Below are 137,447 nucleotides of genomic sequence, written 5' to 3'. Positions count from 1 at the left end.
CTTCACTGACTGATTCTGCAGACATTTTTGCGTCCATTACAACTGGCTTTCAAAGGCAGCCTAGCAGGCTTACACAAATATTTATCTTATTCCCATACAGACATGTGCGCGTCTTAGAAAACACAGACGTCTCGCCAGCAACTCCGAGACTAGATGACCTCTTTGACCCTGTTCCAATAAAGTACGGAACTGAATGAAAGGCTGATCTGTTGAAATCAAAGTTATGTTCTCATGCGTCATATTATCTAGGATAGTTTTGGCAGTTAACTCGTGACCTTTTTGTGCATTGGGGTCCACCTGAGGCCTTTTGATTGCATGTGCTGTGTGCTACGGTAACACCGCACCACTCCGATGAATGCTAATAAGCCCTATCAAGATGCTGATGGAAGTTTGTGGAAGCAGTGGTGAAATCTGGATGAATCCAAACTGAGACAGGACAGGATTATTGCTCCCTGATTTCCCTCGTGTCCGTCAAATCATTTAGCTCCCCAGGCAATTCCACAGGTAAGAAGAATATAAGCTGACTCTTCCTCAAAGAAGGAGCAGACTCAAACTCAGAAGCCTACCTGGCTGGGGCCAATGACATAAATGCATACGCCAGCTAATCTGTTAGGGAGTGGGGGCGTTACAACACCCCTGAAATCACCAAAGTACATGCCTTTTCTGAAGGAGGAGGCTGCTGATTCCGCTGAGCTGCCCTGCAAAAATCTAAATTCCGGGTTGTCAGATCTGACATTGTAAGAGAACAAAAATCCATATTCTTAAAAAAATCTTCCAAATTTTAAATGAAGGAAATTAATTCTTAAAAAGTCAAGCCCCCCAGGTGGGCCAGATCTGTGCAGGCCAAAAAAAAAAAAAATCAAGATGGATAGAGAGATGGATCCATGCAGGCTGACCTGTGGGCCTCAATAGCGTAGCCTCTGAAATTAGTATATAATGTTTGACGGGCCTCCTCAAGCACATAAAACATGCCGCGACCACCATTTCCCCTACCCCACAGACTTCCTCAGGGCACATAAATATAAAAGAAGTAAACCAAACATTAATTGCCAAATAAGTTTCTTTCCACTTTGGGTCAAGTAGGTATTCTCAATGAGACTCCGAAGTAAAAGACATGGTGAATAACTGAACAATCAGTATTTTCTACAGTTACGAGGAAGAAATTTCAGATAAGTTCTTTGTTTAAAAAGACAAAGTTAGATAACATCAGTATAGAAGACCATTTATGATGCATTTTTTTTAGATACAGTGCATCATGATATGGATTTCTTTCAGTCTAAATTTATTTTGAAAGCAAGGAAGCTTCCCTCACATTGTAAATAATTTCATTGTTTAACTTATAACCATTATAAAAAGATAAAGCAGAAAAAAAAAGCCAGAAAGGAAATACATGTGATCTAAAACATTGCTCTCCAAGAGTACTTTCTGCAATAATGGTAATGTTCTATATCTTCACTGTCCAATAAAGTCCAATAAAATAGCCATCTAGATGCATATGGCTTTTGGACACTTGAAATGTGGCTAGTGAAACTGAGAGACTGAATTTTAAATTTAACTTTTTTTTAAAAGCACCAAAAAGAAAACGTATGTTTTGATTCCTAGTGGAAAGTCCTCCTGGGGTCATTCTTTTTTTTTTTTTAATAAATTTATTTTTTATTGGTATTCAATTCGCCAACATATAGAATAACACCCAGTGCTCATCCCATCAAGTGCCCCCCTCAGTGCCCGTCACCCAGTCACCCCCACCCCCTGCCCACCTCCCCTTCCACCACCCCTAGTTCATTTCCCAGAATTAGGAGTCTCTCATGTTCTGTCTCTCTTTCCGATATTTCCCACTCATTTTTTCTCCTTTCCCCTCTATTCCCTTTCACTATTTTTTATATTCCCTGGGGTCATTCCTGCCAGAAAGCTAGTTTTTTTTCTCACTTTAATGTCAAGGTTTCCTTTTTTTTATATATTAAAGATTTTTATTTATTTATTTTGAGAGAGAGAGTGAGAGAGAGAGAGTAGGGACAGGAGGAGGGCCAGAGGGAAAAGGAGAGAGAGAATCTCAAGCAGACTCTCTGTTGATTGCGGAGCCCAATGTGGGGCTTGATTCCAAGACCCTGAGGTCCTGACCTGATCTGAAACCAAGAGTCGGATCCTCAACCGACTGAGCCACCCAGGCGCCCCCTGCCCCCCTGAAAGACCATTAAATAACTCTCAAGTCATACCAAACTGAATTAAATCCTGAACAGATCAAAACAGTATAGCGCAGCTGGAATGTGGAAGCTAATTCCAGAAGGAGAAAGAAGTAAGGTCCATAAATCAGGACAGCAGGCTCGGAAGAGAAGATTATAGCATCAAAAGACAGAGAACAACAAATACAAACAAGGAATTCTCTTAAACTCCGGTACTGTCAGAAAAGCTCAAAGACACTAATAAAATAACTCAGACTAAACAAACAAGCTTAATAAGCCTAATAACAAGTTCCTACTTAGGAAATATTAATAATCAAATTAGCTTAACAGTTACAGTGTTTAGTATATTTGAAACTAATTCCATCTGGCTTTATTTAAGTGTTCAGTTAATTCAGTTATTTATTTTTTCTCAGGTTTATTAAGTGCTTCTTATAGGAATGCTTTTTAAAGGTTCAATAATACCCCTTTATAGTAAAAGTTATGGAACTTAGATATCCTAATGGTCATTTGGTTACAATATTGAATTTTAATTGGTTGTAAATAGATTTCTGATTGGCTGTGTCTACCTCTCAGTTCAGGCAGGAAAAGGCACAGTGGGAGTTATGTTAATATCTGAACAGATATGATAGAAATTGCATCAAGTAGACATAGAAAAGAGAGACCAGTTTATATGAATGGAGCTAGAAGTGTTTGAATTTTTTAAATAAGTCTTTAAAATCACTCAGTTTTTAAAAACTCACCAGGCTAATCACACTCATGATGAAAAGGTAATACTTCCTTCGACATCCTTATAGACTTGGCTTATTTGTAACAAGTGGACCAGTAAATGTGTGAATAGGCAAAAAATGGTCAGCAAATAGTCCATTTCATGAAGCTGATAGGCTAGACTTTCTTTAAAATTTTGTAGACAGCAGTATGTTATGAAGGCAGGTGTCTCACTCAAGAAAAGCAACTAGTCGTTCAAAGTGAAGTGTACGCTAAATCCTAAATTGAGCATAAATATCATTTTCTCTGATTTTTATTTCTATGGATTTTGAGTTTTTTATTTTTGTTTTGAAGTTTTAATTGCAAATTTGAGTGATTTAGCAGGATTGTAAGCACTATATGCAATATTTTCCTGAGATTTTTATCTCCCAGTGATCATCCAAATGGATATTGATGCAGGTAAGGAACCAAATCTAAAAGGACATTTAAATGCAAATGATTCACAGTTCAAATTTTAACATAGAACAAAGGAAGGGACATTTTTATGTGGAATTCAGAATTTAATCAATGCAAATTTTCATTTGATTATCTGAAACATGCACAGAAGGTCCATGGCGAAAGAGGAAACATGCACCCTTTTAGAAATTGCAATTTTATTTAATAAGTGTTTATTCTTGTAGCATATAGAGACATAATTTGATATATTATTTTTTTAATTTATTTTAATTTATTTATGATAGTCACAGAGAGAGAAAGAGAGAGAGGCAGAGACATAGGCAGAGGGAGAAGCAGGCTCCATGCACCGGGAGCCCGATGTGGGATTCGATCCCAGGTCTCCAGGATCGCGCCCTGGGCCAAAGGCAGGCACCAAACCGCTGCGCCACCCAGGGATCCCGATATATATTTTTTGAATTATACACTCAAAACAAATTTAATTTTTAATTTTTCTCAAAAAGAATGCAAGCAAAATCAAAGCTCTCATGAAATTACTATTGGTATCTCTTGAGAGATGAGAAGTCAAAGATTTATATATAATCTTTAAATATCACTTTGGAGATGGTAGAAATGGCTTATTAAAGTAAGAACTTTAAGACATTAATTGAATAATGCTAGTAGGATTTAATTCAGACCTACAGTTCTTTGTTATAAAAAAAGAGTTATATGGGTCACATGGGTGGCTCAGTCAGTTAAGCTCAGGTCATGATTCCTGAGTCTCAGGATCAAACCCGGAATGGGATTCCCTGTTCAGCGGGGAGCCTGCTTCTCCCTTGCCTTCTACCCCTCCCCCATTCCTGCTCACTGTTTCTCACTCTCTCTCTCAAATAAAATCTTAAAAAAAAAGAATTGCATGAAATCCATATGAATGTTTTACTACTCACAACTCCTATCAACAAATCTTTATTATCTAATTTGTTACAGGTGCCATGCCAGACAGTGTCCATATAACCATGAATTACACACAGACCTGCCACTGACTAGCTCTAACCCATTAAAGTTATATAGACTTTAAAATAAGGAAGTACCATAAATGGATTAAGATTCTCTAATAGACTCTGACGTAGTAGCTTTGGGGCCACATGGAAGGAATGGTCAATTTTTTGTTTGTCTGTTTTTTGTGAGTGGTGTGTGTTGGGAGAATCAGGGAAATGTTTTGTTGGGGAGGTAATAACACAGGTCAGTGTAAATCTAGATAGAAAACGTTTTTTTGGCTTTACCCAGCACTGGGATACCATTTTCTTCACCATTACGTTAACTGGGATGTGTGATACTGTGACAATGAGAATCCTCTGGGGAAGAACGATCATTTATATACGTCAAAGTAAAGTATTCCAAGTCAAAAACATTATTTGCAAACAAAATATATAGTGAGTACATATGAAATATTTAATTGATTACTATGGGCACCGGCGCAGTAGTGAAGCTGGTTTAAAGTAGGATGCCCAAGGTAGAGACCTATAGCTAGTCAGTTTAAGAAAGAGTCTTGCATAGAATCGCGACCTTACGTATAAAACTGTTTGATAGCATGTTGTGCAAAAAAGCCATAACTTAGGAACTTATGCATTGCACCAGATAGAATGTCTCCTGGACAATAATCAAACTTAATTTTCTATAGGCTTGCATCACAGAGCCTGGGCTCTAATCAGTGATAAATAATAAGCCAAATTAAGTACGTTACTGTCCCTTGGCAAGTCACCTGATCTTTAGGCTCATGAGGCAATGCTCCAATCTGATACTGAAAAAGCATATGATCACCCCACTCTGGTTTTTTCCGTTGCTGCCTGACAAAGCACCCCAAAACCTAGGAGCATAAAACGGTTATTTCATGCTACTCATTGTGGGTCAGAAATTTGGGAAATGCTCCAATTGGGTGATTCATCTCTGATCCATGTGGCCTTAACTGGACAGGTGGGGCTGTAGGATTCTCTTCCAAGATGGTACCTTCACTCACATGTCTGGATCTGGGCTGGCTTTGCTATGTGGTACCTGGAGGATGCACATGTATCTCTCTTCACACGTGGCAATCTCGGAGTAGTCAGACTTATTACATGGTTTTTGGCTTCCCCTAGAGACAACTCTCTAAAAAAAAGTACTCTAAGAGACCCAGGCAGAAATTGCAAGGCTTCTTATGATCAAATCTCTCAAGACCCAGAACATTTCTTTGGCTACATTGTTTTGGTGAAGCAAGACTCTCAGGTCAGATTATAAAATAAGAGAAGAAGGATATACTCCACCTCTGCAGAGGGGGAGGGTATGTGTGCACAGGGAGGAAAGGAATTGAGAACGATGTGAGAGAAATGTCATCACACAGCCCTTCGCCTTATATGTATTTTGGATGTATTTGGTGTGTGTGTGTGTGTGTGTGTGTGTAATACATCCATTAAAGAGGGACTATCTGGGAAAAGAACAGCAGCCTCAGAAATTCCACAGTGAATATTTCCCCTTTGGCTTGTAATTCATAAAATTATCAGGGCCAGAGATTGCAAAAGCTAAGATCTTCGCTGCCAGGGGAAGCCCTGGGGCAAGAGTACACTATGAAAATAGAAGGGGGGCTTCCAACATCTGCACTTAGGTGAACACAGTGATTGGGGGGCAAATACATAACTTTAGGTAGATTTCCCCCCTGATGAAGTACTTAAGGTGAATAGTACTTAAATTTGTTCTTAGAAACCCCAGGCAATCTGACAGCATAAATCTCCTGATAGCCAATTCCAATATTTAACTAGTTCATTCTTGACCCTGCTTTCACTAGCCCAGGAGGAGCTGTAGAGATCTCTGCTCTGTGCATGGCTTTATTGCACGGAGGTTGGTCTCCGAAGATCTGGGGCACTTTATTGAATCTGGTTCGCTCACTGTGTGACTTGGAAATGTCATTTAATCTTTCCGAGACTCAGTTTCACCAACGATAAAATAAGAGGCACATTCTTAATACTCTTAGAATAAGAGCACATTCTTAGCTCTCAAAATTACATAGGTTGGCTTTGGCAATCGTCAAAATATTCCTTGTATCTCATTACTTGGGATATAGTAGCTTGTCCTTAACTTATTATCCAAGTTCCGTTTTCTTATGGTCCCCAAGAATAGAACCATATTTAATGATCTCATGTATTTTGAACAGCATAGTAATATTTTTAGATTATTCTTGAAAACCCTTTAAGAAAAAATGTGGGGTGGGGAGGACGCCTGGGTGGCCCAGTGGTTTGAGCGCTGCCTTCAGCCCAGGGCATGATCCTGGAGTCCCAGGATCAAGTCCAGTATTGGGCTCCCCATATGGAGCCTGCTTCTCTCTCTGCCTATGTCTCTGCCTCTTTCTGTCTCTCATGAATAAATAAAATCTTTAAAAAAGAAAAGAAAAGAAAAGAAAAATAAGGGAGAAAGTATGTAGTAAAATTGCTAAGAGGATCTGACAGTGAAAGTCAATGAAATTCATTACAACCAAAAACAAACAAATAAATAAGTAAAATATCAGGGGCACCTGGGGGGCTCAGTCAGTTGAGCATCTGATTTTGGCTCAGGTCATGATCTCAGGATTCTGGGATCGAGTCCCACATCTGGCTTTCTGCTAGGCATGGAGTCTGCTTCTCCTTCTGCCTCTGTCCCTTCTCCAGCTTGTGCTCTCTCTATGTCTTTAATTAATTAATCAATTAATTAATTAAATCTTGTAAAAAATCACATATGTGGGCAGCCCGGGTAGCTCAGTGCTTTAGTGCTGCCTTCAGCCCAGGGCCTGATCCTGGAGACCTAGGATTGAGTCCTACATCGGGCTCCCTGCATGGAGCCTGCTCCTCCCTCAGCCTGTGTCTCTGCCTCTCTCTCTCTCTGTGCCTCTCATGAATAAATAAATAAGATCTTTTTTAAAAAATCACATATGTACTTTATATCAAAGGATATTATGTTATTTTAAAATAAATTTTGTTATAAAAATTTAATGATAACATTTAATAATTTGGTGCTTGACTTGACCTGTCTGTAAGAAGAGTTATTGGCACATGAGTTCATACTATGTAATGTTTTCATTAGGTATATGCTACGAAACATATAGGAGAAGTGAAAATTTTCAGATGACTCTAAGTCCATTGTTCCCAAACTACACCAAGGCAGCCCTGGCTGCCACAACAAATTCACATAGGAGCTCGCGTAATATTTTAAATTTTTAGAAGAAATCACAACCATATGTAATGTGTCTTGGCTACTGATACTTGACATCTATTAGATGCCTCACAAAGTGTAGCTTGAATTTAGTTCACAATTTCAACATTAAATTATACTACATACTTTCCAGTGACATCATGTTTTGGGGAAGCTGGGTTTTTAGTGGCTGCCATGATAAGAAACAATCACTGTGGGAAAAGTCAGTGAACAAAGGAAATGAAAGTGGCAATTTCCAAATTGATTTCAAAATGTGCAAGGTTGTGCAGGGCCCAATAAACACACATATGTCCCATTAGTAAACAGCACTGGATTTAGTTAAGAATGAAAACATATTACATTCTTTCAATTTTTGTGCATTTGTTTTTTTCAAATGGCTATTAAACATTGAGGACCTAAATGCTTATAAAGTTATTTGTACCTAACTCCTTGATAGATGGCACTGCTTGTTAGGTTTGCTTTGGTCTAGAAGGCTTCATGAAGTATCTGCCCTCGGGCCATATCAATCTGGGAGTAACATTTTGTTCACGTAGGAACAGTTCTTTTCATTCAGTTAATTGTGTTAGTTTTTTTTAATATTTAACTTGAAAGATTTAATTTGAAAGATATTTTTCAGTGAAAGATACTACTGGGAAACTATTTGCTCACTTTTAGAAAGAGAAATTTTTTAATTTTTTTTTTATTTTATTTTTTTATTGGAGTTCAATTTGCCAACATATAGCATAACACCCAGTGCTCATCCCATCAAGTGCCCCCCTCAGTGCCCGTCACCCAGTCACCCCCACCCCCCACCCACCTCCCTGTCCATCACCCCTAGTTCATTTCCCAGAGTAAGGAGTCTCTCATGTTCTGTCTCCTTCTCTGATATTGCCACTCAATTTTTCTCCTAGAAAGAGAATTTAAAATACATGCAAGTGCCTGTACTTTGAATAGTTCTGCTTCATCCCACCCTCGCATGGGAAACAGAGAGCTTCTCCTAAACAGGAAGGTAGGAAGAAGGGCAGAAAGGGGCATATAGGCTAAAAGAAAAGAAAGTAGTGGGGGGGGGGCACTCAATAGCATAAGTCAGAAGTATGTATGTATTTTATTTTATTATAGTCACAACATTTAACATTTAACATCTGTTATAGATTTTTTTCTCCTAGATTTTTAAATGTGCAATAGATGGTTGGTTGTTGACTACAGATACAATGTTGTACAGTAGAGTTAGAGAGTTTGTTCATCTAGATTGACTGAAACTTTGTTGATTACTAAATCATACACTAGTATTTAAAGTCTCGTATGTGACTTTAGGTTTATCCAGAAATATGATATCTATACATAATATAATATTAATTCAAGTGTTACAGAACTACTAAAATCAAAACTAAGAAAACTAATAACATGGAAAATGTTGGTGCAATAGAATATTCATTTTTTTTAAGATTTTATTTATTTATTCATGAGAGACACAGAGAGAGAGAGGCAGAGACACAGGCAGAGGGAGAAGCAGGCTCCATGCAGGGAGCCCAATGTGGGACTTGATCCCAAGACCCCGGGATCACGCCCTGGGCTGAAGATAGGCGCTAAACCGCTGAGCCACCCAGGCATCCCTAGAATATTCATTTTTAAATACAAAAAAGCTATATGTTTAATATAATCACATTTTAAAATATGATTGTGAAAAGCGAGTGGAAGGAAAATAAACCCCAAAGCTAACTATATTTATGCCATGCAAACTGGTTTTGTTCCTTCATCTTTCTTCTCAAATTTTCTTAAATTAAAATTTTGACTAATGAAAATAATATGCATCATATAAAAGTATACTGAATTCACTATTCAGATACTCATGAAATCCATTAAAATGAATAGGAGATTTACTGTCCTATCCACATAGTTTTTTCCTTGAATTCCAGAGCCCAGGGGAGCTCTTCCAAACTGGGAGTTGTGTTAGACTCACACACGGCACTTTATAAATACACAGATGACAGGGTCTGCTTCAGTGGCACCGGATGGGGCTCCAGTGCTCACATGTGATTCTTGCGTGTCCCCATTCTCAGCAGCATCTAGACCCCTTCCCTATGCCCGTACTAGTGTGCTTTCTGGTTACCTTTGTCTCTTCCCTAATTCAAACTCTACTCCAAATTCAAATCTAGACACAAGTAAAATCACACGCTCAAAGGACATAGACCACTTTCTCTCAGAATCCTGTTCATTTTCAGTCACTCTGGCCATTCCGAATGCCCCTGAATTCAATCTATAAACTTGCTCAATTTCATGCTCCTTGAGGCCATGTTGATGCCACTCCTGTTCAAGATTGTTATATTAGCATAAACCCATTCTCTTCATCATCTTTCTTTCCTCCTTCCATGACCCCTTAAAAGTCTAAAAGGTAAAGTATGTGAATTTTCTTTTTGGTGCTTTTTTTCTTTCCTTTCCTTTTTTTCTTTTCTTTCCTTCCATCATAACCTCTTCTCAGGACAGCCTTAGAGATAAATCCTGTTGAGTTGCCAGCCATGGGAAGAATCTTACCAGGAAAGTGAAGATGAGAGAAAGGTGCTCTAACTGTGGAATGATAAGCACCAGCCAATACATAAAAGGGATGTGCTTCTGGTTTTGTTTCTATCTGGGGATTTTAGCACCAGAGCCTCCTAAACTTCAGAAACCCCTATTGTCATGCATGGGTGATACGTTCAGGATTTTTTGTTGACTCTTAGAAATAATTACTGAGATGTTCAGTTTAATCCTTTAACATCTAGACCGCACTTGAATGAGAATTCCATTTCCTGGGATTTAGTCTACATTTTCTTAATCATCACTGACTTATTCCCTCAATACTATTAAGTAAGAGTAAATATTATAGAGTACTGGATTCTTCTAGTCATTCTGTCCTCTGGCATTTTAAAAAATTTTCTTCTCTTTTGTGGCAGTATAAAAAGCAGCTCTAACAAGGGTTTTGACTGATTCATTCATCTTGCTCTTGGTTTGCTAGCACATCAAATCTGATAAAGAAATTGTTTTGTTTGGAGATGCCAATTACTTAATTAAGTTTACCTGTTGCCGGGAAAGCATACAGAAAATGTAAATATTGCCTTCTGTTGAGTGGATTAGATATTGTAACCTCGGTATAATACTAAAATTACATCCAGATAAGCATAACAGAGAAAATATAAATGTGGAATATGGTCACAGAAACTAGGGCCATGTTTGTCAAACCATGGTGCTAGGCTTCCTTTCATCAAAGTCATTTGAGGTCCCTCACAGCAACGCAGGCTTCAAGACCCCACCCCCACCCCCACCCCCACCCCCCCAGGTCCTGCAGCCAAGGAATCTCTTGGGAGTGAGGAATGCAATTGGTAGTTAGCAAGCCTCCCAGGTCATGTGAGTGTATATCTAGTTTTGACCATTACTATTCTAGGGGAGCGTCCTGCTAATATGCCAATAAATAAGGAAACAAATAAATGAATAGGTGATAGCAGCAGAGAGGGAGAGAATAGCTGAATTATTCAGACATTTTCTGTTCTTCAGAAATTGCTGGGCAATTCTTCACTTCCCATCGCTCCTACAGACTTAATGTTACGGTACACCCTGTTTCCATAAATAAAATCATTTGTAGGTATAAATTATCCAGTGTAAATTCTTGGGGATACATCTCTTTGCTTAATTAATTTTTTAGTTAGAAGTCAGTAAGTAGAAGTTATTTCCTAAAGGAAATAGTCCCTTGCCAAGCCTAGCAGGTCAAATATCTCTGTCAGAGAGCAATTAGCCCTCCCCCCCCCCCCCCGCCGTGTCTCTCTTCAGCACTTATAATACTTTCGTTTCACATTTTATATGATTATTTTACTACCTGATGAACACCTCTCTCCCCAACTGGAGACCCTGAGGGAAACAAAATCAAACAATAATCACTTTTTAACGTTCTTTGTGTACAAACAAGAGAATTAAATTGGAAAAAAAAATACCAATTTGCTTCATTTCCCCCTTGATAAGAGGGATATTGAAACATCTGCTTGTTTAATTTGATCGATGTAGATATAACCTTGATTCTTCTTCTTCTTCTTCTTCTTCTTCTTCTTATTCTTCTTCTTCTTCTTCTTCTTCTTCTTCTTCTTTTATAACCTTGATTCTTAAAGTTCTGAATGAACACTCAGGTAAATTCCAGGTAAATTGCTGTTGATATTTAGCAATCCTGATTTAGGTCATTTAAATTAATTTCTGGGGTAATTATGCATGGAATGTTTAGTTACATTTTCCCAACTCCTAAACTGTATTTATTCTTTTGTTCAGATAGCGCAAGTTTTAGTTGTTTAGTTTAAAAATTACTGAAATGGGGATCCCTGGGTGGCGCAGCAGTTTGGCGCCTGCCTTTGGCCCAGGGCACGATCCTGGAGACCCGGGATCGAATCCCACGTCGGGCTCCCGGTGCATGGAGCCTGCTGCTTCTCCCTCTGCCTATGTCTCTGCCTCTCTCTCTCTCTCTCTCTCTGTGTGACTATCATAAATAAATAAAAATTAAAAAAAATAAATAAATAAAAATAAAAATAAAAATTACTGAAATGTATCAAAGTAAGGAACAGGAGCATATGACAAACATCCTCATTTGATTTAGCTTGATCTGAAACAAGAAACAGGAGCAGGGTAAAGCCAAAAATAACAGGAGAATGGCAATGAAATTGTTGCCTATTTGTGTTCTTGAGTATTCTCTCACTTATTTCATCTATTTTATGATTTAAAAATTTGTCTTCAATATCTTGCCTTTCTTAAACCTTCAAAACTCTAAAAAGCCATGCTATTGACCCTTTCACTTAAAGGAAATAATACTTGACAATGGGCATCTAAGCCACCCTCCAGGAGTGGCATCGTTCTATAATCATCTATGTGTGTTTCCTCTTAGGAGCACTAAAAAGCTGGTTTTTTCTATAACTTAAAATATGGATCTTTAAGGTGTTGATTTGAATTCAAATGTTCCCTGTGAAATTCTTGTATTGTCATTGCATCATTTTCAAAAAAACATTTAGAATCAGTTTCTGTATAGACTTCAACAGCATCTTCTCCTCTGGGGATTTAAAACCTTAGTCCTGATGTGTATTCAGAGAAAACAGAGAAGGGAAAAAGTATTTGTTCAAATATACAATTGAAAGACAAGATTCTGGGGAGCTCTGCTCTACAGAAAACTCAGTATAATTTAAGAGCAAGAAAGACTTAAGTAAATAGATAATAACTTCATGCTCTCAAAAGGATTCTTTGCTTAACAAAATATGTACTAAAGAATTAGTGAAAGTCAACCATATTATTTGATTTATAAAAAATTGAATTAACAGGAAAAATGCATATGTTAAGGATAAGGGCAACAGCAAGATGGTGTGTGTGGTAGTTTATGAACAGCTAACGTGTTGGGGCTGAACACATATTTTTAATTCATTCTGTATTTTATTGGGCAACAACTTTGTGGCGTGAATTTACTGTGTGCATGTGATGGCTATCTAATCTTTAACAATGCTGCTGTAAACAGAGATTAATGAGATTGGGCCCAGGCCATGCAAAAGCCCACAATCTGGTACACGATAGACACATTATTAAAGTTAATTATATCACAAGGTGGTAAATCCTATGACAGATATGTGATTCATAGAGGAGATGAAATTTTATTTGTACCCTGTGGATAAATAGTTTACTATTTGATGGAGGCTGGGATGGAGGATGGAAATTCTAAGCAGTTGAAACAGTAGCAAACCTTTGGAGATATGAAAGGATCTGACAGGAGGAACCAGCTGCGTGGTTTAGGATGCTTTCTGCAGGAGTGGCTGCGAAATTATACTGGGGGATACATAGTAGCCAGATATGGTTTAAAGCACACAAAAAGTGATGTGGGTTTTTTTTTTTTTTTTTTTTTGAGTTTTGGTAAGAATATTCTGGTAGAGATGAGAGTGTTTTTTGGGAGGGTGGAATATGTCTTAGAGCAGTGGTTTACAATCAAGATAGACTGTAATAAAATAATTACGTGGAGAGATTCAAAATACTTTGATTCCCACCCCAAACTTAAAGAATCACATAGGACTAGGTCCTATACTTTTTAAAAGACCCCTTATTAGTTACATATTGCTACCTAACAAATTATCACAAGCTTTTTTTTTTTAATTTTTATTTATTTATTTATGATAGTCACACAGAGAGAAAGAGAGAGGCAGAGACACAGGCAGAGGGAGAAGCAGGCTCCATGCACCGGGAGCCCAACATGGGATTCGATCCTGGATCTCCAGGATCACGCCCTGGGCCAAAGGCAGGCACTAAACCGCTGCGCCACCCAGGGATCCCTATCACAAACTTTTATGCTACAATAGTTAGTTACTATCTCAGAGTTTCTGTGAGTCATGAACTGAAGAACTGAATGGGGGTTTAGCCAGGTTTTCTACTTTTGGGTCTCTCAGAGGTTGCAATCAAGGTGTTGGCCAATGCTGGGGTCTCCTCTGAGGCTGTCTTGGTGAAGGATCTGCTTCTAAGCTCAGATGGCTGTTAGCAGGATTCGGTTCCCTGTGGGTTATTGGACTGAGAGTTCAGCTTCTTGCTAGCTGTTGCTAGCTCCTCTCTTCCTCTCCCTATATGGGCCTCTCTACATGGAGGCTTACTTCATTAAAGCCAGCAAGGGTCAGAGTCTACCAGCAAGAGGGAAGTTACAACTTTATGTAACATAATCATGAAGAAGGGGACATCCCATCACTTTTGCCTTCTTTTAGTGGTAAGAAATAATCCACATGGTACCCATGGTACTCACACCCAAGAGTAGGATTACAGAAGGGTTTGAATACCAGGATTCAGGGAAAATTAGGGAACACTGTAGAGTCTGTCTGTGACACATTCCATGTGATTCTGATAATCATTCAAGTTTGAAAACACTGACTTAGAGACTTTGGGGAATACACACAAAAAATGGCAAGGATGAAATTTAGAGGACAGACCTCAAAAACTATGGAATAGTAGTATCTATTAAAGCAGCTGATTATTTGTAGGGACTTGGCCATTGTTAGGGATGGGATAGCTTGATTATCAAGCCTTGATCTTGGTGATTGAGTGTTTCAGTGATGGCTCTAACCAAATTAAGAAGTCGCAAAAAAGAAACCTATTTTGAAAGAATGACAATGGAATTAGTTTTAGATCTGTTGAATTTGGTGTGCCTATGGGGTATGTTATGAAATGTATTTACAACTGTGAAATATGGCAAAAAAAAATAAGGAACACGTGTTTTCAATGATATATAGTGGTATTGTTTACCAGGGCCTCCAAAGGTTTATTTTATTATCTTGGAAAATATTCTTTGTTCAACTCACTATTTGCAACTGATGAAAGTTCTCAGACTTGGTGAGGTTACACATTAACTTCTATATTTTTGACCAATAGAGCCACAAATGACTTCTTTCTGGTAGACAAGATAACCCAAAGTTTGTAACTTATTTTGTTGTAGTACAATAAGCACTTTTATAACTAAATTAGCAAACATATTAATATTTCTTTATCAAATTGACTGTAAATAAGTAAATCCTCAAATACTTTTTGAATCAAACCTATCATCCCACTATTTCTGTCATCTTTTAATAAGTTGAATAAAATATTAAATAATATGTGTTGTTTATGCTTGAGAGGCATATTTTTTTAAATTTTAGTTTAACTTTACACTTTAGTGATTGTGGAGGTACCACAAGATGCCCAACTGAATTCACTTAATGGAGCCAATTACACTATACTAACCAACCAAGAGGTCTCTCTCTCTCTCTCTCTCTCCCCCCCCCTCCCTTTCTCTCCTGAAATTATTTTAATTTGCAATTAATTAGATTTTGAAGTTCCTCTGATTAAAGGAACTTCGTTGTAACTGGTTTGTAGAGACTAATAAGACTAATATAAATCTCATATTTCCCCATGTTTGTACAAAATAAAGAAGCTGAACTATTCATATTTCCATGTGCGGGACTTTAAAGAAAAACTTTCCTTTTCATTAAATTTTGTTTCCTTTATAAGAATCCAAGTTCATGTAATCAAGGTAAATCCTGATATAAATTACATTACTTACTTTAAAAAATCACATTACTGGGATCCCTGGGTGGCACAGCGGTTTAGCGCCTGCCTTTGGCCCAGGGTGCGATCGGATCGAATCCCACCTCGGGCTCCCGGTGCATGGAGCCTGCTTCTCCCTCTGCCTATGTCTCTGCCTCTCTCTCTCTCTCTCTCTCTCTCTCTCTCTCTCTCTGTGACTATCATAAATAAATTTAAAAAAATAAAATAAATAAAAATTAAAAATAAATAAATAAATAAATAATCACATTACTTAAATAAGTTTGATTTAAAAGCAGAGTTATATGGCTATTTCCTGATGTGATTATCAGATCTGTGTTTATTTTGATACCAATTGATACTAGCTCATCTAAACTGCCTAGATTTCTTATAGAGTTTTAGTGCTCAAATAACAATATATTTATAATTATGGGTAATGTAAAATTGTATTACTCTAAACTGGATCATAGGGCTGACAAATTGCTTTACATCAGCAATAATCATGTTTGTAAGGTGTCAGGTTAAAACATGATATCCAAGATCCTTAGTTAACTTTACAATCTTGGACTAATATTAAACCTAGTTAATAAATAATCTTTGGATCCCTGGATAACTTTTTAAGTAAGAAACAACACTGATACCTTGATCATAAGGCATAGCTTTTAATATAGATCACTTTTATTCTTATTTTAGTATATTATAGAATGGCTATCACTTTGGATATTGTTAATAAATGTATACTGTTATTTTTGTCACTTTTCAGACATATAAAGCGATGTTGGGACTCGCAGGTGAATTTTGCTTGTCTGCTGAATCACCTGTATGTGATAAAACAAAACAAAACAAAACAAAACAGTCCTTGATTATGTACTTCCGAGCTAAATAGAAGTTAGCTAGTTTGGCTAAATGTTGTAATTCTTAGGTGATTTGAACCTATGACAGAAGCAAATGTGTTTATGAAATAGAATAGTGTACGGAATATGAGGTTTTCTCTTGTTTTAAAAGGAAGATAAAAGTTTACTCTAAAATAAAGTGCAAGATTTTCCTAAACTATGAAAGAACATAGTGAAGGGCAAAAGTTGATTTTATACAGCAAGCTGAAGAAGATTTGAGAGAAGTGAAATTTATTTGCTTTGGTTTATATTACCTGAGATATAGAAGAATTATGTTAAACTCTTGGCAAAGTTCACCCAGACTGATGGGCTTATTCAGATGGTATTTTTTTAAGAAGCTTCTAATCTTTTTATTCCCAGATATTGCATGAATGCATCTAGAACATGTTTTTCTTTCCAGTAGGATAACTTTGTTTAGAGTCTTTTTTTCTGTCCATAACACGGTATAGTAAATTGTTTATTTTACCTCCTATGCAATCTGCCTGGATGATAGATAATCTGGAATAATTTCTTTGTGCTCCAGATTGACTGTCTCATGCCCTTAATTACTTAAGAAAACAACAGGAGATGAGATTTATTCATTCACATTATTAAAAGAAAAGAAATCTAGAAATAATTCAGTCTTTTTAAAAAAGATTTTATTTATTTATTCATGACAGACAGAGAGAGAGAGAGGCAGAGGCAGAGACACAGGCAGAGGGAGAAGCAGGCTCCATGCAGGGAGCCCGATGTGGGACTCGATCCGGAGACTCGGGGATCACACCCTGAGTCTAAGGCAGATGTTCAACAGCCGAGCCACCCAGGCATCCCGAAATAATTCAGTCTTTTGGTTATGTTCCATGTTTCTTAATTAGCTCCAACAGTAGTTGTAAGATTTCCCTGAACAGAATTGTTGAAGAATAATTTTGTGCAGGTAAAATACTACTAATATACATTTTTCAGAGATAAAACATGGATTAGAAGACCTTGTAGGTGTTTATTAATAATGTCTCTGACCACATGTCCTTAGGCTCTACGGAAACATTAAAGAAATTCTTATAAAAATTATATGTTGTCCCTAGTAGCAGATTTTGCTGCCTCCTATTCTGATATTGTTGGTTATGGCAATAAATTAACTATTGTCATTACGTCTCTTCCATAGCTCTAAGATTTACTTTGAGGTTTGCTATAAAGTCAGATTAGAATCTTTGTCTTTAGCTAAGAACACTTTCCAAGCCTCAAGGAGAGGACCATAAGAGATACTCAACAATTGATACTTCAAAGAATATGCTCTTGCACACAGATTTCCAGGCTGACTTGCCTAGTTTGTCTTTGAGATTGTTCCAGGGGACTGAGTTAGGATTTCCAGAGCGTTTTTTTTTTTGTTTGTTTGTTTGTTTTTGTTTTTTTTTTAATGCAGAGGCATATAACTTCATGAAAGCAGAGGGCTGACTCAAGATCAGATGGGTCAAAAATTAATTGCATAGAACTAAAAAACCCTGATGAATGATATTTCATGTTGATTATTTATTTAGAATATTGCTGATACCATGTTCAATGTTTTTGTCTCCTAAGAAATACACTCAGAGGCCCTCTTACTTTCTCCTTAAGCCATCTCTAGCCCTCAGTTTAGAAGACTATGTATTCGTAAACTGAATTTTAAACTAACTGATTTCACGGACTCCTCAGAATTCAGAAACAAATATTTTGACTAAGTCTCCTTACTTTTCAAGGCAATACAATTATTTGCATAGGCTTAACCATAATCTGTCCCGTGTTTTAATGGGCACAATTGAGCAAATTGTTTATTCAATAAAGGCCATCATACAGTACAATATTTGAGAATGAATCTCATTTATTCAGACATGGCAGGCCCAACAGTAAGAAATAAGAATTGCACATTATATGTGGAGCCAGTACCTGCAAAAGCCAACTGGATAATACAGATCTGGTACCTCTTTTGTGGCTTAGGGGACCCTAAGCTTCACAGTTTAATGAAAATCATTCCTGGAAGCACACATTGTAGGATCTCTAACAAGAAGAAATTCACTCAAATTTATTCATAGGTTGATAAATTTTCCTGGGCTTTGTTTCTTATCTTTGAAATGAAAGCAAATGGCACGGGCTTTTCAAAGTCCAACGTGAAATACTCTAAGACATTTCCAAGTAGAAATTATCCCTCTGGCATCAGTCGTTACTCAATATTACATGGCTCTAATCCAGTAAGACTAAGTTCAAAGAATGACCTTTGGATTTGCAGGATAAGGGAGACTTGAGAAAGTGGGGACAGCCAGGTTAGGCCCTCTCTCATGGGACTTAGCTGGGTATGGGAGGAGAAATATCAATTGGTGTCTAGAAATGGAGCGCAGTGTCAAGAGAAGATTCTTTGTAAAGATAGTTGGAACTTGATTGTGATTGAGAAGAACCTGAAGAGAGGGTTAAAGGAATAGATGGAGCCAGGCTCTAAGATATGGTAAAGTGCAAAGGGGAGATATTATCCCTAAGCTACAGAGACAGCTCTTAATCTGAGACTGGAGGGAAGGACAGAAGGAAGAAGGTTAACATAGACACATTTGTAGTAAGGGAGAGGGTGGGATTTATTAAGGATACACCTCATAGTCATTTTGATTATGATGTAGATGGCCTATTGGCTTGTTTAGAGTGTAGATTTGGATTCAGTTAGGAGCTTTGGGGGTACAGTGGTTTGCGAAGGCAGTCCATGTTGTTGAGTTTCTGTGTAATTTCCATCTCATCACTGCGGGAGTTTTACTCATGCACCCGGAAAGAATTCACTCTGCAGAACAGGCTATCTTAGCACTGAGTGCTTTCAGCTTTTTTTTTTTTTTTTTTTTTTTTTTTTAAGATTTTATCTATTTATTCATGAGAAGCAGAGAGAGAGAGAGAAAGAAAGGGACAGAGAGACAGAGAGAGAGAGGCAGAGACACAGGCAGAGGAAGAAGCAGGCTCCAAGCAGGGATCCTGATGTGGGACTCCATCCCGAGTCTCCAGGATCACGCCCTGGCCCGAAGGTGGCGCTAAACCGTGGAGCCACCCAGGCTGCCCTACTTTCAACTTTTAAGGAAGCACTCACAGTGGTTCACAAGTATCCTCTTTCTAGGCCCTTCTCAGATATCCACCAATCCCCTCCTCCTGCAAGCCTCCTTCTCGCCTTCTCATTCTTCTATTCACTTCAAAAGGTCATTGCAAATTTCCTAAAAATGTATGTAGATCCATGTTTCTGGCCATCTCATTTTCCAGAAAAGTTTGTGAAAACCAGAAGTTCCATTTTAAATTATGCCCAACCTAAAGTAATTCTTTCTAGACTATCTCTCAGGGCTATCTCTTAGCTGGTGACTACAATAGTTTTTCACTCCTGACTGGAGCTAGCTTAATATGCAGAAGAATTTGGAAATTAAAGTTACATTTTTCATCATTTTGTCCTAGAGAACTCTCCCGGAGGCCATAAATATGTACTGAAAGAGAGACATCCATTAGCAAAGTAGGCACAACACATAAAGAATGTGAGCCAATTGCTTCTGCAACTTGTAGATTCATTATTTGTTCAGGACACAGAATTGCTTTTAACACATTTATTTGATGATGAGGTACCACTAGGAACTAGATGAGTTACCCCTAGGTTTTTTTTGTTTTGTTTTGTTTTGTTTTGAGAACCTTTGCCCTTTAATTTACATTTAAAATCAGTTTCTTTAAATATTTTAGTTACAAGTTCTGAATAGTGAAGACCGAGTAGATGCTGCAGGCACTCAGTATCAGCTTCCACCCCCCCCCCACCCCTCACCCCCAGGCCTTGCTTCTCTGCTCCAGATCCAAAGGGACATTAAGTGGCTCCTGGTGTCAAGTGGCCACCGCCTCAGGCTTGGATGCAGCTAGGATACAAAGTGATGAAGCCCAGCAGCTTTCGTGACAAGTATTTAAACTTGCTCCAGGCAATTCCAATGATTGTATCCAGACCAAACCCAGGTTTAGGGTTTAGTGGATTAATAAAAACCAAACAGTGCATGATGGGAAGCTCAGTTGGCATGTTCTCATGGTGTCCTGTGGTCACGTGGTCCCTCTCTTCATAGTTCCTATTAAAAACCAAAAGCAGTTTCTCAAAATAATACTTTTGACCAAGACGACTTTGCTTTAAAGCCTAAGAGGCAGTCATTGTGATTCTCCTGTTGGGGCCTGGGGGAGGCTTTACAGAACATCGACATATAAAGGCATCATTAGATCAGTTGGATCAAAAGGGCCAAGTGATATCAGCTTCCACATCTGTCATCTAGTCACAAATGCTTCTCTTTTTCTGGGCTCTATTCAAATTTAACAGTTTCTAGATTGTTGGTAAATTGTTTGGGGAAATATGACCAAATGTAGTTTTCTGTTACCCCTAAAATCTGAAAACATCCACCAAGTGACTGATGTATATCACTTTTAGGAGCAGTTAATGCAACTAATCTTACATGATAAAGAGGTAGTAATTCTGCATAACTAAGACCACTGGACCCCAAAACATAACTAAAGTAACAGACCCTGAATTTTCATGAGATTTATTTCTCATTCTTAGTAGAGCATTTAGAGTACTGGACATTTCTTCTCAGCAGGTCCTATCAGTGTGACGTGAGCACATGCATAATCCTGTGGTATGCTGAAATAATCAGTTTCCATTGATTTACTGTGGTGCAGAGTCAGGGACCTGACACAGTTCTGAGGGGCAGGAGACTGATGGGGTATGGCTATAGCTGCCAGGCAAAAGCAAACTTCTTCTGATGTTCTCTACTTGCTGCAATTAAATTATAAAATATGTGATATCCAAAGCTGAATTCCAGGTGCCGGAAGCTGTTCTGGTTTACTCTAGAAAACCAAATAATAAATGGAATATGCCGTGATCACCTGTAATGGGAGTTATTGCCTTATTCAATTTCTGAACAGACTAAATAGGGGACTAAGTGGGGAAATAGAAGAATCCCTGCTTCTGAATTTTTCTGTGTTTGATGGTGGCACTAATATCTGTGATATCCTAAGACTTCCTTGTCTTCGTTTTTGGCAAGGAAGGAGGGCCCCACAAACTGCTACTTGGCACTTCACAGTATCTCTCATTTCACAGAAGGGACAAGCAATGTGGCGGCCATGAGAGTTGCCAAGTAGATCAACACCAACCATACCTTCAGAAATTGGGATGATTAGTACACTCTGGAGTCAGAGGCTGTGACCCAACCTTCCTTAAACCAAATCACTCTAATTAACCTTGACTGTGATTAATGGAGCACAATGGCTTCTGGCTGCTGAGCCCCATGGATTACAAACTTTCTTCTCACTGAAGAGTTAGGAACTGACTCAGGCCCAAGAGTTGAGTTAGAGTCCATGGCTTCCCCTCATGGGAACTCAAATAAGTTCCAGTTTTATTTTTCTGTTTCTTTTCTTTTTATGGTGGAGGGTAGGGAGCAGAGCAATGTGGCAGAGATTAAGAAGTTATATAATTTAACTTAGGTAATAAATTAGAGGAATGACACTTCTTTTGGTCTCAGGAATCCCACGGCTGATTAGCCACTAGTTATAGTAAGGTTGAAATGTTCAGCTTACTCTTCTAGGACAAATGCCTGTTACGGAAAGGACACTCACCTTTCCTCTAACAGTTAAGTTCTATTGCTTGGCTTCTTACATTGAGGATCCCATCATCTCCTACTGGAATCAGGAAGCCTATTTGATGGCAGCCTCTCCGTATTGATCCCTGCTCTACAAAGAATAGTCCCCACCACGTTTCTCAAGGAATTTTGTGCTGTTCTCACCAATGTCTTTCTCAATATCCTGGTGAAAAGAATGTTCTCTATTCTCTTTTAGGAAAGATACTTAAAGGGACGAATGAATGGTTTGATGCATTATAAATACATGCCAACATTTATTTCTCCCTAACTCTTGAATAATATTTCACACTGCTGGTGATACCATCCTAAAGGACACTTCTAAAAAAAAAAAATTGTGATGATTTTTTGAAGGACACAAGAATGGGGATTGGGAGGGCACTATTTCCATTTAGTAGGCAAGATTAAGGGATTCTAGGCATCCTGAACTATCACAACAAATCCTTACTATAAATATCCTGTGTACCAATAATTTTGTACTACAGTGTACCACAGATAATTGTGCATGGGAAAACCTAGTTGAGCCTGGGAATTACTTCTTTATCATATAAAAAGTACAAAGTATTTTTTGCACAGTTTTAAAACATTCTGACTTTTCTAAGGAATACAGAAACATATAAATTGAGGAGATACTATAATTTGTTTATGTCCTTAACTTTACTAAGAGTCTTTCACCATTTTGGTAAATCTCATCACTATTAGGCTACTTATTTTATTTGAATTATCATAAAATAATTTCATTAGTTCAAATTAATAGGTGTTATGTCATAAGAATCTATTCATCTATGCATGCTTCTATCTATATCACATAATTTAAATATTCAATGTGCCAATATTCAAGTCAATACTTAATATTAGGTTTTCTAATTTTTTTTTAAAGATTTTATTTCTTTATTCATGAGAGACACAGAGAGAGAGAGAGAGAGAGAGAGAGAGAATGAGGCAGAGACACAGGCAGAGGGAGAAGCAGGCTCCATGCAGGAAGCCCGAGGTGGGACTCGATCCGGGACTCCAGGATCACGCCCTGGGCTGAAGGCATCGCTAAACCACTGAGCCACCTGGGCTGCCCTGTTTTCTAATTTTGAATAAAAATGGATAGTTACTAACATTCCTACTCTAATACAGGAACTCTGAAAACAAAAAAAGCTTAACTTAGCATTTTGCAAAAAGAAAATACAAAAGATCAAATATATGTATTCAGGTTCCCAGATTTAAAGGAGACTGTTTCCCTAGAATATTAAAAATAATCTAGGCATAAGGACAAAGATTTCATTGATTCAAAATAAAAGAATCACAAACATTATAAGACACACAAATTGCTGAAAAATTAATCTTGCCACCTGTATAAGAAATACAACAATGAAAAAAATCCAAATAAAATCATTCTGTCTATTCCACTGAGGAATTATATTGTTTCAAGATGAAGAAAAATTTAGAAAATCATCTGTGTAATGAACTGCATTCAAGCAAATTTTTATGACAAGTGGATGTGAGCACCTTTTGTGTTAAAAGAAAAAACACTTCCTTAATTGCATATGCGAGGCTTATAAAGAATAAAAGAAAAATCATAGAGGACATGTTATTTTAAGATTACTGATAGCAGCATTTCCACTTCTGTGCGGAAGTAAAATTTGGAAGTACCCTCCTGCTGTAAACAACTAGAAAATTGAACAAAACATAGAAAACAACTGTACTTACAGATTAGAAAGTAGTGCAGTACAGTTGTCCCTGGTAGAAAATAAGTAAATGAGATGAGCTTTATAGTTCTACCAGCTTTTTTCCTAGACAAAACTTCAAGACTATAGGAGAAGAGTGTAAAATTCTAAACATGGTCCATTAGTCTCACTGAGCTGAGAAGACAATGCTCAGATTTTGGGGAGGTGATGGGATCAAGAATTTATAGGATAGGGGGATCCCTGGGTCGCTCAGTGGTTTAGCGCCTGCCTTTGGCCCAGGGCGTGATCCTGGAGTCCCAGGATGGAGTCCCACGTCGGGCTCCCTGCATGGAGCCTGCTTCTCCCTCTGCCTGTGGCTCTGCCTGCTCTTTCCCTCTGTGTCTCTCATGAATGAATAAGTAAAAATCTTAAAAAAAAAAAAGAATCTATAGGATAGAATGTCAAAAAAGAGGGAATTTTTTAAGTGAAAGAGTTACAAAATCTGTCTTTTGAGTCTTTGAACAGTAACCTGTACATACATAGGATGAGACTTCATGAGACTAGAAAAGGAAAAGCATTGGAAAGAAGAATTACTAGAAAAACGTAAGACAAAAACTCTTCAGAGCTCATACAGGGGCTGAGAATCATTTGTGTTCTCACTATCTAGAGTTTAGAGGACTCACTTGATATACAGGGCAGTCAATTGAGACTCAAAAAATGGTCATGACTAAGAAGTGGGGCTAAATAAACAAAGGACACAGGATACTAGAAAAGCTAGAAAAGCCACCCTGGAAAAAGCTAAAAAACAAGCCTTGAATGTATCAAACTGTCTCACAAGTTACTCATCTACCTACGAAAACAAATTCCAACACTAATCAAAGGAATATAATAAAATTAGGCACTCAATAATGTAAAAATTGTAATATCTGGCATCCAGTCAAAAATAGATAAACAAAGAGGATAGGAAAATGTGGCTCATAATAGCAGAAAGTTCATATAATAGAAACAGATACAGAAATGGCAAATATGATAGAATTAGCAGGCAAAAACCTTAATACAGTTATCTTAAGTGTTCTGAATATTCCCAGGGATGTAAATGGACACTTTCACATTCATAATTAAGAGGGAAATGGAATATATGAGAAAGGAAGCTTCTAGATATGAAAAATATAGTATTTGAAAAAAATTTTGCAAGATGAAATTACCAGGAAATTAGACCCTGCAAAGGTAGGCGGGAGGAACAGTGAATCTGAAGTTAAAGCAAGCAAAACTAATCAAAAGGAAGAAAAATGTGTATGTATACACACACACACACACACACACACACACATTTGAAAAAATGATGTCTGAAAGTTTCCAAAGCTAATGAAAACTAAGAACAAGGGCAGCCCGGGTGGCTCAGCAGTTTAGCGCCGCCTTCAGCCCAGGGCCTGATCCTCAAGACCTGGGATCTAGTCCCATGTCAGGCTCCCTGCATGGAGCCTGTTTCTCCCTCTGCCTGTGTCTCTGCCTCTCTCTGTCTCTAATAAATAAATAAAATCTTTAAAAAAAAAAAGAAAGAAAGAAAAATAAGAACAAGCATAATTAAGAACACAGAATACTAGCATAGACAAAGAGGGACTTCTAAAATAAAGATGAAGTGTTTTGTTTATCAAAAGTTATAATAATCCTAAATGCATAATATGCTAATATGCTTCTATAGGCTTCAAAAGATGTGAAGCAAAAACTGAATGGACTAAAGTGAAAAGGAAAAATCCACAAGTATAGTTGTCTATTTCAACCTCGTTCTCAGTACTTAAGAGACCAAGTAGAGAGAGAATCAATAAGTTCATAGAAGATTCAAACAACAATATCAATCAACTTGTCTTTATTGACATTTATAGAACAATTTATCCTAAACATCAAATATATATTTGTTTAAAGTTTACATGTAACATACATCAAGATAGCCCATATGCTGGTCAATAAAGTCTCAATTAGTTTAAAAGAATCTCTGAAAATATAGAATTATATTTGAAAACAATTAAGAGAAACAAATAACTACTGCCATTTTTTTGCTTCCTCAAAGTCCATGCTTCTGCACACTGCCTCGTCTAGTAGAGCTGTTACACATACAGATCCATCTCCTCCATCAGAGAAGTGGGATTATGACCAAGACTGAACCATTAAACTACCCTCTCTCTATGGGGACGTGTCCCAAACAAGATCAAAGAAAATTATTATTTGCACATTAGAGGAAAGAGAATTGTGTTTTTTCTAGGATCATTAAAGTAATAAAATGTTTAACTGGAATTTCCAGAGATAATAAGACACAAGAAATGTGAAAATCCCAAGCCAGCTTATTATATAAAGGAAATGGTCAAGGAAAACTTCAACAACACTTTGACCCCTTCACCAGACAAATTCTGTAAAAGTTTTCAAAGTATTAAAAAAAAAAAAAGGTAGGATGTTGTAATTTCCTCGGAGATCTTTGTTGCCATCCTGTGAGTCCTTAACTCTACCCAAAAGGGAGAAGTCCTTAACTCTACCTAACTCCTTCACTTAGGCCTATGGAGGAGGCTTCCATGGGACCTCTCAAAGAGTTGCCCCAATTGGGAGGCACAGGACTAGTGCTAGATTCACATCTAAGAGCTACATTAGCCTGTGCTAAAAGATAGAGGGAGTTACATTGGGACCACCTGGAACTCTAAGGGTGTAACAAGGTATAAGACACATTGAGTGTCTCTTGTGAACCAAAATGGATCACAGAGAAGAGAGTGGAGGTAGTTCAGAGTTATTCAGGGTCCAGCTCAACATGGTTGCCTGAAAAGGTGAAGAGAGCATAGCAGCAAGAAGTGGGATATGAATACTGGACCTCTAAGGACAGTCAAAGAATTTACTAGCAATGAGCTAAAATCTAGACACATCAACCAGGTTAAAAGAAATTTCAGTGAGCCCCAGTCAAATAAATTAGAAGCACGTGAAGGACAAAAGATTCGGTTTAACCAGCTGCCATATGTGAAGCATGTGAAGACACCCAGCCTTCTAAGAGCTACCCTCACCCCGCTCATCTCTTCTATTCCCTTATATTCATCTTGGAGTGTTTGAAAAAGTAGTTAACCCATGAGGAAAGATGTGAATGAGGAGAAAAGCAGATGACCACACTTTTTTTCCAAGGTGGGCAGTTGCCAACCTCTTGGTAGAAGGGGAAGAGAGGTGGAACGTTTGCAGAAAGATTAAAGAGAGAAACTAAACTCTTGAATAGACACATTCTTATAACCAAATTGAGGCTCTCACGTCACCACACATGACCACAGAACTGCCTATCACTCAGAGTGAGCAGGAAAGTCATCATAGGAGCTAAGTATCCAACCAGAGTAGGAGAAAGTACTGTCACTGAGTAAATTTTAAAGGGAGTCTGCATGACAAAACTGACGTTGTGCTGCACTTAGGTCACAAGCCTTGGGGTTACACTGGCTATAAGGTGGGGTGGCCAAATTCTCTATTACCCAAGCAGGACACTTCTGCGAGTGAAAGGGGAGACCATTCATAGTGCAAGACAATAGTTACAACCTCAGACTGTCCTAAGTGAACCGGGATATGTGATCACTATGGGAACCCTGGACTCCTTGAACTCCCAGCAGACATTCATGGTGTAGAGTCTCCCTGAGAATGAAGCCACCCAGCTGGAGGCAGCACTGGGAAATGGAGGGGCAGAGGTACCACCCTCTGTCCTTCTCATGTGACCAGTTAAATGCTCTTCTGGGCCTTAAACTGGTTTGAGTTCAATGCATATCTCTTTCAACAAATAGAAAACTAATATGTATCACGCTTAGAAACGTTACCCAGAAGTAACTGGTAGTTTACTGTCTTGTTGCTTTCAGTAGCAACTACACTTTAGACCAGGCCTTTAACAAAAATTATGCGTAAACACTGACAAGTCACTAGCATCTAGATAGTGCAATTAACTGTCTTAAGCAACGTTAAAACCCCTTATAATATGAAGCAAAATGATCGCTCTACTTTCTCAGCAATACTGAGAAAAACAGACTGAAGACAAGGTTTTTAAGATTTGGATATTAAAAGGCATGATTAGATGGTAGAGCTGAGGTTGGTTTTAATACAGATAGAATTATTTTCTTTATTGAGGTTTAACTGATGTTCATCTAGAGTAATCTTATTTTCTTTCAGCTCTTAAAAACTCTAATTCTTTATGTAAATTCAATTTAGTTAACATATACTGTATTATTAGTTTCAGGGGATAGAATTTAGTGATTTATCAGTTGTGTATAACACTCAGTGCTCATCACATCAAGTGCCCTCCTTAATGCCCATCCCCCATTTAGCCCACTCCCCCATCCACCTACCCTCCAGCAACCCTCAGTGTGTTTCCTAGGGCTCAGCATCTCGTATGGTTTGCTTTCCTCTCTACATAATGCAGTTTGCACTGATTGCATTTCCCTTGTATATTAACAAATACTTGGGCAGATTTTACCAAACTTTGCATCATTTCTTTTTTTTTTCTTCATCTCTCTTTAATCTGTAATGTGGAAACCACAATTTGCTTATCTGCAAATGGTACTTGGTCCTGGGATGGGGTCCTGCATCAGGCTCCCTGCAGGAAGTCTGCTTCTCCCTCTGCCTATATCTCTGCCTCTCTGTGTGTGTGTGTCTCATGAATAAATAAGTAAAATCTTTTCAAAAAAATAAATATTTTAAATTTTCTGCCTACTAGAGAACAGTTTCAGAATAATTCAGTTCTATTCTGTGCAATTTCATATCTTTGTAATTAATTAGTCATAATGAACAAAAATCAGTCATGGCTAGATTTAGTATTGTGGGATGATTTTTATGTTATTCTAAGTAATTATTTAAAATTGGCAATGACTGAATATCAGAAAGTTCTCATTGTATCCTCACATCTCTTGAACTTCTCAAATTGTACACCCTCAAACAGACTCTTCCAGACTCTTGCTGTTGTTCTTAAAATCCTTTTCTATATGACTATGTCTCAGAGTTTTTAAGGCTGAAGGAGAACTTTTTTTAGAATGGGTTAATATAGTTTCAATTTCCAAATTGAAATTTCCTTAATCCACAGTCTTTTGTTGCTTTACATGATAAAAATATTCTTCTTAGACTGTGTACTTAATGAAACATACCTTGATTCAAAGATTTAAAACAAATGTATTTATTTTTTAAGATTTACTTACTTTTGAGAGAGAAAAAGAGAGAGAGCACGAGTGGAGGAAGGGACAGAGGGAGAGGGAGAGACAGAAACCCAAGCCAACTCCCTGCTGAGCACAGAGCCCAGTGCAGGCTCCATCTCAGGACCCTGAGATCATGACCTGAGCCAAAATCAAGAGTCAGCCTTTTAATCGACTGAGCCACCCAGGTTCCCCAAGACAAATTTAAATGTAGGGATTTGAAAAAATATACATATTTTAAGTGTTATGTATGATATCCCAAATATCCCTGTCCATATAGATCTGAGCTCTGTTACTCACCGGCTTGGGGACCTAGGTTTTCTCACCCATAAAGAGGAAACAATAGCCTTTGAAAAATAAGAATAAGATATTTGTGAGGAATAAAAGAGACAATAAGTTAAAAGTATTCAGCAGAGTGCCTAGTAATATATCTTAGTTAATTTGTATCTAGAGTTAATTAAGGCAAACTTTGGTTCTTGGTTTCTTCAACACCATTGACAGTTAGAAATTCGCTGTTTCCATGTTCTAAGCCTTATTTTTTTGAATAAGTTCAATGTGAAACTCTTATCAAAAGACCAGGAAAACTCTTTTATCTATTGCTCAGAAAGGAGGTAAATGAACCACCTAAAGTTGCCCTAAAATTGCAGTTTGTGCTGACATTTGAACAAATGATTAACTTGGACTTAATCCCAAAATGATTTGGGCAGTTTAAATCCCTGTTTTGTGAAGCTTTAAAACATTTATTAAAGGACATGAGCACTGGGGTTAGAAAAATATCCACTTACTGGCATGAATTCAGACCCCAGGAGAAATGAAATCTTTCCCTTAAGTAACGTAAAGGAGGTAAAACCAAATAAGTAGAAACTAAGATGACATTGCTATTTAAAAAAAAAAAAAAAAAAAGCACATTTTGTTATCCCTTTTATGGTTGATAGGAGAATTTGCATCTGTGGCTTAATCTGAATGAATATGGTTCCCAAAATACATAATGTGTATGTCCTCTTAACTATGAAATTCACTTTTTATTTTTTTAACTATGAAATTTAAAAAGCAAACAATAAAAACAAGAGCAAAGGAGCCGTAGTCGAGGAACTTGACGCGGTGCTAAAATTTAGTGATATGGGCAAGACAGTAATATAGGATAAAACCATGCTTTTCAACCCTTGTTACTCATTAGAAATTCCCAGAAGTACTTTTTAAAACTATTTAAGTGCTTTAATCCCTAGCCTATGGTTTATCCATAGACTATGATTTAATTAGTCTCCTTTGTGGCCAAAATATTTATAATTTTTGAAAGCTGTGCAGGTGATTCTTATGAGCACCAGATTGAGAAGCACTGGATAAAGGTTTTTCGGGTCTAATTGCCCAGCTGTCGAGATCCTGGCTCTGTTTTGTACCTGCTGCCATACACCTGAGCAAATCGCTTCACCAATCCCAGATTTACTTTCAATGATACCTAAGTTATTGCTCACTGTTGGGCATGATGCTGATTTTTTCCAATGCTATTTATTTATGAAATATTTCCCTGAAGATATTTAAATAGACAATCCTTCACTGTGACCTGTCAATATCTACGTTCCCCAGGCTCCGAGTGCGGGTGGACACTCTCCATCTGTGAAAGCTAGTATTAGAGGTAGTGGTTACCGCTATCTGCTTTGAGCTTTTGGGCAAAATACTACCAACTGTCCACTAATGAACGTGGTACTTTGGTAAGTCGAGTGTTTTGCAACACATGTTATTTACTGTACAAAGGCCTCACTTTCAGCCATTTATTTTATATTTCATAGAACTCAAATGATGACATAAAAATTCACTCCTCATGATTGCAATGACCTATATGTGCCATGGCATCACTTTAGAGTAACCTATAGCTAATTACAAACTAAATGCTAAGGATCAGGTCATTTCTGTCTTTCCCTGCCTCATTTTCCTTTTAGAGATGTGGTAAAAATTATTCGAAGTCTGCTGAAACAAGGTTAATGAAAATTTTAATTAAGTTTAATCTCTGGGTTTAAATATATCTTTTATGTGTAAAACTGTATCAGTAACATACACCGTCTTGTAGACAATATGAATATGTGAATAAAATACTAGAAATCTGTATTTTTCACTAAAATAGAACAAATACTCCAACAAAAGATCATTTCAGTCTCAAACTTGCTTTAACCTTGAGAGATTTGCTACTTGTGTGAATAGATAATAATAATATGTAGTAAATAAATTAATAATCTATTAAAACATATTATTTCTAGCATAGGTGAAAAGATGTTTTGCAATATATTTTATTATGATTTTTACTAATTATTAAGTAATAAGCTAACCCAATAAAGGCCTCAATTTCTATATAAATAAACCTTAATTTCTAAATGCCTCAAGTTGAATCAAAACTCCAGTGCATATACATGGACAAATTGTTTTATCTTCCTAGGACCAGAATTTCCTTATCTGTAAAATAGAGGCACTTATGGTGCTTCCATCATAGAGCTATTGTGATGAATAAATGAGACACCCCATGGAAATATGTATGTACGTGTGGAGGAAAGACTCTAAGGTAGCCCCAGCTTCATGATCCCCACCAAGGCATTCATGGCCTCCAATGGCACCCTCCCCTCTACTGTGGGTGGGAATTGTGACTTGTTTCTGGCTCATTGAGTATAGCAAGGGTAATGAGAATATGTGATTACATGTGTATGATTACATTATATCAGATTGTAACATCCATCTTGAGAGGAGACTCTTCTTTGATGGCTTTGAGGAAGCAAACAGCCAGGCTGGGAAGGTTCACATCTCAAGGAATTCAAAGTATCCTCTGGCCAAGGTATTAGGTATGTACAAATTAGAATTGTTATAGATACTTGATAGGTTGAACTATTTATTAATTGAGATGGAAACCCTTCCCAGAGCCACAGAGATAGCAGACTCCAACTCCTGCAGCACCCTTCCTCCTCCCCTTGTCACCTTCTTCCTGCCACCCTTGGAAAAAAGAATTCAAAGAAAGAAAACATTTTTTTCTACATGGTAGTGGGAGCAGCATTGCTAATCTCCTCGATGTGAGTTGTTATTTTTTGCTTTGTTTTGTTCTGCTTCCCAGGGAAAAAAATGAAAGGACATCTCTCCTTGGGAGAATCGACACATTGAGAGTAGTATAAGGGTAGACTATCAAAAAGAACCAATGTCCAACTTTGCACATTTGACTGAACAAATCCCCTTCCCACAATCATCTCCTGATCAATGATCTCCACCTCTGTTTTCTGCAGAGCTGAGACACTGCTGGCTAATGTCCTGTGCTGCTCCTGAATCTTCTGGAGTCCTGGGGCATGGTGACAGAGTGGGTGGTGTGGGTCAACTCTTATGGATAAAGTGGAATTTTGCAGTGCAAAGGAACTTGAGTTAAGAGCAGAGAGACATGAAAAGGGAAGAATTGGTGGACAAAAACATGAACTTAAGGCTGGATGTAAAGACAGGAGTAAAGAAAGTGGTCATGGGGCACATGCCCTCCTTTGAAAGAACAAAAGTCTTTAAGTGTTTTCTTTCTTGAGATTCAAGGGAAAGTGCAAAATAGAATTTTAATCTCTTTCTTCTTAATTTGTATTTCTCTTTTAAATTTACTCTAAACTTTCCAGTAAGACATTCATCTCTCTCTGTAGAGACTGTGTGTTGCTTTTCAGGCTGAAAGGAATAGTATTGGGAAGAAGGAGGATGAGAACAAGTGAGAACCTCAGTCATGGACAGCTATTTTCTGGGTTTTGGGAGAGATACCCTGCTCCATTAGAGTCATCACAATTAGATTTAGACAAATGATGACAATTAGTCATCACAATTTAGAAATATTAGATTACTACCCCAAATCACAGAATTGGTGACTAAAGAACCTGGACCTAAGCCCTTCTAAATCTAAGTCCAGCCTCATACTTAACCTAAAAATGTTTTTCACTTCAACATATCATTAGAGTTGAATTGTGTCCTCCCAAAATTCCTATGTTGAAGTACCCCCAGTACCTGAGAATCTGTGTTTGTAAACCAGTCCTTTAAAAAAGTAACTCGGTAAAGTGAGGTCATATGGGTGGGTCCTAATCCAATGACCGGCATCCCTATAAGAAGAGATTAGGATACAGACACACACAGAGGAAAGACCATATGAAGACACGGGGGGACATGGAAGCCAAAGGGAGAGGTCTCAGAAGAAAACAACCCTCCCAACACCTTGATCACCGACTTCTAGCCTCCAGAATTGTGAGGAAAATATTTCTGTTGTTTAAGTCACCTGGTGTGTGGTATTTTGTTGTGACAGCCCTAGCAGACTAGTACACATTTTATTTGGGCTTGCCACTTTCCTGAGACAGAATGAAGACAACAAAAGCAATATTCACCCTGCGGAGTATTTTTCTAGGTGATTTAGTTTTAGAAATATGTGGGAATCAACATCGTAAGGGAAATACTGATCTGATCTTTGACTATGGCAACTAACAATTGATTTCTCCTTTTTCTTTTCTGTGATTAATTTATTTTTCCTCAGCAAAAAAAAAAAGTAATTTAGCACAAAGTGCATTTTAAACACACAGCAACAGCATTATAAATCTTGCTTTAAAAAAAAAAAAAATCTTGCTTTAAGCTGGGTCTGCACAATGCCCAGCCAGTGCTCCAAATCCTACTTTTACTGAAGCAAGCAGCGTATCATAGCAATGTCACACAATACAAAATCGATTCTCAGAATGTGTGTCCAATGTATTAGTTTTATGGCTTTCACACAAACTTGGGGTGAGAATCAGTTTTTCAAAAACTGTTAGGTCATCAAATGAGAAAGGTTTGATTCAAATATATTTCCATGAAACACCTTTAGTTAGATGGAGAGAACGTGCTTTATTCTAGGAATATAATCATTTCTGCTGCAATGCTTATTTTAAAAACGTGAGTGTTCCAACATGACTGACATGTTAGGGAACAAGTGGGACACAACATTAATTTCAAGTTTGCTTATGCACAGTCTAGTCCATAAGAAAAACTAGACGAACACAGAAAACTGTATCTTGCTGAAGAAAACTGTGGAAATACACACACACTTGCACATACTCAGATCTCTGAACATCAACCAGTTAGCATCATTCACTGCATGTTATGAGCCACATCCATCCACATCTGGTGTTAGAATCTTCTGTCCAATTTGAGATAACCCTCTTCCACCACTTCACAATAACGCACATGCCTTTCAACGCCCACTTGTATACAAGCATACTTTGGGTCTTTTTCAGGGTAAAGTGATGAATTTACCATAATATCTATGAATTTCTTAACCATTTAGTACATATAAAACTGTGCTGCCATTTTATCAGGTCCTTATCTTTTGATTCATATATGTCACTAACAAAGTTTTTGAGGGGTGTGGCCCTAGCCTCATTTTCTTGATAATCTCTGTTATCAAGCATGATTTTATAGCATGATTTTGCATAGTGCTGTGAATTTTAGGAATATATATGTTATATTAGAGCAATAATAACTGGCCCTTGAATAGACACAAATCCTGCCCTCTGGAAGTCTTTATCCATTGTTTTTCATGCTGGATAGCCCAACCTTCTGGGAGTTTGTTCTATGTCCATAATCCTCCTCAGCCAAGTCTCAAGTAGATACAAGTAGTCTATGCCCTCCTTAGAGACCAACAGCTAATAGCTGTTTCCTGCCCAGGGGGATGATGCTGCATTAAAAAGAAACAATCTAGTGTACCAGAGTAGGGAAATATGACATTTCCAGCCTATGTTATAGATGCACCCCTGAACAGCGAGGCATGTTCAATTAGAAGGTGAGAAAAGCGTATCAGGCAGACATAAACATTAATTACCATAGTCACTAAAGCTGGGTGTGTGTCTTGACCCAACATCAGAGCCAAGTCTCACTATTTTATCCTGAGCTTCTTTAAATCCTTGTGATTCTCCAAGAATGTATGAGAACAAGTGATCTCATTCATGGATAATGCCTCTTCCCCTCACCTTATGCCAACTCAGCTGGTTCTGTGCTAGACTTGTCTACCTTTGTTTAAGAGGCCAGTGGAAGTCAAGACATCTTTTCTTCTAAACCATCCTGCTCCTGTAACTGGAGGTCCAGGTGTTTTTCTTTACAAACTCTACCTGTAATAACATGACTTTATTTGCCACAACACCTTCCTATTGTGCTCATAATTTAATATCCCAACCAATAACTACGTTTCTCTTATTAATCCACAAACATCTCAAATTGCAAATTGCAAATCAAGTAAAGGTGTTAAATATTAATGGAAATGAGAATGTCACAGAGCCTTGTAGAATCTTCCTTAATACAGGGAAGATCATAAAGTCCTACAACTGACAATTTGGAAACACACACACACACAAAAATCCTTATTTTTTCATAACATTCAAAGGCCAGTGGTTCAAATTACACTGAGAAATATAACAACTTTGGAGAAGAAGAATTTATGTATTATATAAGCATATCATATGGAAAGACTTTATAATCAGAGTGCAGCATGAATATAACACTAGAAAGGAGTAAATTAAATAATTCTAATATTTAATATTATCAAACAGTGATGATTAGATCAATTCATTTCCATAGATGGCTCCACAGAGATCAGAAAGTAATGTCTTTGGGTCAGAGTATCATATTGGGGAGTTCTTATGTGGTAAGGAAAATGACAGGTTCAGAGAAAATAAGTGACTTCTCAAAATAACCCAAATAGTATTAGTCTTCAAACCTTCTTTGAGTGCTCTTTCCAATATACTATGCTGTCTCATTGGGTGGAAACTTCAGATATTGTTTCATATAGGAAGAAGCAAACTTATAGCATTGGGATCCCCAAAAGAGCATCACTACCTAGATGCTAGGCTTGAATTGTGAATTGTGAATTTTTCTTTCCAGAAATATATGCTGAAGTCCTGACTCAGGTACCTATGAATATGACCTTATTTGGAAATAGAATCTTTATAGATGCCATTAAGATGAAATGATTAAGGTGGGCCCTAATCTAATATGACTGGTGTTCTTTAAAGAAGGAAAAGGGAAAAAAATTGCCACGTAATAATGCAAGCAGAGATTGGAGAGATGTATCTACAAACCGAGGAAACCAAGGCAAATACCTGAAGGTAAGAAAACACCTGGAAGGACTCCTCTGCAGGTTTCAGAGACAGCATGGCCCTGTCAACACATGATTTCAGACTTCAGCTTCCAGAAATGTGAGACAATAAAGTTCTGCTGCTTTCAACCTCCCTACAAGCTTCCCTGTGGTACTTTGTTAAGGCAGCCCTAAGAACCCAGCTATTTTCATGTTAGAGCAGACATTGAAACCTGGCACGAGAGGATTGTAGCAGACATTGTTAGGTACCTACCTGAGATCCATCTGTGCCCCATCACTTTTCTTCCCTGCTGAGAGAACTGTGAATCTGCTCAAACCTAAATATGCATTTACCCACTAAGTACCCAGCCACTCCCGGCGAGTCCATTTCCTTTACCTGGAATTTTTTCTTCTTGCCATGAGCACATTTGCAGTACTATCCAGTGAGTTGTCTGCTGTTAAGTAAATCTGCTGTGGGGCTTCTGGGATAGTTTACTCCATCTTAAGAGGCAACATAAGATATTTCTTTGCCTTTAGACATTATAATATGTGAACAATATCTAATATCTATGCAGTTGCTTCATCCAGCTTACACGATTATTCGTGTTATTCAGCCAGGTTGTAGCTATGAAGGAAAAGCCAAAAAGAATCAGAGAGTTAAAAAAAAAAAAAAAAAGAATGAGAGAGTTCAACCTGGATTCCAGACAGCATTAGCCATTGAATCCACCAAACCTGTAACTGCCTTCTTCTGGGCTTCTTGCTGTGCAACAGAGTAAGTATCTTTATGGCTTAGCTGGATTTCTGTTACTTGTTCCTGAAAGCATACCACTAGACATAAATACAAAGGCAACAGAAAGTGCTAGATGTTCCATGTCCTCATTCTTCTCTCCAAGGAAGGCAGTACCTGGGGACCCTCTTTTGGTGGGGCTCTGAAGTTCCAGAGACGGGCTGTAGTTTCTGTCAGAGGTTGCCAGTTGAATACATCAAAAGAGTATTTCTGGTTTTCAGATTATTTTGTGTAAAATGTATTTGGCAAGATTTTTACATTATTTGGTAGAAGTAGCACAGGAAATGCAATAATATGTTTTGGTTTACAACAAGTGAGACCATGAAGATACTTAAGTTTTTTCAACTATTTTCATTTCAGAAACTGCCTTTGTAACATATAATGATTTCTGACATTCTCTCTCTATTCTTCAAATCCTTGTCTGATTCCCTGCATGATTCAAAACCTAAATACTATAAAAATATCAATTTGGGGAAAGATCATAGATTCATTTGGCCCCACCATCCACCTGATATTTGAATTCTCTCTGCAGTGTCCTGACTAAAAACCATTTGGTCTTTTTATTCTCCTGCTAGTGGCAGTAAACTCACTTCAATTAGGGGAAACCTTTTCTATCTGCAGAGAGCTTTAATGTATAAAAAGTTCTTTTTTCATAGTTAAAACACCTCTTCTTAGGTATTTCATAAGTGGCCTTAATTCTATCCAGTGACACCAAAGAAAAGTTTAATTCCTCTTCAAAGTGATAGCCCTTAGTGTTCCAGGACAGCCACCTGATGAGTCAATAGTTTCACAGAGCACCGTTCTTACCTACAGAAAAAAACAAATCTCCCTTCTTCTCATTGTTTTATGTAAAACTTGCAAATCACTAAGACAACAGTTGTTAATAGACTGTCCTGAACTAATTAGATATATGGCATATGGTCATATTATTCATAGACTATAGGACCTCATTATTATTATTATTATTTTGCATTTTCGGTACATTTCTCTGAACTCAAACCAATTTAGAGCAAAAGCACGTTACAAATAGCTGCCATCAAAATCAAAAAGAAAAAAGACAAAAACAAAATCACCACTGAGGGACTCTGCCTACACACAGCCTCCAGGATTAGATTATCTTTCCAATGTAGGCGATTAGGGCCATCCTTTTCTTTAGTCATTATAATTTAATTAATGCATTGTAAGGTTCATTGAAGCTCTTCACTATTTACACTCTCTGCAGCTAAGCTCTCAGGTTCTACTTGAATATTTATATTATGCTTACATTATCTCTATATTATCTTGATAGCTTTGGCCCATAGTTCCAAGTATTTGTTAATTTTGGGGTCATGGGCCAAACACCTACATATTTACTGTCTCACACAGTTTCATTACTTTCTTAAATTTCATATACATCTATAGAGCAAATATGAGCCTCTTTATTGTTTTATTGCCCAATTTAAGTTAACCTTTTCCCCCAAGTGAAGAAATTTAATCTTTGAAAATTTAAGACCCTCAGCTGACATTACCTAAAATCTCCTTTAAGTTCTGGGAAGGTTTGAACGATGTCAGTAGATATGAGGAAGATGGTGGGGGGCTGGAGGGGAGGAACGCATCTGCTCAGGTTGTCATCTGACCATGTGGAAATCTGTTGAGCCATCTTCACGCTCATGACAACTTAGGTCTTATTGTATGCAGGTCCTGAAGTACTATACTTTGTTCCCTTCCAGAAGTCCCCTTCAGATACACTTCTCTTTCTGTGACATGCTCAACTCTTCGAGCACACAGTTCAGATTGCTGCTCCGTTGCCAATATGGAGCTCGTGGACTCTGAGATAGGAGTTCATGAAATTTCTATCTGCCTGGATATAACAGGCAGCCAGAGCTATTCTATTGACATACACTTCAATCAGGAAAGGGCACACAGTTTCCCACTGCCACAACTCCCTCCACTCATCTTGTTGGGGCATGAACTCAGGGCCCAGGTACCATTTATGAAGAAGCTACCATCATCAAAACTCACATCACTATTCTTCACCCATGCCTCCTTCTCCAACCAGGAGAAGCTGTTGGAATTTGTGTTCTTCTGTGTATTTATACAAAGGCATTATCTTGTTTGAATACTTCTCTTTTTTGCAAGGTATAAACTTTAAACTCAGGAGCCAATAAAGAATACTTTTTCTCTGTTATACATTCCTTCCGTATGGCAACAAACATAGGATTACCTAGCTGATTGGATGAGGGAGGTAGCATCAATAGAAGAATGGAGATATCAGATAAAAATAGTCTAGCATTTCCAAATATTATAATAATGCTTATCTTTTATGACTGATAAATAATGCTATAGAGAACAGAATTGAGAACAGAGATCTCTGGAGTATAACCAGAAACCAGAAACCTCCCTTAAAGTCAAAATAACTCCTGAATTTTTACCTATTTAAACAATTTTGATGTTCAAGAAGTTATTTTTTCAAAGATAAAAATCTCTCTTTGTATATTTAATCAAATAGCTCTAATTCTTTTTAGGGGACTATCAAAATTTATTCTTTCATATAATAGCTTTTATGTGAACATTACTTTGCTCACCAAGTAAGCTCACCAAGTTTTTTTTTTTAATATTTATTTTATATATTTATTTATTCATGATAGACAGAGAGAAAGAGAGAGAGAGAGGCAGACACAGGCAGAGGGAGAAGCAGACTCCATGTGGGGAGCCCGACAGGGGACTCGATCCTGGGACTCCAGAAATGCACCCTGGGCCAAAGGCAGGCGCCAAACCGCTGAGCCACCCAGGGATCCCCAGCTCACCAACTTTTAATAATCCTCTTATATTTTCCAAGACTTCTAATAATAATAATAAAAAGTATGTATTCATAGTAATTTTAAATACATAAGTATGTATTCATAGTAATTTTTAAGTATTTAAATTTACTATATATAATAATAGTAAATGTTCCACTAATTTATTTTTCCATATATCTGTTAGAAGACAGTCTTAGTTTAGAGTATCTAGATGGTGTTGGATAGCCTCTTCATCAACCTTTGGCTGAACTTCCTTCTTAACCAAGATTATGCTTTACAAAAGTGTAATCCTCAAGGCACCTGCATCAGAATAATCTAGCATGATCAGTAAAAATGTAGATTTCTGGGAACCACCTGAAAGCTACTGAGTCAACATAAGGAGCAGGCAATGGATTCCAGATATTTACATTTGTAGGCTGCATCCTAAGTAATTTTTGTAAATGATATAGTTCCATGGAAATGTTCATTCGATTTTTTTCCATTGAAAATAATTCCCTTCAGCATAAAAGGCAAAAGTAATATGCCATTTAAGAAATATTTCAATGTTAAAAGCAGAAGAAACTATAAACATGGTTGTTCAGTTCCCAAATCTCAAAAATTGAGTTGATTTGTCCAAGTAAAAAGAAAGGAGAAAAAAAAAAAAAAAGAACAAGGATTAGAACACATGTATCTTAATTAGAATTCCAGTATCTGTTTAATCTTTGTAATCAATACCCACTGGTTCCAATTAGTATGAGTTTTATTTCCTTTCTCTGGAGATCAGAAATCTTTGTGTAGCTTTCACACTTTTATAAGAATCATCTTACTAGTGTTTGAGCATTCCTCTAACAACTCACTATTCATTCTTGGTTACACTCCTATAGTTTCTTCTTATAAAAGGTTTCTTTGAGGGATGCCTTCATTCATCCAAAAAGCATATTGAGAGTTTTCCCTTGGCCAAACACAGCCCTGCTTAAAGAAGATATAACCTCTGAATAAAACCTACAAAAATTCCTACATTATGAAAGGGTATAATTTATAGGTCTGTTCTCCTTTAATTAATTATGCATGTGAATTACTAATATTTAACCATATTTATACTATTCACTTTGATTTTTTACTTTTAATATACTTAGTTTTCCCAAACTTAAGACATACACCTCCCCAAAGTTTTCGGAACTTATTTATGTTTTCTACCTAGTGTCCTTCTATCCATTTTAATAGCAACTTATCTAAAAAATTCCAAAGAAATGATCATTCATTTGCTGAAATTTCAAGAGTGAAGAATAATTAACCATCAATGGTGTTATGCTACTTGTTGAGAACAGAATGCTGATTAGGAGAGCACATTTTAGGGCAGCCCGGGTGGCTCAGCAGTTTAGCGCCTGATCCTGGAGACCTGGGATCCTGTCCCACGTTGGGCTCCCTGCATGGGGCCTGCCTTTCCCTCTGCCCGTGTCTCTGCCTCTCTCTCTCTCTCTCTTTCTCTCATGAATAAATAAGTAATTTTTTTTTTAAAGGAGAGCACGTTTTAGAATCAAAGACTAATAAGTTGAAAAGAAAAGGTGGAAAAATATTTACCATGAAAACATTAGCCATAAAAGAAACGGAGTGATACATTAATATAAAACAAGACTTTAAAACAAGAAATATGACAAGATAAGAGAGTTATTTCATAATAATAAAAGAGCAATATGTCAGAAAGATATAGCCATTATAAGTGCCTATATATGTGAAAACAGAGACCTAAAATATATGAAGTGAAAAATGACATTTAAAAGGGGAATATATAACTCAACTTTACAACTAGAAATTTAATATTCTGTTCTCAGGAAATGGTATGATGACTAGAAAGAAAATCAGTAAGGATATAGAACTCTTGAACAGTATTATCAACCAACTTGACCAAATTTTCATATATGGAACAAAAATGGGACATTCTACCCCACAGAAAACAGAACACTTTTGTTTTGTGCACATAGAACATTCTCCATTATAGATGATATATGAGGACATAAAACAAGCTTAAATACATTTGAAAAGACTGAAATCATACAATGTATGTTCTCTGTCTACAACTGAATCAAATTAAAAGTTAGCAACAGAAAGAAAATTGTAAATACATAAAATATTTAGAAATTAAACAACCCTTCTAAATAACTTATAGGCTAAAGAGGAAATCAAAAGGAGAGATAAAATAAAATGTAATACCTGAAAAAATATAATATAAAACTATATTGGATGAAGCTAGAGTAGTGATTAGAGGGAAAACTATATCATTGAATGTTTATATAGAAAGGATGAAAGATGTAAATCCATAATCCTGGTTCCATTCTAAGAACCGAAAAAAAGGAAAGTAAATCTGACCCAAAGTATCAGAAAGGAAATAAATATCAGGCCAGAAATCAATGAAGCTGAAAATATAAAAGCTAGGAAAAAGTAAAAAATAGGAATAAAACAGAAAGGTAATTTTTTTTAAATCTACAAAATCAATAAACTGCTGGTGGGATAGATTAATCATTAATATAAATATGAATACCCTTCATTGAGCTTCAACTATATTACATATCCAATCTCTTAATTTGGAGGAATTAGTCAGATATTACAGGTGCCACTGAAGAATTCTACATATGGTTTTTAAATTTCAATAAAATGATGTAAATAAGCAGAACTGATTAGATCGAGGGAATCTATAAAGCTCTATAGGAACTTTGGGAGTTGTGTTCTAGAGGCTTCTGGCTACCATAATAAAACTTCACTGACTCCTTCCCCTTCAGAAGTGTAAGCAGTGTATACTACAGAATTAGAAAAATAAATCCATAGTATTTGTCTGAAGAACAATTCAGCTCCCTGTGAACCCAAACCTATGAATACGCTTATAATAATGCAATAAGTTCAAATGAAAACTTTATTGTAATATATTTCCAGTTCTTTGACAACTACATGACTTACATTTTAATCCAAACTCTTACTAAGACTAAAATATTTTAAGCTCTTTCTTGATTTTACCAAACTAGTAACAAAGAAAGAAATAAATGAAACTTATTTCAAATTGATTTGAGTTCACAGTACATTAAAGTCCCATTAAAGGAGCCATAAATGGAAAGTAATTTATTCAGTATATGATTGACTTGACATGATCACTTGCCTTTAATTTTTCACATTATCCTTGCTACAAATAGGAGGACTATCACAATTTTAAAGTCTTAGGCAAATATAAGATTGATTTTAGTATAAGATAGTAATGATACATAGGTAAAATTTACTAAACACTATGTGACCTTAGCATTACATGCCTATTATTTCATATAATATTCACCAAAAACCTATGAGATAGGTATTCTTATTATCCCTTTTAAAAATAAGAGAACTGAGGCACAGAAAGATTAAATTGCCCAAGATCAGCAAGTAGAAGTGATAAAGAATGGAACTGAGTATAACCTCGAGGGAAATTCTGTAACGTAGGGTGGCCTAGAGTTCATTAATATACCAAGAGAAACACAGTGTACTCTAAATTAAAACATGAAATAAACACAATATATCATTTAGTGGTAGTCTCACATTGCCAATTCTGTGGTAAGCCCCTCAACAAAGCCACAAATGCCCTTATGACCCCACAAACAAGCCGAATTATGAATGACAGAGAAACTATTTACCTGTCTTATCCTGTGCTCCATTTTGCCCAGGCTTCTCTGGAAGCTAGCTGCTTGATCAAAAAAAAAAAAAAAAAAAAAAAAAAGTATTTTAGTTCAGATATAATGGTCATTACTAAATCCATTGCAGGTTACACAAGGGTTTTCTAAGTCTCAAGATAAAGTACTCAATATGCATTACACAGATCTCAGGCACTTGATGGCAGGGCAATAGTGTTCCAATTTGCCACCATTTACTTGAATTAAAATTAAAACTGAATTGAATTATTCAGTTTTTCCTGAGTGAATAAATGAAATGAGTTTTAAGACTGAACTCCAGTGTGATATAATGAAGTGAGCATGGACTTCAAATTACAAAATCTAAATTTATTCTTTTGCTCTGATAAACACTGTTGTCGCCTTGCAGAAATCACCTTTCTGAGCCCAAGTTACTCACCTACAATTGTAAAACCTATGTCTGCCTAATAGGGTTCATAGGGTTGAAATGAGATGGCCATCATGATGCTTAGCAGAGAGCCTGACGTAAGCAGGTTTCTAAATAAGTAACCTGTAGTAGTCTTTTTTTTTTTTAATGATTTTATTTATTTATTCATGAGAGGCAGAGATGTAGACAGAGGGAGAAGCAGACTCCTCAAAGGGAGCCTGATATGGAACTTGATCCCTGCACCCGAGATCATGCTCTGAACTGAAGGCAGATGCTCAACTGCTCAGCCACCCAAGTGTCCCTGTAGGAGTCTTATTAATCACGTTTCTATCAAAGAACAGATTGTGCTCAAATAAATTAGGATGCATTTATTTTTAATATTTAACTTACTTTTTTCTGAAACAAAGTTATATATGCACTTTTAAAGTGACAATTATAGGGTATACAGTGACAAATAAGTGACTCTATTCTTTTTCCTTTACCTGAAAATTCCCCTCATGGGGACCAACAGTATAAACTTTCAGAGACATTAAATGAATATGAAAGAATATATGCAAATCCTCCTGTTTAGTGCAAATGATACCCACTGCTTGATCTATACCTTATTTTTTTCACTTAATTTTATATCTTGAGGATCACTGAATATGCATGCTTTTGGGTTTTGGAAGGATCTAATAAAGAGCATGTCTCTTTCTCCCCATATTCCTAAACCAATTGAGATATGACAAGAATCACCAGATAGAGACTACAAGAACCAATTTTAATACTGATGAAGAACTAGAAGACTTAGCTTCATGCGAGAGGCAAAAGGGCTTGCTAATAACCTCTTCCCCAATAGGGACCTAGGAACAGTTGACCCAAGGGAATGTTGAATTCCAAGAGCAGACACAGACCACAAAGTGCCCCTCCCACTCCGAGTGGAGGTAAAAGGACTAAACTAGTTGCCTGTTTTTTTTTTTTTTTTGGTTTAGGTGAGTCTATTTTATTTCCTTCTATTGACTATGGCTATAATGAATATCCTCGACTATAGATATATTCTGAGATATGAAAATAAAGAGTATTTGCTTGTTACATTTTGGTAGGTATTACTCAGGATGAGAAAAATATTAAAATGCATGTACAAAAAGACACTCATTTCATCTTCATTAAGTCACCAAAATGTGGTGTTAGTGTCCTGCACTCACAAGACGGGATTGGAAACCATGTGCCTCTACAATCTATCCAATACTTCCTGTTACACATGGAAACATGCTTTCAGGACAGGAACGTGACAGTACTCCTTGGCACTCCCACATCAATAGCCAGAGGGACATCATAAGGTCTAAGAGATAAGCTCCCAGGCCTGTCAACTTTCAGACAACTCATTTACCCAAAACCTCAAAAATCTTTTGCTTAAAAGCAGCATCTTGTTTATAGACACAAATAGCAGGATCCTAAATCTGGCAAGCATAACCAAAAGGGGAATGAAGTCTCTAAGAACAGCAGTGGCTTGTGAGTAAAAATACACTAATTATTCCTCTGCAGCAACAATTGTAGAAATTCTGGTTTGTGCCATTCAGGCACCCCGCAAAGGAGGCTGTTGGGAACAGATTAATCACAGTAGCTCAGGACAATTAGACCCTTAGTTTAAAATGGAGAGCTGCAACCACAGATGGAAAGAACGGCACATACCTGAGAGATATTTTGAGGTAAAATTGATAGGACTTGTTAAATGACTAGCTGTGTGGGCTGAGAACATCAAGGCTGCCTGGGTGTGAAACTGGATAATGGTACTTAGAAAACATAGGCAAAGAAGAGGTTGAGAGTTTTGGTATTGGGCTCATCACCTTGAAGTGCTCTTTAGACATTTCTCTGATGTGTATGATTTCCTTAATTTTGATCTTTATTTAAGAGACAGTCCTAGTAATTCCTTTGAGTTAAGATGTGAAGAGGTTCTAGATCCATCACGTAATTATTGAGTGCTCTTGAGCATGATTGTATGGCATACAATGTCAAAAGCCCATGGGGAAGGAAGACCTCTAAAGCCAAGTATCTATAGATTCTTGGCAACAGCAGTAGTAATAGGACTCCTCCACTGATAATACCCGGTAATTTGAGAGAAAAGAGACAGAACTGAATAAGGATTGCAACAAGAGAATGATTTGACCTAAATTATATAAGTCTAGATCAAAATGTAACACCTTGGTCAAATGTACATTTTGACACAAACTTTAAAGTTATGCCTGTGGTACCACAACTTTTACATTATCACAGCAACATTTTGTGGGGCATCTGGGTGGCTCAGTGGTTGAACATCTGCCTTTGGCTCAGGGCATGATCCCAGGATCGTGGGATTGAGTCCTACATCAGGCTTCCCACAGGGACCCTGCTTCTCCTTCTGTCTATGTCTCTGATTTTCTGTGTGTGTCTCTCATGAATAAATAAATAAAATCTTTTTTAAAAAAGAAAGTAAGAGTGTTTCTGTTGGTTATGTCATGATCCTGAATCACTTAGTGTTTAAAAGCATCAAAATAGATATACATTCACTTTTACAACATACCTCTAGAAGCCATCTGCACTTTAATAATTTAATATTTTCAATTAATGCCTAAAGACTTTTAAAAACTTCCTGGCTATCACCAAGTTAAATAGATCAATGATATAACAGGAGAATGCAATTTGTTTTCTATTGGAAATGCATTTTAGGGATCCCTGGGTGGCGCAGCGGTTTGGCGCCTGCCTTTGGCCCAGGGCACGATCCTGGAGACCTGGGATTGAGTCCCACGTCGGGCTCCCAGTGCATGGAGCCTGCTTCTCCCTCTGCCTATGTCTCTGCCTCTCTCTCTCTCTGTGACTATCATAAATAATAAATAAAAATTTAAAAAAAAAAAAAAGGAAATGCATTTTATTCTAAGAGTCCAAAATGTAAAAATATTTTCTCTTGCTCTCCTTTTTCAATGCAAAAACTGACTACTCTTAAAGGGGGGAAAGAGTACTTCATATAAATAAAAAATCAGGCAATTAAAATAAGAAGTAAACTTATTAAATTTTCCAAGGGCAAGTTTAATGAAAAGGTTGCTAATTATAATTCAAATAAGAATTTAAACTGTAGAATGGTATATCCAGAAGTTAAAAATAGCTGGCTGACACAACAGAAAAACACCAAAATCTCAGTACCATAATAACGTAAAGGCTTAATTCTTGCTTCTGCAAAGTCTATGACAAGTCAGGAAACCCTCTTCAATATAAATCCTATGCCACATAGAATACGTGGTCGCCCAGGTCCCAGGGCCATGGGGAGGTAGAAGCAGCTCAGTAACTCATAAACACTTTGGCTCAGAAAAGATCTGTGTCATTGCATTTCCATTTTGTTTTTCAGAATTAGTTAAATAAACCTCATATAAATGAAAAGGGGGCTGAGAAATATAGAGAATATAGAAATATAGAGAATTCATAGATATTTGATGATTACTAGTTATCTGATCTTTGACATGGTGATTTTTTCCCATGTGTATCCAGACATCTTCAAATTTCTGTCTGGAAGTTTTTATTTTGCATTCATTCCACCTACAGAAGCACTTCCTATATTATTGCAAAATATTTATGATTCTCCACCCCCAATCTGTTTATCTGAAGTGACAGCTTGGCCAAAGTCCCATCAGTTTTCAAGAGTATCCATAATGGTGACTATAGGAACCTGAATTTATAGCTCTACTACAGTATCTGACAAAAAAATATTTGCCAAGAAGTTACAAGGTGCCTGGCTGGCTCAGCTGGTAGAGCATGTGACTGTTGATCTCAGAGCTGTGAATTCAAGTCCTGTATTGGGTGTAGAAATTACTTAAAAATAAAATCTTAAAAAAAAAGACATTTAGGTAATTGCTAAATACTTCCTAACACACTTGTTCTGGGGACAGACTTCTTTTTCTTTCTAAAGAAAATGTAATTTGTTCTAGGATATTAATTCTATGCATTTCACCTCTAATAACGGTCAAGTAAGCTCTTGATGACTGATCCTCCTGGACAACAACTATACATACTAGAATAATGATGAAAACAACTATGGAAGTTCTCTAGAAAGCAAAGAAGAAGAGGAGCAAGAAGAAGAGGAGGAGGAAGGGAAAGGCAGCAGCAAATTTTAGAGGGGAATTACAACTTGGAGGAAGGGAGCAGAGCTGGGTACATTTTCCATTTTTCTTTTAGGGCTTCTGCTCTGAAGGGCCTTCAGAATCTGTGCCAGGAAGGATGGTTAAAGATGTAATAGAAAGTCCACTATATTTCTTGGTTGAAGAGCCAGAAGGCAAAATTTGGGGCAACAGCAATTACTAGAAAATGAGAGGCAAATTCCCAAAAGAAGACAGGCAGAGAGAGGGAGCCTAAAATTCTGAATATAAACTGCCAAGTCCCTGGCCTGATGCCTATACTATGTTTGTGTCAGTGTCCAATTGCTATGGCCAAGACTATAAGAAGTGAACTGAGATATATGCTGCTGCCCAGGAGTCAGTTTGTCATTTGAAACAAACCAAATTAATTGTTTAGACAAACAAAAAAGTGCACTCATTTGGAGAGATACAACATAACCCAAAATATTCACAATATAACACTTACAAGTTGAAGTTAATCAATGTATCAAGAAGTAGGAAAACACAACTCATCCTCAAGGAAAAAAAACAATCAACTGACACTGATTCTAGGTGGTCCAAATGTTAGAATGAGGAGACAGAAAGTTAAAGGCAGATATTAAAACTATGCCCAAGGATGTAAAAGAAATTATGTTTCAGAGAACTAAAGGTTAGAAATGTAAACAGTAAAACAGAAAACCTTAAAGAAACTAATAACATTTCTAGAACTGAAAAATACAATGTCAAAAATAAAAAGTATTCAGATAATGAATGTAATAGCAGAATGGAGATGACAGACTCTGTAAACCTGAAAATCTATCAATAGAAAGTATACAATCTGATAGAGAAAATATTTTAAAAATAGACTCTCAGTAATTCGTAGGACAATATCAAAATGTCTAACATAGGTGCAATTGGAGTCTCCAATGGAGAGGGGTGAAAGAACAAGGCAAAAAATATCTCTGAAGAAGTTCGAGCCCAAAATTCCCCAAAACTAGTGAATAATAGGAATTTACATATTTGAAAATTTCAGTAAATGTCAATACAAAGAATAATATTCCTAATTATGTGATAAACTTTTGAAAAGCAATAATAAAGAGAATATCTTGAAAGCTCTCTGAGAAAAATCACATGTAAATATGGAGGAACAGTTATTATTCTAATGGTTGTAAAACTGTCACGAAAACAATACACACCAAAAGAGAATGAATCAACACCTTTAAAGTGATGAAAAAAAAGTTACCAACCCAAAATTCTATACCCTTGTGAAGAGAGCCTTCAAAAATGAAGAGGGAAAATTTTTCAGTTAAAAGAAAACTTTTTTTTTTGTCTCCAGCACGTAATCTATGTAATAAAACATATATTGAAAAATAGATGGGAAAAATTATACTATACAAACAGTAAGATTAAGGAGATCAGAATGTGTATATTAAAATTAGATAAACTGGGATCCCTGGGTGGCGCAGCGGTTTGGCGCCTGCCTTTGGCCCAGGGCGCGATCCTGGAGACCCGGGATCGAATCCCACGTCGGGCTCCCAGTGCATGGAGCCTGCTTCTCCCTCTGCCTGTGTCTCTGCCTCTCTCTCTCTCTCTGTGTGACTGTCATAAATAAATTAAAAAAAATATTAAAAAAAATAAAATAAATAAAATAAAATTAGATAAACTGAAAAAATATCAAGACAGAGATAATTATCAGAGATAAGGAGAAATAATTCATAAAAGAGTTAATTTATAAGAAAGACATAAGTATAAATAGATTTATAGCTAATAACATAAACTAAAAGTTCATGAAGCTAAAATTGACAGAAATTAAAGAGAAAAATAGATAAGTCTCTATTAATGATTATAAATTTTAGTGGCCCTCTCAAAAACTGGTGGAAGGAACCATGCAAAAAAGAAAAACAAAACAAAACAGTAAGGATATAGATCTGAACACTATCAACAACATTGATCTAATTGATATTTATGGAACTCTACTGAATAAAAACAGAATGCTTATTATTTGCAAGTGCTTATAGTATTTTCACTAAGATAGGTCACATGTTGGGCTAAAGAAAAGTCTCCAGAGACTGAAAAAGGACGAAAATCCTGCAGAATATATGCACTGGTCATAAAGGAATAAAATTAGAAATCAAGAACAGTAAAATCTCTAGAAAACTTAAAATATTTATAAATTAAGCTTCTACATAATTCATGGATAAAAAAGTCATAAGTGATATTTAAAAATTTTTAAGCAAATGAAAATTAAAGTACAACATACAAAAAAGATTTTGTTCTTGTTAGTGTTTAGAGAGAAATCTACCGCTTTAAATTATTAGAAAAAAAAGACTAAGGTATATTAATGACCAACGTAAATAGAAGGAAATAATAAAATGTAGAAACTAGTCAAATAGAAAACAAACAATAGAGAAAATTAACAAAGCCCCAAATTGATTCTCTGAAAAGATCAATTTAATCAACTTTTAACTAGATGGATTAAGAAAAAAAAGAGAGAGAAGCAGCACAAATTACCAATAACAGAAAAGAAAATGGAGTCACCACTGCAAATCCTATATACATTAAAAGGGATTTAAGAAAATGTCATGAACAACTTTAAGCCATCAATTTTGATGACTTAGATAAAATGTACAAATTCCTTGAAAAGTATAATTTATCAAAATTGATGCAAAATAAATAAGTAAATCTGAATAGCTTTACAACCAGTAAAGGTAATTAATTTATTTTTATCACAAATCTTCCCATAAGAAAGCTTTAAAGCCCATTTGCTTTTGTTGGTGATTTCCATTAAAATGTTTATGAAAGAAATCACACCCTTCCTATTCCTCCAGAAAATAGAGGAGGTAAGAATTCTCATCTCATTTTATGAATCCTGCATAACCTTATTACCAGAACTTGATAAAGAAAATAATAGTGGGACACCTGGGTGGCTCAGCGGTTGAGCATCTGCCTTCAGCTCAGGGTGTGATCCCGGAATCCCAGGATCAAGTCCCACATCAGGTTCCCTGCATGGAGTCTGCTTCTCACTCTGCCTGTGTCTCTGCCTCTCTCTGTGTGTCTCTCATGAAAAAATAAAATCTTTTTTAAAAAAGAAAATTATTATTAGTATAATAATTGATGAAAATAGGTGCAAAAATCCTTAACAGTATATTAGAAAATTAAATCCAGCATTTATATAAAATAAAAATTATTATTAATAATCTGCAGCCTTTGCCATTTATTTATTCAGCAAATATTTACTAAAAACAGTAATTGCAACAAAAAGCTTGCTATAACAGAGGAACACCTGGAGTTCATTCAGTTACAGGTTTGAAAGTGTCAGGAGCACCATTTTCTCCTTAACCTGACTCGTTTACATTTAAAAAACACGACCAGCAGTTTTTAGGTGTATGTTGTGATCTGACAGGTGCTTTCATTTTCTTCTTCTGCCCCGAGGCACAAGCATATTGGTCATAACAGGGCTTCATTTTGATGGAGGTCTTCCTTCTTTAGGAAGAGGTTAAATAGTCATGTGACATGTGTCACCACCAGGGCTTTTTAGAGGTGAATTCAAAGTTCTGTTATCCTCAAGGACTTTAAAATTGAGCCTCTTTCTCATAAAAATACTTTACACCATCTGATGTATTTTCTGGATAAACTAATTAGAGACATCCTCACCCATATTTCATGTACTAACTGTCAAATATCTTGCCACATAAGAATAATTGGTAACTTTTGTGTTCTATCATATATGTAAATTGAATTAAAAACTACATGATATAAAAAAACTAGATGATAGCCCAAAATACTTCCTTTTTATTAATATTTTCCTATTTAAAAGCCAGGCCAATGTAAACAAAGACATGATAATCGTGATCATAATGGACAGCACAGTTTATTTTTCCAACTTGAAACTATTATTGATGAAGGATTCCAAAGGTGATGATAATTGTGCCCTACATGACTGGAATAGTCCATCCCATGATGCTCTATAATATTTTTAAAATAAAAACCATACCTGAATGACATAATTTATGTTAAACTATTATACTTCTTATTTTGCTTTTTCCTGCAGCTCTTTTACCTTGTTCTGTTATAGATGTGCACATTACCTTGTTTGTTCCCACAAAGGCAATTTTCATCAAAGCAGCAAGTGGCCTGAAAGGAAAAATCCCCACTCTCTCTGCTTCCCGGATGTTTAAAAACCATCCATTATTCATGGGCCCCGGATTAATAAAATCGGGTCTAAAAACATTTCTGACTTGATACAGGGACTGTAACTAAATTGATGGTGCAGTGACCAAAAAGGTCATGGATCATGCAACTGATCCAGTGAAGGGAATTTAGGACTCTGAGATCTGAATTTTCCAGAAGTTGTACCAGTCTTACACGTGTTGCTTCACTATTGTATTCTGGCATTGTTCTCAGAATAGTAGATATAATAGTTGGTATAGGATATAAAAACATTTCTTGTTTATTTTGCCTCAGTGCCCAATTAAACCAGGGAGAATTATATTTCCTTTGGACTACCTCTAGGATTCAACCCCAGGACTTCTCCCCTTAGTGATCCCCGTTTTTATCTCACCAGGCTTCACCTTTCTCCCAGCAGGTCCCATCTCTGGTCATATAGACATTTTCTCCCTTGTTCATTGAAAATTTCTTTACCTTCTCCTTTCCTAGATTCCTCAGTATTGGAAGGAGATTCATGGATAGTTAGTAAGCATAAGGATGTACCCACGGTGGTGGCATTTTACCTGAGAGAGGTCAGTTTTATACTGTGTTATCTGTCCTGTGTAACAACACTTCAGACAATGTGATTCAGCACATGTGAACTTGACTTTCTTAGATGGAAGGAGAAAAAAAAAAAAGAAAAGCGACTTTCCCTATAAAGAAAGAGTGGCATCTGAGGATATGTTTAGCAGGGTGTCTATTGCAAAACATAATTAATGGCTAGGCATTCCTATTCATTAGGATAACATTTGCAGTGCTCTTTTTGAAATCTGCTCCCTTTGTGTTGCGTGTGGTCATTAGTCACACTTGAGAAGGCAAGTGCTCTCTTTATCTTGCTGTGGCGATAGAGACCGTATACCATCCGATCCAACCTCTGTTTTATTAAACTACCGATTTCACTCAGCACATTTAAGGTTGAATTTTTAAAGGAGAAAAAGATACAAAGTGGAAGAGAGTAAAGACCAGGTTTAAACAAAATGAGCAGAGTACAAACACAAAGCACAATAAATTCCTTCAAGTATGAGCTCTGGAAATAACCTTTAAGAGAGTCACAGATCATGTTCCCTTTAAGTGCAGTTCAAATTGTGGAAGAATTTTCTATCACAACTGCAATCTAAACACTCTCCATGCCTGGAGAGTAAGCAGAAAAACACGGTGCATTTCAATTATAAATTTACCGAATGTTTACTTCATGAGTATCAACAAATTTGAATTAAGTCATTGAGTGCACACCACAGCATTAATCATTTGACAAGGATAATTCATCAGCTAAATTATCTTCCCTTCTCCCAGAGAACTTCGATTCATTCCACTAAGAACAATGCCAAGTTGATGTGCATGCTTAAAAAGTTTTATCTTTGTTTTTTTTTTTAAGATTTTATTTATTTATTCATGAGAGACACACACAGAGAGAGTGAGAGAGAGAGGCAGAGACACAGGCAGAGGGGGAAGCAGGCTTCCCACAGGGAGCCTGATGCTGGACTCCATCCCCGACCCTGGGATCATGCCCTGAGCCAAAAGCAGATGCTCAATCGCTGAGCCACCCAGGAATCCCGTAATCTTTGTTTCTTATTCAGAAAAGGGAACAAAATCCCTGATCCTTTCATTTATTCTAACGTTTACATCTGGATGGATGGGAAAAGATAGGACCTATATCATGTTTTACTACTTTGCGACTATTTAGTCTAACACAAACATTCTATCATGGCGCACCTCTGCTTCTTCCCCTCCAAGTAAACCCACTAGAGTGTTCCCAAGCCCAGTGTATCAGGAGCAGTTTGTTGTAACCTGTCTTTGCCTCACCTCTGTAGGTGAGAATTGCACTTGACCCTCTCACCCCTACAATGCAACCAAAATGCTTTGTACCCCTGTGTTCCTTACAATTTCTGGCCCCTTGGGATCTATCCATGCTTCTTCTGCCAAGACTGCATCTCTTCTCACTTTTTCTTCCCAACCAGTATGGCCTCATAATGCAACGTTGAGTACAGCTGAAGTGTTTCCTTGTGCTCCCTCCCAGGTAAGACGTGCTCTTTTATGCTGGTCTGTGAATTCAACATATATGCTCATTATTGCATTAGTAATACCTATTTTTATATTTGTGTTTGCATTTGATTTAAATCCTGTTTTCCTTGTTAGAATGTTAGCACATCAAATGCCAGATATATATGAGCTGTTAATAATTTTTCATGAATTCAGTAAGCATCTTAGAGCTAGGAAATGCAGAGGTGAAGAATCATTAATTTTGTCAACAAAAAGGCATTTTAAAAGCTTAACTTGGGATCCCTGGGTGGCTCAGCGGTTTAGCGCCTGCCTTCGGCCCAGGGCATGATCCTCGGGTCCCAGGATCGAGTCCCTCATCGAGCTCCCTGTGTGGAGCCTGCTTCTCCCTCTGCCCGTGTTTCTGCCTCTCTCTCTCTCATTCTCTCTCTGTGTGTGTCTTAAATAAATAAATAAATAAATAAATAAATAAATAAATAAACAAATAAATAAAATCTTAAGAAAAATAAAAGCTTAACTTGTGTTTTTAAAAGTATTTATTGAATATCTTGTGTGTATGCACAAAGAGCTTAGAATTTTAATTAGAGAAGTAACATAATCAGTTTTATATTTTTCAAGGGCAATCACATTTCCCTTCCTAATTATCTCCCAGACACTATGCCAGTTGCTTGGGAAAAAAAAGTGACTAAGACATGATATGCTCTATTAAAGCACGGTGATGATAGTACAGTAGTGGTTATAGACCTCTAAGCAGTTAATTAAAATATAATATGATGTGGAATAAGTCAAAAGAATGAAAGGCACAGCATAGGGAATATAGTCAATGATATTATAATAGTGCTGTATGGTGACAGGGCAGCTACACTAGTGATGATCATAGCATAACATATAAACTTGTTGAATTGCAATTGTACACCTGAAATCACAGTTGTACGCCTGAAACTAAGGTAACATTGTGCATCAACTATTCTTTGGTTTAAAAAAAGAAATATAATATGATAAATGTCTTAGACAAGGTGTGCATCACTTAGCTTATTCTGTGCAACAAACTACCCCAAAATTTAGTGGTTCAAGCAATAACCATTTATTAGCTCATGATTTTGTAGATTGCCTGGTTGGTACTAGCTTACTTCCTCAGAAATGTCCCACATGTTAGTTAGGAGGGTAGCTGACCATGACTCAATATTTTAACAGAAGCTCACTCAGAGGTCTAGTGGTTGGCAGGGACATGCAGAGGGACAAGGGTGATTGACCAAGTTTCACTCATTTAATAGGCTGGCCACACTTCTTTACCCAGAGGAAGCAGAGATCCAAGATCGGGAAAAGGTCATGTTCCAATGAGCAAGTACTCTCAAGCCTCTACTAAGATCAAATTTGCTAATGTCACATCCACTAATGGAAGTCACATGACAAGCCCAAGACAGTGTGGGAGGACACTACCAAGAAGCACGGGGAGTAGAATAGGAATTTTACCAGCCATTTTGCAAATAATCTCTTTTCCATAACTCTTAGCTCTGCCTGCTGGGCTTTTGGCTCCTCCCTCTGAGACATTTTCCTTTTCTGTATAAAGTAAATGGCCCAAGTTGGTGGTTGAGTAGTTTTCTAAGTCTGCTTCCAACAGAGATTTAGGAGTCCAGAGACCTCTTTTCCATTTGAAGTGACTGAGTTTCTTTTTTAGTCTAAATTAGCAGTCTTCTTGTTGATGTCACTTCTTTCAAAAATTCGTGTGCTTTTATACATCTTTTAACAACAAGTCATTTCTACAATTATTTTCACGATAGGTCTTTCTTTTTTTGGATCTTCTTTACTTTGGGCTGCTTCTTGAGGCCATGTTATTTAGAATCTTCAAAGCCCTTTTGTCTGAGTGAGAATGTTCACTAGACATCACTTCAACTTTCTTTTAGAATCCGAACAAATATCGGACTCTAAAAATATGAACAGTCATATCCTTGATTTGATCTTGATACAGAGGCCATGTTTTACTGGAAGTGTCTTGTATTTTTAACACGTCTTAGGTTTTAATTTACATTGGGACTCTTACTGGCTGGATGGACTACAACTGAGAAACAGTTAATCAAGCACATCCTGGCTCCTCTATATTCTACATAAATTCTTCTTGCAAGCTGATCAGCTCTTTCTTTAGCTCATCTTTCTTTTCCTATAAATTATCATAGACAACCAAAAGAAGCCAGTGAAATTTTAAAGTCTTTCTGAAAATTATCTTGCCAATGTCCACATTTTTTATCTTCCAAATTATGCCAAGCAATAGTTTTGTGAGTTGTTTCATAAGATAAAATAACACATGTCACAATCTTTCCATCCTCCACTAGCAGTGTGCTTGCCAATCTTCCAGACTTCACGAAATGTCTTGTGGTTTCTGCCCCCTGAATGGTCTCCAAAGCCACTGTCATGTATTTGTTGTTGTTGTTGTTATAGAAACTTCGCAAGTCTAGATATCACTACCTTTTATCAGTTAGCTTTGGTTGAAAAAAAAAATCAGCCTTGACACAGTCACTCAAAACAACAACCATTTCTTTAGTTCACTATTTTGTAGTCTGTAGGTCACTCTAGTGGTTCTTTGATCTGGCCTGGCAATCTATGACACACAGAAAATAAGCTGATCTCTACTGAGTTCTCTCAAGCATTGCAATCAGCTGGCAAGGTGGCCGGCGGGGAGTGTATTACCTAGGATGGCCTTTCACACTGGCATTTAACTGGAGCATAGTTTTCCACACATAGCAGCAGAGTTCCAAGAGCAGGAAGAGGGTGAGCCCCAGTGTGCAAGTACTTTCAACATGTGTTTCTTTCAAGTTAGCTAATGTTCTGTTGGCCAATAGGTCACATGGACAAGCTCAGGGTCAGTGTGAAAAGGCACAAGCAAAGGGTATGGACATAGGATAATAAATTATGGTAGCTATTTGCAAAACTCTACTATAAACTATAAGAAGACTACAAATGAAAAGAAAGGAAAAATCGACTCGTTATTAGAGTAAGGCCAAATCCAAGTCACATAGGATTTTAGAGCACAAATTCTAAGATTTAAATTCAGCAAAATAGAGAGCAGAGAGAGACAAAGAGAGAGACCATGAGCACGAGTGAGAGAAAAGGCAAAAGTAGAGAATCTTTCAAGCAGACTTCCCACTGAGCCAGGAGCCCGACTCAGGGCTTGATCCCACAACACTGGAGATCACGGCCTGAGCCGAAACTCAAGAGTCAGATGCTCAACCAACTAAGCCACCCAGGTACCCCAAGAGTAATGACTTTTCAATCAATTATTCAATTTAGGATTTAGGGATCATTTAACTTCCATGGTGTATGTTTTTGTCCACTAAACTGAATTCTGAAGTCCTCCACCCCATTTAGCTCCCAGTTTACACTGCAAAAAATAAATTAGGAAACCAGGACTATGCCATGGCTAGTGCTCCATCCAGAGAAATAAAGTCTACTCTAACTATTGCAGTTTTGTGGACAATGTGAGCCAGGAGAAGCAGCAGTCTCAGATTGGTACAGCTTTCCTTGGAAAGAGTCTATGAAGTCAACTTAACAATAGAGCTTGAGCATATCAACCCTGGCACTGTAGTTGTCAACCTAATATATCTAGTGTGACAGCCCAGTATACACAGTCTACATAGTGATTAGATGGCTTCTGCTAGATAAACTGAAGATTTCAGGGACTTATAAAGAATAGGGTAAAGTTTGGTGAGGAGGGTGGGGAGTGTTGCAGAATATTTGAATGTAATAATAATGATAATTATTATTTTTGTAATAATTATTTTTATTTGAATCAACTACCATGTCTCTGACACTGCTTCAGATTCTGGATGTGCAAAGATGAATAAACTATCTTCATATAGTTTATATTCCAAGAAGGGGAGACATTCGCCTAAGCCAATAATTACATCACAAGTAATAGTTCCTAGAATAAATAATAAGCTGAGTGGTGCAAGAGAATTGAGGAGGAAATGATCCACTCTACTCACATTGGAGAGTTGGGGGAAATTCCATATATGAGATAAAATTTGAGATGGTTCTTAAAATTATGAATGTGTTCTTTAGTTATGGTCAGCAGTAAAAAAATTACATGCAAAAATAAATGATATTAGCAAAATAAAATTTAAAAACTGAGGTGAAAGAGGAGATACTGGCGAATATGGCTAGAGTCAACATAAATTTTAAGGGTCAATTGGCCTAAATATTTTTTGTTACTTTTATTATTTTTTTATTAAACTTTTAATTTTAATTCTAGTATAGTTAACATACAGTGTTATATTAGCTTTAGGTGCTACATATATGATTCAACAATTCTATACGTTAGTCAGTGTTCATCACCGTAAGTGTGCTCTTTTATCCCCTTCCCTCATTTCATCCATCCTCCTACCTGCTTCCCCTCTAGTAACCATCAGTTTGCTCTCTATAGTTAAGAGTCTGTTTCTTGATTTCCCTCTCTCTTTTTTTCCTTTGCTCATTTGTTTTGTTTCTTAAATTTCACATATGTGTGAAATCATATATTTGTCTTTTTCTGATTGCCTTATTTTGCTTAACATTATGCGCTCTAGCTCCATCCATGTTATTTCATCTGGCAAGATTTCATTTTTACGGCTGAATAATATTCCATTGTGTATATATACCACCTCTTCTTTATCCATTTGTTTATCAGTAGACACCTGCACTGCTTCCATAATTTGGCTATTGTAAATAAAACTGCAATAAACATAGGAATGTATGTATGCCCCTGAATTAGAGTTTTTGTGTTTGGGGGCTAAACACCAAGTTGTGTGATTACTGGATCATGGGGTAGCTATATTTTTAACTTTTTGAGGAATCTCTATACTTTTTACACAGTGGCTGCACCAGTTTTCATTCTCACCAACAAGGCACAGGGAAACAAGTTAACATGATCAGTAGACTTCTTCAGATGATAATTTGTGTGGTTTTGTCCTGCTGTCTCCTTGAAAGTTTAATTATTGATAGATCATTATTTCTAATCACAAGACATTTTTTATAACAACATATATGGCATTTTCTTCTAACTTCTAAGATTTTGTTTGTTCAAACTTAGCAAATTTCTACTGGAAATGCATCTGAATATTTATCTGAGGTACAGCAGAGCTAAGAAAATAAAAAAATGCATCTGCACTAAAATTAATTACTTCCAAAAAATTAACAAGCATAGAAAATAAATAAAAATTTTGCTCTTTGAAATTTGTATTTTGCATAATAAAACATCTAGAGTTCACAATTCTCACTGAAGATGGCATATTACTTAGTGTGCTGTCAAATGTATTAAAATGTAAATCTTAGTTGAGAAAGTCTAAGAATGGTGCAGCAATCAACATAGCTAATGATGAGCTGGGTTGTTTTGATTTTTTTTTTTTTTCAGTTTAGAACTGAAAGCATTAGAAGTACTGTGAGCTCTTCAATTCAGAATCTCCAACATGAAGGATAATTCTTAATACATAATCATAAATGTTAAATTAAAGCATACAAATAAGTGAATGAATAATAAGTGTTTCTGGGGTAGCTCTCATAATAAATACCATGAATGGAGAGACTTCAAAAAAGACCAATATGACAAGTGATAAATTCTAGGCAACATTGCAGAGGGGAGAGAACAATGAGAAGAGCTGGTGTTTTTCTTCACATAAGTATAGATAATTTTTAATCAACTTTTTCACCCAGAACACACATTTGATTACTTATTCTAGTTTCCTTAAGATTTTTCTATTGCTTTAAAAACAAAAATTGTTAGGGGCACCTGGGTGGCTCAGTTGGTTACTCATATGCCTTTGGCTTAGGTCATGATCCCAGATCCTGGAACTGAGCCCCAGTTGGGCTCCCTGCTCAGCACAAAATCTGCTTGTCCCTCTCCCTCTGCTCCACCTCACCCACTTATGCTCTCTCTTGCACTCACACTCTCTTTGTCAAATAAATAAAGTCTTTTTAAAAAAATTGTTCAAAATAATTATTATTTTTAAATTTCACATAAGTTAGACTGTTTTAAAATTTAAAGCTACAGAATGAGAGAAAAATTAAAATTCATCAATGTACAAATGTAAGTCTTATAGGTGTTGTCTCTACTTGGCACAATAAATTTGCCAAAAAAAAAAAACCTGACAACAAAGTCATTAATTCAACAAATATTTGTTTTGTAAGTGCAGAGACTGCAAAGATGAATAATGTGGTCTCAAGTCTTCTAGAAGTTCATGTTCTATTTGGAAAATTAGACTTAAAAATAAATTATAGGAGGTGATCAATGTCATACAGTAGAAGCAATCACAATACATAAAGGGAAGGAGCATCTGAGCACATCATCAGAATTTTCTGAGGATTTCAGAACAAATGCCAAGATCAGACCTCACCCTATAGAATTAAATCACATTTCTTTTTGGCATAGGCATTTTTTAAAAATCCTTAAGAGAATATTTGATGATCCTAACATACAGCCAGAGTTGAGGGCCTCTCACAGAGATCACCTGATATTGAGCAGGGTAGGGGAGAAGTTAGATATTTTAGTAATTGGTAATAGCACATGCAAAACTCTGGAAGCCTAAAAATTTTTTAAAAATATATATGGCCTATTTAGGAACCCCAAGTAGTTAAGATCTACTGTGGAGTAGATTTTGGATGAGAACTGATGGGTGAAAAGTGATAAGAAATAAAGTGCATGTTTGAACAAGTGTTTTGTGAAGTATGGATCACAGGGAGACAAAACTATAGGACACCCACAAAGAATCTATTGTAGAAAGTCATGTGAGAAAAAGGAAGTTCTGAAATAGGCCAATGGAAATAGGAAAGGAGAAAAAGGAAAATGGCAAGAGATAGTAAGAGATTTTTACAAGGGGCAATGTGGCTTTGTGGCATGAGCAGTCTTTGGAGGCTTTGTGAACCACTACTTCTGCATTCATAAACAGAAGAACTATTGAAAAGATTAAATGTGATATGGAGCTAAAATAAGTATAATAGTGCCTACTAAGGAAGGGGTACACAGGAAGCAGTCATTATTTTCATTTGCAGGTAAATTAGGTAGATCTTTGTGACTCAATGATATGGGAGAGGTGGGGAGTGGGAGGAAAGATCAGGGAGAAGCCCAGGAGGTCACCATGTCTGTGAGTGGGTGAGCAGATTCATGGCATTGTGGGGATGCCAAGCACCAAGATAAGAATGCAGTCAGGAGCACAGGTTTGGGAAGGGGGAGATGATGGGTGAGTAGATAACATGGGTGAAAAGGAAGGAGGAATAGAAGTTTATAACTTGTTTGAAGTAAATTTGAATCTTAGATACCAATGGAGTATCCACTTGGAGATATCTGGAAAGCTGGATATCTGAAACTAAGAGCATGGAATGCTAATTATATGAAGAACTAGCATGGGTACCAGAGCTTTGAATTTGACTTTCTCATCACCATCATCAGTATTAGTAATATTTACTGATGTGTCAAGCAATTAATTGAGACACCCATGTACATTATCTAATTTAGTCATCCAACAACCCTATAATGTAAAATTTTGGAGAGGAAAGTAGCTGAAGCTTAGAGATATTAGAAGTTTTTCAAGTATTCATACTATTAACAACAACAATTCCATATATCAGCATCTCATGTAATAGCTAAGAATAAAATGTATATAACCTTTTAACTGAAGTCAATCTATGGGTATTTGGATCTCACCTACTGATCCTGGATGGTCTAGAAGGTCTGGCATGTGATTATCTTTGTTTTAGAAGAATTCCTAAGGTTATACACTGAATCCACGAACCAATTTGTAAACCCAGCAGGTCTCAGACATAAGCTGCATAAAACCACTTGAGAATTAGATAGTTCTTTCCAAATTGCCTCCCTCTCCTGCTGCTTACTAAATCATGAAATTCCTTATCCCTTGTGAACATGCTTTGTGCGGAGTTTGGAAATCTATCTTTGGAAATCTAGATATAAGAATTATGTTTCTTTGCTAAAAATGTCAAAAGATTTTTATGGAACAAAAATCCATGAATATCTAGTTAACATCGGATTGGGTACTTTTTGCATTGCTACCTCATAGTATTATAAATAAGAGCAGAAAACCCTCAAGTAAATCTGTATCAGGGAATGAAATGAGTGAATAAAAAACAAAAAAATAAAAATAAGAGGAAAAATTAAAAGGAGAATTGAAGAAGTAAGGGAAATCCAAAGAGAAAGAAAGAGAGAAGGACATTTGTGGGCTATTACAGAGCAGGAAAAGAGGATGGAGTGTGGAAAGGGGGAAGGAGAGGAGATAAAGGATGAATAGATACATAGATACAGAGATGGATAATAGATGCAGTTTTATTTATACATACAGATGCATATGTTATAAAATATTTTTTAAAGCCCCAAATATGTTTAATTTGTTCATAATCAAAATTCTATTAGAGCCCAATGTCATAAGTTTCAACTAACAGCTAATGAGAAAAATTTACTAAGACATCATGATAAAAATGTGATTTGTACTAGCACTTAGAAAAGATAAGCTTTAGATTAACCATTATATTTGTCCAGAATTAAGAAGATTGGAGTGTTTACAAACCAATTTCCATAGCATTTAAATTAAAGTTTTACTTATTTGCTATTTTATCATCATAAAGCTGAGTTTCTAACTCTGTTCACTAAAGAAATATAAGGAATTCCCCATGATACTGAATGCGATGATCAAAATGTTTCCATAAAATGATTTGTGATGCTGAAATTCACAAATTTTTTTTTCAGAAAGTGTATTTGTTAGCATTTCTTTGCAGAAAGAAAGAACTGTTTTAGCTCAATTTTTCAAAGTACATTTATCATAGCAAATTTGTTTTTCTCACCAACCTTGTGATAATTAACCCACTGGCTCTCACTCACAGATCTAGTTCTAATATATCCAATAAGTAAAAACACAGGGAGATCTGTCTGTTACTGGAGGACTGAGGATTTACTAAGGAGAAGAAATTTTTCTTTATAGCATTTCTCTGAGATCTGACACTTTTATATTTTGTAATAAGCTCATACGCTATGATGTGCAGAGTTTGGTTTATGGACAAACTGTTGAATTTCAATCCCAGATCTGCCACATAGTGTGTAACTTCGAATAAGTTAATTATTTCTCAGAGTTTCAATTTCTGAAAGATAAAGCAAGCCATATTTGAACAGTGACTAGCACATGAGATAAAACATGAATGAAATGAATGAGTGAAGGAACAGAACTAACAGTATGCTCCCAATTCAAAGGTGCTCAATAAATATTATGTTCTTTTAAAAAAATTTTTTAAGTGCTTTTTAAATATTTATTTATTTATTTATTTATGATAGACAGAGAGAGAGAGAGAGAGAGAGAGGCAGAGACACAGGAGGAGGGAGAAGCAGGCTCCACGCTGGGAGCCTGACGTGGGACTCGATTCTGGGACTCCAGGATCGTGCCCTGAGCCAAAGGCAGGCGCCAAACCGCTGAGCCACCCAGGGATCCCCTTTTTTAAAGTTTTTATTTATTTATTTAAGAGAGAGAGAGAGAGAGAGAGAGAGGAGAAAGCACAGCAAGGGGAGCTGCGAGGCAGAGGGAGAAGCAGACACTGGGCTGAGCGGGAAGCCCGACATGGGGCTCAATCCCAGGACTCCAGGATCATGACCTGAGCTGAAGGCAGATCCTTAACCCACTAACACCCCAGTGTGCTTGATGTTTTGTTCTTCCATTGTTAAGAGTCACCTTATTCTCATCGTAAGGCTATAGTTAAGATATTTCTTATTCATAACTATGAATTAGGTGGAACATGTAGGCAAAGGACTAATATCCAAAAGCCCATGTTTATCACCTGTTTCATTTTCGACTCAAACCAGTCTTTCTAGGACTCTCTCAAACTCAGAGCTCCATTGTTTGCTTTTCATACTTAGGTTTCTCTTGGAACACAGTGCTTTGCTTTTGTTGACTTTTGTCATTGTCTTCAGGTCGTTTGCAGTGTCTTTGTTTTTCCTTTTTAACCAAATTCCTTCTTTAAAGACAGAAATTTAAAGACTACCAAAATTCTGTCTGTCTGGACACAGAGCAGGCAGGCAGAAACCAAATGTATGTTATCTAACCCTAGGGGACACACACAGCTTTGCCATCACTTCCCACCTTGCAGAGACCAGATGTGGAAAACTGGCTTCAGTGGCACTGAACAAACAGTTTTGAGTAATGATGCCAATGTTTCTCTGCTGTGATATAGACTAAGAGAAGACTTTAATGTTTATTTAATCTACAACATAAGGTCATTTGAGAAAAATTGAAAACAGTGGTTGTACCAAATCAAAAAGAAGAAGAGAAAATCCCCAAATCAGACCTACTGGTATACTAAAATGGATCAAATCAATAGTCTATGGCAACAATTATCAATTATTTTGTGTTTAATATGCACTTGCCATGATAGAGTGTTTTCAAACATTATGTAGTTGAACATTCCTCATCATAACCCAAAGAACTGGATGACTACTATTCTTGTTTTACAAATGAGGAAAATAAGATTACATTTTCAAATTCAACCCCTGAGTAAGTGTCAAAGCAAGGATACAGTGGTGTTTCTAACTCCAAAGCCTACTTTGTTTTTTCCATTATGCTTTGTTGCCTTTCAAAGTTTATAAGCAGGATCCCAGGGTGGCGCAGCAGTTTAGTGCCTGCCTTTGGCCCAGGGCGTGATCCTGGAGACCCAGGATCGAATCCCACGTCGGGCTCCTGGTGCATGGAGCCTGCTTCTCCCTCTGCCTGTGTCTCTGCCTCTCTCTCTCTCTCTCTGTGACTATCATTAAAAAAAAAAAAAAAGTTTATAAGCATTTATTTACTTAGAAGAATATGGAATCTTTGTAAATACCTGGCTGCATAGACAATACCCTAAAATGAATAGAGGAAGATCAGTAAACTTTCAGATTCATCTCTAAAAACAAAGGCCTCAAAAAAATAAAAAATTAAAAAAAGGTCTCCAAGTTAAAGCTAACAGAAGCTCAAGGTAAAAACTGAATCATGGTTTGCAATACCTGGAATATTTAATGGTTGTGATTGTCGTGTTTCTACTCAGCTGTTCTCAAGTCCTGGAGGAATGGTGACCTTGACTTATATGAGTTCAGTCTAATACAATTGTACAAATTTCCCATATTCAAACATAGTCACTCTGATGCTCTAAATGGAGCTGCTCTCTACCAATTTGTTGGGGTTCATCAAGGAGTCCTTTGTAAGGCTTTATAGTGTATATAATATCACATTGAGGAGAGTGAGGGACAGCATACAGATTTATCTGGTATATCATAAATATGTTGTACCTACACAGTCCAACAGAAACAGTATTCCTCACCCAAAGTTCTTGTCAGGTCAAACCAACTTCAGTGTGGAGGCTATGCTGCCTACAATCATTCAGACCACAAACCTAGTGTAAGACAATTGTTTTCAGTGTCATTAAGACACAACTGATGTGGGACGCCTGGGTGGCTCAGTGGTTGAGTGTCTGCCTTTGGCCCAGGGAGTGATCCTGGAGTCCTGGGATCGCGTCCCAGGTCAGACTCCCTGCATGGACTCTGCTTCTCCCTTCTGCCTGTGTCTCTGCCTCTCTGTGTGTGTCTCTCTTGAGTAAATAAGTAAATAAATAATCTTTAAAAAAAAAAAAAGAGCTGGCTTAAAACTCAATGAGGAATATTTCATTGCTTGAGTTTCATTCTGTTCATCCATTACTGAAGGGTGAGATGTGGAGAGCTGCTTCTTCTCATGTCCCATCTTGTAATGTTGGTGACAGCAAAGAGAATATGGTTTCAAGCCACTAACTAGATTAATAATAATTTTACCCCTTACTTTCAAATATCAAGCTCAAAATGCTTGAACGCTCCACTTCAAAATAAGGTTGAGAACACCAGGTCATGACAATTCAGCGTCCTTTGATGTTAAAGAGCCACTTCCTTCATCTGGACGAGTTTGGTGTCTATTTCCTCTTCTCTCATGGTTCCAACCGTCAGACCTCTGTTCAGGATAATATTCCCCTGAGAAGAGCACAATTCTTCAGGCAAATTGGTTCATGTTGGACTCCAATTACTTAAGAAGTTGTTTTTTAATGGAACACAAGTTAAACACCAGTCTCAAGATTGTAACTTCACAAAGAGTTCAGCAACTTCCCATTTTACTTCCTGGTTGAAAACTATGGCTTCAGTATATTTACCCAAAGGCTGAAAGGCCCATCTTGAGAATTTTCTGCAATTGTCCTGACTCTGAGTAGTATTGCATGTAACTTCAGTTTTCACGCTGTTTTCATCTTTGCTCCTCTGCTTCACCAGATCCAAACATTTTATGACTTCAAGAACTTTGTAAAATTTGTAAAGTCAGGTTTAGGGTAAGAGTTTTGGAGGGAGGGCCTATCACAGAATATGCAACAATTTGCTAACTTAATTGGCCCCCCATATTGGTTTGCTAGGGCTGCCCTAACAAAGTAACATAGACAGGGTGGCTTATACAACAGAAATGTATTTCCTCACAAGTTTTGGAGACTAGAAGTCCAAGATTAGCGTGTTGGCAGGATTGGTTTCTTTTGAGAAATAATTGCTTATAGATGTCTGTCTTCTATCGTTACCTGGTCATTGTTCTGTGTCTGTGTCCTAATCTCCCTCTTAAAAGGATACCAGTCATTGAATTAGGTCCCACTCCAGTGCCCTCACTTACCCTTACTTACCTCTTTAAAGACCCTGTCTGCAAATACACTCACCATCTGAGATAGGAAGAGTTAGGATTTCAACATATGAATTTTGAGAAGGGAGGCAGAAAGAGACAAAGGTCATCCCATCACAGTCCCATCTCATTTTTGCTCTCCCCCATATGTGCCTGAATTATATTCTTCTGTCTTCTGAAAACTTCACTCTTATGTAACTCCTCTCTTCCATAGACAAGCCAATGATGAGTATGATCCAGGCCCCTATCCTCAACCTGCTTCATCTACCATCTTTTCATAAGTATCTTTATTATACTTTCAAGGTCTCCTCAAACTCAACCTGAGCTAGAAGTGCCTAAAAAAAAATAAAAAAAAAATAAAAATCACCATGAGAATCACCATGAGTCTCTCTCCTTTCTTACTTTCCAATATCCTGAACACTGGGATAAAGATGCAATAAGCAAGAAAGGCAAAAAACAAGAGACCCTTTTGCCCTTAAACCAGCTCCAGTGAAGATTTGGAGTGGAAGTAATTGTATTTGTGTTCATGCTTACTATGAAACAGTTTGTAAATGAAACAGAAATGAAGTCGTATGTTTTAAAAAATGAAATGAGCTTTGCCTTTACTCTGCTTTCATACTTTTTAAAACCACAAACCTATTTCTGTGTAAAAATAGGACTAAATCAAAATAAAATTGTTAGCAATCCTTTTCCCTGATTAGTGACTTCATTTCTAAGGAAAACATTTTATTTCAGTAATTAGTAAAGTAAATGATTAGGATTTAATTGAATTTTTAGGCTGCTTCCAACTCCTGAAGCTTAGATCACTTAAATATCTATAATTTAGCATTTGGCATTTAAATAATCAAGGCCAATATGAAAAGCATACTCTTTATTAGTGCTACTTTTGCTCAGGCAAGCAAAAGGTATCCATGGGAACATATTGTATGTTGTAGTACAGAAAAAAAATACTTGTGAATCTGTCATAGCAATATTAATATTGCTAATTTTTCCCACTGGTTAATCATTTTAATGATGGCACACTTTATGATTTATAATGCTTTTTTCCTCTGAAGAACCTCAAGGGTTTTTTCACAGTATCTCTATCGAGATTCTCTAGTAGGTATTTAAATGATTCGTATTTTCCTACTGATACTTGCATCACCCCTGGGTAAATTGTTTGGAGTAAAAGTAAGGAAAGTTTAAGCTCTAGGTAAATAATGAGGCTCTTGTGAGCATGTAATAATGTTCACCTCACACCTCATCTGCATGAGCCTTTGTCATGCTATGGTTGAGATGTTTTTAATTTTTATTACAGTCAGTGTATAGTGGGATACAAGGGACATTAAATAGATCCTGCTCCTTATTTTCTAAAATGTCTCTAGGGTTTTTTTTTTGTAATTATACTTTTGAATTATGTTACTCTAACAGTAAGCATGCATGAGAGAAGACGAAAGAATTTCAATAGAAGAGACAGAGCAAGCATAAAGGAAGAGGATTTGCAAGATGAGAGAAGATGCCTAGTGAGCGATGGTGGAAGAATTGGCCAATCTGGTAGTGTCTCTACTTTTGACCCTGTCCCCAGGCAAAAATCTCATCCGATTTCTGAAGGCTCCCATCTTTGAAGTCAAGAAGCAGACAGGTGAAACTTGGAAGCATCTGTGCCAAAGGGCCGGGGTGTCTCCTGACCTTTCCATCATCACTGGATAAGAACTGCTCTTGCTCTTCCACACCACCTCTTCTTTGAGTGCGTGAGACAATACTCTTACCTTTTATTATCTAAAACCCGTGTATTTATAAAAATGGAAGAGGGGTCTATAAACTGCTTATTTGTGCACCCCCAAATTCTTATGTTAAATCCTAACACCCCCAAATTCTTATGTTAAATCCTAACATAATCTGATGGTATCTGGAGGTGGGAGCCTACGGGAGGTGATTGTTAGTCATGAAAGTAAAGCCCTCATGAATGGAATTAATCCCCTTATAAAAGAAATCCCTGAGCACTCCCTCTTCCTTTCTGCTGTGTAAGGACTCACCCAGAAGATATGTGTCTATGAACAGGAAACAGATTCTCACTAGACACTCAGACACTGAATCTGCCAGCACCTTGATTTTCAACTTCGCAGTTTCTAGAACTTTAAGAAATACACTTCTGTTTTTCATAAGCCAGCCAGTCTATTGAATTTTTGTTGTCACATCCCAAATAGACTAAGACAGGGTGAGAACTAGAAGGCCTGCATGCTTTTTGCCTATTTACTAAGTCCTTCATAAGAATTGTCTCTCCAAATTCGATGAGATCATCACTGTTGCTATTCTCATGTTAAGAATAAAGAAATGGAGGCTCTAGCATCATAAGTAAGTTTCCCTGGGCCATTTGATTAAGAAGTTATACAAAGTAGTTTTGACTCACATCTGTATGACTTCAAAGTACATGTTCACCCCATTCACCCTCTTTCTCTAGCTCACGAGAGTAATGTATACCAAGAAAAACAGAGGGTCATGAAAGACCTGGAATCTGGGGACCTAGAAAATAGCGTGCATTAAGGACATAGACTATAATTTCAAAGTAGTAGCCCTCACAAAGGACGTTCTGGAACCCTTGAACTGAGACCAAAAGAATGAACTAGCCACAAAAATCCCTGTGACAGTGTTGTTAGCTTTTAGTCACAGCATTTCATTGTGTGTGCGCATGTGTGTATGCGCATGTTATACGTATATATCATACACCTTTATTTATTTTGATGAAAAATCAGAAATTTAAGATTAAATTTAATCAGATTAAGATCAGGACAGCAAATAGGCATTTTGACTTATTTCAGACTTAAATCATTTTGACTTGAAACTGATTTATATTCTGTTTGAATGAACAAAATCCAATGTATCTTTAGAGTGTGCCATGTGGAGAATAGATCACCTCCAGGGGAAACCACCCTATCTTCGTAAGCTCCTGGTTCAGCAGTGAGCATAGCAAACTCATCCTTTAAAGAAATAGCCTTTTGGGATTAGGTGAAAGGAAAATAATTTTGTTGATGGAGATTAAAAAAAACAGGTAGAAAATTTTCTTTTGAAATAATTATAGTGAAGAGCAACAAATTGATAAATGCATGGACTTATATTGAGAAGTGGCATGTTTTATACTCTTTATTATTTTTTCCTTAATTAATAAATCAAGCCATAATCACAGTGAAACCCGAGGAAAGGATATCTAAAAACTCCTCATTGTTTTCATTTAATAATGTTGGATCATATGGAATGAGAGACACAGCATCACAAACAGCAGTTTTGATAACATAGGTTACTACTTGTGACTGGCCTTTTGGGCTGAATCTAAATGCAGAAAATTTATTTTTAAGGGTAACACTCATAATTCGGAGTATATATTTTTTTAGTTAAAAAAGTCATATCCATTTTTTTAAAGATTTATTTTTTATTTATTTATTTATTTATTTATTTATTTATTTATTTATTTATGATAGACAGAGAGAGAGAGAGAGAGGCAGAGACACAGGAGGAGGGAGAAACAGGCCCCATGCCGGGAGCCCAACTTGGGACTCCATCCCAGGACCCCAGGATCACGCCCTTGGCCAAAGGCAGGTGCCAAACCACTGAGCCACCCAGGGATCCCCTCATATCCATTGGTTAAAAAAGAAAATTATTAAGAAATAGAAAAAATTATCTGCAATCCCAATTCCGACAGGTGATTTTATCACTACTAACATTTCAGGATATTTCATTTCAAAATTCACTTTTGAGTGACTCAGCTAGTTGGGCGTCTGACTCTTGTTATCAACTCAGGTCATGATCTCAGGGTCTGGGACTAACCCCGAGGATGGGGGTTTGGGATTCTCTCTCTCCTTCTCCCTCTGCCTCTCCCGGCTCATGCATACACACATATACTTTCTCTCTCTCAAGAAAATAAAATAAAATAAAATATAAAATAAAATAAATAAAATAAAATAAAATAAGATAAAATAAAATAAAAACAACTCCTTTCCAAAAACATAGTTTGCTAGTCAAAATTTACTCTTATAACAATTTGATTAATAGTATTTTCTAAGTTTCTTGGATGACAAGCAATGACATGCTTCTGCACCAGCCCAGCTGAGTTGACAGGCAGCAAAACATTTCTGCACCAGCCCAGCAGGCTTCAGTGGCTAAAGGAGAGTGATCTTTTTTTTTTTTTTTTTCCCCAAAGGTTTTATTTACTTATTCATGAGAGACACACAGAGAGAGAGGGAGAAGGAGAAGCAGGCTCCATGCTAGGAGCCTAAAGCAGGACTCGATCCCGGGATCACCACCTGAGCCAAAGGCAGATGCTCAACCACTGAGCCACCCAGGTGCCCCTGCAGGAGAATGATCTTAACTGTAGTCTCCAGTAGCGACATCAGCAGCATTAGGGCTGCTTCTAGATCCATGGTCCTCAGTACTGGCTACATGCCCTGCCCCTACCCTGAAACTGTTAATTCACCCAGTCATCAGTGTTTTATAAATGTCGCCACCCCCACCCCAAGTGATTCTAATGCATAGTCTGAGTTGAAAATCAATGCTCTAAAAAAATAAAAAGAAAAAAAAATCAATGCTCTAGAGTTTGAAGCCTTCAAAGATTTTAGTCTTAAACACTCTAATAGAATTTTGCAAGTGTTACCTGACCCATCTGAAAGTTGACCTCAAAATTTTTATTGTGAATGTAAATATTTATAAAAGATGTAATCTCTGGCACACTGTAAATATCAATATTTTAAAATGACTTTATTGTACTATTCTTCTCAATGTATCTAGAGGAATCTAAAGAACACAGTAGTGTGATATTTACATTTTCTAATAACCCATTAAGGCTGTTTTAGCAGTCAGAAATTTTATATCATTCCTTTTAATCCTTGACCTTGCATTTACATTCCTTTAAACTCTAGATAATTTTATCTCAAGATAACACATTATTATGATTCAAAGTGCTTTGTTGACCACCCTAATAACAAAATGTGTACGTAAGTTGAAATTTCATTTTTCTCCCTGGCCATGTGACCTCAAGGCTAATAGATTTTCTTCCAGATTGAGAAACCCAAAGGAAGGAAGGAGGTACTCTGCTTGAAGGAGGCATAGTTTCAAATTCAGCAGATGATATGAAAATTTCTGTGGTCCTTGTATAACCTCCTGTCTCTGCTGCTTGGCCAAAAACCAACTATCCTCTATTGGGAGCTTTCTGACTCTGAACAAATAAGATTAAACACAGAGGGCTGACCACTGTATCAGCAAGCACCGTTTACCTGAGCGAGTGTGCCCCTGAGCACTCAAGCAGGCACACACTGAAGGGACTCACAGAGGTCATCGTTGACTGTCAGAGACGAACCACTGATGCAGAGAAAAACCTACTCGAAGATTAAGATGCAGAGTACATGGGGACAACTCAGCAGTCAAAACTTCCTCTAGAACCAAAGGATTTCAAGCTGGGTTAAGCAAAAATGTTTCATACCACCCCATAGTGACAGAGATAGATTGTAAACAATTTGAAAATAACATAGGTGCCTGATTTTCAGGGTACTGCTGAGGCTGTCTTTAATATGTGTCCTACTTGGCAATGACATGATCCTTGAGAAACTATAAAAGTGGACACAAAAAAGAAGTAAAGCCTTGAAGCCCCTTTGAAGACCCCCAAATGGACTTTATACTAATGGCCAAAGCAACGAGCTATGACTATGTTTGGTTATTGTTTACTGAATCTTAGGGTGAATTAAGGGTTTTCCTTGCCAGAGAGCTATGGTCCTAATGGTGATGATGATGATTATGATGATGATGATAATGATAATAATAATAATAATGGTAGTAATAATAATAATTATTATTATTATTGCTGCTTGATTTTTTTACTGATCTGGCATTTGGTGGGGATCAGGGGACTCATTTATCTCTCCAGTGACAGGGGCACACATTAGATTAGATACCTATCTAACGAAGGTCTGAGAACCAGGGGAGTCAATTAGATAACTGTAAATTTTTACCTTTTACTTTGAAACTCCACTGTCCCTCTCATCCAAAATCAACAAGAAAATTAGAGAGAAAAATTAGAGAATTCTAAAACTATTATGAGAAAAGCTCTCAGAAACCCCTGAAATTTAGAGCATTTAGGCTCAGCAGCAGCAAAACCAACTCCAAGGATTCCCAAGTCAATAACAAGCCATCCCATGTGTGGGGAAATCTCAATATGATTAAACACTACAAAGGGCTCATACAATACCTCCAGCTTTATCACCAACAGATTCAAGCTCTATTATCGGAACAGCTGCCTATGCAGCCCCTGCATAATCTGAATCCTGAAAAGTTGGTCTCCAGGGCAGAGATCAAAGAACTCTGCCCTTAAACCATGATGAAAAAAACATCATGTACTATTAGCAATTGATATGGCATCAAGATTCCAGGATGATCCTTAGATTCAGGCTTCTTAATAAAGAATACACACATACACCATGTTCTCTAGATCACTCGATGCTTATTCCATCAGCAGGGTTCTCAAAAATTGCCAGAAACAGAAGCTACAGAGAGTAAAGAGTGTCTTCCCAAGACTCTGATCAAGCTGATTACTGCAGATATATATTGCTTCTGTCCGAGACAACAGAACAAGATTTTCTGATTCTTTGATATGCTTTTTCTTTGCTTACTTCTAATCTTGCTTATTATTATACTTTGATGCTCTCTGTTAACTGAATAAAGGTTTTTCAACATACTCTCCATTATTTTTGTTCTATTATTGTTTACCCCCCAAGGTCTTCTCTCATGTCACTTAAGGAAAAACAAACTCACTTGCTTATTTTTTCTTAGCTACTGTGATAGTTACTTCTATGTGTCAACTTGATCAGATCAGGGAATGCCTAGGTATCTGGTGAAATATTATTTCTGAGTGTCCGTGGTATTTTTGGGTGAGATTAGTAATTGGATTGGTGGGCTCATTAATTAGATCGCCCTCTCCAGTGTGAGTGTGCATCATTTAGTCTGCTAAGGGCCTGATAGAAAGGTGGAGGAAGGAGGCATTTGCCCCTTTTTTCTGCCTCATTGCTTGAGCTGGGACATCTCATCTCATCTTTTCTTGCCCTCAGACTGGGAGTTACATCATTGACTCCCTGGTTCTCAGACCTTCAGACTTAGACTGAATTACACCACTGGTTCTCTGAGATCTCCAGCTTACAGATCATGGGATTTCTCTGTCTCCAGAACTGCATACCCAATTCCTCATAATAAATCGCCTTTTATATCCTATTGGTTCCATTTCTGTGGAGAACCTCGACTAATACAGCTACAGTTCTGAAGTTAGTTCATTTCCTGGATCTGTCCCCTTCTACCTGATTCTGCCTAAAATAATGTAATAGTTGCTCCTTTCACCATTTCAGAAGGTAGATTTCATCTTACAGGCTCCTCTGGTCCTTAAATCTCTGTCACATAATGCATGCTAAACTTCAACCTATAAAAAGTGAATCTTGACTCCACATCAACAAAATCCTTCTTCTCAGCTCATCACAACCCTAGCAACAAAAACTAGTGTGCCAGGTATAGGAACTGATGTTGGCACTGCTGTAGCTACAATATTTAGTCTGTTCTCTTTGGGGAACCACCAGCCAAAAAAAGAAAAAAAAAATCTGCTTCTTTTAAACGAACAATGTTTGGTTCATTACTGTTGATATAAACACTGTATATGTCCTGAGGTATCTTTGTCTTTTTAGAGGTACTTTTTTTTTTAGAGGTACTTTTTTATAAAGTTTTTATTTGTTTATTTATTACTGAGGCAGGCACACACACACACACACACACACACACACACACACAGGCAGAGGGAGAAGCAGGCTCCATGCAGGGAGCCCAAGGATCACACCCTGGGCTGAAGGTGGCGCTAAACTGCTGAGCCACCCGGGCTGCCCTAGAGGTACTTTTAATGAGGATGTATACTGCTCTGGAAACTGCACAAACTCCATTAAATTTATTATTCAGTGTTGTCACAAATAATCACATAGTTGTTGACTTCCTCCCAGCCAGTCAAGGGAAAACTCATGCTATGGTCAGCACTTCTAACCTGATTACCCCTCTGTAAATACTACAGATAAATGAATACATCATTTGGGACCATCACTCTCACCCCAACCTCTCAAACAGGTCATGATAATTTACTAGGTCACTACCACCTTGATCCTCACCCCCTTAATATTTGCCTCTAGAACAGCTTTCAATACTGGACCAAAAGATTTGATTGGGGACTTAAGTGGAGAGGTGAGGGAAGACTAGGAAACTTCTGACTTAACCTGACAGCCAGAAGGATAGCTATCTTCAGAACAGGCAGTTTTTCTCAATCTTTTTGTTTGTTATCCTAAGTTTTCAAAAATCTTTTCTCTAACTCAAACAATCCAAAGGAAATGGTTTTGAGAAGAGCAGATCTACTTTTACTTGTAAATATTCCTTCACTGGTAATGCAATATCTCAGTTTATATCAGGCAGGGAATGGAAATATAATCCCGAGGGTTTTTGGAGTGGAGGTGAATTAGCAACAGTCAGACCTCTCAGCCACCTCTGCTCCGGCTCCTTTTCTCCACTTCCAACCACATCTCACAGTTACAGGGCTGCATGGATACACTATTGTACTAATTAATGGCCCTTAACAGCTGTAAGAACACCTTGGGAACCAATATTTCTTCCTGTTACCATTGTAGGTTATTTTTGTTAGAGAACTATTGCATTACCCTCAACACATCCAAATATTCCAGGCCTTAAAGCCCTCCATCTATATTCTGATCACTAGCCAACCAGTTTTTAGTTTTAAAATATTATTCTTAAAATATTATCCTTAAACATATAAATCTATTTCATATATAATATTTAATATTTTGGATTTTTTAATAAACAAAATGAATATTTTACCTATTGATTTATAAATCACTTTTTTATTGTTGATTCCTTGATAGTTGTCCTAAAGGTGTGATCTAATAACAACCTTGATTGAGGGAAAAGGCTAAATTAAAGGTATGAAACCTACTGTTTATTTGTGTTTGTACCCACAGAGAAGTCTTATACAGCAATGAGAAGAGCTTGGACTCTGGATTCCAAATACATGGTTTCAAATCCCAGGAAAGCCATTTGCTGTGGCCTTGGGCTAGTTAATGAAATGCTCTGCACCTGATTTAAAAAGAAACACTGAATATGATCCAAAATAATCAAAGGTGAGGCATTTTGATCCTATTGATAAAACTGACAGGAAGGAAATGTAGTCCAGAACACTTTGCAGAGAGATTCAGGCACAAAATATCATTTCCAAGACAGTAGTCTGCATGTGGTGAATTTGTCATGACCTTGGATAGTGAGAACTGGGGGTGAAGACCCAGGAGTCTTAAAATCAGTCCTTCCTTCCACCTCACTTGAGAACTCTAACACAGGGAGAGGAGAAGATTTTAATCTGAGGACAGATTGAAACTTAAGTAGTCATTAGGTTTTTAATACTTGAAAATGAGATTTGAGTAACCTCAAAGCTGTGGTACATACTCAAGTTTAACTTTCAGAGACAAGAAAACCAACAGAGCTAATTTTCAGGGCAGTAGCAGAACAGTAATAAAGCTACTTCGTCATTTTCCACCATTGAGTCTAGCTAACCCAGCAAACAGTCCCGCTGTAAAGCGCCTGGCACATGTTCTGAGTTCAGGGTAGGCTAGTTCCTTCCCTGTCCCGTTTCCACCTCTGTGGATTTCTGGGAGCTTCAGTAAGGGTCCTCAACTACAAAATGCAGGGAGTCATTGTGAGATCTCCATGAGACCAGGGGTTCACATGCCACCTCATGCACACACTTTCCAGTTCCCTGGGCTCCTTTACTCCCCTATGTCCCTTCTTAATGTACAGCTTCAAAAACAAGGAAGCAGGGCCCAGAAAGAATATGAAGAAAAGAGAGCTGAATTTTAAGTTGGCCATATTCTGAACCTCACACAATTGGGTCAAACATATTTTTAACACTGCTCAAGTACTACAGGTTTTCAATGGAGTGTAGAAAAAATATATATTTTTGGCAGTTATACCAAATTGAGGCTTTAATTCCTATGGATTTTCTATGGCATCTGTTTCTATAAACTCACAAATGTATAAATATTTGCATGATTAACATTTTGAACTATTTCAGTAAGTCTTGCTAATTCTAAGTGAAGAGAAACAGCATGATGTTTGAGAAGAATCAATAAAACATATCTGTTCACAATTTTAAAGGACATACAATCTTGTTAACCAGTAAATTAAGTGAAACTCACTTGAAAAGTATTCCTTAGAAGGAATGCTTTGTTGAGTACATGGGATTCCTAAATAAGATATTAGTATTTCATACAAATAGGCGAAAAGGGCTTAAATGTCTGTGGAAAGTTCATTCTCTCATGAAATTTCTGCCTAATGTCTTCGCATTTTGTTTAGCACATTTCTGTCTTCATTAATATGATATTAAGGTTAAACTTTAACCTCTGTTAACTAGCCTCTATTCTTATTATCCTGAATTCTAAATCTGTAGAATTGAATGCAAAACCAAAGAATGAATACTATTTGCTTTCAGTGATAATCCATCAACATCAGGAGACACCGGGTAAACTGAAAGGCAGTGTGGGATGCGGAAGCTCCCAGGAGAATGCAGAAACCCAAAGCACAGCTGAGTGGAAGTCAGGGCCTGAATACTGGGCTCAGAGCTCTAAAACCACTGCTCTGGTGGGTTTGGGTCAAAAACAGAGGCTTTGGACCAACCAGGCAATCGTTGGGGCCCACAGCATCCACAGACACAGCAGCATGCCTCCCTAAAGAGCAGAACCACGGTGGCAAGAGGTCCAGCAGCAGGAAGCTGGATATCCAAACACTTACCTGGGATTCAAGGCAAGAATTCCACTCCATCCTTGGGAGGAACTAAAAATGGCAGAGCAGTTGACTGAAGGTTTGGGGAGGCTCAGTCCAGAAATGTTATCAGAGTTAGTGACTAAAGGAGCACCAGATTAGCTCCAAGTGTGCTTATCCCAGATCATAACATTAAATGAATCCCTCTGGCCTGGAGTCAGAAATGGTTCTAGCAGTTGGAGGGTTGCTAGAACTGCAAGTGGTTTCAAGAAAGCAGGAACTTAGTGGGGTGTTTTGGTGCATACTTTCAGAAATTTGTATTAGATCCTTGAAAAAATTATTCATCATTCTGACTCAATTTTTCCAGCTCCAAGATGAGGTTATTTTTGTGAACATGTCTTAGGGGAAAGTTGAGGGAATTTAGTGTGATTATGGCACTGGCGTATTTTGTATTTATTTTTTAGATTGGAAAGTCTCGAAATCAAAGGTTGGTTTAGACAAGGCTTAAATGGAATCAATATATGTGTATATGTGTTGTTGTGAAATATGCCATCCTTAGAAAGTGTCATATTAAACTTTACTGAATGAAAGAACCTATTCTTATCATCACCAGCGCCCCCAGATTTTATATTCATACACACATAAACCCACAGGGACATGCTCTGTACAATTGTGCTCTCCTTTCTCTGTACCTAAAAATGTATGTTTGTTTGAATAGAATCTATATACGGACATATACCGTGCAAGCTGATTCTTCATGCAATAGGAAAAAAGCAACTAGATTCCAAAATTAAATAAACGGAAAGAGAAGTGTTTACTTTGTCCAAAGCTCAATGCAATCACTTCTTAGCCTTTTACAGGAAAGAGGCCAGAATTCAATAGCAAGTTTTCTACACAGTTTATTAAAATAGAAGATAAAACATTTCCTCCAATCAGAAAGAAAAATTGAGAGCAAAAAAAAAATATAAACTATGAAAAGAGCTGCCTGGGATCCTTAATGGAGCATAAGTGTTCCTAACATCTGGGGCAGAAATAAAAGTCATTTCTACAGCATGAAAAAGGGAAACAGACTCATTTCATTGAAATTCCTCTTCCTTTTCTACATGCCTTATTGGGAGACCTGAATATCCACTCTTGTCTCTCCCTGAGTTCACCTTTTAATTTCTGTCATGCTCTACGAAACAAACTGCAGTTGTTATAAATTTCTGATATGCTCAATTACGCTTTGACTCTTCTTTCATTTATTCTTTTTTAGTTGCATCCAGTCATATTTGCCAGTTTTATTTCCCTCATTTCTGTTGTTCTTAACTTGTGTTGTATAGTGGAATATCACTCTGTTATTTTTCTCATCTATCCTCCCTCCTCTGTCTCTGTCTCTTTCTCCTTCCTTCTCATCAGTTGGAAAAAATGTTATATTAGCTAGTCACACTTTCTTTTGGATCATCACATTTTCATAGAAGCAGTGTAATGCATTTGCTTTCCTTTGGGGAGGCCTCCGCTTGTACCAGACTTTTTAGAATTCTTCACCAGCCTCTTATGAAATTTGATCTTTATTGTCTAGATATTCCTTTTAGAATCTTCACTTGAGATTGAGACTCTTTTAGTTGGTTTCTCAGAATAAGATCCAATAATCTTTTTTTTTTTTTTTTTTTAAGATCCAATAATCTAATACACTTAAGAACTAGTACACCTTCAGGCCCCTGATTTCCTTTAATTTCCAGCCTTGGATCCTGCTCCTTCTCCTACTCCATATCCTCAAAAGCTCCCTGAAACACCTGTTACCCTAGGAAAACTCATTCACTCTCAATTTCGACTATGTGAGCTCTTTTCAAATCTACCCACTAGTCTCAAAATTACCAACAGAACCTTCCGATCCCACTTTCACAGTTTTGGAAAAGTTGTTTTCAACTGTGTTCCACTAAAATTTCAGACTTAATTATGTTCTGAACCAGTAGTTTCAAATTTTTCTAAAACAGATCCCTTTCTACAATATATCTTAAATAGAAACCCAATATTTTATCAGATTGAGGTTAATGCAATAGCAAATACTTATTGTGAAATCCTTAAATATGATACACACACACACACACACACACACACATAAAATGGATAACACTTGAGCTGTATTTCTATAGCTTGACCTAAATTCAGAAAAGGACATTGAAAAACAGCAGCCTCTCAGCAATACTTTTGTAAGAAACCCGAATTTGAGCACATAGAGGAAACATGCATTTTTTATTCTGAAGTTTGTATAATGAATGAGGTAGCATGAAGGCTCCTATTTATGCCATCGGCATCTACCAATAAGTTAAAATTTATCTATTGTGCATTTAAGTGTGTTGTTTTATATTAAAATTTGTTAATAGTTAATTTTTAAATTATCTTCTCTGACTTTCAGAAACCCTGAAATGCTTCTTAGGAACTATAATAATTCATAAATCACACTTTAAAAGCCATTCTTCTGTTTTATAGCGTGTTCATCATTTCTCATCAAAAACCATTTTCTCATTCTAATCTTTATATCCTTTTGGTAAAATGATTGCTGCTCCTTACTTTTTCATCACATATAATCATAAATCATCTTATTGCTAATGTCAGTGCATTTGAATTTCATAATGTTCTTTCTTTTCTACTGCATTGCTAGTGCCCTTGTCTACATTCATATTACCTCACATCTGGATTGTCAGAATGACTCCTTACAGGACCTTACTATTCTCTACCATCTTTTCTTCCAATTTATCCTGCACTCTGCAACCTGACGAAAACACTGCTATTCTCACATTGGTCCCCAACTCACAAAATTTCAACAGCCTTCTGCTGTCCAGAAAATAAATGACAAATACTTCTGCTTAATTTCTACAGTTAATCATTATTTAAATCCTTTACTCTTTATGTCTCCAACAACAGATACACAAATAAACACACACCTGCACACACGCACCCCTAACTGAAACACCCCCGCCCCCCCACACACACACACTCCCTGTCTGTCATATCTCATCTGGCATCTTCCTTTATGGCTTCTCTAGCTACTCAGAATAACTTTATTTTCTCCCATTTCTGATTTTTCTTGCCCTTGAGGTCAACACTATTTTCTTGGCAGATAATTACACACTATTGGCTTGTTCTCATTATTTTATGCACACACATCTCCTCCAAACTAGATGGCATGTCTTTTGAGACAAAGAACCTTTATTTTTTTCATCTCTCCTCTCCTTCCACCCCCCACACACTCAGTGACTACAATAGACTGGGCTTGAAGAGCAACCCCTCAAAATCACATGACTGTTGTCATCCTTCAGCCTTCTTGTTATATACCTACTTCTTTTATCTTGACCTCTCAAAGAACATTTTTGTTTCTCCTTACCTCTGTGACTTTTTCAGGAACTGTATAAGTAATATACGGTATAACTAGTATACAGTATAACTAGTATAACTATCATAACAGTTATACAGGAACTGTATAACTCTGTATAACTAACTTGGCTATATTAAATTTAAAGCAAGTTATGCTTCTTGGGGATGAATGCCGAGAAGAGGGTGGTATATGGAGAACATGTGCACTTAATTTGACTAACTGTTCCCACATTGTTCCTACAACACATCCCCATGTCCCACCAACACTTAACATTATCAAGCTTTTAAAATTTTGACAGTTCAATAGCTTTAAAGTAATTTATTATTATTATTATAATTTCATATATTTAATTATTAATAATTTTGAACATGTCAGTCATTTAATTTTGGCCCTATTTGGGTCTTCATGTGTCTATATTAAGATTCAGGAGAGATAATGAAACATCAAATAGAACAGATTGAAAATAGTTTTTCTTCAAAGAAAAAGGAAATTCACAGAACCAGGCCCAGCAGAAATTATGGGATGGTGTGGGTTCCTCTGTGCTTCCACAGAGAAAGAATATGCCAATCTTGGGTCCTGCTAGACCCTGCTTCCAGAGGAAGACATGCCCCCTTCTTATAGTGCCAACCTGAGAGCAATCTTGTCAGTAAGGAACAGTGATCTAGACAGTGGTCTGGATTGAGATGGTTAACTTTCCACAGTTGTTTGGGAACAACAGCTATCTAATACTTGGAGACCTTGGACAAATCCATGGACTCATACAGCAACACAACTTGATCAGGGGCTTAAATAAGAAACTTTATGAGCATCATTCTGCTGATTCATTTCCTAGGCAGTGTTCTCAGCACTCTGTCCAATGAGTGGCTTTTCCTTGACCAGTGTCATTAACATGAACTCGGAGAAGTTACTTAGCGATCTGCCAGTAGCCTTTGTACTTGGGCCTGAAATGCTGAAGAAGCGCTTGTTCACCAGTTGTATTTGTGAGAGTCCCATTGGGAAAACAAACCAATCACATATTTTAAATGAAGGGAATGTGATACAGAAAATTTGTGAAAGAACAAAAAGGGAGTGGAGAGGTGACCCATACATTAGTAATGTAGGAAAAGAGCTAAAGACCTATCAGGCTGTAAAAACAAAAGAGAGGACATGATGTTTCCCAAATCTAGGAGTCTGAGAGCTACCTGTACCATTTAGTGCTGGAACCACAGAAGGGGTCCGTGGCCGAAGCTGGATTTAACCCTTGCTAGAAACAGAGACAGAAGAAGAAATAAGAACTTCTCTCTTCTCCCCTGTCATCTTCTATTAGGGACTTTTGTTGGTAAAAGGTAACTAGATGAGGGAAACTGCATAATGTAATTTGTAGAATCCCGATCCCAAAATTGCAAAGTAGAGAAGAGGTATGATGCCAGGAGATAGCACCTAATGATGGAAAAAATGGTCATGGAGTTTTGGCCATGCCATAGAATCCAGCTCTAGCTACAGAGCACTTGAGCTGAACTTCTGTTCTTACCACTCCACCAATACTGCTCACACCAAAGGGGCAGATAAACTGTCCTGACCCTTGCCAGGTCCAAGGGTCCCACTGAAGCTCTGCTTATACTCATCCATTCACCAGCATTCACCACAACTGATCACTGACTACCTCAATCACTTCCTTTTTGTTTCTTCATTGTCTCTACTTTTCTTGTTTCCCTCCAACCGGCCTATTCCTTTTCAATTTCCTACGTTAGTTTTTCATCCTCTGTTCAACCTCTAATTTTGCCACATCCCAGATCTGTCAGTATCCTTGTCCCTTTCTTGCACATTTAAGTACTCATACAGGCCAGGGGCTTCAAATATTTCTTGTATGATGATGACTTCAAATTTTATCTATCGTTGATATTTCCATGAATTTCTTATGCATGTATACAATTGCCTACTCAAAATATCTGCACATATTTTTTCCAAGATATTTCAAATATAAGGTGTCTAAATTGAATTATTTATTCTTCATATTTCCAAACCACTCCTTCCCAGACTCCCAGTCTCAGTTGATAGCACACTATCTACCCAGTTGTTCATTCCCTAACCCTAGGAATCACCTTTTTCCCTTTGTCACATAAATATATACACAAGTTTTATCACTCTACCTTAAACTAATCCCAAATCCTCCTTCTTCCATCTTTCTCCAGTATTACCATCTTAATGTAAGACTCAGTCATCACTTACTTGAACAACTGCAGTAATCTCCCTTGCTTCCACTGTTCCTGCATCCCTAGCTAACCACAACAAGAACCAAAGTGATCTTTCAAACTATGTACCAGAGCAGGATACTCCAGCTTATAATTCTCCAATGATGTCACATCAAACTTAAAAAAGAATCAATGACCTCACTCTGGTATTTAAGACCCTACCTGAAGAAGAACTTCACCTTGTACCTTTCTTTCTCCCAAAATTCCCCCCTTCTTTTACTATGCTCTTGCTTCATTGACCTTATTTCTGTTTCTGAAATATTACAAATAATTCTCACCTAAGAATTTGTATACTTGCTAGTTCTTGCTAGATCTTATGACTCAGATCTTAATAAAACAACATCATTCTAGAACTTTCCCTTGACCAAGCATATAGTGTCATCCATAAAACATTATTACATATCCAGTCTTATTTTCTTACAGTGTTTGTCAATTAATAATATTACTGATATTTTTGTTTATTTATTTGTTCATTTAATCACCTCTTTGTTCTCCCATTAGAATGTGAACTCAAAAGTGCCACATTAGAAGTTGCAGTTCACGGTGTGCACATTATTAATGTTTTCAGGTTAAAATATTTTTATTATTTTTTAACTCTAAAAATTATAATAGCAACAAAATGTTTTTTTCTAACAAATCATTATTATGACAATTATCAGGCAGAAAGAAATGAAGTGTCTTGTTCTAATATTATATATGTATATATTCTAATAATATATATACACATTTGATAAACAAAAGACATTTTTTGATCTAACATCTCAAATAATCTATGCTTCCAAACAAAGAAACTGTATTTTAAGTTAATATAGTCATCATTGTACCTTAAAAAAATGTTAGAGGCCCCATTGTTCTTAGTACTGTGGCCAAATTTGATATTTAATATTATAGCTCATATATACTCTTAGTCTGTATTATAATTACATTGCTGAGTTTTAAATTAAACATATAAGTACTTTTATAATACAAGTCACTATTTAATAACTAAAGTATATTTTTAAAGTTTTATATGTATATGCATTAGAGATTACTCTGTAATGGTTTGGTTAGTATAGCATAACATTATTTGTTTGTTGCTATGATTATTTCACTTTGTAATATAGAATTGTTTTCAAATTTAAATAACCTTTAGATGCATATTATTTTAAAGTGCTATAAAATTTAAGATAAAATACTATGTTGTTAAATATTCTTTCACCACAGATGTAGGATTAAATTAAAGCAGATCTGTTAGAATAGAACTATAAGAATATTATTCCTATATTTGGAGAAATGTGATGGAATGCCAGGAAAAAGAAAAACAATTCAGAGCTATTACTTTCAGCAAATTGTAGCACAGATATGCCACTAATAGAGTAAGACACAAGTTTATATCAGTCATATCTAATGAATTTCAAGAAAAACTGATAGGAAAAGAAATGGATGATCTATTTACACCAAATGTACTTTCTCCTATCCCAGATACATAACCATGTAACTAGAATATACAACTAGAAGACATTCTTGTTTAAAGTTATCGATCACAAGTTGTAAATAACATCTCAAAAGGCATTGCAAGTAGAAATCGGTAACTTATTATACATGAATTATTCTAAATGTTGAAAAAAAGTCAACATTTTTTAATTCTCAGGGGTTTTGTATTTGTGTCTATATTGAAGACCCTTTGGGGATAGGGAAAGAATGACCTGAATAATGAGAATGGATGCAAAGATTGGCAGCAATTATCACAAATTCTCAGTAGACATGAAGAAAATGAAATATATAATAATGATCTCAAGTCTTCAAAATGAAACTCTGACTTAACTGCTATAACTCTGGATTCTGCAGAGTAGACTACATGAAAATGTGGCACAATATTGACACTGCTATGGGATGTCTGATATTTAAGATTCAATTTTGTGAAACAGTGTCTAACATTAGTGAATCATCTATAAAATTTTGATTATACCAATAAGGATATTCTTAAAATGGCATGTGGTAGACTAGATTATTGTTCAAAGATATTTTCTCCTTCTCCCCCAACCTCCCTTGGTGGAGTATATTTCCCTGTCCCTTGAATTTAAACAGGGCCATGAACTTCCTTCAACCAATGAAATGTTAATGGACTCAACATGACTCGAGGCTTGAAAAGCACTTGGTGATTAGACATGCTATTTTGCTCCTCTGCCTTCACAGGGAAAAGAATTCTCAGATTAGACCATTGGCCTCAAGAGTAAGGATAAGAGGATATGGTACAGCGTCAATTCATTCAACCTAGCCGAAGCAAGCCCATCCTATGTAATTCAACTACAGCCAACCTGAAGATGTATGAGCAAGCCACACGGATGGCTGAGCTAGCCTGCTGAGCCTTGCTAGATCAAATACCCTATGAATCCAGTCACTAGAGCAAAATAAATGCTTACCTTTGTGAAACACTTAAATCATGTGGTTGTTTATTACAAAGAAATGCTTAACCGATACTGAACAAAAACCATACCAAAATTTGGTGATGTTATAGGAAAATGTTTGTACAGAATATGAACATCAACAACAAATATAACTTATTTGCAGGCAATAAATTACAAAAATAATTTTTTAAGATTTTATTTATTTATTTATTTATTTTAAAGATTTTTATTTATTTATTCATGAGAGACACAGAGAAAGAGATAGAAGCACAGGCAGAAGGAGAAGCAGGCTCTATGCAGGGAGCCCGATGTGGGACTGGATACCTGGACCCCAGGATCACGCCCTGAGCTGAAGGCAGGTGCTCAACCACTGAGCCACCCAGGTGCCCCTATTATTTATTTAGAGAGCACAAGTGGGCAGAGGTGCAGAGGGAAAGGGAGAGAAAGAATCTCAAGCAGAAGCATGCTAATTACTGAGGACGGAGCCTGGCTTGGGGCTTGATGCCATGACACTGAGATCATGACCTGAGCCAAAATCAAGAGTCAGATGTTTAACCAACTGAGCCACCCAAACACCCACAAAAATGAATAATTTAAATAATAGCAGGTATGATATATTAAATTTATTCTGAAAATGTGAAAGATTCTAAATATTACTCAATTTTGTGGATATGACTTCTGAGCAAAGTAATGTGAAAGAGACAGGAGAGTTAGACTTCTAACTTCCAAAATGCAACTGGTTTGGGATGCCTGGGTGGCTCAGCGGTTGAGCGGTTGGCTCAGGGCATGATCCCAAGGTCCCAGTACCGAGTCCCACATCGGGCTCCCTGCATGGAGCCTGCTTCTTCCTCTGCCTGTGTCTTTGCCTCTGTGTGTGTGTCTCTCATGAATAAATAAGTAAAACCTTTAAAAGAACAAAAACAAAAAAACACAATGCAAGTGGTTCGATCTGAGAATAATTTTGCCTAATAACACAACAGAAGCAGGATTGCATATATTTCTGTAAAGTACTTACAAAGACTTACCTAGATAAAAATGTAGGAAAAAATTCAGGAACTAGTAATATGATGATGCTGTTAACATACTGTAAAAAAAGTAATAGAAAGAAAATTTATTGTAAAAACTGTTATGACATTTTCTATTTCTTGGTAAGTGTATTCTTTAAGTGATTTTTATAAACACAACAGGAAAAAAATATCTCTTTTTGTTTTCAGCTTTATTAAGATGTAACTGACAAATAAAACTATTTATTTTATGACTTGATGTTTTGTTATACTTATCTGTCAATGCAAGTTCATTAATTATAACAAATGTGGTACTCTGGTAGGAGATGTTGATAATGGCAGAAGCAGTGCATGTTGGGAGCAGAGAGTATATAGGAAATCTCTATACTTTCCTCTCAATTTTGCTGTGAACCTAAAACTTCTCTAATAACTACATATTATATCCATGATATGTATATTTTGCATATTATCTATATAAAGTCTTAAGTAAGATCATACAGTATTTACCTTTCTGTGCCTGGCTTATTTCACTTAGCATAATGTTCTCCAACTCCATCCATAGTTTTCCAAAAGGTAGAATTTCATTTTTTTTAAAGGCTGAATATTCCTTGTTTATGTCTTGGCTATTGTGAATAATGTATCAATAAACATGAGAGTGCAGATATCCCTTCAAGATACTGATTTCAATTTCTTTGGATATATACCCAGAGGCAAGATTGCCAGATCATTAAGTAGCTCTATTTTTATTTTTATTTCTTATCAGAAAACTCCCTACTGTTTTCCCTAAGGACTGAACCCGTTTACATTCCCACCAACAGTAATACAATGGTTCCTTTTTCCCCAAATCTTCATCAATACATGTTATCTTTTGTCTTTTTGATACTAGTCATTCTAACAAGTGTGAAGTGATACCTCATTGTGGCTTTGATTTCATTTTCCTAATGATTAGTGATGTTGAGCACCTTTTCATGTACCTGTTGGCCATTTATATCTCTTCTTTAAAGAAATGTCTATTTAGATCCTTAACCCAAATTTTTAATGGGGTCATTTGTATGCTTTTTGCTATTGAGCTATAGTAGTTCCTTATATATTTTGGATATTAACCTCTTGTTAGATATGTGGGTTGCAAATATTTTCTCCCATCTTATAGGTTGCCTTTTCACTCTGTTGGTTGTTTCCTTTGCAGTGCAAAATATTTTTAGTTTGATATAGTTCTACTTGTCTATTTTTGTTTCTGCTGCTTTTGTTGACTGTTTTTGGTATCATATCTCAAAAAAACCACCCAGACCAATGCCAAGAAGCTTTCTAAGTTTTCTTTTAGTAGTTTTGCAATTCTAGATCTTATGTTTAAAATTTTAATCTATTTTGAGTTGACTTTTGTATATGGTTTAACACAAAGTTCTGATGTAATTCTTATTCATGTGGATAGTTTCCCAAAGCCATTTATTAAAGATATTATCCTTTCTCCATTGTGCATTCTTGTCACTTTGTTCAAGTTAGTTGACTGTAGGTGTGTGGATTTATTTCTGGGTTCTCTGTTCTGTTCCATTGGTGTACATGCCTATTTTCATGCCAGTATCTTACTCTTTTGATTACCGTAACTTTATAATGTATTTTTAAATCAGGAAGTATGATTTCTTCAGCTTTGTTCTTCTTACTCAAGACTGTTTTGGCTATTCAGGGTCTTTTGTAGTTACAAATGAATTTCAGGATTTTTTTTTATATTTCTATAAAGAATGCCTTTAGGTTTTAATAAGGATTTCATTGAATCTACAGATCACTTTGAGTAGTTTGGACAATTTAATAATATTAATTATTCTAACCCATGAATACAGGATGTCTTTCCATTTGATCTGTGCTTTTTAAAAATCTTCCTTATTCATGATTTACAATTTCTAGTATAAAATGTGTTATTTAGTTTTCACTTATTTGTGAATTTTTCTGGTTTTTTTTTTTTGTTGTTGTTGTTGTTGTTGTTGTTATTGTTCCTGATTTCAGTTTTCATTCCATTCTGGTTGGATTAATTTTGATCATTTTAAATTTCATTTTATAATGATTATATCTTCCTATTGAATTGAGCTTTTGTCATTATATAATTACCTTCTTTGTCTCCAGAGACAGTTTTTGACTTAGAGTCTTTCCTGTCTAATCTAAGTATAGTCACTCCTTTTGCAGCCCTTAATGGTGAAGGTTGCTGGGATCCTCCTCTTCTCCTTATCCACCAGGGGATGTAGGAGAATCTCATTTCAGGGGATTCCTTTTAACATTGAGCTATGCTAGCCTATGACATTAGATGACTTACATAATAATGCTTCCTATGCTTTTCTACCTGGCCATTCTTAGTTTTTGTGCTCTTCTCAATTACATTCCAGAGCTCTCCCACAATTCTTTTCACCCATGAATAGTTATAAAATCATTGTTTTTGTAAGGGTACAAGGGCTGAGACCTCTAATCCACCATCTTGCTGAGTCATTCTCCAAACTTTCAGCAAAAAATACCCTTGACTTCATTGATATCCCTTATTGCTATCCAATGGAACACTAGGTATTTGTTGAAAGGCATTTCTGACAATGTGAACTCACCATAGAATGTATGATGGAAAAGTCAAGATGATATCATCAAGTCCTTAAAAGTTACTTAGTAGAATACTTAGGCCTGTTATTTTAAAGAAGTTGTTGATAGTAAGATATCGATTCTAGGATGCAAACAAGATATCTTTAGAAAATGTCCACTTATAACTTTCTTGGCTTAGTACCAATTTGATATGATATTTTAAGTAAAATTAATATTTTAAGCAAATTTATGCTAAAAAATTTGTTTCCTTGGAAACATTGAGAGTAATAAATTATTTCAAGTGATATTTGCGAAAATATATTATTGATGCTAAAATAAATTAGTACCAAGTATTTCGCTAGCTTTCAAAGAGAAAATACTATGGAAAAAAAAAGAAGAAAATTCACTTCACTTATATATCCCAAGACCAGTTTATCATTAATTCAAAACTAAATTTAAAAATCAATTTATTTTTCTGTATTGGATAAAATTATATCATTTGTAAGGTTGCATTTATGATCTGAAAAAGTATCATGGTCTTCTCATTGTTTAGAGGACACAAGTAAATAATAGAATTATAATGAATGTAAAGCTAGTGCAATAATATAAGAACTAACAATAAAAATTATTGAACACAGTAAAGAATTTATGTTATTGCTATATGTCAAAGTATAAGGAACTAAAAAATTCAGATTATTTTGATTTTTAGTAAGGATCACATTGAAGTATTTTACATACTTACTGCAATAGTTCACTAAACTAGTGAATATTTCTGAAGCTTTCATTTGTACCTAACTTTGCAAAATTGTTCCCCAGTTGAGAACATAGCTTCTCAAAATTATTATTGAGAAGGTACAGAAGACTTCAATGTCATAAGAAAGACTTATATTTAACATTCACTTACATAGAAATCCAATAATGGAGCAGTTAAGCATTGGCACTACCAAAAGGAATTTTCTATCTACAAAAGCAGATGAATAACTCTTTTATGGTGAAGATTATTATATCTAGACACATTGACTTTCTAATCACTGTGATTAATTTTTTATGTTCAAAAATGTATTTTCGGAATTATTTTCCATTTGTAACTGTTGTATGACAATTACACAATTGCTATAATTATACACTATATATAATTATTATATAAAGAATATACTGACTTAAGATATATTTTATTTGAGGAACAAGTGCTTTTTAAAAAATCACTCAAAGATAGCATGTGGGTTAAGAGCATCCCTATTCATATCAAATTTTGTCTTCATCAAGAATTATTTGCTTCTCAAAAAACAAAACATACTCAACTAATTTAAATTTAAAAAGAAAGTTTTGAGGAAACCCCATACTGTTTTCCAGAGTGGCTGCACCAGTTTTCAGCATAATTCTACGAGAGGTTTCAGGTAATGCTGAAGATGTTGCACTACGGTGGATTCAGGGCCTGGGGAAATATTGATGTAACTTTGTTAGTACTCTTATCTGGCAAGGATTTTGTAAATAATCATTATCTACTTGACTTTTTTTTACTTTGAAGACAAAAAAAAAAAAAAAACTGGTTGACACAGTCTTTTTATATCAGTAATTTCAAATTTAATATTTGCAGACTTGGTAAATGTGTATACTCTTAAAAATGTGAAATAGGGGCACCTGAGTGGCCCAGGTGATTAAGTGCCTGACTCTTGGTTTCAGCTCAGGTCCTAATCTCAGAGTCATGAGATCCCATGAGCTCCACATCAGGCCACAATCTGGGGAGTTTGTTTGAGATTGCCCCTCCTGCTCTGCTCTCTCTCTTTCTCTCTCTAAAGTAAATAAATAAATCTTTTTTTTAAAAAGGAAATGATTGTAATGCCATGCTCTTCCATTTTCTAAGCGGTAACTAACAAGATTATGGTTTCTTCCACTAAACAGAAAACAAAGCAGAAAATGGGCCACCACTTACTTCTTGGTTTATTTTTCCTGGAATTAGTTCCTATAATGAACCTTGAATTGTCCTTTTCTGGCAGAAGTCATGTGGGTTTCCACAGTATTTTCAAGTTTAGCTTATGAGACTTCAGCAGGAAAGCCCCTGTGATCTTATAGAATGCAGTAAGTGTAAATGAAATGCTTAACTAATGGCTAACTTAGGTTCATAGGAGAGGTCTTTCCCTACGAGGGAGAAAAATGCTTATTTCTTGTCCTTGGCTTTAGTTATCTGCATTGCTAAAACAACCCAAATTGTTTCTACTCAAAAACAATTTTCAAAGGCACGAGAGAATATGGGTTGCCAAGGAGACTGCTGACATGCAGAGGAAGGAAGGATTTGTGGTTATCTCTGACCATGCAGCTCTGAGTTCTCCTGCCTCCAGCTCTTGACCTGCAGGAACTTACAAAAGCTTCTCAAGAGACTGTGGTCACAAAAAAACTTTGGTAAATCCCTCATGGTCTTCAGAAAATATTTCATGCCTGTTCATCTCAGTCCAGCAACGTTAACGTATGTATTGAAAAACTTTCTTAGTGACAACATGAAATCTCCCAGAATTAGCAAACAGAGGGCACAGTTTTACAATCTTACTTCATATGTGTAAGACCATTTACTCACAGCTATAATGTAGTTGGGAAAGAATGTGGAAGCAGTGGGTTGATTTATACTGGAGTTATCTAAGAACTTCAAGAGACAAACTTCAGTGCCACTGCATCCTGAAAAATTATGGCAATCTTCCATTTTTATCAAGTATTTTTTAACAGAGTTCAAGGTTATAAGTACATTAGTACTTTTCCTTTTTAAAAGTAATTTAGATATCACTTAATTAACTCAACTTTTATTATATCCATGATTAGAAAACCTAAAATTACTAAAGCAATTGAAAACACCAAATATTCTACACATTGGCAATGTCTACACCCTGCAGAGAGGAAGCAATTTGCCCAGGGTCTGCTCACCAGGTGGCAAATGTGTGAAACAGGTAAAAAGAAGTTCTCTCAGATGTAGAGAAGTTCAGGTGGAATGTTTACCTGAGATGGCCAAAAGTAGCACATTCGTAGGCAAATCTAAAAATCACAAACTGGAGAAACCAAAGAGCATGGTCAAATAAGCTGTCTTCAGTTTTTTGACCAAAAACGAAAGCAAAATTAAACAGAGAGACATTAGTTGAGAGCAAAAATGCCTAAAGCTTACAATGCTTGACTGAAATTATGTGCAATGAATGACAACTGAGGAACGTGTCCACGTGTTGCTGGATGTGTCCTGAGAAGTAGGAGGGCGCGGGTTACTGCTGTGCAAAATCAAACAAGAGTGAAGAGTGAGCTGCTCTAACATTTAGTTTGAGACACAGATGAGATCTTTTTGTATCATTTTTATTTAAATTTTCTGACTCAATGAAGGAAATGTCACTATACATTATGCAATTGTGCTCCGGTTTGGTTAAAGGTGTATCAAATACCAAAGTCAACTAAAATTTTGGGATTCTATAATGAACCTAATTCAGAGTAGAAAACAAGTCTTGCAGTATTTGGTATATCTGCATAGCCAGGTGTGCTTCTCTTTACCTGATTTCAGGAGTAATACAAGTGTCTGCCTCAATCAACTCATTCAATTTATTAATAATAAATTTAAGGAACACTTTGAAATTATAAAACAATTTGCTCTGAGTTTAGGTTTACAATATACGAGTATGTAGCATTACTATATATATTCCATAGAACTTTTCTTTTTTTTTTTTTTCCTTGAAAAAAATGTCTCTACCGAAATCCAAAATTTTCTAGACCAAGTTAGTCATTAATTTCCAAGCTACTCAGGGTGCACTCTCCTTCCTGGAAGCTTTTCATCCTAGAGGAACTCTGTGCATTATTTTCTCTGAGAAAGACAATGAAATGCCTTCCACACTATTCCCCATATGGTCATAGATACATTCTAACTAAAAAAAAAAAAAAAAAAAATGTAATTACCAACTCTATGTGTCCATAAGTGTCTCAAAGGCATTACACTGAACCTTCTTTAAGGACTACTTCCTATGTTTAAAACAAACAACCAAACAAAAACCTGATAAAGTGCTAAACAGAAAAAAAAAAAAAAAAAAAGAAAAGAGGCCTGTCTAGAATTTGAAAAGCTAATTAAATGAATAAACTAACAAATGAAGAGCATGCATTCAAAAAATACTTACAGGTTGGCTGATGGTTTATTCTAAAAGTACTTCAGTCATTGGGATTGTGTTTAACAGATATGCAAGCTTCATAATGAATTTTTCCTAATACAAGGACTGAGGTCACTATTTAAGTGTGACTCAACTAAATCAGGGTAAGACTCCACCACAGGAAACCAGTACACAGGCTGAGGTGTTCTTACTATGAAAAACTGCATGTACTTAATTTGAGGATTCTATGAGAAAGCTATAAATTCTAGAAAATCCCAGTTATCACTCAAAGTGCTGGAACTCATTTATTCACTTCATTTTACTCACTTATAGCCAATGTAGCACAAATGGGCAAGGGCAGGTTACCCTCCCAGAGACATAATTCTGCGAAGCTGCTGTCTGCCCACTGGGTGGAATTTCATTATTTACCCTTAAAGAAACAGTGCTCCCAGGAGAATACCCTTGTGTCTTGGCTTTGTAATTACTATTGCTGCTACTCCCTCCTTCATGCTGTGACCACCACATTCCTTCTCTCCCCTACTGCACCCCCAGGCAGTCAGTGTGCTTCCCCTGCAAACCTTGGGCACCAAAAAGTGACCCTTACTACCTCTGCCACTCCACCATGAATCTTCTCACCAGATCCAGATTTGCAGGCTTGTGCCACATGTCGACAAAAAGAAGAGATTGTGATAGTTTTAAGGAGGACCTTTAAAAAAAATTTCTTAAGGGCAACAAAATGTAAAATAGTTTCCAGTTGACTCAAAAACAGCAATTTGGAAGTGATCTTACCCAGGAGCAGGGCTTTGATGGCCTCTCTTTCAGACTTGAAATGCTAGGTCTACAGGCCTCTAGTTTATATCACACTTTTAGCCCTCTAGATTATTTCCAGTTTTGTGCTCTATATTGAATGCTTTTCACCTGAAAAATTATAACTTGTCATTGAAGACCCAAATAAAATGCCATCTGTTGGGCAGCCCGGGTAGCTCAGCAGTTTAGCACTGCCTTCAGCCCAGGGCCTGATCCTGGAGACCCGGGATCGAGTCCCACATCGGGCTCCCTGCATGGAGCCTGCTTCTCCCTCTGCCTGTGTCTCTGCCTCTCTGTGTTTCTCTCATGAATAAATAAATAAATATATTTTTTTTAAAAAATGCCAACTGCTTTCTTCTAAGTAAAGTTAATTGATCCATGCCTGTGCTTCCTTAGCTCTTACCATGTACCTCCATGTACCTCCATGACATGTGTGAACATGATTGATGTTAGTTTGTACCCCTACACATGTGGGTTAATGTGTATGTCCATAACGCATGTTCATGTAGACCTCTATGTTTTAGTCCATTGCGGCTGTCATAACGAAAGTACTATAGACCAGATGGTTTATAAACACCATACGTTTATTTCTTACAGTCTAAATGCTGGGAAGTCCAAGATCATGTGCCGGCAGATTTGGTGTCTGGTGAGGGCTCACTTCCTGGGTCACAGGTGACTATCTTCTTGCTGTGTCTTCACATGGCAAAAAGAATGGGAGATCTCTGGGGTTTCTTTTAGAAAGGCATTCATCCCATTAATGAGGGTTCCACCCTCATAAACTAAGCATCTCCCAAAGGATTAGGTTTCAACATATAATGGGAAGGAAGGGACACAAATAACATGCGCTAAAATATATTTTTGGTGCCTGGGTGGCTCAATCGGTTAATCATCTGCCTTCAGCTCAGGTCATGATCCCAGGGTGCTGAGATTCAGCCCTGCATTGGGCTCCAAGTTCAGCAGAGTCTGCTTGTCCCTTTCCCTCTGCCCCTCTGTACCTCCCTACACTCTCACTCTCTTTCTCTCAAATAAATAACAAAATCTTTAAAAATATATAAAATATATCTCTATAATATTTATGTATATGAATTCTTGCAGCTGGATGGGTCTACATTATTTTTTCTTATAGACTGGCTGGTTGTTTACCATAAGCCTCCAAGTCATGCTACCTCAACTAATACACTTCTTTTTCATTCATCTTGTTTATTGGGCATCTAATATATTTTAGGTACTGAAGATACTGCTATGGACAAGATATGTCTGCAGCTTGCCTTCATAAAGCTTACATTGCAGAGAACAGAGATCCAATATACAAGTAGACAAATTAACAAGTGATAATAAATCCTACAAAGAAATCATACAAGCACTGACATAGCAATTACTGAGAAACCTAATTTATATTGGAAGTCGGGGTAGCCTGTGAGGGAACATTTGGACAGAAAGCTGAAGGTCAAGAATGGGCTAGTCCCTTCCTTCCTTCCTTTGTCTGCACTGCTCTGTAACAGCTGCCACTGGCACGGTGCCTGGTACATGATGGGTGCTCATAGATTGATCAAAGAAAACTTAAAACATTGATCTCATGCAAAAAAAAAATAAGTCTTTGCATAATAAATGGATGAGTGAATAAATGAGTAGTGAAATTTGTATTTGGTGAAAGCTCCTAAGCTTGAAATAATTACATTTAAATTTGTCTAAATTAAACATGCTACACTTCATTTTAGTCAAATTTGTATTTAATTAGGTAATTAACATGTTCTGATCATTTCACAACACTTTTATATACTGCTGATTATAGTTGATAAATGAGCATTGTACTATGAATATTTAATATTTTGCTCATAACAAAAAGAATTTTACTTTCTAAATAATTTATAGTCACAAGATGCTTCCAATCATTTTCCTGCTATGTTTTGACACTCTATCTTTATAACCTTTTTTTAAACATTAACAATGCCTAAAATCTCCCACATATAACTACCAGTCAGTTCTCAGTTTTGAGCCAATTATCTATGAAGAGATGTTCCTAAATTAGTAAATTCCATTTCCTTTAGGATTTTAAAAGATAAGGTAATTAAGAATAGCAATACTTATATTCTGATAAGCCAAATATGATCTGAAAACTGAATTGCTAGTTAATGTGTGTCTATTTAGAGAATTACCATTACATAAATGATCATTAACACTATAGAATTGCATTCAGAATTCATTATTAAAAAATTCCAAATTTTTGTCTTGTCTTGAACACCCTACCTAGCAAGAAGCAGATGACATTAATATAAAATGCATAGAACAAACATACTTTTTGTTTGAGGTTGAAGTGAAGAATACAATAAATCTGAGCTGCTTTTTTCTCCACTTCTTTGAAGGGTTAGACTTCCCAAAGGAATTTAGGGTTTTTTTTTTTTTTCAACATAGAACACACAGAGAAATTAATTCTGGCTAAAATAATAATAATAATAATAATAAATAGTAGTAGTACTAGTAGTAAAATGTCAGGTCTCTGAATAAGTTTCTTAGTAATACCACTGGTCAATTAATAGCATATTGGTAATGCCAGTCTCTCTTCAGCATAAACCACATAGTGGCTAATGGGAGCAGAAAAAGGGCCAACCTTACAACTTGGCCTTAAAATGGCTGTAATATCTCTAACATTGTCCACCCAAATAGACAAAACATATTCATAATGAGTGCATAAGCCAAGATGTCTGGGAATAAAGTGTTTTGGCCTTTGTATGGCCAATGTATGAACAAACTCAGAAAAGCAATGGAATGAGTAAAATCCAATTTAGTCGATATACCTTAAGAAATCACATATACTCTGCTTTTCTTCTAATCATTTTGTTGTGGCTTTTTAATCTTTATGCTTAATCCTAAAATATGAAGATATTTCCTAGAGGAAGAATCATTGTCTTTTATTCAAGAAGTAAGGAAAAGGAAATTTGGAAGGACTTTGGAAGGAATTGGTAGAAATTTGGAAGGAAGAGAAGAAGCTAGAAGGAATAGCCAAGGGAAATGTCAATCAAAAATTTTGTAAGCAGGGGCAGCCCTGGTGGCCCAGCGGTTTAGTGTCGCCTTCAGCCCAGGCTGTGGTCCTAGGGACTCGGGATCGAGTCTCACATCAGGATCCCTTCATGGAGCTTGCTTCTCTCTCTCTCTCTCTCTCTCTCTGTGTCTGTCATGAATAAATAAATAAAATCTTTTTTTTAAAATAAAATCTTTATAAAAAATTTTAAGCATCATTATTTTAAAAAAGTAATTTGCATAATTGAACCTTAAACTCCTATTGAAAGCAACTTTATTGGCAGCTATTAAAATCAACCTGGAACAACAGGTGTTGGTAAAGATGTGGAGAAAGGGGAGCCCTCTTACACTGTTAGTGGGAATGCAAGCTGCTGCATCCACTCTGGAAAACAGTGTGGAGGTTCCTCAGAAAGTTAAAAATAGAGCTACCCTATGATCCAGCAATTGCACTACAAGGTATTTGCCTAAAGGATACAAAAATAGGAATACATGAACCCTGATGTTTATAGTAACATTTTCTACAATAACCAAATTATGGAAAGAGCTCAAATGTCCATCAACTGATGAATGGATAAAGAAGTGATATATATAATAGATAAGAAGTGATATATATATATATATATATGAATTATATAATGTAATATTACTCAACTATCAAAAAGAATGAAATCTGACTATTTACAAAGATGTGGATGGAGCTAGAGAGTATTATGCTAAGCAAAATAAGTCAGAGAAAGACAAATAAATGATTTCTCTCATATGTGGAATTTAAGAAAAAAAAAAACAATCGAATATGGGTAGAAGTGGGAAAGAAAGAGATAAACCAAGAAACAGACTCTTAACTATAAAAACAAACTGATGGTTACTGGAGGGGAAGGGGAGGGACAGGCTGTGTGAAATAGGTGATAGGGATTAAGGAGGGCACTTGTGATGAGCACGGAATATTGTATGTAAGTGATGAATCACTAAATTTTACCCCTGAAACTAATAACACTCTGTTAACTAACTGGAATTTATATTAAAACCTAGAAAGAAAAAAATTAAAAATAATAAAAATAAAAATAAAAATAAAAATAAAAATAAATCAATCTGAACCTTGAGTAAAGATTCTTAAAAACCAAAACCCCAATTTTCCTTATTAATTGTTATTGTTAATACTATCAATTACATTGAGAAGGAGAACACATTATCCTGTGTTCAAAACATTATGTTTTGTTTTATGAAGATATTTATAACATTGCTTTTCTTTTATTTTTCCGAATCCAGAGAAAGTTTTGGATACTCAAAAAGGTAGTGACTTTGAAAAATTTTCCCTCTTAATAAGTATATTAAATCTTTGGGGTTCATTACAAAATTGCCTCTTAAGAATGCAATATGGCAAGGGTAGCAAATGGAATGTAACATTTGGCAAGGTTTTGAAATTTATTGCTGTCAGGAAGGTGGTTTAGAAGTTAGATATACAGGTTTTGTAATAAAAATGATAAGACAAAGCTTTTAAAAGTCTAAACTGTTCATTAAAATTTTAACGAAACACAACTATAGTGTGCTCATTGCTTACATAAGGATGACTCTTTCAGAGAATTGTGTATGAATATTCATGAATATTTGGCTTTTCTCCATTATTCATCACCTATCTAACTGTGATCAAGCTCACCAAGTAATCTTTGTGTTGCTTGTCACATTGGTCTTGGTAAATTCTTTGGGTTAGAAATAGCAATGCTCGGGCTCCTGGGTGGCTCAGTGGTTGAGTGTTTCCCTTTGGGTTAGGTTTTGATCTCGGAGTCCTGGGATTGAGACCTGCATCAGATTCCCTGCAGGGAGCCTGCTTCTCCCTCTGCCTATGTCTCTGCCTCTATCTGTGTCTCTTTCATGAAAAAATGAATAAAATCTTTAAAAAAAGAAATAGCTATACATGGAAACATGTAAGGGCATTAGTTAAAGATGGTGGTTCATCTTTCATTTTAATTCAGCTAGCAACTTAAAATTCCTCCCAAAATAATTGAAATGCAATCTTCCCCCACTTCTCAGGTTAGAGATGCTTGGTGCCAATGATGAAGCAGGCCCATTCCCCTCTTCCACAGGCAGATAACTTGGCTATCTTCCTTCTTCCTTACAGCTGGTGCACTGTGTGACTGCATTCTAGCCCATGGAATGAGAGCTGAAGTGATTTGTGCCTCTTTCAGACCTGGCCTGTGAAACATCCAAATGTGACCCTCATTTCTCTTTCCTTTCTGCAAAGATTTTGGAGGCCAAACAAAGAAGATCATGGAGCCACAATGTAAAGGGACCTACTTTGAACCTTATGGGCAGAGAAGTAAACTGGTATGAGAGTAATAGATGAGATTTGACAGTTTGCCTGTTATTCCAGTGAGCATTACCTTAACTTACAGATACTTATAAACAGAAATTTTTAAAAATTGTGACTTAGGAAAAAAGCAGGAGGCAGTGGAAAGAGATAGGTCAAAGATAATTAACAGAAAAAAATTTGGATAATTTTTCTGTGAATGTATAGACGATGCCATTAATAAATAATGAGTAATATTTACATTTAGGTCTCCAAAGCCAACTTTTGACCCCTGGGTTAGAGCACTGAGGAGGCACAAAACAATAAAGTGTCCCACCTGCTGCCTTAGCAGGTACCCTGGTGGGGGGCAGGAGGCTACACCCCAAGCAGAAGGAGAGCTATCAACATAGACAAGCTCTGAGACCTGCAGGAACTTGGCAGAGACTCAATGTTTAATACTACTCTTGGAGCTCTTGTCTCACCAACAGAAAAATGAATAAATAAATAAATAAATAAATAATACCAGCAAAGTAGAAGGAGAAAAAAAGTTTAAAATCCAGAGCTTCTGACTGCTATTTTAATTTTTAAAAATCCCCACTCTACTCTTCATGTAAATATCATGTGAGAAAAAAAGCAATCAAAAGCGATTTGTAGTCAAATAGCTGAGAAACAAGCTGGGTTAAATATGTTCTTCACACAGAACTCCTAGAATCTTTTGACATTCTGCTCTGCCTTCGAAATATCCAAGAGGGTATGCCTGGCATATGCAGTTTCCCAAATTTATTTAATCATAGACCTCTGATTGGGGAGCCCATTCCATGCACAGATGATAGGAAAAGAGAAGTAAAGGACATAAAAGCACATGAAGAAAAGGCGCAGGCTCATGCCGTCCTGGTCTTGCCAGTAAATCGACACCTTCAATACCATTTCTGCTTTTGGCTGGATAGAATTTCACCCAGCTATGCTTATCCATGTGCTGTCCATACTATATTACAAGATAGCTAATCATGCCAATCAAAAGATCCCTTTATTTATTGGGACATTAGCTTCAAACTACATTTCAATATTTCCAGGATGCGTTAGAAGAAGGAACCACAGTAACCACCTTTGTAGCTATTTCTCTGGCAAGAGTTTCTTCCCTTCCCTCTATCTTAATACATGCCATTGTATTAATTATTAGTTAGTTAACATTTGCGCTGCTTACAGAATAGTCCAAACTGGATACCATAGTCCGGGAAAGGATCTTGGACAGCAGAGCTGAGCTAAACAGCAATTTCCTCAGTCACATACTGAAGTAAGGAGAAAGTGTTGCTGTCTCATGCCAAAAACACATTTGAAAAATGAAGGCACTATAGACGTGTAACCTTTTGAGTGGATATTCTTGATTTTCCGTGCTTCTCTCCAGTCACAGGAAGACTGCAGGCACAAAGGCAGCATCAACATTTCTACTATAATTTGTAGGTGGGTGTGGAAGAAGTAATCATGGAAAACCAACTAACCAAACAAAAACAAAGGTTATTCAGTGGACAGAACACTCCGTGCCTTATTCTTTAAGCAAAACGTTTGTAAATGCTGACCATCTTAGAATTCCTCCAAGAAGATGGTGGTACACCGATTTTAAATATATACGTAGTTCTTAAGGTCAAGCATAAAAAAGCGGATCTCTTCTTTGGCTAATTTCCTAATTTCTTGAAAGAGAAAGTAAGACAAATAGTGTGCCTACACAGTCTGCCTGAGGAAATACATATACAGTCTTTTGGCCTTGTTTCTGATTGTTTTAGTCCAGTTTTCAAGTAGAATTATTCTTTCTTCCAAATAGCTTTTTCTTCTTCTGAACTAGCACTCCCCTATTTGGAGAGTTATTTTAGCCTCTGTGACCCGAAATTGTACTGTTTGATGTAGTTCATTTTAAAATACTCTGTGGACCCAGAAATTGAAAAGCATGTAAAAAACAAGGAGCAGGAGGCACAGATTGTCTGCACTATTTCATTTTGATAAATTCTGTCAACTTTATTTATTTTTTTTTAATTTTTTTTTAATTTTTATTTATTTTATGATAGTCACAGAGAGAGAGAGAGAGAGGCAGAGACACAGGCAGAGGGAGAAGCAGGCTCCATGCACCGGGAGCCTGACGTGGGATTCGATCCCGGGTCTCCAGGATCGCGCCCTGGGCCAAAGGCAGGCGCTAAACCACTGCGCCACCCAGGGATCCCAATTCTGTCAACTTTATATCTCGTTTTTGAAAGCCTCAGAACAAATGCACTTCATATGTGAAATGTTTTGTATGGTCAGAATCTCATAATATTACTGTTCGAATTGGAGTCTTTAAGAACCAGGGGACACTGGGTTTGACATCCCCATTATCAGCGAAGAGAATGGGACCCCACTACATAAAGCATCAAAGATCCTGCCCTTGCTCCCCAAGATGTTGTTTTCAAAGACAGTTTCATGGCTTTGGCTACTCTCAGTCATGATCACAAGATGAAGATGGAGATGGAGAAGGAAAAAAAAAAAAACTTTATTATTTACATTTTATAGATGAAAAGGCATGCAGAAAGTTGGGTTTTAAATTCAGGTCTCTCCAGCTCCAAATTCGTGTTCATGGACATCAAAGTGTCACATATAAATGTCGTTGGTTAAATGATTCCATCATATTGACCCATGAGCAATGTTCCCAACCCTCAGCATTTTGGAATCCGTGCCCAAGATGACTTGCTGATGAAGAGCAGAGCTGCCAGCTTCTACCTGAGTTTTACTTACCTCTCCCACTTCGATAATATCACTGTTCTGTTGAAACCACCTTGTTTGAATCACCTGTTACTTCAAGTCACCTCTGCTTTGAGGATTTCTCAAACTGCATGACAGTTTTGAAGGACTTGTAGTTTCTAAATATCTTCCCTCTCTTCATCTTTTCCCTCTCTGCTGCTCTTCCTCTTGTCCTTCTGTCTTTCTTTCCTTTTTAGCCACCAGCATTTCCTGGAGAAGAAATGTTGGAGCTTCTATTGGATGTTATTGGATGCAGCTTCTATTTCTCTGAGAAGATTTAGATTTCTATGCACACTCTTTTTATGGTTCTTATTTAAAAAAAAAAACTCTCACCTCTGCTTATGTTTATCTCTCTTTGTTTTGATGAGATTTTTTTTCTGCAGTTGTGAACCTATATTATTTTCTGTTTGATCTCTTGTCATCTCTCTTCTATATTTTAAATACCAAAAAAGGTGGTTTTTTTTTTTTTAGTCCAAAAAGACTACATGACACCCTCTGAAGTTAACTGAAGAACCAGTGACCCAGTGCATTGATAAGGAAAGCCTTCTATATTTAAACCAATTGCTCCTATAAGTAAGGCTTGCAGCTTCATCTCTTCCAAGTTCTTGCTCTGTCCTCAGCAAACATGAGAGCAATTATGATCATCACTGTACAGGGTATAAGTACAAAAAGCACAAGATCTGGGCCCTCAATAGGCTTAAAATCCATCAAAAGACTTCATAACAGAGTTCTGCTTAAATTCTTTTAGTACAATTAAGTAAATATTCAATGTTTCCAAGCAGGAAACTCCCAAATTTATGAGAAAAATCCAAGTTATGTGAGGTGGGACCAAGAATTGGCTTCTTTATTTCTAAAAACTCAGCTTCTTCCTCAACTAATGTCCCTAAAATGCTAGAGAAGAGTTCAAATTGGCTCAATTTGTGCCAGCTTTCCACTCCTGGATCAATCAACAATGACCATGAGCTGGAATCATATTTTACTATTATGAAATTTCTCAAACAATCTGGTTGGAGTCAGAGTGGACATTTTTCAAGAGGTCATGCTGCTCCAGAACTCAGAAATTTCTAGATAGTTTTAAGTTCACAATGGAGAGAAAGAAAGATAACTTCGTAGCTTGTGTCACTCTAACTTTCTTCGGCCATAATAGATACCATTGACGTGTTTGGGTTATTGTGTTACTGTTGCTAAAATAGGGTTTGGGGCACTAGGTGGCTCAGTTGGTTCAGCATCTGTCTTCAGCTCAGGTCATGATCTCAGGGTCCTGGGATTGAGGTCCCTGCCAGGCTTCCTGCTCAATGAGGAAGCTGCTTCTCCCTCTCCCTCTGCCTGCCTTTCTCTGAGTTTGTACTCTCTCTCTCTCTCTCTCTCATTCACTCTCTCTCAAATAAATACATTAAATCTTTTTAAAAAAATAATAATAATAAAGGGTTTGAAAAACACGGTTCCAAAATTGTCTGAGGAAATACACACAAAAGCATAATAATGTTGAAAGACCAGCATCCTAAATGAGGTAGGCATTCCCAAGGCCAATTAAATTCAATTAGCTAATGTGATTTGTGCCACCTGAGTGGCAAACTGTCCAGTGACCATTATTTCTTATTTATGGGGTGATTATTTAGGCACTGTGCCAAGCTCCAACTGAGAGCAATAAATGTTTTCTAAATTTTCTGTGGCTCTACTCCTCAATCTCTAACAGACATCAGATTCAGGCTTTTAAAAAACTTTATCTGAAAAATGGACATAGTAATAGTACCTACCTCAAAGAGTTTTGTGAGAATTAGTCAATTCATGTAAAATACTTAAAATATTGACAGACACATTTTGTGCTTAATATGCTATCTTCTATTATTATTATCATTAATGATGCTCATGAATCAGAAATAGTAACTTTTAAAAAATATTTTATTTATTTATATGAGACAGAGCAGAAGCAGGGGAAAGGGCAAAAGGAGAGGCAGAAGCAGACCCCCTGCTGAGTGCAGATCCCATCATGGGGCTTGATCCCAGGACTCCAAGATCATGACCTGAACCAAAGGCAGATGCTTAACTGAATGGGCCACCCAGGTGCCCCAGAAATAGTAATTTTAATAAGTAGATTTAAAATTTGAATCTTGAACAACATGGAAGTTCTGTTCCAATTGCTGATATCTAAAATAAAATGTTTACACATTTTCTAGAAAATATCAGACAGTTAAAATTATGTGAAGACTTAAGAGATCAAGATCAAGAATTAAGCAAAGTCTAGGGGTGAGCCCAATATTCAGCACCACATTTCTCCTTGAGGTAGTTGCTATTTCCAACACATGATTCAGAAGCTAAATAGAAGTAGGGCAGCCCAGGTGGCTCAGTGGTTTAGCACCGCCTTTGGCCCAGGGCCTGATTCTGGAGTCCTGGCATCAAGTCCCACATCAGGCTCCCTGCATGGAGCCTGCTTCTCCCTCTGCCTGTGTTTCTGCTTCTTTCTTTCTTTCTTTCTTTCTTTCTTTCTTTCTTTCTTTCTTTCTCTCTCTCTCTCTCTCTCTCTCTCTCTCTCTCTCTCTCTCTCTCTCATTTTCTCTCATGAATAAATAAAATATATTAAAAAAAGAAAGAGGTAGAAGAGAAATTGAATAGAACTGCCCTAATGGGATATCGAAGAACAGGCCCACTAAGGGGGAAGTAAGGTTGCCAGATAAAATATGAGATGCCAACTAGCTTTGAGTTTCAGATAAAAAACAACTTTTTAGGATAAGTGCATCTCATATAATATTAAAAATTCAAAGTTCAAAATTAACTGGGTAGTCTTTTTGTTCTGTTTATTTATTGTTTTGTCTGTTGTTATGAACTCTGGTAGCCCCAGAAGGAAAGACTATGCTAAACAACCAAGGTTTTTAGCTGGGACTTCAGAAAATCTATACTCTTGGAGTAGTAATGATGTAAAAACAAGCCAGACCTCACAAAGAGCTACACATCAGGTCAAATGCTAAATACATTACAGTAATATACACTTACCTTCTAGAAGAAAAAATACATTCTTGCTGCAGGAAGTTAAAATCTTCTAGAACCTCAATTACCTCTATTGTTTTCCAATATTTAATTAAATATTACCAGAAATAGCAGAGGTTAAACAACTTGACCAAACAAAGAGAACTGTGTGTGTGTGTGTGTGTGTGTGTGTGAGAGAGAGAGAGAGAGAGAAAGAGAGAGATTATAAGGAATTGGCCCATGTGGTTATGGAAGCTGAGAAGTCCTCAAATCCACCTTCTGCAAACTGGAGACCCAGGAAAGCCAGTGGGCTAATTCTGTCCAAGTTTATAGGTAGGCCTGAGAACCAGAGAAGCTGACGGTTTAAATCCCAGTTTGGGGGCCTTTGAGTGGCTCAGTCAGTTGAGTGTCTGACTCTCTGTTTCACCTCAGATCATGATCTCATAATCCTGATACTGATGGAGCCCTGTGTAGGGCTCTGTGCTCAGAAGGGAGTCTGCTTAAAAGATCCTCTCCCTCTGTCTCTCCTCCTGCTCTCCCTCCTTCCCTCCATCCCTCCCTCTCCCTCTCTAAAAATAAATAAATAAATAAATGTTAAAAAAAAATCCCAGTTTGAGGACCAGAGAAGATGAAATGAGATGCCCCAACTCAAGCAGACAGGTAGCAAAGCCAGGTAAATTCCTCCATTCATTTTTGCTTTATTCTGGCCCTCAGTGGATTGGAGATGCCCATCCACACTGGGGACAGCAGTCTACTCTACGAAGTCCACTGATTCAAATGCTAATCTCATCCACACCCTTATAGACACACCCAGAAATAATATGTACTAAGGGCACACCATGGTCAGTCAAATTGAAACATAAAATTAACAGCGCATATATGTAGCATATCTACCAGTTCCACTCCTTGTTCTATCTCCAACAGAATGATATAAACATGTGCTCCAAAAGATGTTTAAAAGTTATCTTGCAGTATAATCCATAATAGCAAAATGCTAGAAACAACCCAACAGTCTATCACCAGTAGACTCTATAAAGCATGGTGTGGGGTATGTGTGTGTGTGCGTGTGTATGTGTGTGCATACTAGAACATGGCTATATGCAACAATACAGGTACACATCACAGATAAAATTCTAATTCAGAGACCAGACAAAAAAGAATACATACTGTCTCATTCCATTTACATCATGTTCAAAAATGACCAACTCCTCTCTGATGTTAGAGGTCAAGATACTGACTACCTTTGATAGAAGAGAGGGGTACTTATTGGAAGAAAGTATAAAGGAAGCTTCCAGAATTTTTATTGCAGGCATTTTTATTGCATACATCTCCACACAACATGTTAAATATGTTTACATATACATGTGTATGTAAAAAAAATTATATTTTTGTAAAAGATAAAGTTTAAAAAGTAGAGACCTGGATATTGGGGCACCTGGGTGGCTCAGGTGGTTAAGCATCAGCCTTCAGCTCAAGTCATGATCCCAGGGTCCTGGGATCAAGCCCCGCATCAGCTCCCTGCTCAGAGGGGAGTCTGCTTCTCCCTCTCCCTCTGCCCATCCCCCTACCACCTTGTTCATGCTTGCTCTGTCACTCAAATAAATAAATAAAATCTTAAAAAAAAAAAAAGTAGAGACCTGGGATATGGACAGTTAATAAACATAAAAGTTAATGAAAAAATAATAAATCCATTAGCATAAAGGACAATAAAAATAATAATAGGGGTGCCTGGGGGGCTTAGTTGGTTGAGCATCAACTCTTGATTCCAGCTCAAGTCATGATCTCTGGATTGTGAGCTGGAGCCCTGTGGCAGGCTCCACAGTGGGCATGGAACCTACTTAAGATTCTCTCTCTTCCTCTGCCCTCCCCCACCCTTCTTCTCAAAATAATAATAATAATAAATCATCAGCAGCTGCTGAAATCAGGTCTATAAGTCCTACGCTGTATAGATGGCCTATAGGACCATGAAGTGTGAGACTAATTTGGGGTGCATCAACTGGGTGCTGGGAATGGAGCTGGAAGGAACCTTTTCTGGGTACAGGCGGTCAGATTCCTAACAAAGGCACACATTTACAAGTAAAAACAAGCCTCCACAAAGAGGACCTGCAGTCATAAACTAAAGGTTTGGCAAGCCCAGCTGCCTGAGCACTGGCTTATCAGTCACAACCACAGACCTAGATAACATGGCTGAGTCTAGTTCTGCAAATATGAAGGACATGCAGGTATAGCCACATGCACACAGACGGTTTATTTACAGCATCACCCTCTTCTTCCTGTTGTTAAGTGATAAGAATGGTTCAGAGAAGTTTCATGTTCTTTGGGAAAATTGATTACTCTATTGTTAAATCATATTTGGGCTTGAAGCCCTTCCTCAGAATTATATTTTCCCAGCCTTTCACAATCTTTTTACAATACTGTTCTTTTTTTCTCTTCTGTCTCTCCATATCTAGAAACTAGTTTTTTCCATCAATCCAGTTGACAAATTTTGTAAATGTTTAACTAGATGCTGGCCATGAGTATCTTGTATGCACTGAGTTAAGCAAAATGGCTTTTACTTAATTCAGTTTAACAAACATCAATAATATGCCTAACATATGTTAGGTGAGGGTTTAGCCCTGAAGAATTTCTTTAATTTATTTACATTACCACTCAGATGCTCCCTGAGACTTCCATTTTTTCTTTATTTGTGTAGTTCTACCTGTATCCACTTTTAAGAAACTGATCTTTCACATCCACACAGAGCCCATTTCAAATGCAAAAGTTCATTGAAAAAAAAGAGCTAACAGGTTGCGCAGTTCATGGATGCTGGCAGAGGAAACCCGATTTCTCGATCACAAGCAAAGGACTCCATTACTTATGACATAGCAGGCAGCCCGGGCATCAGCGTAATTACATTTCCCTTCTTATACCAAGTCCAACAGAAGGGACACGAATGGCCCCCCAAAATGGCTACATACAGAATGGTTTGCATTCCAGAAAAGAAGACCTAACTTTTATAATCAGCAATATGTATATTTGTCCTTTGCTCTGCAGAGATTTTTTTCCCCTCTGTAATAAGTTTATCTGTTCTTTGCTTTGTTGAAAGATGCTATTTTTTTTCAAGGCAGTTTTCTATACAAACACTAAAAGGTAGTTCACACTAAGAGGGCAGTTAGCACATCGGTCATAAGACATAGAAACATGAGAGACTCATGGATAATGATCTCTCAAACGTGCAGAAAAAATTAGTACAAAACTAACATTCTATTGACTTGGGCCAAAGCTCCTTAAATTCTCCAGATAATAATTAGAATTGGAAGATAAGCTCCATGGAATGGAAATGATTATTTTGTTTTCGACAGTTTGTTGTTTCCATTGTGACGCCACACAATTTGTACATGAAACAGAACCTCCTCTGGGATGATGATAAAATTGGCGATGAGTTTGGTTTCTCTGTACCACTTTTCACTGCCCTATCCCCTCTCCTCCACATGTGATATAGCAAAATACACCCAACACCAGGTACTCAACAGAGGTGGTGTGAGATCGATCAAATAAGGGTTTGCCGGAGCAAAGAATATATCCCCCCCAGAGTATGAAGATAATATGGAATATCGGCACAAACAATACAATCAGTCTAATCCCTGAAAGCTCTGGGATTAAACACATACACAAATCCTGTTGTCAGATAGCTCTATGGTTAGCCTTTATAAAGGTGTTTTGTTACAAAAGCAGATCTTCTAGAATCAAGCTTTCAGACTCCTCTTGGCCTGGTAGGAAGTGCAGTTTCCTCCTCCAGGGAGGCCATCCCTCTAACGCACAAAAAATGATGTCAAAACAGGAGCCTTTGAGGTCAGACCCTACATGTTAAATCTCATTTCTGTTCCTTAGACACTTTGTGACATTGGTGTGCCAGATAATGTCCCCAAGTCTCTGTGTCCTTGCCTGAAAGACGGCATCCATACAGCTTAGCTGAAAAATGCAAAGACTCAAAGACTAAAGGAGACAAAGACTTGACGGCAGAGACGTACACAGAACAAGTGCTGAATTGCCACTGGCTTTGCTGTTGTTCTGTTACATCACAGATGCTGAGCTCCTGCAAGCTCTCCTCTTGGGCTATCCAGGTATGGAGATGGAGCCTACTGGACTGGCTCTGAGATATTCCATTTCCTGTCTCAGATTCTACGCTTCTTGACTCCATCCAGTTTTTCTTCTGTCCAGTTGGCCTCTGTGTTTCCAAGCAGAAGTGTTTCATCCAGCTTGGATGCAGCAACTATCTCCCATGACTCTAAAGCCTCCAGGGCCAAGCCATATTTTCATTTTTTATTCTCCGCTCCACAGGCCTTCTGACTAAATCCTTGCCGAACTTCTTCATAAAGCAATGGCCCAGATTAAGTCATTGATGCGAATCTTCATTTTAATTATGTCATTCACAGAAACATTAAGCTCTTTTCAGAGTGCAGCATGGCTCATTCTTTAACAAAATATGGTACCCTGGGTTATGTGAAAAGGCTATAAATGAGGCCTATTAGAGGCTGCTTGATCTACTTCCTCTGGCACCAGGAGATCTGGCCTGAAGCTGCTTTTTAAAAGCCCTGCATTACTCTGGGTGTTTTCTTCCATTTCCCCATAAGCATTTCATGTCATGTAAAATTTGTTCTCCATTCACAGAAAATGTATTTAATTCACTGATATTTAAGCGTGTGTGTGTGTGTGTGTGTGTGTGTGTAAGGAAAAGACAGAGACTGAACAAGGGAGACAGAGACTCAAAAGGAAACTCAGAGGAAAGATTAAAAATAAAAATAAATGTCCTAAGTGGGCTCTGAACTCACAAAAGGGACATTTTCAGTTGCAGAGAATGTTGAAGATTGGAGATGACCTTGAAAGGATTCAACTCAACCCCTTCGTTCTATAATTGAGGAAATTAAGGGCCCAGGGCACAGAGGATAAGAGGTAGAGCTTGGAAGAGAATAAAATGAAGGATGGCCAGGTCAGTATGCTTTCCATTGTAGTGGAGGCAAAAGCAAAAGTCAGTCAGATGAGCAAGTGTGGAACACTTGCTGTTCTGAGTTACAAAAATGTTTGATTTTATTCTGAAAATATTATATCAAGAGAGTCAGGAATATCTGAGCCCTGAGCTATTATTACTCATCCCTCTGTCCCAGGGAGCTCTGGGAAGGGAAGACTAGTCATATGGAGGATGTGACTCAGACAGGAGCCTAAGTAGGGCTCTCACATTCTTCTAAAAGTAAACCTTGAGTATGCCTCCAGGGACCAGGCTAATGTGGCATGAGGAGCCGGGAACCAAAGGGACATGAATCCTCATGGATGCTAAGCTACATGTTTGGAAGAAAAAGAAAAGGGGAAAGTAGCCCAGTTGTGTCTCCCTCGAAGAGCAGAGGAGAGGGTCACTCAAGACTCACCTTGGAGCCACAGTAACCCACCCATCCCAGCCAGTAAACCCACTCTCCCATCCCTTGGGAGAGACCAGTAAGGAGCGGGCAGAGGAGAAGCAGCAGAGCTTAGAGGATGGGAACTTCTCTTCCCAGCAGTGGTGCTGGAGTAACAATCACATGTGCGATGCAAGATTCTGGGCACAGAGGTCAAGCACTAGCTTAATTTTTTTTTTTAAGCTTTTATTTATTTATTCATGAGAGACACATAGAGAGGCAGAGATACAGGCAGAGGAAGAAGCAGGCTCTACACAGGGAGCCCGATGTGGGACTCGATCCCAGGACCCTGGGATCGCACCCTGAGCCAAAGGTAGACGCTCAACCACTGAGCCACCAGGTGCCCTAGATTATTTTAAACTACATCAACCTGATAATTAATGAATGCAGCCAAGGCAGAAAATATAAAACCTAAATTAAAAAAAAAAAACCTGGAAAAAGAATTTCCTCAATGAGCCCCAGAAATCTATCTAGAGGTTTCTATCATAACAGTTGAAAAGATAGACATGAGTAAAGGGGCCCATTAGAGCAGAAAGGTGGCAAGACCCCAAGTTCCAGGCTTCCAGCTCAGTAATTTTTCCTTTGTACATCACGACATCTGAACACAGGAATAAAAAGCACAGGCACTTGGTCATTGTTCAAATCATCAGCATTAAAGTCTGCTGCAAATATGCAGGATCTGGTCTGCCCAGAGGCAGAAAAACACTTTAATGATCAACTGGTCACAGTTATGACCTTTAGTTTTATGAGCCTGTCACTACATTTCGACAACAACTCTCCTTCAAAATGATCCTCGGAGCTTTCTCTGCGACCATTTCAAAAGAAGGCTACCCAAACTAAACTAAACGTTAAAGTAGCACGTTCAGGAGCTGTGAAACCCCACAGCTACCAGAAAGCCACTGAAAACACTTTCCAAAATGCTCTAAATTCCAGTACCAATGTCAAGAAGACATCTGCCAGCCGCCCTAACAGCGCATTCAGAAAAAGTCCCCCACCGCCCCCTAATCAGTGCAAGTTGAAATCAAAATCAAACCTTGTTTCTCCTCTTCCCTCTTGAACTGTATGTAACAAACATAAAAGATGAGCCCCCACCTGAATAAAGAGAGATATTACAACTTGAGTGAGCTGTCAGGATGGGTAGATTTTTTTCAGTCTGTTCACCTAGGCAACACCTGTTGCCACTGCCAGGCTTCTGAAGGATTTTCTGTGGAGGTGAAAGTTTCACAGGCTGAGTATATGCCAAACCAACGTTTCTCCCAAATACCTAAAATGAATTTTTTAGGTAGAAGTGTCTTAAATGTCAATTATTTGAAATAGGGCCTAGCTACTCCCAGGCACCAGGGGGAGAGCCAGCATTCCTCAAACTATAATAGAAACCCCTCAACATTAAGAATTGGTCTGAAGAGACAGCTTTTTTCTTTCCCAGATTGCTAATCCATCCAAATGCCTCCAGGAATAATCTAGAAGTTGGATCTCTGCTGCGGTTTTAATCCACCACTTTACCTTCATTCCACCTTCATATGAAACACTGAGGTTCACGGATTTTTGAGATCTGTCGTCTGAGTTTGAATCTCACCACAAGGCAGTGGAGAAGGCAGAGAAGATGTTATTTTTTTTTTTTTTAATTTTATATATCAAGAAATTCTGACCTACGGAGCTCAAATGCCCCTATTGTCCCCGACAGTAATAGCAGAATTAGAGCTCAAACTCAAGATGGTCCAAATCCAATTTAATGATTATTTCTACTGCCACATTGTGTCACGCAACCTCTCTGAACTACCTGCAGCCTTATTATGGCCTCTAGAAGCCACGGATAAAGTAACTGGCAGGCTCTCCTTCCACCCTCTTCTTGGCTGGTGATGACCACGTAGCATTAAAGCAGTAACACAGCGTGGCGGTTGCAAGGTTCTAGAGCAAAACTACTAAGTCTGAATCCTGGCTCTTTCGTGCATTGGCTATGTGACTTGTGACATGAAAATCACTCTAGTCTGCTGCCTCAGTTTCCTCTTCTGTAGTACTGAAATAAAAATTGTATCAATCTCATGGGTTTTTGTAGGGAGTTAAACAAGTTAGCACACAAAAAAGCACTTAGAACATCGCCCGCTACAAAGTAAAGTGCTTAATACATATTAGCTATCATTTTCCCCAATTCTTGAGAGGCAGATGGAGCCAGGTTAGTGTAAGAATAGTGGACTTGTCTGCCCAGAATCCTTTCCCCTGCAGAGGGTATCTCCTAGGACCCCCTTTTACACCTCCCATCATTTGCCATTTATCTTAACCATATTTTATTTTCTTACCACTAAAATTCTCACAGTTGGATCTCAGTGGCTCAGAGCCCACAGGACAGATAGTAACCTCATAATTTAACTCATATCTATGGACTAGCAGGAGTTTATTATCTTACCTTTCCCAGACACTGTATTTGCATTTTGACAGCAGTCCTCTGAAGGCACAAGAGCATAACCAGTAGCTCATATGCTCCCCACAGAACACGAATCATCTGAGTCTACCCCAAATCTGAATCAGAGCCTCTAGGGACAGATTCTGTTGGGTTTTGGGAGTTTTCTTTGTTGTTGTTTTTGTTTTTAATGACAAGTGTGTTGAACTCTAATTCATGTACTGCTCTCTTCACCCTTGCAAGGTATACAGTTCAGTGGTGTTTATTCACAGAATGGTGTCGTCATCACAATAGTCTAATTTCAGAACATTTTCATCACCCCCAGAAGAAACTGCTCATCCATCAGTAGTCACTCCACATTTTCTCCTCCTCTCAGCCCAGCAAACGCTGATGTCCTTTTTGCCTCTATAGATGTATCTAATTCTCAACATTTCATGCAAGTGGATACATATAAAACATGGCTTTTTATGACTGGCCTCTTTCACTTAATATAAGGCTTTAAAGATTCAGCCATGTTATCTCATATATTAATAGTTTTTTTATATTGCTAAGTAATATTTCATTCTATGACTATACACCACCTTTTGTTTACCATTAGTCAGAAGATGAAAATTTGGGGTTAGCTGTCTCTCCTTTTTCTAGATTATTGAGGCAGAGAGTTAACTTATTGACTTGAGATCTTTAATCTTTTCTATTACAGGCATTTGCAGATATAAATGTGCTCTAAGCAGTGCTATGATGTCATCCAATAAATTTCAGTAGTGTGTTTTCATTTTCATTCATCACAAAGTATTTTTTAATTGCCATTATGATTTCTTCTTTGGCCCATTGATTATTTAGGAATGTGTTGTTCAAATTCCATACATTGTAAATTTTCCAAATGTCCTTCTGTTACTGATTTCTAATTTTTTTCCACTGTGGTTGGAAAACATTTTTTTTTGAATAATTTCAATGGCTTAACGTCTGAAAGGAAGTGAACATGATTTTCCCAGCAATGTAACACCTACAAATAATAATTTTTCAATGAACGAAATGTGTTGAAATGCTTGGCAAAGGTGAATAAAATATTATGGGCTTATTCATGAGGCAAAAGGCTTATGGATCTTTTACTACAAACTGTTACATAAATGATATATAAAGAGACCCAAACTAGAATTTTTGCTTTTTTTGTGCCCAGATAGGTTCTTTTTATTACTAAAATATTTTGTTATATTCTGTGCTTTTTGACATACTGTTGTATCGTTTTTATAAAATTTCCCACTAATCATTATAACTTATTTTTAAAAAGATATTACCTGGAGCTATTTCTTGCCTTCAGATCCTTGTTGCTTATGATCATACCTTGACTCATGTAAAAATTCTTGTGGATTTTGCCACTATCTAAATCAGACTCCAAATTCAAATTAAAACAAAAAGTAATTTGTGTGTGTGTGTGTGTGTGTGTGTTCAAAATGTCTTTGATTTTCCTAAATGGCTATTAGTAACACAAAGATTTGTATCTTCATGTTATAAAAAGAGCACAAAAGGAAAAATTAGGTTTGCTTGATCTCTCCAAATTTTACTTATCTCAACACTATTGTGAGCCTTTTTTATTTGTGAAATTTAGGATTAAAAATAATCTGAAAAATTAAGTTCAGCCTTCCTAGTTTAACCACAGGAAAAAATGTGTTAATAAAATGTTTCAATGATTGTGTTCTTTTCAGATTTAAAAAAATCATATTTATATTCAAGACTAATGAAGTATCTCTCTATAAAAAGATTTGTTTCTCAGTAAAATACTTTTCTCTGTCAAGGCCAACCATAATATACCTAGTATAAAAAATTAAAGATCTAAAAGTTCTATTAATGCTCTCAGTTTTCATAAAATACTTCCTCTTCCAACAGTCATTAATTGAGAACAAATTAATTGTATACAGTAACTCAGCAAAGGATCTCACTCTCCTCCATTCTAATGATTGTGATAATAAGTTAGCCAGTGCTATTTGGCTATATCGTCCATACATATAAACTGCTCTCCCAAGAAACCATCTAATTATTTTTATATGATTTTTGACTGAAAGATTGGGAATTTTGAAAATTGTATGGGAGAACATGCTCATTGGAGAAGACCTAGCAAGGGATTGATCCTTGCGTAAATGCCTTTGGGCAAAAACGTGACTTTTCTCCAACTCTAAAAATGAGGAAGATGGCACTATTCAAAGCCATAAGCTGAAATCCTCAGAGAATCTCCAGAAGAAAAGAGTCCAGAGAATTTAAGACCTAGTAAACTGCTAGCTCTAAATTTTCAGAACAGTGGATAACTTCCAGAGGGAAACTATTTCTGCCCAAAACCAATGAAATAAGACGCCCCCTGCTGAATGGTGGGAGCCATTAACTGAATTTCTTTGCATTTTTTTAATCTTCTTAGGCATTTCTTCCCACTTTGCTGTTTAAATTCTAAGTCCTTTTTTTTTTTTTTAAGATTTTATTTATTTATTCATGAGAGACATGGACAGAAAGAGGCAGAGACACAGGCAGAGGGAGAAGCAGGCTCCATGCAAGGAGCCTGATGTGGGACTCAATCCCGGTACCCCGGGATTATGTCCTGAGCTGAAGGCAGATGCTCAAACGCTGAGCCACCCAGGCGTCCCTAATTCTAAGTTCTTAGTAAACAACTCTGCCTTGTAATCATGGTACTGCTAATACAATACATTTGATAATCACAAAATATAGGATTAAGATATGAGCACCATGGTTTAATTGGTCAAGATTATGTATGTTACCGGAAGTGTTCATCTATCCTTCAATTTAGGCTGATTTATAGTGCTTTTCAAATCTTCTATGTCTGATTTTCTGTCCATTTGCTCTGTCAATCACTGATAGAAAAGTATTAATATTTTTAATGACATTTGTGCATTTATCTATTTCTCCCATCAATTTTTGGCCTCATATATACCAATGCTTTGTTTTAGGTACAGGTGAATTTAGGATTATTATATCTTCTTGATAAACTGTCATTATAAAATATCCTTTATCTTTGGTAATATTTATATTTACTGTTCTAAAGTTGACTTTATGTGATATTAATATTGTTACTTCCACTTTCTTATAAATAGTATTTGTAGGGCATACCTTTTTTCACCTTTCAACTTTTAAGCCCATTTCTTTAAGTGTGTCTTATAGATACCATTTGGCTGGGTTGTTTTCCCAGAAATCTGGCAGTTTTCCTTTTATTTGAGGTATTCAGCCAATTTACATTTTAATGTGATTATCATTTTGTTTGGGCATAAATCTATCTGGGATAACTAATTTTATGTGTCAATTTGGCTAGGCCATGACATCCAGATATCTGATCTAGACATCAGTCTAGTATATGTGCTGCCAAAGCAAGCATTAGACATGAGTCTAGATGTCTCTGTGAAGGTATTTTTTAAATGAGATTAGCATTTAAATCAGTCAATTTTTAGCATAACGGAATACTTTCTATAATGTGACTAAGCCTCATCGAATCAATTGAAGGATATAGGAAAAAAAAAAGAAAAAAAGAACACTGAAGTCTCTTGAAGAAGAGGGAATCCTACCCCCAAACTACCTTTGGACTCAAGCTACAATAGCAGTCTCTAGACTGCCAGCTTGCTCTGCAGACTTTGGGCTTCCCAGCCCCCAATGTCATGTAAACCAGTTCCTTAAAATAAAGCATCTTTCTCTTCTATTTGTTTCATCTCTTTTCTTTGTGCCTTCTTTACTTTTTTTTTTTTTTTGTATTTTTAAAATTGCATATTTTTTACTATACCATTTTATTACAGTTATCAAGCTTATTCATTCTACCTCTTTTTTTGTCTTTTAATGTCTGATCTAATGTTACTATATAAAGACTTATCATAGTCTACCATTAAATAATTTTAAACTAATAATGTGTAATGCCTTTACAGTTACATGTTTTCAGTTTCCTCATCCTACTCTTATGGCCATGCATTTTATTTGCAGATATGTATATACCTTATGAACTCCACAATAAAATGTTAATATTTTTGCACTGACTAGTTATTTCTTTAAAAATATTTTAAACTATGAATTTTTAAATTAATTTTTTAATATTTAAAAATATGTCATTATGTTTTTCCTTGGTTACTATTTCCATTGAAATACATTTCTTTGGTACAACCAAGTTTTAACTCACTCTAAAGAATATTCTTTAACATAGTGCAAATCAGTTGAGAATAAATACTCCATTTAATATTTGTTAGTCTGAAATTATCTTTAATTCACCTTAATTTTTGTTCCAAATAGAAGACAAATGGCATACAGTTATGAGTATGCTATAGATCTACTAGGTTACTATATATAGCTGACAGCCTCTTCTCCCTTCACAATTAATATCTAAGAAATCTACTTTAAGTATCAAAATGCTCCAAACACCTATTGTATCCTTAATATTCTCTCTCCAGATACCCACTTGTTATGGACTGAATTGTGTCCACCATCCTCTCAAATTCATATGTTGAAGCCCTAACCTCCAATGTGACTGTATTTGGAGATAGGACCTTCAATGAGATAATTAGTTAAATGAGATCATAAGGGTAAGGCCCTAATCCTTTCAAGAAGAAGAGATACCAGCAATCTCTCTCCTCTCTCCCGAAATGTGTGGAGAAAAGGCCATGTGAGGACACCTACAGGAAGGGGACCACCTAACAAACCAGGAAGAGGGATCTCAGAAAACATCCTTATTAGACCTTGATCTTGAACTTCAAACTTTGAGAACTTAAGAAAATAAAGTTGTTCTAAATCTCTAATTAAGCCATCAAAATTTTTCATTTTAGATAGGACATTTTGATCACTAGAGTTACTGTTGAATCTTCTATATATCTTTCATATCTCCTCTTGTCGTGTTGTTTTCCTTTAAATTCTTAAGTGCATAGAATACATTTATAATGGCTGTTTGGAAGTCTTTGCTAATTGCATCATCTTTGTAGCTCAAATACCATTTCTACTGAAAAAAAATTTTTCACTTGTTTATTGGTCATGTTTTCTTAGTTCTTTGCATATCTAGAAATTTTTGTTTGTATGGTAGACATTGTATTTTCTTACATTTTTGAATGCTTGATAAAACTGTATTTCCTTAAAAAATGTTGGGCTTTGTTCCAGGCAGGTAGTTAAGTTATTTAACTCTCCTTTTGCTTTTTTGAGGTTTGCTATTAATTACATTTAAGGATGGTACCAGAATAGTCTTTTCTCTAGATCCCATTTAGCCCACGACTAAGGGGTGACCATCTGGAGTCTTTACTTAATTCCCTGTGTATTCAGTCAGTTTTCTCTATTCTGCAGAGTAGAAACTTAATTTCCAATCATGTATAAGCTCTGAAAATAGATTAATATTTCCTTGATAATTATTCTTTCCTTAGGATTTCTTCACCTGGCTTCATGCCCTATGCATGTGCAAAATGGTATCAATCCAAAGATTTAATGGAATTTCTGTATACATTTCTTAAGGTTTTTCTCAGCATAGATCCTTCCTCTATAGTATTCATCCCTTTAAAATGTAGCTCGCCTCAAAATCCTTGAATTCCTATCCTTGTCTCTTCAACTCAGCAAGACTATTGATTTCCTTATTTGTGCTACTGACCAGTAATTTCTTCCAAGAAGAAATCTCAGAAAATAAAATGATAAGGTTAATCTTTTTTTTCCCTTTCTGGAGATCACAGTCTTTAACTGACATTGGCTCCATGTCTGAAAACAGCTGTTACTTATAGTGCCTAGTTTTTTAGTCATTTTTGATAGTAAGATAAGTATAAAACTTAATACTCCATCATAACCAAAAGTAAAATTCCAAATAACTTTTAAGACAGGATTTATACAGCCATGTATGTATTTCAAAGCCTCCGACTTCTTCCTCACCTCAAGGAAGATGACAAAATATTTTCCAAGTCGGCACAAATCTGACTCAAGATTTCCTTCTACATATGATATTTTTAATCAGAATCTAAACCATATGTGTTAATTCTACAATAGTAAGGAAAAAATGATCTTTTCACTTCTTGTATTATCCACCACTAAATCCTGCTCAGCTGTTTAACGTGCTAATCTTCACTCTTTGAAAGATTTCAACACCAAATCAAAAAGAGTGGTAGGGAGTGGCTTTCTCCACACACATCAATTCTAAACAATATCAGCTTCTCTAAAATTACACAGAACCTAGGATCTCTGAAGAAATCTTTCATTTCACTGCAGGTGACACCTATCTGGTTTTATGTAAGTTTTCTTTGCTCAGCAATTTCCTTTTACAAAATCAAAGATGGGCCACTATTAAATCAATACAGCAAAATATTCAAGAACCAAGATGGATGCAAGGTAATGTAATTTTTTTTCATTCAGTACAGCTGCTGAAAAATGCTTAGTGATGTGGCATTTCATGCTCTGTGAGTCTAACTCATATTACCTTTTATATCTCACCACTCTGCCAGCCTGCAATGAACCAGACTATCCCCCAGTATTTGTTCTTCACTAGGTCAAAAAAAGGATATCTAGAAATATAGAATTGTTAGATAAGTCCCTTATGCATACCTTCAAAAGGTAAACTGCCAGGGTGAAGATCTTGGGCAGAATTCTTAAGGGAGGACAAAAAATCCAGAAAGAAAGGAAAAGAAATGGCACTATTAACAAAGAGCAACACTAGGGATCCCTGGGTGGCGCAGCGGTTTGGCGCCTGCCTTTGGCCCAGGGCGCGATCCTGGAGACCCGGGATCGAATCCCACGTCGGGCTCCCGGTGCATGGAGCCTGCTTCTCCCTCTGCCTGTGTCTCTGCCTCTCTGTCTCTCTCTGTGTGACTATCATGAATAAATAAATAAAATCTTTAAAAAAAAAAAAAAGAGCAACACTAAAGTAAGTAGGAATATCAGAAAAGACATGAAGAATCAAAGGGAGGACATAAAAGGAAACTATAAGTCTATATATTTAGAACATGTTAATAGATGAGAAGATTCAATGTGGAAAAACTGTCAATTTTTAACATATTAATTTGTAAATTCCATTTATTCTTAATTTAAATCCAAACAGTGTTTTCACAAACTTGAAACCAGAGTTTAAAATTTCATGTGGCATAATAATGACATATTATACAAGATAAATCTAAAATAAATGAGTAAGGGCAGGAGATTTGCCCTAACAGATAATAATATTTATTATAATTATGTAGGAATTAAAATTATGTGACATTGGGATGCCTGGGTGGCTCAGCAGTTGTGCATCTGCCTTCGGCTCAGGGCATGATCCCAAAGTCCTGGGATCGGGTCCCACATCAGGCTCCCCGCAGGGAGTCTGCTTCTCCCTCTGCCTGCGTCTCTGCCTCTGTCTCTCTATCTCTGTGTCTATCATTAATAAATAAATAAAATCTTTAAATATATATATAAATAAATAAGATTATGTGATATTAATACAGAAGTAAACAAATAGATCAATAGAATAGAAAAGGCAAGGGAAAGGCATATATACACAACTTGATGTGCAGTAGTACTGGCACTACATATCCTGTGGGCCTTTCGATCTTTTGATGAGTTTTTCAGTAAATACATTTAGAGCACTAAGCTTTCTGTAAGGAATAAAATAACAGATCCTCATAATGCAGCACATAAAAATAAATGCTAAATGAAGATATTGTGGGTCAGTTTCTGCAAGGAAACAACTTCTAAATTTGCGTGCCACAGGGTAACTAGGGAGGGTTCATGGGAGTGAGAGAAACAGAAGCAGACAGAGAGAGAAATTGAACTTTAATTCAGTTGCAACAGAGGTTTCCCCTAACTGCATTGGGAGCTTTGGACCTATGAAGGGTCTTCAGAGACATCCTGAACTGCAAAACAGCCTGCCCCCAGGATGAAGAGGAACCTTTTGGGGAGCAGCACCTTTTGGCTAAGGATAATTCCTATGGAGGGATACAGCTATGAAAACTCATCAGGACCACGGGATCTTATGGTCACATGTCTATTGCTGCACCTCCTTTGTTATAAAGTTAGTCCCTTAGTTTGAAGCAATTGTATGCAGAATATCTGTCAGTGACTGAAATAGTCTATAAGTCTTAAAAAAAATAAAAATAACTAAAATAAGTCTTTAGGTAATGGTGCTTGAAGTCCTATAAGCAGGAAAGGCAAAACAAGTCAATTCCCTTTAAGATGAATTACTACCCCTTCAGGTTGGAAAAAGTCTAATATAATCAACCCATTACCAAAGCTGGTTGGTTTCCTAGAAAGATGGTTCCACACTGAGAGCTCGCCCTTTGTTGATTTCCACTATTGACAAGTTGGACACTTGATAGCATTAGTTTAGTCAGCCTGGGTGAGAGAAAGTCCATATTTTGGGGCCTATGCATATTATCTATCCCTATCATAATGATAATTCCAGTTTTGCTTCCATTGAGTGAGTTCTAAGGTATGCCCTAACAAAAAAAATGACTATGTCATTTTGTCTACATGGTTGTTTAGTGACTGTTACATGAGGCATATGCTCTGATGGTAATAATCAGACAATACAAATATTATAACACTTATTCATTATAATTGTTCCATCTTTCTTCTAAAGTTTGAGCACCTGACCTGTCGTTACATTAGGATCGTAAAATCTCCTTTGCTGTCAAAGAGCTCAGTCTTACCATCAGCCATGGTCTACAGAGGACATTGCCAGTGGGCTTCCCAATATTACTTTGGCCCCTCCTACAAGTGTATGCTTTATTGCTTCCATAAATAGAGTGTACTCTGGACCCTACTATAGAATATAGTTGCTGATGGGTTTTCCAGCCATGTATAGTACATTCTCCTTAGCGTGCTCACCTCTTTTCTTATCTTGTCTTCCACTGCCTCCAGTGGATCTGGCATTCTGCTTCACCTGATGCAGTACCTCACCTTTTCTAAGTTTTCAAGACCCGTCTTGTTATCTGAAACTGTGTTCCACTCTTGGTGGGTGCTGAGTCAAAAGAGATCACCAAGCCAGAAAATGGGAAAAGGAAGGGTTTACTTGCAACAAGTAAAGGAGAACACCAGGGATCTTTCCCAAAGCAGTGTCTCCCTGAACACAAAATTGGGGAAATTTTAAGTTAAGGGATCATGAATATTCATGAAAGAGCTTGTACAATGGGAAATATAGCACAGAACTGGTGCAGAGGTCACCTTAGGGTGGCTCAGTCCAGGTCAAAGTCAGGGGGCTGGCAAGGGAGAGCGTCATCAATTCTCTGGCTCCAGTTGGTAGAGTATCTGAGGGCTCAAAGGGGTTTAGATCCTGCAGAGAAAACTCGCAAATATGCATCAGGTCAAGCTTCACTTGTAAATATGATTAGATTATCTCCTGGCCTGATAGCAGCTGTTTGTCCTTAAATTCTTCACAAGATGGCTGGGAGCCCAAAATGACTTTTCTTTATGTCGAGAAAGCTACATCTATCTTTGTTCTTCTGGGGAACCTCAACTCTTTCTGCTTATAATCTAAGCAGTCTGTTAGTACTGACTCTTGAAGCCCTTGTCAGAGTATTAAAGTTTTATCATAGAAAACCAGTCCCATATCACTAAAGTCTCCCTTATCCAACTTTGTTCTCCATCTTCTTTCATCTAGAACTCTCAAGATGTTATCAGACAAACTCTCTCATCTCCTGCTAAAATATATTGAGTAGGTCCTGTGGTTTGTCTGAGGTATAGTTCCAATTCTCTCCTTAGCAGGCGCAGTACTTCCCTGCTAGGTCCTGCTCTGACTTAACTCTAGCAAGTGATGAAGTTCAAAGGGGTAGGGAACCAGGGAGATCTTAAGGAGGGTGATTGTTGTCACCAATGCAGAGGCGTCTGCGTGACCTTAATATAAACAAGGAGCACTAGACTCTCAGCAAAGAGTGGGCCACTTCTTCAGGTTTAGAACATTTAGGAGAATCTAGGGATTCAAGATTTTTGAATGCATTAACTGAAATCTTAGAATCCCACTCCTCAACTGCTGCCCTGAACTTGGTGTAGTAGATTTCCCAGGACTGAGATTTCAGCTTTCTTTAGAGCTCCACTATCATTAAACTAGGGGCCTAATCTTTAGCTTTTTCTAACCTCCAGCTGCAAAAGCTGAGAATCTCCTATATACTGCCCAAGGCATCCTCTGGCTATCACAAAGGCTTACATTGGTGATTAAAGGTCTTCAGCTTTTCTTAGTCTTTTTCTATTTATCAATAACCCTAAGGAACAGTGATCTGTTGTGATTTTTTTAAATTAACATTTGTTAAGTAGAGTGGGGGGTGGTGTTGGGATGATGAGCCACCCTTCAACAAAAGACCACAAAGAAAAATTAAAGAGAGAAGTTTATTATTCACAGGTCCTAGAAGAGGTAATGGGCCCCGGGGAGGTCAAGGCAGGGTACAGGCAGAAAGAACACAGTGTCAGGATTTGGACACATGGCTTTCTTAGGGTCCGCCAGTGGAGTACTTTGGGGTTCCTGAACTAACGGTGGGTTAGCCAGTTCAAACCAAAAGGAGCAGGGGTTTGGTAAGTTCCATAGGGATCTTATCTAAGGGGTGCAAGGCGGAAGGCCCTAGGCGGCAGCAGAATGCTATCACAAGGATAGTTGACAGGAGTCATATCACAAATTTACATTTACTTGTGCCTCTGTGGGCTACTAGCTAAGGCTTGAGCACACAGCAGAAGCCCCTGTCAGTTCAAACTCAAGACTCCTTGAGGACGGCATTATTGTGGAGTGGAATCCTTACTGCTTCTCCTGAATCTCTCAATTACTTGAAAGGTTGTACCCACCAATGTATTTTCTTCCAGCCTCAGTTCCCCTTCCCCCCAGTGAAAGTTTTAAAAGTTTTAAAAGTTTTAAAAGTTTAAAGTTTAAACCTTTAAAAGGTTTACTGCATGCCAGGGTTTGTCATTATTTCATCTATGGCATAAGTCATCATTGCCAGCCAGGTGATGGATGATTCAGCTCCAAAATCCACTTTTGAATCTGTTTTCTAGGACCACTAGTTGTGCCCATTGTCACAGGTCAGGTTTTCTAGACAGACTCCGAGATGGAAACTAGCATGATCTGAATAATAAGGTGAATAAATTGGATAAGGAGGAAAGGAAACAAATTTGGGCAGGTAGAGAAGTTAAATTGTGATGCACTGCCGCAGAGAATTTAATCAGTCAGTCCCGCAAAGAGCTTGGAAGGGGGGGACTGGCCTTTTAGAGAAGTCCCAAACTGAGTCCAGGAGCCGGATTTTTGACCTTCCACAGGAATTTAGTAATTGAATACAGGGCTATCTCTGAAGAGGGAGCTGAATCATGAGCAAAACAGCTCTTTATTAATTTGAGGGACAGACTATGCTATAAGCTGTCAGAAGACAGTGCTTGAAATAGGCTCTGGGCTATGCACCACCACAACCTTAAATGAGTAAATCAAACTTTGAATGTTAAACAATAAGTAGGTAGATAGATAGGAATATCTTTGTGACATAGGAGTATTGAAAGTTTCTTAAGACATTGAAAGTTCCAATTATACAATAAAATATTAGTAACCAGATTATATTAAAATTTAAAATCTGGGTACAGTTCAGGACAGTATAGACAAAGATAAATAACAATGAACAAACTTGGAGAAGATACATGCAGAGTGTATTATCAAGGCTTCGTATCCAAAATGTATAAGAAATTGATATAAATCATTCAGAAGACAAACAGCATGAGTGTAAAAATAGGCAAGATATTTGAAAGCTAATTCATAAAATGTCAATGTAATGGTCAAGATATAAATGAGAAAATGCTTAACTTCACTAGTATGGGGAGAAATCAAATTAAAGCAATGCACCCCCATTTTGCACCCATTCGAGGCTCCAAAGACAATGCCTAGTGTGGGCAAGGTTGTAAAGAAATGGCTTTATGTGCTGTATGCTAACCTATATGTTTTCGGAAAAACATAAACAGACACTTTGAGGAACAATTTAGCAATGTATATGAAATTGAAAGTGTGGATGACAAAAATGGTAGTCATTCCATTTCCGGGCCCAGGGAAACTTGCACATGAATACCAGAAGTGAACAAGATTTTTCAGAGCAATACTGTCAACAATAGAAATAAATGATGAAAAATAGCCAAAATTATTGTCAATAAAGGAACAAATAAATGAAATGTGCTTTAGTGACATGATGGAATGCTCCACAGTGGTTCATGTCTATAAACCAGGTTCAATACACATCAATGGTTCCATCTTAACAACACCTCCATCTCGTCCAGTCAGAAGGAAGGCCCAGAGCTCTTCGTATTCCAAAGTCTGCTTCCCAGCCATTCACTTCTAAGCAACACTAGACCTTGCTGCTTCTGTTTCCCTTGATGACCTCAGGGTTCCTCTCATTCTGCCCCGACTGCCTGAGCCGTCCCTCTGCATATTCCCCTTTCCTATTTTTTTTCTCCATAATATTCTCACTGACCAACATACTTTACTTATCTGTCCTTTTCCAAATAATACATAAACTCCACCTAGGGCAGTTTAATTTCTTATTATTTTGTTACTCTCTAGCCTTAACATCTACAGTAGCGCACAGAACATTGAACACAAAATATTCCTTGAGTGAATGCATATGCAGAACATAAAAAGCAAGTGGTAAAATAGAACAAATAATACATATAGCTCATGTAAAACTTTAAATACATTCAAAACAATACTCCATAAAAATAGTTAAAAGACTTTAAAATGGACTGGAAAAATATATTATAAATTCCTGAAAGTCATTATCTTTAAGAAGAAAGTGATTATATTGGGTTTGGGGAAGGAAAAGAGGTCTTCAGCTTTATCTCTAATGGGTATATTTTTATTTAAAAAAATCAAAAGTAAATATAGCAAAATGTTTAAGATTCTCTGTTACTTCTCTGTATATTTAAATTAAAATAAAAGAAACCTAAGTGAGAAAGTTATACAACTTGCCCTCATTTACATATGGTTGGCTTTAGTATTGCAAATTTCAAAAACTGCAGGTGATATATAATGTTTCTTAGCATAATTTCACCAAGGCAGATCTTCCAACTGGCATCCCTCTCAGCTTTACAACCAAGTGTCTAATGCTTTGATTAATTCTATTTAAACTTAAAGGCAATATACTTTAATTCAATCAGCTATAAAATAAAAAGTAAGCTTGATTGTCTGCCAGGACACCCTTGATCACCTCTGTCTTTGGCTGCAGTATAAGGATTAATAAGTGGCCACACTAAATCCTGGGCAGGTTTCAGAATAATGCAAGGGGGTAGGTAGGAGAGGGGGAGTGGGGAGGAACAGGGCTCAGCTGAGGGAGACCTGCAGAGCTGTGGGAGCTCCAGATGAGAGAAGACATGCTGCCCTAGAGCTATCATGCTGGCTCTGAAATGCTTCTCAACATTTCCCACTAAGCCTTGCTCCTCAACCCCTTCAGAATGCACAGCTGTGCATGATGCTACGTGCTACAACTTGGTTTGCTTCCTCTTGACACAGAGGCCAAGTTCAAAGTCCAGTCTGAAATACAATCAGCTTTCTGCAGCTAACCCTCAATAAAATAAATCTGCCCAGAACTCTGTGGCCCTTTGGACTGGCCAGATCTCAGGAACAATTCGTATCACTCATCACCATAGTAAGCAGATGTTGTGGCTCAAGGATTCAACAACTATTCACCACAAAGGACCTCTTTAGGAAATTTTGTGCTTATGGACCCTATTTCTGCATATGAACCCTGCATATGTGAAATGTATGCCCATCAATACATTTCAAGAAAAAAATCATTTTGCAATTTTCGTTGACCAAACGATAAACTAGAAATACATAAAAGTACATGAGATGAACAAGAGATCACCAATGCTACATTGGCCTAAAGCTCAGAACCCTGGAATAATGGATTATCAGCCCTAATGGGAATAAATGTATGATTCTCATCAGAATTTTTACTACCCTGAGCATAGCTGCATCAGGCATTCTACAGACCTATAAAGCTGAATGATCTGAACTTTACTTCCAGGGTGAGGCTAAACTCAAATTTGGGGAGGGACAGTAAGCAAACTGCCTTTTGTTTCACTTATTTCCTCCCAAAGTTAAACTTTTAAAGTCATGGAAATCTATTGTTCCTTTATTTCTCAGTGCATTATAGCTTTACACTATGACATCATCTCCAAGGGACCTGAAAAAAATCCATGTACTGTGAATAGCACATCAAACGAGTTACATGGCTTTGCAGAGGGGATGGAGTGGTGAGAGAGCATTATCCAAAGTCTTTTCCATTCTGTGTTCTTATTCTTCAGGTGCTTGTGATTACCCTCAGACAGATAGCTCAGCATTGTAACTCCCCTGCACACAGATAAACTCTGGGAATAAAAATCAAAACAATAATGAGAGGTCAAATTTCAAACTGCTTTGAACCACATAAAAACAAATTTAATAAATGTTGCTCAGAAGATACACATGAATAATCATTAGAGCTGTTTCATGTCTGCCTCTCTCTGACACCTCATGCCTCTGTTGGGATCCTTCTTTATCTGTAGAATCATTCCACTGAATGACTTCTAAAATTATTTCCCAAATAATCCAAGCATCATGACCTGATTTGATAATCAAGCTACTATCAGCATCAGGGAGTGGATGTCATAAACTAGGTGAGTAATCCTACCAGAAGTCTTTTATCTCAAGAAAAGAGACTAAGCACATATTTATATATTCAACAAATAATACTCAGACAAGTTTGAAAAATGCTAAGTGTTCTTCTCCCTCATTACACAGGTAGCTGAAATGTAATTTAAAAAAAAATGACATGGATCTAGGTAAGTGATCTCCAGCAATGTAATTAATCGAAATGAAGTATAACAATTGACAGTCTTTTTTGCTAGACTCAGAAGTAATAACAAATATTTTGAGTAAGCCAAGGGCTCATGCCTGTCTCTTGCCTTCATTTTACAAAAGAAACTAAGCGGGTTTTTCTTTTATGAAATTTTTAATGCTGCTAAAGACTGAATTTCATAGAAATGACATCAACCAAAATAATACAGTGACCTTTTGACAGCAATATATTCAGTTTAAATCATGTCATAGTCATGATTGTACATTTTCATTGATCTTCAGTTGCATTTCCACTCTGCTGCATTTCTGAGCAGTGTTTCATGCTTGCAGGATGGCTAAATGAGGCAGAAGATGCAGGATGTAATAAAGAACTATCTGGTTCATCGTGGGATGAGACATATACATGTGTCTGGATCAGATAAAGTGACCACAAGCCAGTGGGGGTTATTGGGAAAATTACAGAAAAACTAATAGAGTTTCAATCCACCTAAACACCATTTTGCTATTTTATTTTCATAAATTTATGAAAGAATAACAAAGATCCATTCACTTGAAGAGAAATCCATTTAAACTCAGCTTCATATATCATCCTATGCAGAAACCCCAAAGGGGGCTCGAAGAAAGAGGCTCGAAGAAAGAGGCAAAGCACAGGATTGACCCTATAGAAAAGCCATGATTTGAAAGAATCATAGAAATTGATCAGTGGGATAGCCAATATTATTTGTTGAACTGAAGCAGATATTATCCCGCCCTCAAAGTATTTACTGTCTATTTTTTTGAGGCAAGCAGACATTAATCAAATAATCATACTATATATATATATAAAAGATGATCCAGCTTCGTCATTAAAGTCAGAGAGAAACTCCCTTAGGAAGCTTCGTCATTAAAGTCAGAGAGAAACTCCCTTAGGAAATGACCTCTAGTCTGAGATCTGAAGAGGTGTCTGAGAACCAGCTAAGAGGGAAATAAAGAGGTAAAATACCATGTGCAAAGGTCCTGAGGCAAGTCAGAGTATGGCATATTCGAGGACCTAGGAAAAACCCTGAATTCAGTTTTGAATATATGAAATGGAAATGCCTATAAAACGCAAAGGGGGTTGGATATATGTATGAGTCATGACCCCATAAACATATGCATGTCCAATACTTCTGGAATGCCACACTAATATAAACACCACCAACCTGCACCTAGATAGCTGTGAATACTGAGGATAAGTGTAAAATATACACTTTTTAAGATTTTATTTATTCATGAGGGACAGAGAGAGAGGCAGAGACATAGACTTAAGGAGAAGCAGGCTCCTCGCAGGGAGCCCAATGTGGGACTCGATTCTTGGAAGGAGGATTACACCCCCAGCCGAAGGCAGACACTCAACAGCCGAGCCACCCAAGCATTCCAGTGTAAAATATTTCTTAAGCTTTTATGCTGTAGTCCTCTCTCTATGCATGGTGTTCTCTAGTGGGGGTCTAGGAGACTTTGATCTTGTAGGTTTGCTCTTCACCTCCATTAAATCCCAGCTCCACTCAGAAGAGACAGTAGGGATTCTATTTTCAAAGCACCTACCTAGAAAGGTGACAGCACCTTACCGAGCAGACCTGGAGCTTTCTAGTGATGGGGGTTTTAAGCTAGTGCTTCAGAGTAGAAGATCTGTAAGACAAACAAATGTTTCTGTCTTACTATCGATTAAGTTTCATAGTAGGACTTCAACATACATTTATGCTAACAAAATATCTAAGCAAATAGAATTTAACATGAGGACACTGTATGCTTTTTATATTAAATTGTAGAGGCCGCTTTTAGGCAACAGACTTGAACAACAGAAAGCTGAGCGAAGTAAGAGGGTCCACAGTGACCAATGCAAGCAGGCCCATCGGGCGACCCACTTCAAAATAGCCATAGGCCCTGCTGACCAATGGGTGACTTACAACCAGGCACAGGAACCCAAAAACTAAAATTCCATACCTTCCCATAGCTCCTAGCTTCCCCTATCCCCAACCTATAGCCCCCTACTACCACCTCCTGGCAGACAGTCTCTCTTCTGCTGTCCTGCCAGCTGCTCCCTTGTAGTGTATTCCATAAACTTCTGGGGCACCTGAGTGGCTCATTCCGTTAAGTATCCAACTTGGGCTCAGGTCATGATCTCACTCCTGGGATCAAGCCCCACATCGGGCTCTCCACTGAGCGGGGAGTCTGCTTATGTCTCTCCCTCTACCCCTACCCTTCACCCCACTTGTGCTCACTCCCTCGCTCTTTCTCTCTCAAATAAATAAATAAAATGTTAAAAATTAATGAGGAAGTAAACTTCTATCTCCTTTGTTCTGCCTTAGGTGAATTCTTTCACCACCTGCACCACTGGCCTCCATCTGATCAGGCCACTCGACATAAACCACTATGGAGGAACTTCTGAGGATTTTGGTTATATGATACCAAAGAGGTAGAGAAATTTCAAGCCTTGTGCGATATTTCTTCCTGATGAATCAAGGAAGCAGATGCCCTAGAAATAATATTTCTTCCAGTCCAGGTAAGGTTAACCTCCTCTGGTGGGTTTTGCTGAGTCAGCGTTAAAGGTCCACCTTGGAATCTAAGGATGTGCCCACACCAGGCTTGTACAAGCACTTACAGAAGGTGTTTTCTCTTCCTTATATTTAAAGAGACTGTTGTTACAAGGTAGAGCTTTAAACCTGTCCAGTGGTTAAGTGGAAATAAAATGAAAGAGAAAAAAATTTCCTGAAAAGGGGCTAAAGTTGGTTCTCATTATTGCTGGTAGTCACATGTGATGATACCCCTGTGGGTCACAAAACCAGTGAAGATCCTCGTGGCTACTGTGTGTCAACTGGCTAAACAACTGTCTCCTCCACTATGGGGCAGCTGCTCAGAGGAGTGAAGCCTGGAAGCGCCTTGCCCAGAAGAGGAAGAGTTGAGCATGTGAACACCTAAAGGCTTCTCAGAATAATCCAGAATCAGAGCACAACTGCCACCACCAGAAGCTGGCAGAAATCTTGGCAGTTGGACCCTGGAAGGAGGAGGCCAACTCCACACGATGGGAGAAAGGGGCTTCTGCAGAGTGCTCATCTGTCAAGGTTAAAAGGGTGTTTTCTATGAATACTCCAGGGGCTCTACAAATGTATTTTAAACCCGAGGGCCTCATATCGCAGGTAATTACTCCCAAACAGACTGTGCAGAAATGTCTGAGGAATCAAGGGCATCTTGCCCTTCAGGCCAGGAGCACAGTAACATGGCTCCTCCTCCCCCAGCTGCCCCTGTGTTCCCTGGCTTCCTACCTCCTGTGCCAGATGCTTGTGCCTTCCCATCATTCATCTCTGGCAGAAAGCAGGTGAACGGTGTAGTTTTCCTCAGGGAAGTTAGTACACCACAGGTGAAGGCAGAGTTGCCATAGCAGCTTGGCCCCTGGAGTGATTTCAGACTCCTTCCAGCTCAGGGCTGCTTCCCTGCTCCCTCAAGGCTTCCCTCCACACCCCTTCCAGTGTTATTTTTGTCCACCTAGATTGTGTGCCTCCTGAGAGTAGGAACCAGATTATTTGTTAGCATAGCTCCTGGCAACTTGGAATAGGCTTAATTTTTTTTTTCTAGTTCAATCCTATTTCAGCATTTTTCTAGAAGGATATCCAAAGAGTGGTTAGCATTTGCATTAAAGAGAGGTTCCAGAAGTCAATATATGAAAGGACAGGGAAGGAGAATTTCACTATTCATCTTATACTTTCTATATATTATAATTTTTTTGCCACATGGATATATGAGGGTTTTTTATGACAAGATGCTCGCTTTCAGTTTTATTCATTTGGTGCACTGTACCTAAAGTTGTAAGATGCAAAGAAGATAATGGGCTTTTCGGTCAGAATAGTTAGTGACTAAAGTCTTTGGCATGAGAGAAAAATGTTTTTCCAGAGGATAAATACACCCGCCCTCTCTCAAGGCAGATACTTCTGATTAATCATGACATTCTTTCCTGTGGGGCCCACAGACCACCTGTAAATTTCTCCCAATCCAGCACACCCGGCAGTTCTTATGAATTGACTAGAGTTGACGTGGGATTTGAACCTGTATACCATCAGGATCATTGCTTGGATCATTTAATTGGCATTGACAGTTCTCCTTGTGTTGAAACTTAACAACAATGAATCTAAGCTTAAAACTGGAGAAATAGGTCCAGATGAGAACAGAAGGAAAAAACGGATGTCACAGAACACAGTGGGATGTGATGGAATCAAACTATAGGGTTATAATCAGTGTCCAGATAAAAACTATACATATGAAAAGAAATCTTTTTTTCAAAAATGATGACTTTAGCTTCTCTGGATGGCTGTCCCCACGCTTTGGGGCACTCCTATTTGGGGATAAGCAAGCACTTGTCACAAAAGTAAAATGTTGCCTGCTGCTGTCAGATCCTTATACTGCCTTTTGTGTAAAATAAAATAAAATAAAATAAAATAAAATAAAATAAAATAGATTCTGTCCTAAAGGGCCAGCATTTCATAGTTTCTATTGTCATTTTATGTATGATAGTCTCAATAGAGACACCACAGGGTGCTAATAAAAAATAATCTTTTCAATATGTTCTGCTAATCCTATGATGACCGAAGGCAGAGAAATGCTTTAGAAGAAAAATGGCTCCTCCTGGGGGCTTCAGCTCTCTTTGCTGAAGAGCAATTCATTCACCCACGGAAAGAAGGCACTCCAGAATCTGCTGGAAATAGTAGAGGAAAACCACGTTGCAATCTGATTCTAGTTTGAAGGAAAATAGAGAATTTGTCTGAGAGGTCACAAATACACAACCTGCTCCAGACAGCTGATGTAAGTGGGCCAACCGAGGTGAGGTTCTTGTATGCTCTTCAGAATACTGATCACCTGTTACATGACCTGAACAGTTCTGAATATTGAGGGAGAAACATCACCAATATATTCAAATTGATCAATTCAAATATTCATCTATTAAGCACCTATTATGTGTCAGACACTGTGCTAAATGCTAGCCATGGCCCTTGCACCCAAAATGTTTGCACCCTCAGAGCCAAAATATTTACACACTCAGTAAATAGAGAACAATAAAAAAAAGAACAGAGGAATAAGTGTCAGAGCAAAAGAAACACTATGTAGAAAGCCAAAGTCAGAAGAGAGTAATGTGAAACAAGTACCTGCCTAACAAGTAGTTAGACAATCTTCATGAACAAGGTAAATCTTTTTTTTTTAATGTATTTATTCATAAATAAATGAATGTCTGAAAGAGACACAGAGAGAAAGAGGCAGGATGAGACACAGGCAGAGGGAGAAGCAGGCTCCAGGCAGAACCTCCCAGGACCCCAGGATCATGCCTTGAGCATGACAGACACTCAACCACTGAGCCACCAGGCATCCCGAACAAGGTAAATCTTAAAGATGATGTATTAATCAGGGTTCTCCAGAGAAGCAGAGCCAGTTTGGTTATACACACACACACACACACACACATATTTATATATTTAAAAAAAATTAAAGATTTATTTATTTATCTATTTATTTATGATAGACATGGAGAGAGAGAGAGAGAGGCAAAGACACAGGCAGAGGGAGAAGCAGGCTCCATGCCGGGACCCCGATGCGGGAGTCCAGGATCACACCTTGGGCCAAAGGCAGGCCTAAACCACTGAGCCACCCAGGGATCCCCTTAAAAATTTGTTTTATTTATAAATAGAGAAGGAGGCTGTGAAGGATTAGCTCACACAATTATGTAGGCTGAGAAGTCCTATGATCTTCAGTCTGCAAGCCAGAGATGCTGGAAAGCCAGTAGTATAAGTAAGTCAGTCAGAATCTGAAAGCCCTGAGAACCAGGGGCGCTGAGGATGTGTAAATCCCAGCCTGAGAGTTGGACAAGATGAGATGACCTGTCCCAGCGCAAGCAATGAAGCCAGAGAAAGGGGGTAAATTCCTCCTTCCTCTGCCTTTTTTTCTATTCAGGACCTCAATGGATTGGATGATGCCCATACACAACTGGGAGAGCAATCTGTTTGGCTGAATTCACTGATTCAAATGCTAATCTCATTCAGACCTGCCCAGAAATAATGTCTAATCTGGGCACCCCATGGCCAGTCAGGGTGGTGCATAAAATGAGCCATCACACATAGTGAGCAACTAGATGGAGAAGAGAAGGGGGACATTTCAACTAGAGAAGTGGCTTGAGCAGGGCTCGGAACCAAACGCAAAGATTGTGGGTCTGGGGAAGGAATGAGTCTGGTCAAAGCTTCTGAAGGGGAGATTGGGGGGGGGGTCGAGGCGAAGGAGGAGGAATGGAGCTGTGTTATTAAATTGCTTGATAATGAAGCAACCCCAGTATAAAACTGTGACATTGGAAACCAACACAGCTTACAAATCAGAAGAGGATGACTTCGCAATTCTTTGCTCCAACTATACTGTTGAATATCAGCTGCTGGCGTGGGTCAGTCACTGTACCATGTCATGTAATCCTTACAAGAAGCCACCAAATTGGTTCCCTGTTTTCAAATTAAAATCATGTGGCTTGGGAAGATTAAATAACTTTACCAAAGTCACAGAATTAACGGGCAGGTCTATGACACTGAAATTCACATTTCTTTCTACCCTAAACCTTTAGGTACAACAGAGCTTGTCCAAACAGCCTTAAGGGATTTCATCCTCATCTCTTATGCCCACTGCGGAAACCAACATGCTGTCCATAAATATCAGTTAGGGCCACCCGGTTTGAGATTCTCTCCTTACCAGTACCTACCTTATTCATTCATTCCACAATTATGAGGTGCTTGTTTAATGCCAGGCACTGCTATAGGCTCTGGCACAGAGCCATGACTATGCGGTGCTCTAGCCCTCTTCAAACACCTTCTGTGTGGAATAAATTAATGCTGGGGATAAATATAGAAAGCATTTTTAAATATTTTATTCATTTATTCATAGAGACACAGAGAAGGAGAGAGAGAGGTAGAGAGAAGCAGGCTCCCCACGGGGAGCCCGATGTGGGACTCCACCCCAGGACTCTGGGATCACGCCCTGAGCCAAAGGCAGACTCTCACTGCTGAGCCACCCAGGTGTCCCTAGAAAGCATTTCTTGACGTGGAATTTAATGAATGACATCCATTTACCTACATTTAAACTGTATCATATTACTTTGAGGTAAAAATGCTGATGTAAGCACAAATAAATATAGCCAACTGTAAAAGAAAAAAAAAAAAAACACGCATACACACAACATGGCTGCAGGTATAATATGATCCTCTATTAAATATTTTAAATTTCTAAGATATGATTAAAATGTGGCCTTAGCTGACAGAAATGTCATTGTCCTGTTCTTATCTGGGCTTCTTGTATTCTGTATCCTTTTATAACCTACTCAGCAGTGTGTGGGATTGGACCCTTCCCTTGGGTTAGGACAGAAATCCAAATCTCAAAGACCCTTCAGTCTCAGGCTACAATTTCATAAGGTGGAGACTTTATGACAACAAACTCTTCATTGAATTCAGGTGCCTGTTCCAGCCACTGCCCAGGTGACTGCAGTGCGAAGTTCAAGATGAAGCAGCTCCTTCACCCTTTACCATGTAGCCCCCCAACCCCCCAAATGCCTGGTGGCAGCTCTCTTGTCAAATGCTTCTCTCTGCCTCAGTGAGTGTTACTGGGGAGAGGGGAACAGATCCTTTTATTTTCACCTTACCTTTTGATGAAAAAAAGAATGTCTTTTTTGACTATTCTTCAAATAGCTTTCTCCATGACATTAGAAAGCCATAAATCTACTTGTTTTCCCCCCGGGACTCTGTCATTTCTCCTTCCCCGCACCACTCCTCCCACATCATCTATAAAATAGGATCCTGGCAAAGCTAACACTTCAAATACTACAGTCAGCAATCTATTTGATTCATCCAACTGAAGTAAAAAGAACTACTGCAATAAGTCATGTTCAATCTTGATCTGTGCTTATTTTTCTATAAATTAAATTCTTATAATTCTGTAGGTTAAAAATATTCAAGAGGTGCTTTTCAAATAAAAGCTTGGAAATAATTTCAAATGCTTAGCAAGGTATCTTTAAAAACATTTTTTTAACGATTTACTTATTTATCTAAAAAAAAATAGCATGCAAACAGGGTGAGGGTGCAGAGAAAGGAGAGAATCCTCAAGCAGACTCCCCACTAAGTGTGGAGCTCTATGCAGGGCTCAATCCTAGGACCTTGAGATCATTACCTGAGCTGAAATCAAGAGTGAGCCCCTCAACTAACTGAGCCACTTAGGTGCCCCACAAAATATCTTTTTAAAAATGAAAAATGAACTAAATGACTTTTAACAAGACCCAAACTTATTTCATATTGCAAATCATTTTTTTACTGTATTGATTAACAACAAACATTTTGTTTGTTCAGCACTGTGCAAGCCAGAATGGGAAAATTTCCTCATAAAATGTGAAGTTCTTACATTTTCACCGTATATCTTGCCTATGGTTTGTGCTCAGTTAATATTTAAAATATATAGCATTTATTACTAATAAATAATTGTATAATAACAATTTAGAGTTCAGTAATTATTATTAATAAACATATAATATTTTAAAATATTGCTCAAAGCAGAAAAGTTCTATGGGACATTGGGAAACAGATAAAAAATTAAAACTCAGGACCCAAAGTTACTCCCCCCATGGTCACCCTCCCACCATTGTGCTCTTTCTAAGAAGGAAGAAGGAAGAAATGCCCCTAAGATAGAAAAGGTAACAGATTTTGCAGCAACAGCTGAGATCAGCATGCATTTCAAGGTCAGAAGTCTATGTTAGCTTAAGTGCAGGCCTTAATTTGTTCCAGGTACAAAATTGCCTTGTTGTGCTTCAAATTTTCAGCCACCAGTAACTACCTTGTAAGTTGAGAGGGTTAAATTTGAAGGATGCATTTAAAAATATTACTTATTAAAGCTCTTTCTTTTTTTCAACTCCTGTAAATTCCATTTCCATTTAAATAGAGGCAGAAGCAGACAAATTGCTTTCATGATGCTCTTTCTATTTGTGTTTCTATGGAAATGGATTCTTGATTAAGGAAGGGGAAAGCTAAAATCAAAAGTTGTAAGCAAGGAGAGCATAACCGAGGGTGTTTCATGGAGCTGTTGACCAGATTTTGTCCAATCCAAGGTAACATAATATTAAGTAGCCCAAACTTACAGATATAAACAGTCATGTCCTCACCTTACCTCTCCCAGAGCTATTTAACCTCTCACATTTTCCTGACCACATCTTACTGTCAAACACAAGACCCCCCCCCACAGCCTTGACTTACAGGTCCTCAATACGTGGCACAGTATCCTTTGTTGGGTCTTACTTTTGAATATTTCTTTCTTAACTAGCTCCCAAATATGAGCCTTATCCTAAGGTGTGTGTCCAAGAGCACTGGACATTTTGGGGTATTATTGAGAGAATAAAGTCTAAAAAGAAAAAAACAAGGTAAGAAGTGAAGTTGGATTTCAAAGAGTAAATAATTATTTAGCATCATATTCACTTTTACATCCCAACTATTTCTCAGTAACTCACATTTAAATTAAAAAATAAGTCAGATTTACATTGTCCCTATTCTGTGAAGAACTGCCATTAAAAAACCTATTACTAAAACCTCCCATCACACAAACCATGCCTGTCAGCTGCTATCAATTTCCACATCCTATTGACTTGTAAATGGCTAAGATTTTCACAAAAGTGCTGAGGTCTCTTTTATGACAGGAATTTTGCAATTTTTGGCAGCACAGGAACAAATTACATTCTTATTTTCTGCAAATGTTCAATGCTACAGAAAAGTCCACATAATTATATAAAATATTATACAACAGTTCAACTAAAGCAGACTAACTCAAAATCTACTATGAAATTTGATTGCAACTTTGGTGTTATTCTTTTAGCTGTTTGACATAAAAGACATGTGGCACATCATATATGAACTCAACACCTCTAAACCTCTAGATCAGCATAAGAATTATTATATGGTCTTACTCATATGTAGAATTTAAGAAACAAAACAGAGGATCATA

General features: G+C 37.2%; 2 long non-coding RNA genes across 3 annotated transcripts in view; both read right to left on the bottom strand.

The window, feature by feature from the left end:
- Positions 1 to 20,234: 20,234 nt before the first annotated feature.
- On the bottom strand, positions 20,235 to 94,470 carry LOC111098918. Of its 2 annotated transcripts, XR_005370012.1 has the most exons (8): positions 94,415 to 94,470; positions 90,253 to 90,344; positions 88,939 to 89,051; positions 86,378 to 86,436; positions 43,190 to 43,236; positions 36,385 to 36,612; positions 29,207 to 29,253; positions 20,235 to 20,514 (listed from the first exon to the last, which is right to left on the bottom strand). It is a non-coding gene; the product is annotated as an uncharacterized LOC111098918 (long non-coding RNA). The 2 variants fall into 2 exon arrangements; XR_005370013.1 differs by lacking the exon at positions 29,207 to 29,253.
- A 32,237-nt stretch (positions 94,471 to 126,707) lies between these two features.
- LOC111098917 overlaps positions 126,708 to 137,447 on the bottom strand; it is an 11,911-nt gene continuing 1,171 nt past the window's right edge. The window contains exons 2-3 of the long non-coding RNA XR_005370011.1: positions 129,000 to 129,083; positions 126,708 to 126,967 (exon numbers count right to left, since the gene is read on the bottom strand). This is a non-coding gene — a long non-coding RNA (uncharacterized LOC111098917). The remainder of the gene's footprint in view (positions 126,968 to 128,999; positions 129,084 to 137,447) is intronic.

This window comes from Canis lupus, chromosome 15 (assembly GCF_011100685.1).
Source record: "Canis lupus familiaris isolate Mischka breed German Shepherd chromosome 15, alternate assembly UU_Cfam_GSD_1.0, whole genome shotgun sequence".
NCBI lineage: Eukaryota > Metazoa > Chordata > Mammalia > Carnivora > Canidae > Canis > Canis lupus.
The sequence above is the reverse complement of the archived record's forward strand: the minus strand, read 5'-3'. Positions and strand labels throughout refer to the sequence as shown.